Source organism: Mustela putorius, unplaced genomic scaffold, assembly GCF_011764305.1.
Source record: "Mustela putorius furo isolate JIRA1106 unplaced genomic scaffold, ASM1176430v1.1 tig00000460_pilon_pilon_pilon, whole genome shotgun sequence".
In the NCBI taxonomy this organism is placed as follows: domain Eukaryota; kingdom Metazoa; phylum Chordata; class Mammalia; order Carnivora; family Mustelidae; genus Mustela; species Mustela putorius.
Window position 1 is genome coordinate 15,092,709 of NW_025421389.1, and position 120,155 is coordinate 15,212,863.

At 40.5% G+C, this 120,155-nt stretch overlaps 2 protein-coding genes across 10 annotated transcripts; one reads left to right on the forward strand and one right to left on the reverse strand.

Moving 5' to 3' along the window:
* Positions 1-1,681: 1,681 nt before the first annotated feature.
* CCDC15 (coiled-coil domain containing 15) lies at positions 1,682-80,680 on the reverse strand. 8 transcript variants are annotated; one of them, XM_013054996.2, is made up of 16 exons: positions 80,544-80,680; positions 79,878-80,066; positions 74,665-74,814; positions 73,935-74,126; positions 66,595-66,708; positions 61,812-61,931; positions 60,454-61,086; positions 59,762-59,884; positions 59,390-59,512; positions 57,663-57,737; positions 56,614-56,736; positions 50,466-50,558; positions 48,081-48,184; positions 4,350-4,526; positions 3,995-4,143; positions 1,682-2,601 (listed from the first exon to the last, which is right to left on the reverse strand). In XM_013054996.2, the coding sequence occupies exons 2-16, from the start codon at positions 80,055-80,057 to the stop codon at positions 2,480-2,482; spliced, it is 2,478 nt and encodes an 825-aa protein (XP_012910450.1). In that variant the 5' UTR covers positions 80,058-80,066; positions 80,544-80,680; the 3' UTR covers positions 1,682-2,479. The 8 variants fall into 8 exon arrangements, with proteins under 8 accessions (XP_012910450.1, XP_012910448.1, XP_012910451.1 ...); XM_013054994.2 differs by having other exon boundaries at positions 80,408-80,673; XM_013054997.2 differs by lacking the exon at positions 57,663-57,737 and having other exon boundaries at positions 80,408-80,674.
* A 14,277-nt stretch (positions 80,681-94,957) lies between these two features.
* On the forward strand, positions 94,958-110,599 carry HEPACAM (hepatic and glial cell adhesion molecule). Of its 2 annotated transcripts, none has more exons than XM_004750169.3 (7): positions 94,958-95,413; positions 105,228-105,569; positions 106,293-106,574; positions 106,871-106,970; positions 107,483-107,709; positions 107,853-107,923; positions 108,426-110,599. In XM_004750169.3, the coding sequence occupies exons 1-7, from the start codon at positions 95,053-95,055 to the stop codon at positions 108,726-108,728; spliced, it is 1,686 nt and encodes a 561-aa protein (XP_004750226.1). In that variant the 5' UTR covers positions 94,958-95,052; the 3' UTR covers positions 108,729-110,599. The 2 variants fall into 2 exon arrangements, with proteins under 2 accessions (XP_004750226.1, XP_004750227.1); XM_004750170.3 differs by having other exon boundaries at positions 94,959-95,413; positions 107,483-107,556.
* The last annotated feature ends 9,556 nt before the right edge of the window (positions 110,600-120,155 follow it).

Here is a 120,155-nt window from a genome sequence, read left to right on the forward strand (position 1 = left end):
ACTTTGGAAAACAGTTTTCTGTTCCTCAGAAGGTTCAACATATAGCTACCATTTGACCTAGCATATTTACTTCTAGGTATATGCCCAAAAGAAATGAGAATATATGTCCACAAAAAAATTTGTCAATAAATGTTCATAGCAGCATTATTCATAAGAGCCAATTAGTAGAAATAGCCCAAATGTTCATCAGCTGATGAATGAGCAAATAAAACGTGGTATCCATAGGGTGAAATATTACTGGGCAACAAAAAGCAATAAAGTATTGATGCATGCTACAACATGGAAAAATCTTAAAATATCATACTAAACAAAAGATTCCAGTCACAAAAAAACTATATATTGTATGATTCCTTTTATACAAAATGTCCAGAATAGACAAATCTATAGTGACAGAAAGTAGGCTGGTGATTGCCTAAGGCTGAGCGAGGAAGGAATGAAAGTGTATGGTATGCAAGAATTATGGAATTTTTCTTCTTAAAAATTTTAATTGTGGGGGCGCCTGGGTGGCTCAGTGGGTTAAAGCCTCTGCTTTCGGCTCAGGTCATGATCCCAGAGTCCTGGGTTTGGGCCCCGCATCGGGCTCTCTGCTCGGTGGAGAGCCTGCTTCCCCTCCTCTCTCTCTGCCTGCCTCTCTGCTTACTTGTGATCTCTGTCAAATAAATGAACAAAAAAATCTTTAAAAAATTTTTTTTTAATTGTGGTTAAAAAAAAAGCCAAATCAACTAAAATTTACCATTGTAATTGTTTATAAGTGTACAGTTTGGTAATATTAAGTAGATTCACATTATTGTAAAATAGATCTCCAGAACTTTTTCATATTGCAAAACTGAAACTCTACCCTTTAAACAACTTCCCATTTCCTCCACCCTGCAGACCCTGGCAAGGACTATTCTACTTTCTGTGTCTGTGAATTTGACTACTCTAGGTTCTCATGTGAGTGGCATCATACTGTATTTGTCTTTTTGTGACTCGACTTCATGCAGCATAATGATCTTAGCACTCATCCATACTTAAGCATGTGATAGCATTTCTTTACTTTTTAAGGCTGAATAATATTCCATTTATATACATACCATGCTTTGTTTACACATTCATCTGTTGACAGACACTGGGTTGCTTCCACTTCTCGGCTATTGTGAATAATGTTGCCATGAACATGGTATACAAATATCCACTCGAGATCCTGCTTCCAATTATTTTAGATATATACCCAAAAGTGGAATTGCTGGATTATGGGGGTATCTCCTTAGAATGACAAAACTATTCTAAAATTTGACAGTGGTGATAGTTGCACAATCCTAGAATAGACTAAAACCCACTAAATTATACACTTCAAATGCGTTAATCATATGGTATATAAATTATATCTCAATAAAACTGTTAAAAAATACAACTCCTAAAGGCTGAATGGTGGATATAATTACTTAAAGCTTTTGACTGAACTAGATTATTAATCTGGTTAACTAACCTGTCAATCTTGTCATACAGGTAATTTTTGGCTCTAATTTTCGATGACCTGGCTAGATGTTTAGTAGGAGTTTTTTTGAGACGTAACCTAAGTGCTTCTTCAACACTGCTCCATTACAGAAACGTAAGAAAAAGAAATTCATAGTATCTTTAATTCAGTAATAAACTTTTCATATTTTGTGTCAGGAAATACTGTGAAGAAATAACACACTCATACTAACTACAGAAATTTTTATTTCATCTGTTTTGTAGCTATGCCATTCACCAGATTCTTAAAAGACAGGGATAAATAAGGCAGGACTTGATTACTCACTTTGACTTCAAGTTTACTTTTTGAAAAGTCACTCACAATGATTTCACCTACAAGATGCTCAAAAGACAGAGGTTTTATTCACCTTATTTTTGCAATACAAAATTATAAAATTATAAAGTCCTAAGTCCAATGTCACTGAATGGGGAAAGAGGTAATAAGTTAAAAAACCAGTAGAGAAAAATCTTGAGAAAAAAATATGCATCAAATTCAGATTCTTCTCACCTCTAATTGTTATACACAACTAGTAATGCTATCGGCAATACAGATGGCCACTGATACTTAGAAACTCATATCATCTTCTTTTCAGCTTTATCTAGACATTTTCAATCTTGTCAAGATTCAAAGATACACTTTAAGAAAGACAATAAATGAGATAATCTCAAAGATTTCTCATGATCTCTTCTGATCAGAGCAGAGCTAAGTAAAAAAAACCTTACTGGTCTGAGTGATCATTTTTAAAACAATAGACTCTCTACAGTTCACAGCAAAAATACCAGTTTGGAGGTCGACTTTCAATTTCAGTCCCAGGCAGAGGCTGAAACAATGTTTATGATCTAACTATAGAGATGGTTGTCTTGTTCAGACAGTCCTTCTTTCCAGATTACACATTTTATACATTTTAACAGCTTTTCCGAAATAATCTCTCAGGGTTGACTTTAAGTGAAGATTGAAATACTAACAATTGGATTCAGATTCTCATTACAGATTTTTCAAAGTCCGTCTGTGTGCAGAAGCCAAATTATGCATGGCGACTCGAACAGTTGAGGTCCCCTCAGGGATATCACAGGAATTGATGACCGAATGTAGTGCCCGGGTATACGCTGCAAATAAAGGTTTGCACTGTGAGGAATGAAGTTAGATTCTAAACTACTCACTCTGCCAATCTCCTTCCCATTACTACTGCTTCTCTACAAGTCTCATAGATATTAACTTCTCCTATTCATTGAATAAACTTACTATTTAGTACATGTCAAGCACTCTGTGAGGACAGAAAAGATAATGACGAGAATGGACACTAAAATAATTAAATTGCAGGGCGCCTGGGTAGCTCAGTGGGTTAAGCCACTGCCTTCGGCTCAGGTCATGATCTCAGGGTCTTGGGATTGAGTTCCGCACTGGGCTTTCTGTCAGCAGGGAGCCTGCTTCTCTCTCTCTCTGCCTGCCTGCTTATTTGTGATAAATAAATAAAATCTTTAAAAAAAAAAAGAAAAAGAAAAAAATCATTAAATTGCAGTGTTAACACTTTCAAACCTGAGGTATATGTAAAATATCATCACTGAATGAAGTGCAAATGAATGAAAATACATCTAGGAAAAGATGGAAAAGATTTCCAGAAGTAGTAACATGTAAGATGGTCTTAAATAATTAATAAGAGTAAAGGAAAGGAGGTCTTCTAGGCAGAAAAATATGTGGAGCAAAAGGCACAAAAAAGGTGACATGTACTGGAAATAGCAAGTTTGATAAGGTTGGAGTGTCTCCTGGGGCCAGAGAGAAAATATGCCAAATATGGCATGCATTTTGTACTGTAATGTTGAACCCTCAAGGTTTTAGAACAGAAGAATGGCATGATAAGATTTGTGTTTTTAAAATTTAACTCACAGAATTGATGAGAAACTCATATCATGGGGAAGTAGGAATACAAATAGTGGTGGTATTTTGGTATTTTGGTGTGTGCATGAAGCCTACATAATCTCTACACTGTGTACATCAATATGTTTAAGGATGGCCAGGAAACAGAAACATCAGTGACAATAAGAAGGACTGTTTTCTCTAGCTGCGATTCCTGAAGATAGTGTTTATACTGGTCCTCATTTTCCTCTGTGTCACCTGGCAGATCTGGGCAGTCTAATGTGGATAGAGATGGTAATAAATCTGTAAGTAACAGTAAAGTATCTGAGTAACAGGGAATGCAACTGGACAGATGGCCATAAAACACAAGCCCTAATTTCTTCATTTATAGGAGAAGCAGGAAGCCAAGTCTCCCTACAGTGGAGTAGAAATATTTCCCCAGCATTAATGGAGACAAGAAGATAGCCAATCTCAAAAGGATTATAACTCACTATAATTATTTTTATTGTCCCAGAGTTGTTTTGTAAAGGCGTTATAACAGTCTCTGATATCAATCTCAATAAATGCTAACTTACTGTGATCACTACATTTCTTGTTTGTTTTTTAATTGCCACCAGACCACAACCATTCCTTTAAGAAGCTCACCTCTATGGTTTTTATAGAAAATACAGTTGTTGGCGCAGGTATCAGGATGAGCATCCCAAAAATCAGGACCACAGCAGCACAGTGGAGGTAGAGTAATATTATACAGCCGCATTTTCTCCTGGATCTGGACTCGCAGAGCTTCCATATATCTATAAAGATACAATATGGTCAGGCAAAGTGGACCTTTGAGCATGAGAATGAGCATGAGTCCTTATCTGACGACCAGCTTTAATCATTAAAACTAGTTCACATCTCTGTGTCTCAACTCTTCCTCTTTGTACTGGGAAACAGCACTGGGGAAAATACAGTGCTATTCCTCTAGAGCCAGGACTTTACGCAGAACTTTTCAAAATACCTTTGGGATTCCTTTTCTCTCTGTTGTTGTTTTTCTCTGACTCCTTTTAGTTCCTCAAGTTTCATCTGGGCTAATATGTCACTCATCTTCTCCCCTGAATACAGCTCTTCGTGAAAGTTCATTCTTAGTATCCTCTGCTCTTCAGCATAACGTTGCTGTTCTTTCTTTTTTTTAATTCTGAGAATAAAATCATAGCAGGGTTAGGAATTTCATAAAATCATTATTTAAATTAGCTTCTAGACCCAAATAATTCAAGGAATTCCCAGAAACAAGAGAGTCAGGAAATCAGTTTAGCACCCTAGGGTAGCCTTAAAAACTCCTGCTGGCTGACTGAAGGTTATTCTACAGCTCATGTAAATATATAGCCTCTCAAATGACAATGACCACTGCTTACGTATAAAAAGGTTTCGCTGTAAGAACACAAGTACAAAAGCTTTCTTACCTTAAACAATCAAATAAATAGATAAATCAACCAACCAACCAACCAGACAAAATACAAAAACAATGGGTTTTATGACTCTGGACATCAGGTGATGAGAGGCAGTGATTCTTGACAGACAGTAAACAAATGAAGTGAGCCCTATTAACTACCAAAACCTACTGCCTTGTAAGTTTCCAGGCAGCAGCATGAGGTAGGAGTATTGAGGTAGAGCCTGGTAGACTTCCTGAGTCAAGAAGACCAAAGGCAACTAGAGTTCATAACAGAGAATACCAGAGAGTGGAGAGCTGTTCAAGAGTGAAAACTTGGAGGTCTACTGTGTGTCCTTCTGATACAGACCAGAGTACTCTGTACCTATTTGAAAAAATAACCTGAGGCTAGGAACAGAATCATCAAAATGGGTAACAAGGAACAGTGACTAGGCTCACATAGAGCTGGGAATAGTGCCTTTTCCCACCAATCAAACTTGAAAAACTTGTAACACACAGGGCATTGGGCAGAGTTTTCAGAATGATCTTACCGCCACATTGGGGAATGTTGGTTAGTCCTAAACTGAGCACTGTTCCAGACACAAGGTCATAAATTATAAAAGCAAATCCCCAAAGTAATTTAACTGTACCCCAAAAGCTGAAAAAAATTTATAAGAATACAAAGATACCTAGCAACTAACAAGATAAAATTCACAATGTTTGACATCTAATCAAAGACCACCAAGGATGCAAAGAAGCAGGAAAACTTACTCATAATGAACAGAAAAACCCATCAAAACCAACCTAGAACTGAGTTATTATGATTAGCACAGGAAAACATTAGAATAGTTATGCCTACATTTTATACGTTCAAAAAGTTAAGATATAAAAAAGACAAATCAAACTTCTCAAGATGAAAACTATAACTTCTGAAATGAAAAACACACTGGAGAACAAGCCTATATTTAATGAAATCAATAACTAATAACCTTTCAAAACAGAAAGCACCAGGCCCACACGGGATCACCAAATAATCATGGAAGAAATTATACCAATTCTCTACAATCTTCCCTCAGAGGACAGAAACAGAATGGGTATTTCTTAGCTCATTCTATATAAGGCCAGCACTACCCTAATACCAAAACCAGACAAAGATATTACAGGGAAAGAAAACTAGAGGGGCCCTGGGAGGTTCAGTGAGTTAAGCATCCGCCTTTAGCTCAGGTCATAATCTCAGAGTCCTGGGATCAAGCCCCACATCGGGCTCCCAGCTTGGCAGGGAGTCTGCTTGTCCCTTTCTCTCTGCCCTCTTCCTGCTTGTATTCTCTCTGTCTCTCTCTCTCAAATAACTAAATGATGAATGAATAAATAAATAAATAAATAAGTAAACAAACTAGAGACCAGTATTTCTCATGAACACAGAGAAAGAAATCCTCAAAAATGTTAGCACATCAAAACCAACAATGTAGAAAAAGAATTATATGCCAAGACCAAGTGGGGTTTATCCCAGGAATGCAAGGCTAATTCAACATGGAAAAAAAAAAATCAATGTAATCTATCACATCAACAGGAGAAATAAGAAAAATCACATACCCTATAAATATACATAGAAAAAGCATCTGACAAAATCCAGCACCATTTATGATACTCTTGGTAAACTAGAAATAAAAGGAAATTTCTAAACTTGATAAAGGGTATCTACAAAAAACCTATAGCTAACATCATACTCAAAGGCGAGAAACTAGACACTTGCCCCTAGGATCAGGAATATGGCAAGATTTTCTCCTCACCACTTCTTTTCAACGTGATACTGAAAGTCTTAGTTAGTGCAATAAGACAAGAAAAGGAAATAAAAGATAAACAAATTGGAAAGGAAAATAAAGCTGTGTTTGTTTCCAGATGACATGACAGTCTATGTTCTTCCCAATCTGATCTATAGATTCAATGCAATCTCCCCCCACCCCAAATCCCAATAAGTTATTTTATAGATAGCGACAAAGTGATTCTAAAGTTTTTATGGTGAGGCAAAATTCCCAGAATAGCTAAGATAATACTGAGGGAAAAATACAAAGTTAGAAGATATATACTACTCAACTTTAAGACTTATTACAAAGCTGCAGTGATCAAGACAGTGTGGTATTGGTGAAAGAATAGACAAATAGAATAGTATGGAACAGGAAGCCCAGAAATAGACCCATCTTAATAGAGTCACTGGTTTTTGACAAAGAAGCAAAGGCAATGCAATGGCATGAAGACAGTCTCTTCAACAAATGGTGCAGGAACAACTGAATATCTATGTACAAAAAATGAATCTAGACAAAGACCTTACACTCCTCACAAAACGAAAAGGGTCACAGAATTAACTATAAAATGCAAAACTAAAAAACTCCTAGAAGATGATTTAGGTGAAAATCGACATGATCTTGGGTATGGTGATGACATTTTAGATACATACCAAAGGCATGATCCATAAAAGAAACAATTGATAAGCTAGACTCCATTAAAATTAGAAACTTCTGCTCTGCAAAAGGCACTGTGAGAAGACAAGCCATAGACTGGTAGAAAATATTTGCAAAAGATATTTCATAGAAGACTACTGACCAAATATACAAAGAACTCATAACTCAACAATAAGAAAACAAACCTAACTTTAAAATGAGCCAAAGACCTAACAGACATCTCAGCGAAGAATATATAGAGTTGGCCTTGAACAACACGAACTTGAGCTGCATGGATCCACTTACATGTGGATTTTTTTTTAATAATACAGTACTGTAAATGTATTTTTTTGTTTCTTATGATTTCCTTAATAACATTTTCTTTTTTCTAGCTTATTTTATTGCAAGAATATAGCATATAATACATATACCATATAAAACATGTGTTTATCAACTGTTTATGTTATTGTGAAGGCTTCTAGTCAACAACAGGCTATAAGTTGTTAAGTTTGGGGAGAGTCAAAAGTTACAGGTGGATTTCAACAGTGTGGAATATTACTGCCCCTAACTCCTACATTGTTCAAAGGTCATATGTTTATGGGATCATTCCTTCATGATGAGTGAGTAAGTGAATTATTGACTCACTGACTGAATGGTGAGGTTACCCTCTAGTGAGCATTAATATGGAAGACAAATATCTTCATATCTTTTGCCTAGAGAAGTCTGTACATCTAGCTCTTCCCCAGACTTCTTTGTCACCAACTTCCCAATAATGGTCAAGTCTCTGACCATCCAGCCAAACCATACCACAGCCCAAGGATCAACATGAACTCTCACCTATGGATAAGCATAAGAGTTTAGGTTGAGTGAACAGTAATATACCTTAGATCACAAAACAGAGTCATAATGGCCCTTCAATCAATTCCCAGACTTGAGCCAATTTACCTCTTGAGCCAAGAACCTCTTGGACGAAGTGAAATCCCTGTCCCTTTGAGGAAGGACCTTGCTATACTGTCAAAATTTTATATTGCTAATCTTTCTTCCCCAAAGGGACCATGATCTACTAGCCAGATGCCACAGTTCTGAGTCAGACAACTGTGATTATTGCTTTGGCTCAATTGTCCAATTATGGTAACCACATCCCTCTTGCCCTGCCACTCTGGAATCCCACCACCCCTACTACATCAGGGATCCCCATTTGGTGGTTTCAGTTCCAAAAGAGAAGAGTGACCACAAAACTCTTCAAGGATGTTGAATTTCTCACAGTGGTGATGAAAGGTGTGCCCTCTTGACCCTTCCAGAGTTGGTGAATAGGTCTTTCATGAGAAGTCCACTCTAACATACCAGTATCCCTAAGCTTTTGAATACCTTTCTCTACAACATACCACCTACAACAAAGCAGTTCTGGCATTTAACTTCATTTTGTGTAGGCGACGCTTGGGGCCATGGTTTAGTCAACCAACTTCTAACTCCCCCATTTCAAACACTGAATCTGGAGTCACTGCTGAGTGGGCCCATACCAATAGATTCTGTCTGATCCAACTTTATATTCTACCCACCATGATCCTATACTTCTATGACCCAGTCTATACATACTCCCCAGTCGTCTATTGCATTACAAATCACTCCTACAACTTAATGGCAGAAAACAATAATAAAGACTTATCTCAGTATTTTTGTGGGTCAGGAGGGCACACAAGTCACGGTGGAGACAGCTTATCTCTGTTCTATGATGTCCAAAGCCTCAGCTGAGACTCAAATGCTGAGGAGCAAGAATCATCTGAAGGCTTAACTGAGCCTGGAGGTTTCCGGACAGGGCGCATTCATGTGCCTAGCAAGTGCATGCTGGAAGTTGGTTCCTCCTGACATAATCTCCACAGTGTTGCTTGATCTCCTCACAGCAGGGTGTCTGGCTTCCCAGAGTGAGCAATTCAAGGGCCCAAGGTGGAAACTGCAATTTTTGTTAACGATCTAGCCTGGGAAGCCACACACCATCAGTTTGCAATATCCCTGATCCTGGATCAGCCCTCTTCATTGTGTGTGGGCACAATACAAAGGTGTGGATACCAAGAAATGCCAATCATTAGGGGTTACCTTGGAGGCTGGGTGCCACACCTGGCATGACAGATCAGGTAAAGCCAGATCAGAGCAGTGTGGTTCACTGTCCTGGCTATTCTAGCCATGGGGTCTACAGATGCTATTCTTGGTCTATCCGATTTTTCATCAGCCCAATCCAATAACCTTCCATAGGTGCAGAGATTATCACTTCTGCAAAGGGAAGCATCAGCTGGAATCTTCAGAGCAAAGCCCCACAAAGCTGTTTTGCCAGGCTGGACAAATTCTTTGCCTGACACGCGTCTCTGGGACGCCGTTTCTGGAGGCACATTTTCTGTGGCTGCTAATCAATTTCGAGCTGAGTGGGAAGGGGGAGCGAAACAATAGCAGAGTTTCAGAAATGATTCTCCACTGAGCAAAGCTAAAAGAAATCTACATTCACATAGTAGATTTGCATAAAAATAGTCTTTTCACTCTTTGTAAACTGCCATAAACATGATGTGCGGTGACACGCGACATGTTGCTGGAGCCAGCAGGAGTTTCCACTCCCGCATGCTATGGTTCCTGCTGGAGCACCTCTGCAGCTATTCTGCTGACCTCCAGGACCACGGGAAAGCCTACATGTTTCCTTCTCATCACCTCCTCCATCCTGTGGTGGGAGCCTTCCTGCCATTTTGCCTTTTCAGATGGAATGATGTGGCTCAGGATAGCCTAGACAGCTCATCCTGAACAGAGGGCCAGGGAAAAGCAGTGGACAGGCTGTGAAGGGCTTGGTAAACATGCGAGAGACACTGAGGCACCAAAAGCACGCCTGCCCCACTAGAGAAGCGTTGCCTATAATGCACTCTCTCCTCTTCCAGGGCAGGACAACCTCACACAGGCGTGCCTCTGTTCTCGATGGAGCTCACTACAGCCGAGACCTGCTGCTTCTGAATAGCTAAGTCAAGGTGGAGAGGAAGGGATTTTCCTCTAGGAAAACAAGGACTTTTGTTTCCATTACACAGCTTCTGTTATTATCGTGCTGTGTGACCAGGGAAAGTCTCAATCTTTCCACCTGTAGTTTCTTCATCTGTGGATAAGAATAACCCACTTCTCTGGAGCTTGGACATGAAGTTACTGAGTGTAGAAGGAATAAGTAAATATTCACTAAACTCCAAAACAGGTGAAAGGTGAAAGGTGAAAGGCTTACAAGGGAAACTGGGCAAAAGAGTTATTTTGCGCCCCTAGTAATTCCCCTGGCTTCCTTCAGAGCTGAAGGGAAAACTGGGCAACAGTGTGATTTTGCTCTCTAGTAATTCTCTTTGCTTCCTTCAGAACTGTGTGGCATTAAGACAGGGCCACAGGCTTGGGAGCCAAATGCCTGGACACCTGCTTGCTCTACCTTATTATGTGCCCGGAACACTGCTCCCCACAGAGCCTGCCACTTTAAAATAATGGACTTGGCCAGCGGCCTCTGTTTAGTGCTTTCAGCTCTGGATTTCAAGACCTTGAGTTTAAAGGCATTCTTAGAATGGTCACATGGTGCATTGAGGACTGTGGACCAGATGGACACCTGAGTTCTCCCCAGATCTTCAGGACAGCTCAGAGATTAACCCATCCCATTTCTTCACCTTGACTATACAACTGATCGCCCAGGGGATCCTGTAAAAAGTTATCAATCCCCTGCCTCACCCAGACCATTGAAAAGGATCTGAGGGTGGGACCCCTGCTTAGATGTAGTTTAGAATGCTCCCCAGGTGGATTCAAATAGGCATTCAAGGCTGAAATCATCTGATCCATCATTATTCACAGCTATCAGCAGAGAGGCTCCGGTCCAGGCACAGGCCCAAACACTCTGGTAGTCAGCTTCACAGTTGGAATTGAACTTCAAAGTTCATGAACCCCAATCCCTAGAAATGACTATCTCCCCATCTATGGAAGCTCCTGGATTTCCTCAGTAAAAATCATCCCAGATCCCAAAGTAGCAAGGGAAAGGCACTTCCACAGCAAGAAGGCAATTGGACACATACTGACTTTCTGACAGTCACCTTCCCCTTGGCAATCTCACTAATCACAGGTGCTATTATCAAGCTGTTATCAACTACAAGACCCCTAACTTAAACTTCAGCTTTGCTCAAAAGAACAACTGATGGGACATAGCCACAGAGAGTCACATATAACAGGAAAATCTGCTCCTGCTTCAGCTTACTTGTCTTCCAAGAGGTATGCCTGTTGGTTGCCTCTCTACCTAGGCCCTTGTGGTTGAGGCCATTTCCTTTTGCAGCAGACCAGGAAGTTCTGTGAGGCCCACTGCAGTCTGTGAGTTCAGAGACAAGGAGAATGGCCAGGAATCAGACTAAAGTTCATCTTCCACGTTCAAGTGTCCTCTCCTGCTGATGTGGAAGGGCCATCCTCCCTCCACAGCTGTTTCCCTCGCTGGTCCCCTCCCCCATTTCAGGAAATGAATTGAAAGCAAGTAGCAGCCGGGTGGTTTCGCCATCCTACTTCATCATTTCCTGGCTCAGAGACGCAATTCAATCACAAAAAGAACTGCTCGACCTATAGTTAGCAGATCTGGATTCAGGTCTGCCTCTCAGGGTTGTGACAAAGATCCTTCTCATTAATGTACATGAAGGATCTTTGTAAGCTGTAGAGACTTGGGTGGGGGGCCTTTATTATTAGGGAATTGAGGGAATTGAGGCTCGGATAGGAGTACAAATACTCAGAAGGACTGATTTTTCAGAGAAGTAGAATATTCTGCCCAAACCACTTTGGAGTTGAGAAATGGCTCCAAGGGATCCTTGCCTACATCTACAGAACATTCCTAGTATTTATGGGCTCCCTTAGGGCACACAATGGGGCTTACTGATGGAGGCCTCAGCGTCAACAGAAGCGTGGCAGAAGCTCAGAGCCAATGCCTCCATAAAGAAAGCTATACACTGTGCTGCTGCCGGGCAAATGTGATGATCCTCACTATGGTCATTCATTGTGCCCATGGAAAATGCCCATAAATAGTTGTTGAGTGAACTGATTTCAATACAAGGTAATGCTCATGTTAATCCAGACTCCTTTGAGATCTGCAATTCGTCAGGGCAGAAGTAATAGATATTACTGAGGATTACATTAGTTGGAGGAAAAAAATTACCAAACAAATCTCTCCAATTATATAATACATATATATTGACTGTAGTTAAGAAGTAGGTAGTACAGATATGTATAGTACTACACAACAAAAAGAAATAAGAACACAACTCAGTTTCCTATAACTTTTCTAGTGACAGTTATTGATATGTGCCCCAAACCGTGTTGGGCATTGTTGCAGAAAGAGTATACAAAAAAATCACCCACAGTGTTACAACTGAGGTGAAAGCCTGCATGGGCTTGAGGGGGTGAGGGAGTCAGGAAGGACTTGTGGAGGGGGCGACATGTGATGAGGCAGAGAAGGGGAACTAGGAGAACAAGCCAATCAGGGAATCGGGTGACAAATGGAAACTTAGAGCATATTATGATCAAGCCACAATAGCTACGGCTGATTGAGGAGTGACTATGTGGGCACTGTGCTAAATGCTTTACATAGAGTATGTCATTTGCTTCTCATGGTTAACTCCATGAGGTAGGTCTTTTTATTCCCATTCTGCATATGAAAAAACTAGACTTCAGAGATCACAAAGTAGGAAGTGGCGGGAACAGGATTCAGACACTAGTCTGACTCACACCCTCCCCACAGCCCCTCAATCCTTGCTTTCATGTAGTCCAGCATGAATGAAATTAACTACTCATGGTCTGAAAGGCACACTGGGGGAAAAGACAGGATGAAGACAAATCATGTAAAGGTTTTGTTTATGGATTCCGAGATGACTTTATTGACCACAGAGGCTGGGGAGAGGAGCCACAGGAAGGGAAGGAGGCGAAGAACAAGATTAGAATTGCAACTGAGATCATTCCAGTGGCCATAGGAAGAGTGGTCTAGAGATCACTTAAGAGACTGTGATCGAGATCCAGGCTTGGGGCGAGAAAATCACAGCTTGGCCCTTTGAGAGAACAGCAGCCCATCACCTTGAGCTTGTTAGAAATGCAGATTCTTGGGGCACCTGGGTGGCTCAGTGGATTAAGTCTCTGCCTTCGGCTCAGGTCATGATCTCAGGGTCCTGCGATCAAGCCCCACATCGAGCCCCACATCAGGTTCTCTGCTCAGTAGGGAGCCTGCTTCCCCCTTTCTCTCTCTGCCTGCTGCTCTGCCTACTTGTGTTCTCTCTCTCTCTGTCAAATAAACAAATAAAATCTTAAAAAAAAAATGCAGACCTACTGAATCAGAATCAATATTTCAAGAGGATGCCCAACTAACTCTACTGCACACTGAAATTTGACCAGCACTGACATTAAGGACAGAAGCTCTGCCTGGTGGGGACAGGAAGTGGGGAGACAGACACTCCTCATAGAGGTGCATAGCTCTGAATGGAGGATGCCTTTGAGAATCAGAGGAGAGCCAAGGACCTTATCCCAGAAAAAAATGCTGATGCATACCAACATCAGCCTACAATCTGAAGGGCTTCACAGAGCGCTGAGGAGCATGAACCATTACTGGGTCTGTAAGAAATCCCTGAAACTTAATTCCTTAATAATTTAGTTCAGGAGGAGTGGTATGGGGTTTGCAGTTAAAAAGAAGAAGAAGAAAGAAGAAGGAGGGAGGAAGAAGAAAGAGGAAGAAGGGAGGAAGAGGAGGAAGAAGGGAGGAAGGGGAGTAGGAGGGGGAGGAGGTGGTCCAGGCTTCAGAGCCTAGACCAGGCTTTGGTCACTGCAGCCAGGGCAAAACTCTGTTCCCCCCCCCCCCCCCCCCCCCCCCGCCTCTGCCTGCATTGTTCTGCAAATCCCCTGGTGACTGGAGCAGACCCCCTGGCACTGCAATCCTCAGCCCACCCTGGCCTCCAGAGCTGGACCTGACCTGCCTGCCTGCTTTTCTTTTCTTTGGCCCCAGAAAAGTCAAAATTAGCCTCACTTTTGTTCCTTTTCTTCGATGCCTCTACAGTCTATCTCAGGAAAGGATTATTGTGCTCTGGGGACTGTCTCTTGTGGGATATGGGGAAGGTGATGAGTGAAAAGGAAAATGGTCTTCGACAAAGTGGTTCAACTCAGACAATCACATGGCTTTCCAGTAACTGCCCACCACTGCTTCAGGAAGGCTACTGTTTCAGCTCCCAAATATTAGCCCAATAGGAGGCCAAGGAAGGTTGGGGAGTGGTCAGAGGTTTGAAAGCATGACCACTCGAGCAAAGGACTTCTTTTGGTAGCCTTCTGACATGGTACTACAAATGGCGATACCCTAGAGGCTCTTGTCCCATGACTTGAGTTCAATATCACTGACTGAGTTCTTTGGGGATCAGGAGACACATTAGGGTCACTGCCAGGACAGAGAGAAGTGGGAGCAACTCCCAAGGTGTGGGCTCCGGAGGCAGTAGCATTTGACCTGGTTTGAATCCACAATTAACTACTTCCTGGCTGCACAGGTTTTCCTTGCTGACTGCTCTAGGACCAGATGGAAATATTCTTTCCTCTCACAATGAGCACTACTAGAAAAACAAAACCATGTTCAGTGAGCCAGGGGGGCAAATGTGATGTGAACTGTCAGAGCTAAAGATTTCACAAAAAGAACTCAAGGTGTGTCAGGCATTTGCCTTATAGAACTTCTCAAAAATTCCAGAGAGAGCTCCCACTGACCTCATTCAGGCTTGCTTGGCCTGACATCCCCAGATATCTGGGAAATGAAACCAGTGGTGGCAGCAGCATGTGAGAATGCTTTCCTGATGGGGAGGACATTTTTCCTTGTGCTCATGTGGTCTTCTATCTGATATACCTGTGGGTGGAAGGCAGTCCAGTGACAGAAAAGAGCTATGAAGTGATCAGAGCCCCAGCCTTTCCCTGCTGACCACTGGTAGCAGCTGTCTCCCCAGCCTGAATTCCCAGGGGGTTCACTTCCCTCCCATAGAGAGTTCTGATATTGGGATTCCTATTTTGGACGTACATTTTCTCCCATCTGAAAGCATGCCCTGAGAGTCTCAAAGGGAATGTATTATTTGACAGGACACTTGAGATTTCATTTTGAGAGCCGTACTATGTTTCCGCCTTATGATGACAACTACTACCTCAGCTACCTCACCTGCCTCGCACAACTCCCTGCTTACACCGACCATATGGGCAGCCTTCCACCCACTTTGTCCGTGCCCTCCCCATGGGTCCCTTCCCCTGGCATCTCACTAGGATTTGGGATTCCTCCCCACTCCTCCGCTCCTACACCTACTGAATCAGCGAGACTTGAGAATCTGTATGATAAGCAGACCGCCTGGGCAAGTCTGCTGCAGGCTGGGGAATCCGAGTCAGCTCACAGCCTCCCAACTTGTACAGGTGAGTCTTAATAACCATTACATCTCAGTCTTCTTTATTTCAGTGATTCTCTACCTTGGCCGAATATCAGAATCATGCATGGGGTTTAAAAAAAATAACATATAATATGGATTCCAATGGATGTGTAGGTTTCGCCTTCTTCTCTAAGAGGCAAAAAAGTGCCTTAAAATCCCCAGCAATGGTTCCACCAGAAGAGTAATGTTAGCACCTGATAATCTCTTAGAGAAGAGCCCTAATAAGAATCAGTCACTTGGCACCACTAAGGGCAGGCAGCCTTCTGAACAAAGAAAGTGTGGGGACCCCAGGACTTACCCTAGCAATTTCCTTTAAAAGACTAACCTCACTGGGGACAGGGAGATGCTCAGAACATTTAGGTTCCAAGATGGTCACAAAAAAGCTATGGACCCTAGATGGATCTCTATGGGTAAGACGGTAGGAGAATGGAGATTTTGGCTCCACTGCACTGGCTGGAGGAGCTAGAACTGGGTCTGACTCACCATTGCAGGGCCAGCTGGTATCTTGGCAGGATGCTGCGTAGGTGAACTGCTAAATCGGGAGATCAAGTCAGGGTACCCATGGCTACAGTTAGCAAAGGAGGAGGTGATGTCCCTTCTCAGAGGGCCACAGCTGGGCCTGAAAGGTCACTAGGAGCAGCTGGTAAGCACCAGCCGATGACAGGGAGGACCAGCATCCAACAGTAATACCGTAAGGCAATTGTGGAGATCACAGCAGAAGTATTGATAACTGCTAATATTTCCCTGATGTTATTTGCCCATCAATGATCTCAGTGTCTCATATCACAGTTATTCATTCATTTAGTAACATTTCATAACAGTTCTGTGAGGGAGTCACAATCAACCCTATTGTACAGAGAAGGAAACCGAGCCACGGATGTTACAGGGAGAGCAGCTGCCAGACTGTGTGGCAAGCAGCCCAGCTCTACAACCCACATGGCTAACCACTAGGCAGGCCTTGCTGTCCCTATAATGACAGCCATCATTTACTGAGCCCTTGCTGTGTGCTTTTATGTTCTCTGTGCTCTTTTGGTCTTCACCACTATCTTATGAGGTGGCTACTATTTTAATTCCCATTTCACAGATGAGAAAATTGAGACCCAGGGAAGCTGGGAAGGTAAATGGTGGACTGATCATTATCCATTCTCTTTCCTCTGGGAAAAAAGGCTGGACTAATCCCACCCACAGCAATTCCTTCACTTTTTAGAACTTCTAAGCCTTTAGGCTTCTTAGAAAACTGAAGCTAGGTGAGAATATTTACTAGATGATGCTGAGTTTCCTGCAATAAAACATGTGTAGTCTTTAGTGAGGAACTGGAAAAACAACGATAATGTGACAATATTTCTACTTCCAAATTTGTAAAAACAGATCTTATCAATTTCCATGGTCCTGCTTCAGACTTACTAAATCAGAATACATGAAAGGTGAGGCCAGGAAGCTTGAATTAAACAAAACAAAACAAAACAAAAACCCACAAGAGATGCTGGTACACAGCCAGGGTGGAGAATTACTGCCTTTATTTCCTAGTAATATTTCACAGCCCCCAATGAGTAAGCAGCAGTATTTTCCAAAACTGTCTATAGCTTTCAAACTTTTTGCTTAGAAAGCAGCTGCACGTGGGAGCCACCCAGCGGAGAGGAGCTGGTTAAGGCTGGGGCAGAGAAGCAAAGCCCACAGGGCTCAACACTCACAGCCTCGTGCTCTCTGTCTACGCCTTCCTCTAGCCTTTTCTACTTGGAAAATCATCATCTGTTCTTCAAAGACAGGCCCAAATGTCTTCTTCCTGGTGAACACTTACCCAGTCTAGCCTCCCCTCCTCCAGCCTTGTCCTGCCAAAGGACTGCCACCTTGTGAGCCCACCGCACAAACCTCCCTTAGAGCACGGCCCACCTCATCCCTTCTCTGTGTTCTCCCTGCACTAGGCGAGACACACTCGCAGGACTGGCAGTAATGTACATACTCCCTCTGGCCCAGCAGGTGTCTGGGATGTAGCAACCTATCAGAACATGCTAGTGGAGTGAATAGGAGGGAAAGAAAGAAGAAAAGAGCAAAGATATGGGGATAGGGAAGAAAAAAAGGGCCAAAGTGGTAACCATGGATGGAGGATGGCTAGTGAAATCTGATTTAGTGCTGACCCCTTGAGCACATGTGATCCTTGTTCTGAACTATGGGACAGCCAGTCCAGGGACTCACTTGGTCACCCTGGAACTGTGGGCAGAGTACTGAGAATGAGGTGAGGACATTTATGATTTCACCAGGAATCATTTCTCCTTCCTTCCTTCCTTCCTTTTTTTTTTTTTTTAAAGATTTACTTATTTATTTCAGTGAGAGAGGGGGAGAGCACACGAGCAGTGGGGAAGGCAGTGGGAGATGGAGACAGAGACTCCCAAGCAGACTCCCCACTGAGCATGGAGCCCACAGCGGGGCTAGATCTCACGACCCTGAGATCATGACCTGAACTGAAATCAAGAATCAGATGCTTAAATCACTGAGCCACCGAGGCGCCCATCATTTCTAATTTCTGTTGATACTTATAACAGCCTTTTGAGAGACACTGGGGAGGTGGTAATAATCTCATTTTACAGCTGAGGAAACTAGGGCTCAGAAAGCTGATAAACATGTCTGAGGTCACAGGGCTAGGAAGCAGATGACAGGTTAATTCAAATTCATTGCTAGATAAAAGTGGCTCATACTGTTTAGGTCGGAAGAGCCCTAGCATATCATCTGATCCAACCGTCTGGTCACTGGTGCATGTTCTCCAAAACCTCTCCTAAGATGGGCGAGGGAGCTGCGTTAGAATAATTCTAGTACAGGGGAGCTCCTTGCAACCACTGCAGCTTGGATGGGGCCCCCCGAAAACTCTCCTTGCATTGCGGTAAACTGTGGCACATTCCCATTAACTCAATCCTCTCCTCCTGAAGACCAAGCAAAGGCATGGCCCTTTTCCATTCTGTCAGTTCTCCTCTACTGCCCCTGAGATGCCAAGGTGGACCTCCTGGACTGAGTGGAGGTCCCACTTCCCTTCCCTCGCAGCACTCTGGCAGACAGCTGCCAGTATCTGCTCAGCTAGGACAAGGACACTGCGGCCAGTGTGGGTGAGTCACCACTGGTCTATGGGGATTTAGTTCCCTGGGGAAAGGGAGATTCAAAGGGTGTCATCCTCTGCCACTCTGTTCAGGAGAAAAAGCATCTCCAAGCATCTCAATCCTGCTTCCTCAGAGGATCAAAGAGCTTTAGTCCTACAACTTATAATGGAAATATACTCAAGGCCTGAAACAACATCTAGTTGAGTTGGACCTAAAAAGGGGAAAAGACTGCAAAATGAACTGCTTCGTGCCTAGAAAGTAATAGTAAGGAATTAAAAAGACCCTTCATGGTTTGTTTTCAGTTTTTGCAGCCCATCAATAAGGCAGGGAAGGGAAGGGAAGTCAATGTTTTTTGTGTAAACAAGAATAATAGGAAATCAGCCTCACAGCTTGCAAGTGGTAGGATCAGGACTTACCCCAGGACCTCTGGGTGTGAGGTCAATGCCTTTGACCTGCACAGGAGACCAGAGAAAACCCTCCGCAGATCACCCAGATGCTGACAATGTCGGGCACTCGCCTACTTCAGCTCGGGCCTGAGTGCTGGCTGCTCCCACTACAACGGGCGCCAGCACCTCTGAGCCTGGTGCTTTCTTCTGTATTGGCTTATCTCGATAGAAGGCAAGTCAGAGAAGACTCTCCTTGTCACAGTGCTCCTGGTTTTCCAACTGTCCAGCTTTCTTAGCCCTGGTTCACCCCTCTGGGTCTGACCACTACTCATATTCACAGAGGCTATCTATCAGGGCTATCTAACATTTAGTACCTATTTTTTTTCTCAGTATCAGACCAAGGAATCTATCCACACTTCGTGGCCTGACATCCTACAATCCAGCTCAATCCAGCCACACTGTGAAGCTGCTTGAAAAGCAGTCGTGAATAATCCAGCTGCTTCCTTCACAAAACACCAGATTTTAGGGACCTCCTCTGGCAAGTGCGAGGGAGAGCCATCTCATGCTGAAGCTGACTCTGAGGGTCCTTAATCCTATACTTTCTCTCCTGAGTTTTTACTCTGGAAAACTTCAAACCTATAGAAAAGTGGAAAGAATAATACAATGAACATGTTATTCACCTAGATTCACCAGCTGTTGTCATTTCGTCACACTTGCTTTCTCTCTTTCTCTCCATACACGTATACTGTACATACATATATACAGTCAACCCTTGAACAAATGGGTCTGAACAATCCACCTATATATGGGTTTTTTTCGAGAAATACACTACAGTACTGTAAATATATTTTCTCTTCCTTGTGATTTCCTTAATAACATTTTCTTTCCTCTAGCTTACTTTATTGTAAGAATACCATATGTAATATATATAACATACAAAATATGTGCTTATCAATGCAAAATATGTGCTTATTTATGTCATCGGTAAGACTTCCAGTCAACAGTAGGCTATTTGTAGTTAAATTTGGGGAGAGTCAAAAGTTATAGGCAAATTATAACCCCTAACCCACGTGTTATTCAAGGATCAACTGTACACATGGCAACCAAGAAAATGAAAAAATGGCCCACATCATATCATCAAGAAAATGCAAAACAGGGGAGCCTGAGCGGCTCAGAAGGCGCCTTTGCCCTCAGCTTGGGTCATGATCCCAGGGTCTTGGGATCGAGCCCCACATCTGGCTCTCTGCTCAGCAGGGAGCCTGCTTCCCTCTCTCTCTCTCTGCCTGCCTCTGTCTGCCAAATAAATAAATAAAATCTTAAAAAAAAAAAAAAAAGAAAACGCAAAACAAAACAATGAGATACCACTGCACAGCTATTAGGATGGCCAAAATCTGTAACACTGACAATACCAAATGCTGACAAAGATGTAGGGCAACAAGAACTCTCATTCACTGCTAGCAGGAATGCAAAATTGTACAGCCCATATAGTAAATGTACTCTTACCATATTAACCAGCAGTCCTGCTACTTGGCATTTACCCAAAGGACTTCAAAACTTATATCCAAACAAAGCCTGCACAGGGGTGTTTCTAGCAGCTTTATTCATAACTGCCAAATCTTGGAAGAAACCATGATGTCCTTCAGTAGATGAATGGATAAATAAACTGATCCATCCAGACAATGGAATATTGTTCAGCGCTAAAGAGAAATCAGCTACCAAGCCATGAAAAGGCACAGAGGAACTTAAATGCATATTACTCATTGAAAGAGGCCAGTCTGAAAAGGCTACATACTACATAATTCCAACTACAGATTCCTCAGCTTTTCAGAAGTTTGCATTATACCACTTTGCTTCTATGAACAAAGTGAAAACAGAGTCCAGCATTTGTTTTGCATGAGCCATTAGGGAGAAAGCATGAGTGGCACCACCAAGCTCCTTCCCTGGGAACTACACTCAGGAATCTCAGCATCAAGCCAGCATAGCTTTGAATGGTTAGATCTGTGCTTCATCTCGATTTATTTTGTTCATGCATTAGCAAGATGTCTTCCAGGGTGTCAGAAAAGCATAGGAGAGATGATTTTTTGGGTCTGGGAACACTCAAGATTTTTTCTATATCAATTAACAGTAATTGCTTCATAGCTTTACACCATTTCAGCTTATGAAAGTGTCACAGGCATGCACTGCTTTTGCATAGTGGGGGAAACCTGTAAATGGCATTCTGAAAACAGCTAAATGATGGAGACAGTGAAAAGATCGGCGGTTGCCAGAACTTAGTGGGGTAAGGGGGTGGTTAGAGGGATGAATGGGCAGAGCACACGGGACTTTTACGGCAGTAAAACAACTCTGTACAGTGTTATAAAAATAAATATATATCATTATACATTGGCCCAAACTCGTAAATATACAACACCAAGAGAGAACGCTAATGTAAACTGTGGACGTTAGGTGATAAAGATGTATCAATGTACGTTCATCATTTCTAACAAATGCACAACAGTGATGGGATATGTTGGTAAATTAAGTAGCTCTGAATATTGGGGGACAGGGAGTATAAGAGAAATTGATGTACCTTCTCCTCTCAATTTTGCTTTGAATCTAAAACTGCTCTATAAAAATAATTTAAAAAAATACACTGGATGGGATTATCAGCAAATTAGCGGTTAAAAGAACCAAATCTAACAATAGAAATTATTTCAAATAAATAACAGGAAAAAATAATCCAAAAAGGATCAAACAATCCAATTAAAAATGGGTAAAGGTATTGAACAGACATTTCTCCAAAATGATCTATAAATGCCATCAGGCATATGAGATGCTCAGGGGAGGAGGGCCGGGTACCTGGGGGCCTCAGTCTATTAAGCTTACAACTCCTGGTTTTGGCTCTGGTCATGATTTCAGGGGTCCTGAGATCAAGTCCTACATCAGGCTCCCTGCTCAGTGGGGAGTTTGCTTTCCCTCTCTCCCTTCCTCTGCCCCTCCCCCCGCTCATTCTCTTTTTGTCTAGTAAATAAATAATTAAAAAAAAAAAAGATGCCTGGGGCACCTTGGTGGTTCAGTTGATTAAATGTTCAACTTTTGATTTCAGCTCAGGTCTTTATCTCAGAGTTGTGAGTTCAAGCCCCATACTGGGCTCCACAGCTAGTGGAGCCTACTTAAAAATCAAAACAAAACAACAACAACAAAAAATATGGGGCACCTGGGTGGCTCAGTGGGTTAAAGCCTCTGCCTTCGGCCCAGGTCATGATCCCAGGGTCCTGGGATCGAGCACCACATCAGGCTCTCTGCCCAGTGGAGAGCCTGCTTCCTCCTCTCTCTCTGCCTCCTTCTCTGCCTACTTGTGATCTCTGTCTGTCAAATGAATAAATAAAATCTTTAAAAAAAAAAAAAAAGATGATCAACATCAGTAACAATTAAGAAAACGCAAACTAAAACCTCAATGAAATATAACCTCTTACCCAAAAAAAGTGTTGTCTAGGATGTGAGAAATTAGAACCCTTGTGCACTGTTGGTGGGTTTGTAAAAGGGTACAACTGCTATGGGAAACATTACGTTGGTTCCTCAAAAAATTAAAAATAGAACTACCATATGATCTAGGAATCCCACTTCTGGGTATATTATCTAAAAGAACTGAAAGCAAGGTCTTGAAGAAATATTTGTACACCCATATTCACTGCAGCATTAATTCAGAGTAGCCAAGAGGTGGAAGGAACCCAAATCTACAGATAAATGGATAAATAAAATGTAGTATGTATATACAATGGAAGATTAACATTTTTCAGCCTTAAAAAGGGCAGAAATATGGTAACATGTTATAATATGGATGAACCTTAAGAACATTATGCTAAGTCAAATAAACTAGTCACAGAAAGACAAATATCATATGATTACACTAATATAAAGGATCTAAAGTAGTCAAATTCATAGAAAGAGAAATAGAACGGTCATTACCAAAGACTATAGGGTAAAGAGGAGTGGTTGTTTAACAGGTACAGAGTTTCATATTCGCAAGATGAAAAAGTTCTGGATATTTGATTCATGAAAATGTGAATATAACACATATTTATTAACATTACTAAACTGTACACTTTAAAAAGTTCATAAATAAATAAACAAAAGAATGGGAAAATGAAAGAAAGTTGATTTTAGACATACAAAAGCTGAAAGAATTCATCCCCATAAACCAACAACTACAAGAAATGTTAATGGTTGCAAAATAATACTTGAGGTTGTATATTTGACTATTCTTATTGTTTAAGTCTCTTTAAATAATAATAGACTTTTAACAAAAAATAATAATGTATTTCATACCTAAAAAATGCATGACAATAGTATAAATGTTGGGATAGGATAAATGGAAGTATACTATTGCAAGATTCTTACACTATGATTTTTATACTATATGGAAAGCAATATACTGTCATTTGAAAGTAGCCTGTGGAAAAGCTGGAGATGTATACTATAAACCCTAGAACAACCAATAATATAACAGAAAAAAGTTATAGCTAACATGCTCACAAAGGAGATCAAATGGAATTATAAAAATATAAAGGTAATTCAAAAGATGGCAGAAAAAGAAAAAAAGGGGAACAAAAACCAAATGCCACAAATAGAAAACAAACAGCCATATGATATACTGACATCAAACCCTATCAATAATCACATTAAAGGTAAATGGTCTAAAACACCCCAATTAAAAGGCAGAAATTGTCAGATCTGACAAAAGTCAAGACTCAATTATATGCTGTTGGCAAGAAATGTACTTTAAATATAAAGAAACAAAGTAGGTTAGAAATAAGAGGATGGAAAAAGTACACCATGCTAATTAAAAGAAGACTAGGTGACTATATTAATATCAGACAATGTAGATTTCAGGGAAAATAAAATCCTCAGGGATAAAGATCATTTCAAAATTAAGGAGTCAATTAATTAAAGAGACATAACAACTCCAGACATTTATACATCTAATAACAGAACTTCAAAATACATGAAGCAAAGACTGATGAAACTATAAGGAGATATGACATATCCACAGTTACAGAGATTTCAATAGCCCTGTCTTAATTATTGATAGAATAAGTAGGCATAAAAGTGGCGAGGATACACATCTGCCTGGTATCCTCACCCATCTCGACCTAATGGACATTTATAGAACACTCCACAACATTTAAGGAATAGCAGAATACACATTTATAAAGCAACAGAAAACATATTCTTCTATTGTGAGGTTATTGAACTTGAAAAATTTACCAAGATAAGCCATATTCTGTGCCATAAAACAAATAACAATAAATTCTTAAAAGGATTCAAGACATTCATAGCATACTATTCTCTACTACGATAAAATTAAATTAGAAATCAATATCAGAAAGATACTATGAAAACCACCAAATATTTGGAAATTAAATAACACACTTTTAAATATAAAAGAAGAAACAAAGGAAACATTAGCAGGTATTTTGAACTGAATGGAAATGAATTCATTAGGTGCTGCTAGAGTAGTAAATTTACAGTACTAATTGTCTATATGAAAAAGAAAGCCATCAAACCAATGACCTATTCTTCTACAGTAACCAACTAAGAGAGAGAGAGAAAAAGAGAGGAAAGTAAGCCTAAAGTAAGCAGAAGAAAATAAAGATTGAAGCAGAAATAAATGAATTATGAACAGAAAAGTAAGAAGGAAGGAAGGAAGGAAAAGAAAGAAGAAAGAAGAAGGAAGGAAGGGAGGGAGGGAGGGAAGGAAAGGAAAGGAAAGGAAAGAAAAAGCTAGGTATTTGAGAAGTACAATAAAACTGAAACATCTTAAGCATAAGTGGATCACCCCCACACACAGAGTAGACACATTTTTTCTTTCTTTCTTTTTTTTGAGAGAGAGCATGTACATGCACTGGGAGGGTTGGGGTGGGGGAGGGAAAGAGAGGGGATCGCAAGCAGGCTCCACACCCAGCACGGAGCCCAACATGGGGCTCCATTTCATGACCCCAAAATCATGACCTGGAGAGGAAATGAAGAGTCAGATGTTCAAGGACTGAACCACCCAAGTACCCTGAAGATACAAATTATATTAAGATAAAAAATAAGAGGGGCAACATCACTACAGATCCTACAGATACCAAATAATAGAAGAATACTAAGAACAATGCCTTGCCAAAATATTTGACAACTTAGATGAAATGACAAATTCATTAAAAGACACAAACTACTAAAGCTTACACAAGAAAAAAATAGATAACTTAGATAGCTCTATATCTATTATCAACATTAAAAATGTTAATAACTTTCCACAATGAAATATCTAAAACCAGATGGATTCACTGGCAAATTCAACCAAACATTTAAGATAGAAGTTAATACCAATTCTATATAAACTCTTCCTCAAAAAACGAGAGAGAATACTTCCCAACACATTTTATCAGTCTCTGAAACCAAAATCAAAGATATTATGAGGAAAGTACAAACCAATATCTTTTGGAATGTAGGTGTAAATTCTAAACAAAATTTTAAGCAAATCCACTAAAAAAACTATACATTATTACCAAGTGGGGTGTATCCCAGGAACTAGGATTGGTCTAACATTCAAATATCAATCAATGTTATTCCCATATCGATAAACTAAAAAAGAAACATACGATCATTTTACTAGTGAAAACAATTTTTTGACAAAATCTAGCATCCATTCCTGATAAAAATTCTCAACAAACCAGGAGAAAAGAACTTTCTCAGTCTGATAAATGGTATCCATGAAAATACTACAGCTAATATCATACTTAATGATGAATGATTAAATGCTTTCCTAAGATCCGGAACTGTCCACTCTGAGCACTTCTATTCAACATTGTACTGAAGGTTCCAGCCAGTATAATCACGCAAGAAAGAGAAATAAAACCCATCCTGATTTAAAGAAGTACAACTGTCTTTGAAGATGACATGATCACCATGTTAAAAAATCCAATGAATTAATACATGAGAGCTTAATAAGGCTGCAGGGTAAAAGATCCACACTCAAAAATAAATTATGCCTCTCTCTATATAAGCAACAAGAAAGAAAATTAGAAACTGAAATAAAATAAATACCATTTACTTAACAATAAAACTATGAAATGCTTACAGACAGAAATTACAAAAGACATGAAAGACCTATACACTGAAAACTGTAATTAAGAAAAATTATAAATGGAGCAATGTATCTTGTTCATGGGTTGGAAAACTTAATTAACTCTTTCTTCCCAGTTCTCCCCATATTATCTTTAGATTCAACACAATCCCAATCATAATCCAAGAAGGCTTGGGGCAACTGGGTGGCTCAGTCAGTAAAGCATCTATCTGACTTTTGGTTTCAGCTCAGCTCATGATCTCAGGGTCATGAGATCCAGCCCCAAGTCAGGCTCCATGCTCAGGGGGAGTCTGCTCAGTGGGAAGTCTGCTTGAAATTCGCTCTCTGGTCCTCTCCATAACTCTCACTTTAAAATAAATAAATATATCTATCTCTCTCTCTCTCTCTCTCTCTCTCTCTTTTTAAATCCAAGAAGGCTTTTTGTATGAATTGACAAATTTATTTTAAAATTTATATGGAAATACAAAGGACCTAGAACAGCCAAGACAGGTCTGGAGGAAAAAAATTGGAAGGCTAACACTAGGAGATTTCAAGCATTATTATAAAATATCCTAACCAGAACAGCATGGTATTAGTATTTAGACAAACAGATCAGTGGAACAGAAGAAAGTCCAGACATAAACCAACACACATATGGACAACTCACTTTTTAAATACCCTAAGACATAACTTGGATATCATAAAGTTTACCATCACCATAATATAATTTGAAAACATCTTCATCACTCCCAAAGGAAATCTCAAAAGAAACTCTGTATTCATTAACAGTCACTCTCCATCCCCTCTTTCCCAGACCCAATAGAGCCTCCATGGATTTGCCTATTCTAGACATTTCATATAAATGGGATCATACACCATGTGGCCTTTGGGACTAGCTTCTTTCGCTAGGCAAAACATTTTCAAAGTCCATCCACGTTGTAGTACATACCAGTGTTTCATTGCTTTTTATTGCTAATATTCTGCTGTATAGATATACCACATTTGATTTATCTATTCATCAGTTCTTAGATACTTGGGATGCTTCCACTTCCTGGCTATTATGAATAATGCTACTAAGAAAATGTGTGTAAGTTTCTGGGTGGATGTGTACTTTTAGTTCTCTTGGCTATATATCCAGTAAAATTCCTGAGTCATATGATAAATCTGTTTAACCTTTTGAAGATTTGCTAAACTATTTTCCAAAAAAAACAACTTTTGCCAGTTTACATTACCCACCAACAATGTATGGAAATTCTAATTCCTCCATATTCTCATCAACATCTCTTATTATTTGTTGTTTTTATAATAGCAATGCTTCTGGGTGTGAGACGGTATCTTACTGTGGCTTTCATTTGCATTTTCCAATAACTCTTGATGTTGAGCATATTTTCAAGTATTTATAGCCATTTATGTACCTTCCTGGGAGAAATATCTATTTAAATACTCTGTCCACTTTCTAATTGGGTTGTCTTTTTATTACTGAGTTGTAGGAGTTCTTTATATATTCTGAATACAAGTCTCTTTATTAGATATATGATTTTCAAATATTTTCTCCCATTCTGGAGTTGTTTTCCACTTTCTTGACTGTTTTTAATTTTAATGAAGTCTAACCTATCAATTTTCTCTTTTGTTTGTGATTTTTGACATATGCACAATGGCAATGCAGTAGAGAAAGGATAGTCTTAAAAAAAAAAGATTGATTTATTTATTTAGAGATTAGAACTTTGAAGTAGGATTAACCCATAATAAAAATATACATGTGAAAAAAAAAAGATTTTATTTACTTATTTGAGAGAGAGAGTGTGGGTGCAAGAGCAGGGGAAGGAGCAGAGGGAGCAGATTCCCAATAAGTGCAGAGCCCAATGTTGGGCTCAATCTCCCAACCCATGAGATCAGGACGTGAGTAGAAACCAAGAATCGGGTGCTTAACCAATCAAGCCACCCAGGCACCCCAAAAAGATAGCTTTCTTCCAGTGTTCCAAGATTCATTGTTTATGCACCACACCCAGTGCTCCATGTAATATGGGCCGTCCTTAATATCCACCACCAAGAGAGCTTTTTGACAAATGGATATTCATATGCAAAAAAATAAACTTCATATCATATATAAAAATTAACCTTTAACTGAATCACAGATCTAAATATACAATCTTAAAGTGATAATCTTTCTAGAAGAAAACAAAAAAGAAATTTTTTTCCTTGGGCTATGCAATGATTTCTTAAATATAACACCAAATGTCGGGAGCCAGTACAGGAGGCCTACTCTAAGAGCTGTAAGGGACTGAATATGATTGGCTGTTCATTTAGGTCCACTCTCGCGGGAGGTGCTTGAGCACTGCATTGTGATTGGGTAACACTGCCTGTATAAAAACGCATGCGCCGAGGGTAAAGGGAGAGAAAGAAAAAAGCGATTAAAGAAGAAGGTTCGCCACTACGTGAGTCTCCGAGTCGTTCTTGCGGGCCGAGAGCGACAACCAAAACCATAATCTATTAAAGAACAAATTGAAAACGGGTTTTCATCAAGATTTAAAACTTCTGCTCTTTAAAAGACAGTATTAAAATAAAAAGACAAACCACCAGGTGGGAGAAAATCTTTGCAAAGCATTTATCTGATAAAAGACTTATATCCAGATTATATTAAAGAAATCTTAAAATTCAATAATAAGACAACTCAAAAAATTGGGGTTTGAATAGAAGTGTCACAAAAAATGATATACTGATGGCAAATAAACACTTGAAAAGATGCTCAACATCTTCAGTCATATAGGAAGTGTAAAATAATGCCACAGTGAGATACCACAACACACCTATTCAAATGGTTAAAATAAAAAAGACTGACCATACCCAATACTGAATACTGGTGAAGCTGTAAGCACTTAATCTCTTACACTGGTAGTAAAATAAAATGGTACAACCACTTTGGAAAACAGTCTGACAGTTTCTATACAAAATTAAAAATATACTTACCATATGATCATACCATTGCACTCCCAGGTATACTCCCAAGAGAAAAGGCATCATACTTCCAAAGGCTTATGCATGAATGCTCACTGCAGCTTTTTTCCTAACAGTCCCAAACTGGAAACAACCCAAATATCCATCAAGCTACGAATGGATAAATTGTGGTATATTCATAAAATGGAATACTGTTCCACAACTAAAAGCAATGAACTCTTGATACTATAACAAGAATGAATCTAAAAATAACTATGCTGAGTAAAAGGAGATGGGCACAAGAGTACATGTTGTATTGGAATAGGGAAAACAAAAGGAAGTTAAATCCTATAAAGCCACTGGTCTACAAGAGTTAAGTTTCCAAACACTTATGGACAAATACCTCCTTCTCAGAAACCTCTAACCTATTAGAGAGTAATGGTTATTTGAACAAAAACAAAGGGGCGCCTGGGTGGCTCAGTGGGTTAAGCCGCTGCCTTCGGCTCAGGTCATGATCTCAGGGTCCTGGGATCAAGTCCCACATTGGGCTCTCTGCTCAGCAGGGGGCCTGCTTCCCTTCCTCTCTCTCTGTGATCTCTTCCCTTCCTTTCTCCTACTGTGATCTCTGTCAAATAAATAAATAAAATCTTTAAAAAAAAAAAAACAACAGTTTACACAGAAGTAACAATCCAAAGTTGGCTTGTACAAGTATTTCTGTTTTTCCTGTAGCCTAAACAATGCTGACCATGGCAAAAGGCAACCTACAACTATCTTACGACCATTAACGAATCATGACCAGAAGATAACGATCCAGCAACTGAAGGACACTTTCCCAGTCCTAGTCCCTCATCCCTTGGAAAAGTGCCTTTAAAAACCATGCACAGTATCCCTTCAGGGGCTACATTCCTCTTTCTTATCAACTATCTTGTATCCAAGCTATCTTCCGTAAGCTCTGCCTGTTTTCTTTTTCTCCAATTCAAAGTTCATTTTATCACATTGAGACTCAAGAACCTGATCAAGAGAGTCTGGCTAACAGCATGATTCCAAAAATGCAAGCTAATCTACAGTGACAGAAAGCAAAGCAGTGGTTGCTTTGAGGTGGAGACAGGGAAGGAGAAAAAGTGGGGCTACCAAGGGCATGAGTAAACTTTTGGAGATGACATATGTTCACTGTCTTGACTATGGTAGTGATTTCATATATGTATATGTATATATATATGTCAAAAGATCAAAGTTTATACTTTAAATATATGCAGTCTATTGAACATTAATTGTATTTATTTATTTTTTAAAATTCACCCATAAGTAGAGAGGAAATAAGTAGTTCCTGGAGAAAAATATCAGAAAACCTAAGTAATGAGCGTTTGTTAAAATATATGACTGATTGAAGACGAAAACTTATAAATACATGCTGATAATGTCAGTTGTTAAAAATTACTTCAAAACAAAAGAGCTATTGTTTTCTGAACAGTAGTATGAGGCCAAGTTACACACATACCTCTTCAACAAAGCATGGACTGCTGAAAATTCTGGGCTTCTATCCATTTATGGCAAGCTATTTACTCCAGGGGAATTATGGCCTTCAAGTTAGATTAATACAGGTATATATTAAAAACCTGGAAACCATCCTACAAAGGCTGAAAGATCAAGCACTGGAAAAGTACAAGAGACTCAGTAGTTGTACTGTATATGGAACTCAAAGCCATCCAGATTCTGACACCTAATATGGCCATCTCTAGCAGAGTGACAAGGCTACTTTAAACAAGGATTTTCGTGTGTTTCCCCACACTTGCCATTCTTTGCTGAGCTCCAACTCAAAGTCTAAACTGAATATTCCTCAAAGGGTATAAAACATAAACACAACTTTTATAGTATGATTCAAACTCAAATGCAAAAAGAAGTCATAATAGGGTTAGAGGTAAGAAAATTCAATATTGCAACATGGGCAGAGAGAGATGGTTTTCCTATCAGTCAAGATGAAGATTTAAAGGCATGCAAGGCAGTGTAGTAGGAATATGAGAAAGGTAATGTGTGGAAGGCCAAAACAGGCAGAAATTAGTCACAACTAACTTTAAAATACACGGCAATCAGCTCTCTTAAAATACAATGCGTGTGAACCATGCAAGAGAATGACAGGACAAGATTAAAAGAATACAAAAGCTAAAAGATGAGTCTGAGATCATGAAGGTGCTCCTGGCTAGGGATAGACATAGAGATCTTATTCCAAAGACAGCCAGGAAAGAAAAGTGGTATTTTGAGGACATTTATATTTGCTTAGTTCAGTAACTCCTTATGTTGTGAAAAAGGCAAGTGGTAAAAGATTTTTCTGAAGGTAATCAATCAAATTGAGGTTTTCAATGGTGAAATTTAAATGAGCCAAGTGAATGACAATGTAAAAGCTTAGTTACTGGTATAATTCTCTGTACCAATCATTCTCTAAATCGGTAAACCAAGAACTAAGGAAACACGTCAGCACTGTTTTGCAAATGTTGACAATGTAGATCTTGGTAATAGAACAGTGACTAGAAATGATGGACTCAGCCCCTCCTCCTCCTCCCTAGCTACTCCTTACGTCAAACATCTTGTGAGAGTTGTCTAGACCTTCTGTCTCTATTTCCTGGTCTCCTCAACTACTCCAGTGTGGCTCTAAGGCCCATCAACCACTCCATCAAAACAACTCTCTCCAAAGTCAATGGTGGCCTACAGGTCATTTCATCCATCTGGCACATACTTTCTCAATGGGACCAATATTGTACCCAAGCAAAAGTTATTAGAGAGCAAAAAAAAAAAAAAATTTAAAAATTTAAAAATTTAAAAAAATAAAATTAGATATTAAAAATAGTCTGTGGCCTTCCAAAAGTCATAGTACATAAGCAGAAATACAACGTATCTAGGCATTCTCCACTTCTTATACTATAACTTCTCCCCAGGTGACTTGAGGTACGCCATCTGCTTCAATTAGAACCACCAACATCTGTATCTCCTAAAGCTACAGCTCCATCAGACAGTTGCTCTGAGATTCAAACCTATTTAACTACCTGCCAATTTGACATTTTTATTTGATTGTCTCAAAGGTATTTTTGACAGGTTTTTGAGATTCTTAACCTCAAAAGGTTAGAAGGTTAAGAACTGCCATATAGTAGTTTCAGAAAGGATCATAAAATCAAAAATACAAAGTTAACTTACAAAATTGGTATAAACAGTTATTCTGTAAACAAGCTCTTATTCTTCTCTGATAACTTTAAGGCATCTTGTGTAATTATAACTTTCATTTGGTACACAACAGAAACTAAAGTAGGCCAAAAATCAACATGTCAATGTACTGTTTTTTTCCAGAGCACTGAAGCGAATGCAGCTATAGCAGTTATGCCAAAAGGTATTCTGAAACTAGTGTCAGACTTTCAGTAAAAGAGAGGAGGGATAGAAAACACTGCAGTTTGGTTGGCAAACTTGCTATGCAGTGTGTTGACACAACTAAACAAGTATAGGTCAACATTTATACTCTGGAAAGAATCCTTAAGATGAATCAATATTACAGGCAAACTGCATTAAAAAATAGCCATACGGGACAGCTGGGTGGCTCAGTTGGTTAAGCAACTGCCTTCAGCTCAGGTCATGATCCTGGAGTCCCAGGATCGAGTCCCGCATCAGGTTCCCTGCTTGGTAGGGAGTCTGCTTCTGCCTCTGACCCTTTCCCCCCTTCGTGCTCTCTCACTCACTCTCTCTCTCTCAAGTAAATAAATAAAATCTTTAAAAAATTTTTCTTAAATAGTCATACCTGTACCTTTGGGGCAAATAATACATTATATGTTAATAAAAACAATTTTTTAAAAAATAGTCATACAATTGCAACAACTTGAAAACTCTTCTCACTCATGAATCTTCCATACGATAAGGCCACACAACTAATCCTTTAAGAAGTTAAAACTAAAATACCGACCTAAACCTAAAAATGAGGACTATCTTTTTGGCTCTACGGTTTCTGTCTTTCCAAGCCAGATATTTGCCAACACCAATACTTTCAAATAAAAGGAATTCGGCTTGTAAGATTAAAAAACAGGTTTATTTCAGGGGTTAAAGAGGTGCCCTGTTAGATCTCAAAGACATGAAAGAAATATTCTTCTTTGCCACAACAGGATTAAGGTCTAATCTACCAGGTCTAAATCACTGCTTGCTGATCCTGTTTTTCTGTTCAATCTTTCTGTCTACTCACTTCCTGATTCTGCTAAGTATTCTTCCTTAGTGATTTCTGAAATCATTATTAAAAATAACATAATACTTCCTACTGGATTCTCTAGTTGGATTTCCTTTAAGCACCTTAAACCCAGCATGCCCCAAACTAAACTTATCCTCTCTACATCTACCTCCTCCCAGGCAAATCTGTTTTAGATTTTATCTGCTGGCCTAAACCATAAATCTGGGACTTAACCCTGAATTCTCTACTGACAAATCCCACCAACTCTCTGTCTTACATTCTTAAAATTGCCTCCTCATTGCCTCCTTGGCCCTGGCTTATATGAAAGGTGGTGTTACAGGCTTCAAAGAGGTTGGGTGATGGAATCCAATAAATCTGGGATTGAATTCCAGTTCTGCCATTGCTAAGTGTGATCTTAATCTTAGGTAATTACTCAACCTCTCTAGGGCTCATTTTCTGTATAACAATAAAATTTACCTCATAAGGTTACTGAAGTGAGTAAATGAGCTAATGTCTCTAAAATATTCAACATTGTGCCTTGTACATTATAAACACTCAATGAATGGCAGCTACCACTATCCTATAGAATTGTGTATCAATTAAATGAGACTATAATCTATGTAAAGTACTTGACACACAGTAAGGACTTTATATAATAATTTTTTAAAAAAAAATTTCACCTCTCATCTTCTAAGTATAATACTTCAATAATCTCCTAACATCTAGTCTTAGTCACCTCATCTATTTCCCACAATGCCCTAAGTGGCTCCTGTTTTCAGGATAAAAATCCAAATCCCTTCTCATGACATACATAGCTGTTTATGATCTTGTCTTCATTTCTTAAGACTTGCCTTTTTCCACTATTTTACCTCTAATCATATCCAGCTCAGAAGTGTCACTCAAGTCACTGCTTTTCAATGTTATTGCTTTTACCTAAGATTCCCATACACTCTTTTCTCCAGACCAATTACAATTTTGTCTCATAGCACTGCTACTAATCCTTCAAAACTTCAGCCCAAGAAGCCTACTACTACAACCATACCCCCAATTCCGAGTTGAAAACACAGTCTCTGTACCCCCATATATTCTTGCAATTTTTTCTTCTAATAGTATTAAAAGGAATGTTTTATTTTACTTGAGATTTTTATACTTATGTTGATAATAGAAATTAGTCTGTAACATCGCTTTCTTGCAATGTCTTTATCAGGTTGGCAGTAAGGTTATAGTGGTCTCTATAATTACGTGGGGAGTATTCCCTGTTTTCCATTCTCTGGAATAATGAAAAATTTGATGTTATTTTTTTCCTTAAATACTTGGCAACTAACACTTATTGAACATACATTATGCCAGATTACATACATTTATAGGTGACCACATTTAATTCTCACAGCAACTTTATGAAGTATATCTCTGTTTCAGAGAGAAGAAAGCGAGGCTCACTGAGGTAACGTTCCCAAAGTCACACAACTGGTATGTCGCAGAGGTGGGATCTGAACACATTATCTCTGGATGTTCTTAACCACATGCTATGTTGTCCTGTAATACCAAAAATATGGTATTATAATGATCTATTCAGTTATCTGCTTCCCCATTCATAAGTGAAAACTATCTAGTAAAATATTTGAGGAGTAGGATGATGTCTTTCATTTTCCACACCCCCTAAGTCTAGCTATCATATATACCAATTAATAGATACTCAACAAACTGCTGCTAAATGAATGAATGAAAACATATCATTTGACTCCAGTAACAACTGAGGTAAAGCAGTTATTATTAATTCCTGTATAGAAAGCTGATGTATGTTCATTTTAGAACGTTGCTAAAATGGCTTTGTCTTTAAGTTAAATCATAACCATGCAAAAAAAATAAAAATAAAGTCATTGTATGATCTAGTTTCTTCAACAAGGAAAAAGCAAAAAAATTATTTTTAATTATTTGCAAATGACTGACAACAGGTTTAATTTTCTGATGCCATCTGTGAGACAAAGACCTTCATACTTTTTCTGGGGTCAAAAGTATAAATCAAAGAAGAAAAAGATTATCCAGTGAGAAAATGGCAATAAAACAAAAGCCTTAAGCAGAAAAGCTTTCAAAGAAGGTCAGCATATAGCTAAAGAAGAATTCCCCACTGTCTATGCCATGTGGTAGGCATGTCATAAGAAGATTTAGGTTAGACATAAAACACCCACAGCAGGGATATCTTGGCTTCGGTTATATGAACTGGACTAAATTTCTGTTCTTTTGCTTGATGAGTTGGTAAAACGCTTATATACAGGCACTATAGAACTGGAAGAATTTCTGATGCAGATCTGTCATAATTATGGCTAAATGACTAGGTTATGGTATGACAAATCTGGCCTAGATAAAAGAATGAACTTCTTGAGAGCCAGTGTCCTTAGATTCTGAAATTGTTATCCAGGGAGGTTATGTAATCATAGTCCTAAGGAACATTAAGAATAGAAAAGATAACTTGAAATATTTAAATAGAATCCTGTCTAGATTTTTCCAAGCCTCTTCTACCCCAATCCAAAACAAATACACACACTATTTCACAGCAGCTGTTTTTATCAAGTTGTTTTTAAGACAAGAGTATTCTATCTCAAGGGGATAAAAAGCACATGAGAATAGAAACATACTAAAGAAACTATTAAACAGCTCAAAGGAAACTATTCTCACTAGTGGACTGTCACATAAAAATTTCAGAAGTCCTTGTACTCTCTACTACAAAATAAACAGGAAATTCACCAGCAAGGGGCCCCTGCAGATATTGCATAGGCTCTCAAAGTCAAATACACTAATGATAAAAAATCTGAAAAATTAAGAAACACACAAAGAACAGAAAAAAATTATTTCCAGCATCCAAAGATAATTCTTAAATATCTTGGAATATTTTATTTTAGTCTTTTTTTTTTTCATCATCATTAGTGTTGCAAAAAGCTTTGTCACCATTGGGTCCATGGCTTGGGAAAAGTTCAGGGGTGTTTAAGAAGTTGTCTTGGGGGGCACCTGGGTGGCTCAGTGGGTAAAAGCCTCTGCCTTCAGCTCAGGTCATGATCCCAGGGTCCTGGAATGGAGCCCTGCATCGGGCTCTCTGCTCAGCAGGGAGCCTGCGTTCCCCTCTCTCTTTGCCTGCCTCTCTGCCTACTTGTGATCTCTCTCTCTCTCTCTCTCTCTCTGTCGGATAAATAAATAAATAAATAAAATCTTAAAAAAAAAAAAAAGCTGCCTTGTGGCAAGAGGCAGAGGCTTAGGCAGAAGTTTCAAGGGCAAGGGCATGCAAGAGTGCCCCTCAAAGGTCACTGGGCTACTATTTCACTTAGAATTTTACATTTCTGTTCATGAGAGAAATCAATCTGTAATGGTGCTTTCTTGTGATGTCCTTATCAGATTGGGATTAAGATTATGCTGGCCTCTACAATTATTTGGGAAGAACTGCCTGTTTTCCATTCTCTAGAATAGTTTATGTAAAACTCGCTATTGTTTTTTTTTTTCCCTTGACATTTGAGCCTATACCTGACCATAAATTTTTCTTTTTGGAAGGATTTTTAAAAACTGATTTACTTTGGGGGCACTCAATGGCTCAGTCGGTTGAACATTCAACTCATGATTTGGGCCCAGCTCATGATTTCAGGGTCGTTGGACTAAGCCCTGCATTGGGCTCCATGCTCAGCACCGAGTCTGCATGGGATTTTCTGTCCCTCTCCCTCTGTCCATTCTCCAGCATGCATGCTCCCCCCCCCCCACACACACAAATAAATAAAATCTTTTAAAAAAATAACTGATTTACTTTCTTTAAGTGTTATAGGGTGAGTCAGATTTCTATTTCTTCTTGCATCCACATTTTTTTAAAGGAATTTGTCTATTTCATCAAAATGATCAAATTTTTTTTTAGCATGGAATTGTTCATATGTCCTTTTATTATCATTAATGTCTCTAGGCTTTGCAGTAATGACTCATTTTTCATTCCTAATATTGGCTTTCTCTCTTATCTTTTTCACTGATCAGTTATCCCTGGCAAAACTAAATTTTCAAAGAACCAGTTGTTGGCTTTGTTGATTTTCTCCATTGTACATTTGTTTTCTCTTTCACTGATTTCTGCTCTTTATGACTTCTTCTTGATTTGCTATTTTTTCCTAACTTCTTAAAGATGGAAAGCTACATTTATTTTTAGCCTTTTTACTTTTTCTGATAATTGCTCTAATTCCTTCTAATTCTGACAAATTTTGCTATGTTTTGTCTTATTACTCTCTTCAAAGCATTTTCTAATAATTTCCATTGCAATTTTATCTTTCATTCAGAATTCTCTTAAGATGTACTGCTTACTGATTTTTAGCTTAACATCACTATAATCAGAAAACATACTCTGAAAAATAACCCAGGATATGATCAATCTTGATAAATGTGCTACTGACACATAAAAAGAATATATTCTCTCACTGTTCAGTGTTTTTATAAATGTTTTCATTTTCCTTGAGGAAATATCTAGCAGTAAAAGGTCTATGTCGTGAGCTAGATATATATTTAAGTATTTAAAAAAAAAAAACTAAAGTTTTCCAAAGTGGTCATACTCTTTTCCACTTTCACTACCAATATATCAGTTATAACTCATCAACATCCTGGCCAACATTTGGTACTGTTAAGTTTGTTGTCATCTTCTTTTTTAAGCTATTCTAATGAGTATGAAGAGGTGTATCCTTGTGTATCTACTGAGTTGCTATTTTGAGATTATATTTGTCAACACCTGACTTTCTAGTTTATCCTATTTCACCAGTTCTCTGGTGAAATTCTCCATATCTTCATTATTTTCTTCATCTTTTTCTCTATTTACGTGAGTGTATTACTCAACTGTTTCAAAGTCCTTGTCTGCTAATACCAACATCTGTGTCACCTGTGAGTCTGCTTCTGTTGTCTCTTTCCCTCTTGGCTTTTGGTCATATGGTCCTATCTCCTGACATGCCTAAAAATTCTAACTGAATGCTGAATGTTGTTTTAAAAGAAATTTAGAGGCTCCGAGTGATGTTATCTATGACAGAAAAGTTCACCCTTATCTCTGCTAGGCAGAGAATGCAGGGTTCATCACCTCAATCTAATCAGGCACTCAGCAGAATCAAGGCTGCTTTATAGTTTGGGTAAGGCTTATTCAACAGTTGGTTAGACCATCTTGTTAGTGTCAAACTCTCCATGTTCCCGTAGAACTCTTCGGTGTCTTGTATACCAGACTGAAAGCCTGGTATATTCACTGGGTCTTACCTGATGGGTCCCCAACACCCCCAACCTCATCCTGGTGGGTCCTGAACTCTACATGTACTATAAGATTATAGAAAATTTCTCTCAGCTTTCTAAAAGTTTTCAACTTAGACCCATAGCCTTTTTTTTTTTTAAGATTGATTGATCGATTGATTTGAAAGAGCACAAGCAGAGGGAAGGAACAGAGCTGGAGGGAAAAGCAGACTCCCTGCTGAGTGGAGAGCCCAACATGGGACTCAATCCCAGGACCCCAAAATCATGACCTGAGCCAAAGGCAGAGGCTTAATTGACTAAGCCACCCAGGTGCACCACCTTCAGCCTTCTTTATTGCACAAATTTAGATAGTGGCAAATGTCTTGAGACCCCCTCAAAGTGTTTGAAACCCCTCAAAGTCTCCAATTTTATTCGTTCAGTGCCTGAAGACCAACAAAAGTGCCTCTTACTTATTTATGCCCCAGAAGCAGCTCTATGCTTGGTCCCAAATCATGTTGAAACAAATATTGAAAATTCTTAAAGAAATCTTTCGTTCTCACTGCTGCCAGAATTTTAGTTTTTTTTTCCTTTTTTTAAGATTTTATTTATTTATTTGACAGATAGAGATCACAAGTAGGCAGAGAGGCAGGCAGAGAGAGGAAGGGAAGCAGGCTCCCCACTGAGCAAGGAGCTTGATGCAGGGCTCGATCCCAGGACCCTGGGATCATGACCCGAGCCAAAGACAGAGGCTTTAACCCACTAAGCCACCCAGGCATCCCAGAATTCTAGTTTCTTATTTCCAAATATGTATAAGTCAGTCCTCACTTAATGTTCCACAGGCTTCTCACACTCAATGTCCTAAATTGAACCTGCTAGCTTTCTATCAAATCTAGTTCTACTTTGGGCATTATCTCCCTATGTTAATGGTACTACCATTCATTTAGCTATCCAAGAATAAAGTTAGAAACTACCTTTGACCATTCTCAACACCAAACCAAACTGGTCACTGAGTCCTATGGATTCTACTTCTTAAATTTTATTAAATACATGACTCTCTGTTCCCATCACGGCCTACCTCAGCTACTATAATAACTTACTAGTTAACTAGACTCTCTGCCTCAGTTTTTCAGAATGATCTTTCTAAAATACAAATCTGACAAGACTTATGCCTTAAAATCTTACAACAGCCTTTTGATAGCCCCTCTGCCACTTCACTTCCACCCATTTAGCCACCCTAAGTTCTCACAGTTTCCCACACATAACTTATACTTTCATGCTATGTCCATGACCATCTAGCAAATTCCAATTCATGCTTCAAGACCCAGCTTGAGTACTAACCCATCTATATATAAAGCCTTTCTTGATCTCCCTAAACTGTCCCCCTGTCTTACTTCTCATATAGCATTAAAATTACTATTTTCATCTCCTTTTCTCCATTTGTCTGGCTTCCCTTGGTGCTCATCCTATTTCCCAACATCTTCATCACCATCATTATCATCATCATCACCACCACCACCAGCACCACCATCATGGTCATAATAGGTATAGAATCAAGGCTTTGATTCTACCAGGATTTTATTAAATGCCAAACACTATGTTAAGTATTTTACGTATATTTCTCCATTTAATTCTATCAACAACCTAGGAGACAGGGATTATAATCCTCATTTTATAATTAAAAATACTGAATCTCAGAGGTAAAGAAACATGCTAAAGGTTAAACATCTAATAAGTTGCAAATTCAAACCCAAGACTATTTGATTCCAAGCCTGTGCTATGAACCACTACTATCCTGCCACATGTTTACATTTAATATTCTCAGCATATAATGCAGTACTTGGCATGTGCCAGACTCTCCACAAATGTTTGATTGTTGAAAAATACCAAATGAAATAATATATGAAAGCCCTTCAAAATTATAAAACTCTGCATGAATACTATTATTTGCTTCCACTCTCTATTTAATGTTGATTTTTCTACTCACCATCTTATTAGCTTCTCCAGTAAACACATATTTATCGATCTAGACCCAACTGAATGTAATAATTTCTCTAACTTTCCAGAGGCAATCGGTAACCCCACTTCTGTATTCTCTGGGACTCTGTACCTACTTCTTCTATTGTAATAATTATACTACTTACTTGCATGCAATTATGTTCCCATCCATTTTGGTTTATGAATTCCTCAAGAAAAGGAACGACGTTTTATTTATCTTTGTAATGCCTATGTCTAGGACAGTCTCATATGAAAGTGCCAGATTAATGTTTGCTGAATAAATGCAGACTCTCTCTCAAATGTGGATAAGAAGTGAAGTCCTTGCTTTCAAACCCACATATCCCCCCCCCCCCGCTTTATTGAGAGATAACTGACAAATATATTGTGTAACTTTAAGGTGTACTATATATATCAATGACTTCTTATATATATAGTATGAACTGATTACCATGATATTAGTTAACACTTTTATCACTCCATAGTTACCTTTTGTGTGTGCGATGAGAACAATTAAAATCTACTATCTTAGCAAACTTCAAGTACTGTAGTGACAGTGTCACCACACTGATCTTTATTAGATCCCCAGAGCTCCTTTATCTTATAACTAACGTCTGCAGCTTTTTACCAACATCTCACACCCCCCCCCCATATCCCTCCCTGCTTCTGGCAAACACCAATCTATCCCTGTTTTAATGAGTTCATTTTTTTTAGAGTTCCTATATAAGTAAGGTCATAAAGTATTTTTCTCTGATTTATTTTATTTTGCATAATACTTCAATATTAATTCATGTCAGAAATGGCAAGATTTTCCTTTTTCATAGTCGAATAATATTCCATTATATATGTACCACATTTTCCTTATTCATTCATCTGCTGACACTTAAGTTGTTTCCACGTCCTAGCTATTTTGAATGCTGCAATGAACATGGGCGTGCAAATACCTCTGTAAGAGAGTGATTTCATCTCCTTCACAAGTGGGATTTTTGGATCATACAGCAGTTCTGTTTTTACTTCTTTGATGAATCTCCACACTGTTTTCCATAGTAACTGCACTAATTTACATTCCCACCAATAGTGTACAAGTTTTCCTTTTTTCTACATCCTTGCCAACACCTATTTCTTGTTTTTCATATAACAGCCATTCAAACAGGCATGAGGTGGTTATCTCATTATGGTTTTGATTTGCATTCCCCTGTTGATTAGTGATGTTGAGCAACTTTTCATGTACCTATTGGTCATTTGTATGTCTTCTTGGAAAAATGTCTATTTAGGTCCTTTGACCATTTTTTAATTGGGCTGTTTGATTTGTTATTTTTTTTCTATTGCACTGTGTAAGTTCCTCATATATGCACCTTATCAGGAATATACTTTTCAAATATTTTCTCCCATCTCACAGGTTACTTTTCATTTTGTTGATTGTCTCCTTTGGTGTGCTGAGTGAAGTCTTCATTTGATATAGTCCCACTTGACTCTTTTTGTTGTAGCTTGTACTTACAATGTGATATTAAAAAATCATTGCCAAGACCAAAGTCAGGGAGCTTACTCCTTTGTTTTCTTCCAATAGTTTTAAAGGTTCAGATCTTATGCTCAAGTCTTTAATCCATTTTGGGTTTATTTTTGATGGAGTAAGTTAGAGGCCACTTTCATTCTTTTACATATGGATATCCAGTTTTCCCAACACCATTTTTTCAAAGAGACTATCCTTTTCCCATTGTATATTCTTGACTGCACTGCTATAAATTAACTGATTTATTTCTGGGCTCTTTATTCTGTCCCACTAATCTATGTATCTGTTTTATGTGACTACCATACTGTTCTGATTACTACAGCTTTGTACCATAGCTTGAAATCAGGAAGCATGATGCTTCCAGTTTTGTTCTACTTTCTCAAGATTTCTTTCACTGGGGCGCCTGGGTGGCTTAGTCACTTGAGCATCTAACCCATGATTTTCTCTCAGGTCATGATCTCAGGGCCATGGGATCCAGCACTGCTTTGGTGGAGGTGTGGGGGGGTGCTGTTTCCACACTCAGTGGGGAATCTACTGGGGATTCTTTCTCTCCCTCAGCCCCTCCCCTATCGTGCGCACGTGTGTACACCTAAGTATGCACTCTCTCTCCATCTCTCAAATAAACCTTTAAAAAGAAAAGATTTCTTTCACTATTCAGGGTCTTTTGTGGTTCCATACAAATTTTAGAATTTAGTATTTTTTTTCTTCTTTTTTTCCCCCTAACGATTTATTTATTTATTTACTTATTTATTTGAGAAAGAGAATGAGAGAAAGCAAGAGCATGAGAAGGGGGAGGGTCAGAGGGAGAAGCAGGCTCCCCGTTGGGCAGGGAGCCCAATGCGGGACTTGATCCTGGGACTCCAGGATCATGACTGAAGCAGAAGGCAGTCGCTTAACCAACTAAGCCATCCAAGCACCATAGCATTGTTTTTTCTATTTCAGCTTTAGAACTTTGATAGGAGCTGCATTAACTCTGTATATTATTTGATATCATGAACATTTTAACAATACTAATTCTTCTAATTTATGAGCTTTCCATTTATTTGTGTCATCTTCACTTTCTTTCATCAATGTTTTAACTTTCAGTATACAGATCTTTCACTTCCTTAGTTAGATTTTTTCCTATGTATTTTATTCTTTTTGATGCTATTGTAAACAGGATTATTTTCATAATTCATCTTTCACATAGTTCATTGTTAGTATACAGAAACACAACTGATTGTTGTAAATTGATTTTGTATCCTGAAAAGTACAGGAATTACTGAATTCATTTATTAGTTCTAACAAGTTTTTGGTAGAGTCTTTAGGGTTTTCCAAATATAATATCATGTCTTCTGCAAACAGCTACAATTTCATGATTCCTTTCTAATTTGGATACCTTTTATTTCTTTTTCTCTTAAATGCTCTGGCTAGGATGAATATAAGTGAGGAGAATAGGCATCCTTGTTTTGTTCTGATCTTAAAGGAAAAGATCTTTTCTTTTCTTTCTTTCTTTCTTTTTTTTTTTTAAGATTTACTTGAGAGAGAGTGAGAGCACACTTGCGAGTTGGGGGAGGGGAAAAGGAAGAGAATCTTCTAGCAGACTCCCCACTGAGCATGGGTCCCTACAGAAGCTTGATCTCAGGAGCCATAAGTCAGATGAAACCATAAGTCAGACGCTTCACTGACTGAGCCACCCAGGCAACCCATGACTTCCACTTTTCACTGTGCAGTGTGATAGCCGTAGGTTTGTTATGTAGGGATTTACTATGCTGAGAGGTACATTCCCTCTGTATCAGTTTGTTGAAGCGTTTTTATCAAAAATGGATATTGAATTTTCTCAAATGCTTTTTCTGCATCTATTAAGATGATCACATGATCTTTATGCCTCATTTTGTTAATGCAGTTGTATCATATTGATTGATCCATAGTGGCTGAACCTTCCTTGCATCCTTGGAATAAATCCCACTTGACTTTGGTATAGGATCCTTTTAATGTACTGTTGAATTCAGTTTGTTAATATTTTGTTGAGACTTTTTACATCAATGTTCATCAGGGATACTGGCCTGTAATTTTCTTTTCCTGTAGTGACCTTGTCTGGTTTTGGTATCAGGGTAGACCTTGTAATGAGTTGGAAAGTGTTTCCTTCTCTTCAGTTTTTTTGGAAGAATTTGAGGACTGGTGTTAATTCTTCTTTAAATGTTTAGTAGAATTCACCAGTGAAGCCAGGTCCAGGACTTTTGTTTCTTGGGAATTTTTTGATTACTGATTCAAGCTCCTTATTTGCAGTTGGTCTGTTTAGATTTTCTATTTCTTCATATTTCAGTCTGGATAGGTTGTGCATTTCCAGAAATTTATCCTCTTTTTTTCCCTAGGTTGCCCAATCTAGGTGTTTCTATGGTATCAACTGTAATGTCTCCTCTTCTGTTTACAATTTTATTTGCTTTTCTTTTTTTTTCTTTCCCTTGGTTAACCTAGCTAAGCATTTCAATTTTGTTTATCTTTTCAAAAAACCAACTCTTAGTATCATTGATCTTTTCTATTCTCTATTTATTTCTGCTATAATCTTTATTTCCTTCCTTCTGACTAACTTTGGGCTTAGTTTGCTCATCTTTTTCTAGTTCCTGAGTTGTAAGATTAGGTTATTTATTTGAGATCTTTTTTCTTTGAAGGCGTCTTGTACATATAAACTTTCTTCTTGGAGCTGCTTCTGCTGCATACCATACATTTTGGAATGTTGTGTTTCCATTTATGTTGTCCAAAGATTTTATTTCTCCTTTATTTCTTCTTTGATCCATTGGTTGTTCACAAGTGTGCTACTTGTTTTTCATGTATTTGTGAATTTTCAATTTTTCTTCATTACTGATTTCTACTTCCATACCAATGTGTTTGGAAGAGATACCTGATATAATTTCAGTCTGCTTGAATTTGTTAAGACTTGGGTTGTGGCCTATGTGGCATATGATCTACCTTGAAGAATGTCCTATGTGTACTTGAGAAGAAAGTGTGTTCTGCTGTTGTTAGATAGATTGTTCTGTATATGTCTGTTATGTATTCATTAAGGTTCATTAATGTTGTTCAAAACCAATATTTCCTTATTAATTTTCTGTCTGGATGATCTATCCATTGTTTAAGGGAGGATACTAAAGTCTCCTACTATTATTGTACTGCTGTTTATTTCTCCTTTCAGTTCTGTTAGTATTTGCTTCATGTTTAGATACTCTGTACATGTGCTGCCAAAGCAAGCACTATGTTTAAATACTCTGATGTTGGGTGCATAAATATTTATAATTGTTATATCATCCTCATAAATTTACCCCTTTATCATTATATAATGACTTTCTTTGTCTATTGGGATGCTTTCAACTAAAATCTATTTTGTCTGATATAAGGATAGACACTCCCACAGTACTTTGGTGCTCATTTGCATGGAGTACCTTTTTCTATCCCTTCATTTTCAGCCTATATGTGTCCTGAAAGCAAAAGTGAGTCTCTCATAGGCATCATTTTTCTCTTAAGACAGTGTAGTATTGACAAAAGAATTGACAAATAGGTCAGTGGAACAGAACAGAGAGCCCAGAAATAGACCTGCATAAATATAGTTAACTGAGCTTTGACAAAGGAGCAAAAGCAATACAATGGAGCAGAGATAGTCTTTTCAACAAATGGGATAGAACAGCTGTGCAGAAAAATGAATCCAAACAGAGACCTTACACCCCTTATAAAAATTAACTCAAAATGGATCACTGAACTAAATGTAAAACACAAAATGATAAAATACTTAGAAGATAACACAAAAGAAAATCTAGGTTAGGGCCTGGGTGGTTCAGTCGGTTAAGCACCTGCCTTTGGCTCAGGTCATGATCCCAGGTCCTGAGATCAAGCCGGGCTCCCTGCTCAGTGGGGAATGTGCTTGCCCCTTTCCCTCTGCCCCTCCATCCTCCCCCATTCCCCACTCACGCTCTCTCTATCTCATGCTCTCTCTCAAAAAAATAAATAAAATCTAAAAAAAAAAAAAAAAAGACGGGCAGCTGGGTGGCTCAGTCACTGAGCATTAGCCTTCGGCTCAGGTCATGATGCCAGGGTGCTAGGATCAAGCCCCACATCAGGATCCCTCCTTAGCAGGGAGCCTGCTTCTCCCTCTCCCACTCCCCCTGCTTGTGTTCCCTCTCTCACTGTGTCTCTCTATGTCAAATAAATAAAAATCTTCAAAAAAAAGAAAGAAAGAAAATGTAGGTGACTTTGAATATGGCAATAATTTTTTAGGTATAATACCTAAGGCATGATACATTAAAAAAAATAATTGCAAGCTGGACTTCATTAAAATTAAAATCTTTTGCTTTTCAGAAGACAGTGTCAAAAGAATGAAAATTAAAGCCACAGATGAGGGAAAGTATTTGTAAAAAAAAAAAAAAAAATTGATAAAGGACTATTATCCAAAACTACAAAGAACTCTTAAAATTTAAGAATAAGAAAATAAATAACCCAATTAAAAAATAAGCCAAAGACCTAAACAGATACCTCACCAAAGAAAATGTAGAGATGGCTAATAAGCATATGAAAAGATGCTACATATCCTACATTAGGGAATTGCACATTGAAACAAGAAGATACTATTACATAACTGTTAGAATGGCCAAAACCCAAAACAATGACAACACCAAATGCTGGAGAAGATCTGGAGCAACAGGAACTTTTGTTCATTGCTCACAGAAATGCAAAATGGTACAGCCACTTTGGAATAAAATTTGGCAGTTTCTTTCAAACGTAAACGTCTTCTTACCATTTTATCTACCAAACGTACTACTTGGTATTTACCCAAATGAGGTGAAAACCCACATGAATCCTGCACATGGATATTTAAAGCAGCTTTATTTAGAACTGCTGTATCTTTGAAGAAACCAAGATTCCTTCAGAAGGTGAATGGAGAAACAAAACTGTAGTACAACCAGACAACAGAATATTACTCCACACTAAAAAGAAGTGAGGGCACCTGGGTGGCTCGGTTGGTTAAGCGACTGCCTCTGCTCAGGTCATGATCCTGGAGTCCCAGGATGGTGTCCCACATTGGGCTCCCTGCTCGGCAGGGAGTCTGCTTTTCCCTCTGACCCTCCCCTGTCTTGTGCTCTCTCTCTCTCATTCTCTCTCTCTCAATAAATAAATATAAATCTTTAAAAAAAAATGAGCTGTCAAACCATGAAAAGGTATTAGAAGAAATTTAAATGCATTTTACTAAGTGGAAGATTGACAATTTGAGAAGGCTATGTATTTTATACCCACTATATGATATTCTGGAAATGGGAAAACAATGGAGACAATAAAAATATCAGTAGCTGCCTTGGGCTGGGAGGAAAGATGAATAGGTAGAGCACGAAGCATTTTTAGGGCAGTAAAATGATTCTGTATATTATATTATGTGAATACAAGTCATTATCCATTTGTCAAAATCTGGAAGAATGTATAACACCAAGAGTGGATCCCAAAACTGGGAAAGGAGACAAACCTTAAGAGACTCTTAATCTCAGGAAACAAGCTGAGGGCTGCTGGAGGGGAGGGTCGTGGGAGGGATAGGGTGGCTGGGTGATGGACACTGGGGAGGGTATGTGCTATAGTAAGTGTTGTGAATTATGTAAGACTGATGATTCACAGACCTGTCTGTACTCCTGAAACAAATAATACATTATATGTTAATATATTAAGTGCATCCCAAAGTAAAATATGGATTATAGTGTGTTAATGGAGGTTTACCAGTGGTAACAACTGTACCACTGTGATTCAGGATGTTGACATAGACAGTCCATGTATACCATAAGGGGGTAAATAAACTCTCAGTACTTTCTGCTTAATTTCGCTGCAATCCTACAACTTAAAAAAAAAGTCTATTAAAAAAAACATAGCTCTTAACTACCTTTCATACTTCTATCCAGATAAAAAACAGTTTACACTATGGATCAGACGCCAAACCACCTGATTATTTCTAAAACTTAGCTTTCAAAATCATCTTAACTGGTAAATTAAGGCTCACATTAAGGATCAAAGAACTTACTTTTCAACTTTCTTCTGATGTTCTTTTTGCCTTTGTTGTTCTTTTACTTGTTCCCTTTCAATATCCATGAAAAGTCGTCTGTATCTCAGGTATTGCTTTTGACGCTAAAGGAAAGAAGCTGAAAATGTTAAGATTCTGCTCTGAGGACTTTCCAAGGAAGGAAAATATCCTTGTGCCATATATAAAACTAGATGAAACAAAAGACACATGGAATTAAGTCCTTAATTTCCTTCTATTTTATGGTGACCTAGGATAATATCATATACAGAAAAAGGTTTATATTCTCAAGCACATAGCTATTCGATAGTACAGACAAATCAGAGAAATAAGTACTAATTTAGTTTGCCCTTAGTCCAGTCATCTGTCAACAATACTTGAGGAAATGACTGCACTTGGTATGATAAGATATATTACTATATTTACTCTGTGTTCCCAAGTAATAAGTACCATAGAAGCAGGGCCAAAGGAAGAATGGGAGAGGTGTTTTATAAAAGAACAATAGTCACTTTAAATTTCCAAAATTAAAACCACATCACAAAAGAATACTCTAAGCCTAGTCTCATATGGTAGGAAAGAGGGAAGAAGGACTGAGGAATATCTGAGTGCCAAACTTTCAAAGGGAACAAGTATGGGGCGCCTGAGTGGCTTAGGCATTTAAGCATCCGACTCTTGACTTCAGCTCAGGTCATGATCTCAGGGTTGTAATATCAAGGATCACATTGGGTTCATGTTAGGTATGAGCCTGCTTGGGATTCTCTCTCTGCCCCACGCCCGGTCTCCCAAAGAAAGGGAACAAGTATAATAAAAGCAAGTGCTATACAGCAATGTCCACAATAGCCAAACTATGGAAAGAACCTCGAAGTCCATCAACAGATGAATGGATAAAGAAGATGTGGTATATATACACAATGGAATACCACGCAGCCATCAAAAGAAATGAAATCTTGCCATCTGCAACAACGTGGATGGAACTAGAGGGTATTATGCTTAGCGAAATAAATCAATCAGAGAAAGACAACTATCATATGATCTCCTTGATATAAGGAAGTGGAGATGCAATGTGGGGAGTTTGGGGGGTAGGAAAAGAATAAAAGAAACATGATGGGATTGGGAGGGAGACAAATCATAAGAGACTCTTAATGTCACAAAACAAACTGAGGGGGGGCCAGAGGGAGAGGGGTAGGGAGAGGGTGGTGGGGTTATGGACATGTGCTATGGTGAGGGCTGTGAAGTGTGTAAACCTGGTGAGTCACAGACCTGTACTCCTGGGGCTAATAATACATTATATGTTTATTTAAAAATTTAAAAATTAAAAAAAAAAAAAAGCAAGTGTTATTGCCCTTTGGGTTTATGCTCTGGGTTTATATATTCTCTTTCAAGGACAAAAGCTACTTAAAGGGCACTAATGTACACATGGACATGTTTTTGCCCTTTGAGTAGCTTATATCCTTTTGGTAAAAATTATTAAAAGCCTAATAGCTTGTTCTTAATATTGAGGCCATCACAAGCATCAGTGGTAATTTTTTTAAAAACACAGATTCCCCAAACCTACCTTTCAATATACTGATCAGTATATCTGTTTGGGTTCAGGTATTTATATTTTGAAAAAAGCTCCACATCTGATTCTGGCACATCATCAGTGTTAAAAACTGTATACAATGGAGTATTATGCCTCCATCTGAAAGGATGAATACCCAACTTTTGTATCAACATGTGTGGGACTGGAGGAGATTATGCTGAGTGAAATAAGTCAAGCAGAGAGAGTCAGTTATGATATGGTTTCACTTACTTGTGAAGCATAAGGAGTAACACCGAGGACATTAGAGGAAGGAAAGGAAAAGTGAATTGGGGGAAATCGGAGGGGGAAATGAATCATGAGAGATTGTGGACTCTGAGAAACAATCTGAGGGTTTTGGAGGGGAGGGGCGTGGGAGTTAGGTGAGCCTGATGGTGGGTATTATGGAGGGCACGTATCACATGGAGCACTGGGTGTGGTGCATAAACAATAAATCTTGGAACACTGAAAAAGTAAAATTAAATAATAAAAAAAAAAAACTGTTGGCTTAACCCAACTTTAGATTGAGAAGGGAAAAAGAAAAGGAAGTCATGAGTTAAAACCTTTCCTTTAAGTTATTGTGACAAATGCACACTAATGGAAAAAATTCACTAGGATCAGATATCTGATTTCACCTCAAGGTATCCCAAATCCTAGAAGTTTGAAAGAAAAGTTCAACATATTATAATGACTCAAGTAACTTCTTTCCTTTATCCATGGAATTTGTAGTATTGGCTCTTAATGTGTAAGAACACAGTAAATCCTTCACAATTTCACACATACTATTATAGTAGAAATACTGGTGTTCAAAAGCAATTAACATTACATACCTCTCTCTTGTCTTCTTCCTGATCTACTCCAGACTGGAGTGTCAGCGGAATTCGAAATTCAGTGCTCAATCTTGATTGATATTCATCATAAACCTGTTAGAAGTACAGTCACACAAAGTGACAAAATTGGCAAAAGCAAGCCGTATATGTGCTTTTGATATGTTTATCTATTGTTTCTTTTTTCCTGCAACTTGGACCTCAACTGGATAAAGACAAATAAAAAATCAATTAAATAAAATAAATTTTAAAAGAATGAAAGAAGCAGATTCAGAAGGAATAAACCAAATAAAAAATAATAAAGAAAATGAATCAGGTCAAAAACATGGATGAATTAATAACAAATAAAAATGTTCAGAGTGAAAGTTCTTCTAAAGTGGTCACTTAAAATCACTCTGAGTATACTTAGGACTGAATCCAGGATGTAAAGCCTGATCCCTTATTATCTCAAAGCTATAATCATTTTCAATTTATACAACTCTTTTGGTGGGTATGAGTCCAAATAAGAACCTAAAAACATTATAACATCAACTGACATGAAAGTGAGAAAACTGGAGTTAACTTCCCCCATATTACTAGAAAAGATTTATGACATAACAGTATACCTACTTTGTTAGGGTCAAATTATGATCTCTAACTTTTAGAATGAAAACTCAATATTATTTTTTTTAGCTTAAAAGTTATGTATCTTTTAGCAAAGTTGCAGGATATAAGGTAAGTATACAAAAATCTATTATAGTTCTTTATACTTGTAATTAGCAGTTCAAAAATGAAATTAATGGAAAAATCCATTTAACATACCACCAAAAACTTACAATAAAATGAACAAAGTTAGTGTAAATTTTATACTCTGAAACCTAAAAAACATTGTTGGAATAAATTAAAGAAGGTCTAAATGAATGAAAAGACATGAAAGGACAGATAAGATGGCAGTATTCTTCAAACTGATCTACAGATTTAATGCAATCTCCATCAAAATGTCAGCTGACTTCTTTGTAGAAGTTGACAGGGTGATCCTTAAATTCAAATGCAAGGGATAGCTAAGATGGTTTTGAAACAGAAGAGCATAGTTGGAGGAATCACTCTTCCCAATTTCAAAACTTACTATAAAGCTTAGTAATCAAAATAGTGTGGTACTGGTTAAGAACAGACTTAAAAAAAAAAAAAAAGAATAGACTTACAGATCCATGGAACAGAACTGACAGTTCAGAAATAAACCATTATATTTATGATCATCTGATTTTTGGCAAGAGTCCTCAATGGGTAAGCATTTCAACAGATGGTGTTGGGACAACTGGATATCCACATGCAAAAGAATGAAGTTCAATTCCTACCTTATATCACATATGAAAATTAACTCAAAATGGATCACAGACCTAAATGCAGGAGATATAAAATTCTTAGAGGAACACATAAGAGTAAACCTTCATGATTCTGTCTTAGGTGGTTTCTTAGATATGACACCAAAAGCACAATCCACAGAAGAAAAAGTAACTAACTTAGATGTCTTCAAAACTAAAAACTTTTGTGCTGCAAAGGAAACCATCAAGAAAACAAAAAGCCTACAAAATGGGAGAAAACATTTGTAAATCATGTAACTAATAAGGGACTTGTATGGAGAATATATTGAGAATTCACAAACTCAATAATCAAAAGACAAATAACTCAATTACAAATTGGGCAGATAACCTAATAAGCAGTTTTCCAAAGAATAAAGATAGCCAATGAGCACATGAAGAGATGCCTGCTATTAATGAGCAGGAAAATATTAATCAAAAGCACAATGAGATACCACTTCGCACCCATTAATATAGCTATAATTATAAAGACATTAAGTGCTGGTGAGGAAATTAGAACCCTCAAACACTGTTGGAAGGAATGAAAAATAGTGCAGCCACTTTGGAAAATAATTTGACAGTTCCTCAAAATGTTAAACATAGGCGCGCCTGGGTGGCTCAGTGGGTTAAAGCCTCTGCCTTCAGCTCAGGTCATGATCCCTGGGTCCTGGGATCGAGCCCCGCATCGGACTCTCTGCTCAGCAGGGAGCCTGCTTCCTCCTCTCTCTGCCTGCTTCTCTGCCTACTTGTGATCTCTGTCTGTCAAATAAATAAAAAATCTTTAAAAACAAAACAAAACAAAACATAGAGTTACCACATTGCTAGCAATTCCATTCCTTGATATACTCAAGAGAAATGAAAACACAGATCCACAGAAAAATTTGTATGCTAATATTCATAGCAACATTATTCATAACAGCCAAGAAGTAGAAACAATCCAAACGTCCATCAATTGATGAGTGGATAAAACGTGCTATATGCATGAAATGGAATGTCATCTAATGATAGGAATAAAGTACTGCTATATGCTACAAGGTCAATGAACTTTGAAAACATTATGTTAAATGAAAAAAGCCAATCACAAAAGGCCATATATTCCATGATGATCCCATTTATATGAAATGTCCAGAATAGGCAACTCTATAAGACAGAAAATTTGGTTAATGGTTGCCTAGGGTTGGGGGGTAGAGGAAAAAGGAATTGGCTGCTAGTGAGTAAGGACTTTTGGGGTATGAAGAAAATGTTCTAATATTCACTGTGGCAAACTTCACACAACACTTTGAATATACTAAAAACTCTGCATCATACACTTTAAATAGATTAATTATATAATATATAAATTATAGTCAATCCTCAATATTCCATACTCCTTACTTGTGAATTTGCCTGTTTACTAATATTTATTTGTAATTCCAAAATTAACACTTGTGATGCTTTTATGGTCATTTGCAGACATAGAGCGGTGACAAATTTGAGTCACCAGATATGCATCTTGCCAGCTGAGGCTGAACAAGGGGATGCTCTGCTCTTTTTGTTTCAGACTTCAAACTGTAAACAGGTATTCTTTTTAAGGTCTTTTTAGTGCCAAAGTTTTTGCATCTTTTGTGCTTTTTTGTTGGAGATTTCACTATTTAAAATGGCTCCCAGGACCCCTGGGTGGCTCAGTCAGTTGAGCATCTAACTCTTGATTTCAGCTCAGGTCATGATCTCAGCGTCCTGGGACAGAGCCCCAGATCCCATCAGGCTCTGAGCTCAGTGGGTAGTCCGCCTGCAGATTTCTCTCCCTCTCCTTCTGCCCTTCTCCTGGCTCCCTCTCTTGTTCTCTCTCTCTAAAATACATAATCTTTTGTATTTTTTAAAAGATTTTATTTATTCATCTGACAGGGAGAGACACAAAGAGAGAAGGAAAACACAGCAGGGAGAGGGAGAAGCAGGCTTCCCGCTGAACAGGGAACCCGATGCAGGACTCATTCCCAGGACCCTGAGATCATGACCCGAGCCGAAGGCAGACACTTAATGACTGAGCCACCCAGGTGCCTCCATTTAAAATACATCATCTTTTTTAAAGAAATAAAAATAAAAGACAGAATAAAATAAAATAAAATAAAATGGCTCCCAAGCACAGTGTTGAAGTACTATCTAGTACTCCTAAGCATAAGAAGGCCTTGATACCTTATGGAGAAAATACATGTATGAAATAAGCTCATTCAGGAATAAGTTACAGTGTTATTGGCTCTGAGTCCATGTTAATAAATCAACATTATGTATTAAATAGGTGTCTTTAAACAGAAATTCACATAAAACAAAGTTAGGTATTGATGAGTGACCATAACATGATCAGGGGCTCGCAAAAACTAACTCTGTATCTTCCCTAGGAACAGTGGTTTAGCATTCACTACTGCAATGTGACAACTTTATATAATTACCATGAATAACAAGAACAAACTGAATAAAATCTGAAAATGATACATAGCAGGGACTGATGATAATTATTTCTGGAATTTTGGGTTATTTTTTCTTTTTGTTTGTGTTTACTTTTGCTTCAATAAAAATGAAAACATTTTCTGCTTTCAAAAAAGGAAGAAAAACTAGACTTTCAGCACTGGGCAAGGAGTAAACTTACTATGGACCTCTCCGCCTCACTGATACTAACTAAAGGTTCCAGGAAATGTGGCCTGTGGTATCTGGAGAGTGTAGGGGTTGGGCATCCTGAGAAGGAATGAGCTAGAAAACTGGATTCCTTAAACCTGTGTATGAATTGCTATATGTCCCCAAATCACCCCTGAGTTGTGCCTGCATGGGATGGACCCGAAGGAATATAATGAAGGCTATGAAAACTGACTAACGCTTGAGCCACTCTTCACGGAAGGTGAGAAAGAACTTATAACATAAACTTAACCAGGCTGATTGCCTGTTAGAACAAATAAACAAAAGATGCAACGTTCTTCAGAGGATTTCAACAGAGGTCAGAGTCTCACAATATAATATTCAAAACTGGACCCAGAAAAAAGGATGGCAAGAGAATCCGGAACATGGTCCAAGGACAGATAACTCTTCTTCTGACATAGTAGGAATAGGGGAGAATGCCAAAAAAACAAATGACTGAGGGAGTTAGTGCATGACGGCTTCTATTTTCTTCATGAAAGTCTGAGGGTATGCGGATGTAGCAAGAACTTTACAAAGTATTTAAGGTTTACTATTATTAGTGTGAGCTGCAGGAGAGGGAGCTGACAAAGGGCAAGCAAGAAAAATGCTAAGCAGCTATGACTATAAGCCCCAAGTATGACTGTGATCTAAATCTACACTATTAAAAAATTTTTTTTCCAATAAGGCTGGATTATTTCAGGAGCCTACAAAGAGAAAGGACTGTCCCAGGGGATCGGGCTTGTATGGCAGAGGGACAACCAAGGCAGCGCACCGTCAAGCAAACAGTCACTTAGGTATGCCTCTTCTGTGCTCAGTTAATACCCTATGCCCCCTCTACCATTAATTATGTTGCTTCATAATTATCTGCTTATGTGTCAGTCTCTCTTCTTTAGACTGTCTGAAATTTGAGTTCTGTGTCTGATTCACAACTGTATCTTTGATATTTAGCACCTAAACAATGGCTAACACTTAATGAGGCATTCAGTAAACATTTGATTGATTGACTAATTCAAAACATATTTAGCAAGAGACTATTAGGTACCAGGCACTGTACTATACAGGCTGCCGATACACTGGTAAACATATCAGGGGTGGTACCTCTCCTCATAAAGCTTACAGACCAGTGGAAAAAATATTAAATCAAAGAATTATTACAAACTGAGTTGTGTACTGAGAAGGAAAGAGAATGCAAGGATAGAGAAAAACAAAACAGAGGAGACCTATTTTTGATAAGGTGGTCGGGACAGTCTTTTCCAAGGAGGTATTTACGCTGAAACCTGAAGGATGAAAAGTGACCAGCTTTGTGAAGAAAAAAGAGAAGAATATCCAGGCAAAGGAAAAAAACATTGCTACAGATCTGAGGTAGGAAAGAGCTTGGCACACTTCTGGATATATAAGTGACAATGTAGAATAAAACATGACAATGTACCTTTAGGCCAACCTCATAGAGACAAACTAAAAATTACAAAAGAGCTACAGTGTAGTCCTGAAAACCTCAGCCCAAATCCTACTTCGTCTTTATGCTCCTTTTCTTCTGCTCTTATAAAAGAGCCAAGAGGAAATGTCTCTTTTATCTCTTTTATATATCCTAACAACACTGGTTGCCTGAAGGCTCTGTTGTTAAAATAACATAAAATCACAAGACAGAAATTACTTGGACAGTGACAAATTCTAGTGGGAATATACCAGACTTCAGTTAAGCCATGGAGGCCAGACTGCTGTAACGTTTTCTTGAAAAACCACAGATCTTAACTCAGTACATCGAAGCTCAGGCAATATAACCCGAATAAGCTCCAGCTTACACTCTGAACAGCTAATTTCTTGGTGATCCCATCTTGTGCTCTAACAGCTGACTGACAGAGATCTAGGCCTGGCCACTGGGTGGAAGAGCCTCCTGACTCCTCTCCCTCAGAAACCACTCATTTCTTCCCCTCTTCTGCTATAAAAGACAATGGCCATCAGAAATACATCCCTTATAAAAGAACATACATATAAAATAGAGTTTTTCCAATATCCTCAGTTTTAGCAAGAGCACTAAAGTAATCTTGGGTCAGGATAAGTTTCACACACTATGAAATAAAACAAGAATCTGTTTTTTGCTCAGCCTTACCAATCCCAGCTCTGTATGTGCCTACAATCCTATCTAAATTCCATTACTCATACTCTACCTGTCTTTTGCTGCAAGCCTCTCTCTGGTGTTTGGCCAGCAGATGCTCATGGTCATCCAGAAGCAAATCCTCTCGCCATCTTTCAGCTGTCCCAACAGATGGCTGCCTTCTGAAGTATAAGCTCTAAAAAAAAACCACAAAAGCAGTCACCAAAGTATATAAGCAGTGACATAATGCTAGTAAAAATACTCTAGACTGTAGTGATAGCCCTGACCTACTACTCTATACAGGTCTATTACAATAGTCTGATACATTATGGCATAAAAGTAGACATTACACTCCTTGCCACTATTATGGTCTCAACTATATCCACAAGGCAGTCATAAGTTTCTTCATCTATAAAACAAGGATAATCACAGTATCTATCTCCCCAGATGATTGTGAGACTGAGAAATGAGACAATGGATACAAAGTTCTAGAACTCTTCTGGTTCTGGAAAGTGCTTACCAAATGCAAGCTGTTACGTCTATTATTAACAGGATTAAGAAGAGAACATTACCACAAGCAGCAGCAGTGGCAGTACTGTTGTTAGAAGTACAGCTCTGGCAAGCCCAGATCACACACTAACTGATTTACTTTCTGCTGCTTACTTTTCACCGCACTCTGCTCTACCTGCTCTCTGGCTGAACCGGATCCTAGGTATCATGAAAAGCATATTCATGGCGCTCCGAAGTAACTCCTTTCTCCATCTCTCATCTGTCACATTATATAAGGCCTGCCCATAGTTCCTGTGCTAAAAGACAACGTCAACACTGAACATCAACTGTCAAAGCAGAAGCATCATGCCCAGGCAATGGTAAAAGCCTCAGTGAAGAGGCCAGAAGTAGTTTCCACAGGTCAGAATGGTATGAAACATCACAGAATTAGAGGACAGGATAGCTCTGCCCACTATTTACTGACCTTAACACTAAACCCATAAGTAGTTACTATATTTCCCTGTTAAACTTACGCCAAAACCTAAGCAATTTATTCTCTGCTACTTATTCCTCACTATACTCTGCTCTACTTATTCCCCAGAGGCAAGATCTTAAACACTGGGCGAAACATACTGATGGCACTCCAGAAGGAACTCTTCTTTCAATCTCCCATTTCTCATAAGATGAGGGTTGCTTGATATACTTGCTCTAAAGGAATAACAAAATAAAAAGTCTAAGCAGAAATGACTAGTGACAACTAATGACATCAGTGATAACTCCAAAATAATACTAGGCGAGGATAACATAACGGAGCTAGTGTGCAGGTGTGCCTGCATGTGTTAATACAAAATGCCCAAATAGAAATTAAAGTAGCAACGAAAATGTATAATGGATCCCAAGATACCTATCCTCCCAATTTCAATAATTAGTAATTTTTTTTCCACCTGTCTCTTTTCCCACTTTTTTCCCCCCAGACTATTTTAAAGCAAATCCCAGATTATTCTGGTCCTTTGTTTTATTTTTTGTTTTTTGTTTTGTTTTGTTTTGCATGGGGTAACTCTTTATTCAATAATACACTGAGAAGTATTTTTGTAATGTTGCTAGCATTTTCCCAAGGTACAGCCAGGAAACAATCTTGTGTCATTTCTACAAGTACTCCTACTAGATGTCCCCAGTAACTCCATGCACAAACAGTAGCTGGCAGTGGTAAAGTTCAGAGAGCTCTGTGGCGGGAAATGGCTTGTTTTAATCCTTCCTCATTACTGGTGTGCAAACTGGTAGAGCAGAATGTTTGGTTTGATGTACTGCTTCAGCTGGCCAAGAGGAGAAGGTCTTCAGTATTTATAAAGCTAAATGCAGAAAGTCAAATATGCTCCAGGATGTGAGTTTATGCAGAATGATCTACTGTTAACCAATCAATATTATACAAACCCTGTCTTTTGGCCAACCCAAACGACAGATATGCTTTCTTACCTGGACAGACTTTAGGTCTGGCACATTTTGAAATAACTGAAAATGTTAGGCTCTTTGCCTCACTCTAGAAGCTTTAATTCTATGTAGCCTACCTCTGAACTAGCTTGAGAAGCTTCAACCCAAATCGTAAGTCATTTCATCTCTGTTACTCTTTTAGGAAGGAAAGTCTTCCCCCTGTATTCTGCTCTACCTATTCTCTAGGGGAAGCTCGGTCCCGGGTTTTAGATTCAACATACTGAGGATACTCCAGAGGTAATTCATCACTCATTCTCTCTGCTCTCAGAAAAGATGGAAGTTGCTTGACAAACATGTTCTAAAGGAATAAAGATATAAAAGCAAACTGTCTGACCAGGGCAACAAGCTAATCATAGTATCGTAGGTTTCAAGGAGAACTCCAGGGAAATGGTATCAGGTGAGGATAATCTGATACATTTTAACTTGAACAAGGACACAATACTTTTATTTTATGCCTTTTTTTTTTTTTTGGAGGATGCAACAATTTTAGCTCAACTCTGTAGACCTGAATTTTTAATCTTAAACCATGGACCAAGTAGTCTAACAAACTCCCCATACATTAAGTAATTTAGGATCTGCCACATCTTCCTACACTGTTCATATAGGGACAGCATGTTTGTGGTTATACCATGTGGGCTTTAGCAGAAGTTGTAGTATAATCTTAGTAAACTAAAATAGTTTGGTTCTACAATAAGAATGTGAATGTGATTTATCAACCTTCTAAATGACAGAACTGATTTGACTGATAGAGTTCATCAGACCAGGGTCGTCTGCACCTGTTTCTATATTTCAATCTCAATTATATATTTATTGAGAATATATAAAATCCAGTTACTTTATCTCCTATTTATCTCCTTTTTATTCTGCTCTACCTGATCTCTGATGAAGGTCTGGTCCTGGAGTTTAGGAGGCAGATACTGATAACCTGCCAGAGAATAGTCTTCTCTTCCTTTTTCACTTGACACATCAGAATATGACTCCTTGAAGCGTACTTTCTAAAAGAAAACAAAAACACTAATTATAACTTGTTCAGTAGGAATAATATGATAGTAGTAATACTACAGGCTTTATTGAGGGCCTTACACTAATTTTTCTAACTCAAGATAATGTGAAATAGGGAATAAAGCAGAAAGCCATACTTTTTGTCATTTGCAAAGTCTAGCTGAGAACAACCTTTGCAAGTTTCAAACTGAAATCCTGAACAATTCAGTTCCTGTTGGTCTCTCTCCTTTTTTCTGTTCTACCTTGTCCCTGGTGGAAGTCTGATCTTGATGCCCGGGTGGAAGATCCTGCTGGACATCCAGAGGAAATGCCTCTCTCCCTCTTGGGCCTATCAAAATTGATGCTGGCTGCTTCAAACTGGTTTCCTAAAGAAAGAACACAAAATACCAATTGTTCAGTTAAGAAAGACAGGTTAACCAATACTTTAGGCTGCAGTGAGAATTCTGGCATTAACTAAGGTCAGAATATAACTGAACATGATATGAAAAAAAAGAAAACACTATATTCTGTTCCACATAAACCCAGTTATAGCCCTATATAATTTGCTTCCTGTTGGTCCCTTTCTTCTTATTTTTGGCCTAACTGATCTCTGCTGGAGGGCTGAACTTGGAACCTGAGTAGTAAAAGATACTGTTGCACACTTGTGGGCCACTCCCTTTTCCATCTTTCAGCTGTCAAAGCAGATAATGGCTGCTAGAAATATTTTTCCTAATAAAGACTTAAAAAAAAAAGTAAATTGTCAATTAAGTGGTAATGTGCTGCTGATAATACTTTAACATTTAATGAGAACCCCAGACTTCTGAGGAATTTATGAGGAAACTATTTTTTCCAAATATGACTCTCCAAATCACCTGCAATTTAGTCCTCACAAATCCCACTCCAAAATTTAAGTAGATATTTCTTCTTCTTATATCTCCTTTCCACTCTGTTTTACCTGCTCTCTGGGTAGAAAATGCTGATGCTGGTCTTTTAGTAGAAAATCCTGGTCCTGAAATTTAGATTGACTATTCTGGTCTTCGGGGAGCACATGATGGTCTTTGGGTGGAAAATGCTGGTCCTGACATTCAGGTAGAATATTCTGGTCTTTCAGTAGAAGATCCTGGTCTTTAAGTAGAAAGTCCTGGTCCTGACATCTGGGTAGATTATTCTGGTCTTTGGGAAGAACACACTGTTCTTTGGGTAGCAAATCCTGGACTTCAGACACAATACTCTCATCTTCTGGTTCAATATTCTGGGCTTCTGGCATAATACCCTGAGTTTTTATCTTAACAGCCTGGGCTTTAGGCTCAATAGGCTGCGCTTTGGGCTCAACAGCTTGGCTTTCCAGCTCAATAGCTGGGATACTGAGCTTTGGCTCAACACTCTTGGCTTCTGGTTCAACACTCTCAGCTTCTAGCTCAACACTCTGGACTCCTGTCAAATCACCCTCAGCTTCCAGCAGATCACCTTGGCCTTCTGGAAGATAATCCTGGGCTTCTGGCAGAATATTCTGAAGGCCCTGAAGATCTAATTGCTTTTGTTCTTCCTCTTTCATCGTGGCAAATAATGGATTTTTGAACTGTACTTTCTAAAAGTGAACATAAACATCAAACATAGAATGCCAGGTAGTAGCAACACTCTAAGTTTTCCATAAGATTCCTAAAATAATCTCAAAAAGATATGGTAGTTAGGGGCTCCTGGGTAGCTCAGTGGGTTAAGCGTCTGCCTGAAGCTCAGGTCATGATCCCAGGGTTCTGAAATTGAGAACCCCATGTCAGGCCCCCTCCTTAGTGGGGAGCCTGCCTTTCCCTTTCCATCTGCCCCTCCCCCTGCTCAAGCTTTCTCTTTCAGTCTTGTGCTCTCTCTCTTTCTTACTCTCTTCCAAATAAAATAAATAAAATCTTAGGAAAAAGACAAAGGGGCACCTGGGTGGCTCAGTGGGTTAAGTGTCTGCCTTCGGCTCAGGGCATGATCCCAGGGTCCTGGAATTGAGCCCTTGTCAGGCTCACTGCCACTGGGGAGCCTACATCTCCCTCTCCCTCTCCCTCTGCCTGCTGCTCCCCCTGTTTGTGCTTGCTCATGCTCTCTTTCTCTTGCTCTCTTTCAAATAAATAAAATCTTTAAAACAATAAAAATAAATAAAAATTTAAAAAGATACTGTAGTCAAACAAATTACTAGAATAAAACAGGAAATTTTCATCTTTGCTCAACTTAACAGTACCTAAACCTATATTCCCAAACTAGTACAATATGGCAACCCAAATCACACTTAGTTTAACTTCTATTTTACAATCTCCTTTCACTCTGCTTTACCTGAACTCTGCTGAAAGGTTTGTTCCTGTCTTCAGAAAGGAGAGAATGCTGGTCTTCCCAAAACAAATTTTCTGTCTCCTTATCTGTCGTAATAGATGAAGATTCCTCAAAGTCAGGTTCCTACAAAATGACATAATCAACAATGAAAAAAAGTATCTATTACAGGTAGAAACAATGTGATTACAATAAAATCCTGGGATTCAGCACATTATTAATATAATTTGATAGGTCAATATAATCAAATATTATAAAAACAGGACATTACAAAAGAAGCATAAGACTATATAATGAAAACTATAAAACACTGTTGAAAGAAATTTAAAAAGATCTAAATAAACAGAAAGACATCCCATGTTCATGGAACTCAGAAGATAATATTAAGACATTGATAAACTCTCAATCAACCGGTTTTCAACAAGAGTGGCAAGAAAATTCAATGGAAAAAGAATAGTTTTCCACAAATGGTACTGGAACAAGTGGTATCTACATGGAAAAGAATTAAGTTAAAACACTTCCTCACCACATATAAAAATTTACTCAAAATAGGTTATAGGCTTAAATGTAAGAACTAAAATTATAAAATTTTTAGGACACATAGAAGAAATTATTGATGACCTTGGATTAAGCAATGATTTACTAGATACTACATCAAAAGCACAAGCAACACAAGAAAAAATAGATGAATTAAGCAACACCAGAATTAAAAATTTTATATAAATGATAGCATTAAGAAAGTGAAATGACAACCTACAGAATGGGAAAAAATATTTGCAAATCCTGTGTATCTGATGAGGGACATGTATCCAGAATATATAAACACTTATAACTCAATAATAAAAAAAAACCAAATACCCCAATTAAAAAATGGACACATCTGAATAGATATTATCTCCATAAGAGACATATAAATGGGTGAATAAGCACATGAAAAGATACTCAAGATCATAAGTCATCAGGAAAACACAAAACGAAAGTACAGTGAAATATCACCTCACATCAGTAGGATGGTTATAATAAAAAAAGATGGACAATAATAAGTATTGGTGAGGATGTAGGGAATTGGGACCCACATATATTGCTGATGGAAAACAGCTTGGCAGTTCCTTAAAATATTAAACATAGAGTTAGCCTAGGATCCCAAAATTCCATTACTAAAGAAATGAATGTCCACACAACACGTTTGTAAGTGTTTGCGGCAGTCATTTACAAAGGCGTAGAAGTCCATCAGCTGATGAATGCATATACCAAATGTGATATAGCCATAAAAGGAATATTATTTGGGAATAAAAAGGAATGAAGTACTGATACTTTCTACAACATAATGAAAACATGCAAAGTGAAAGAAGCCTGTCACAAAAGACTGTATATCATATGATTCCATTTAGATGAAATGTCCAGAATGAGCAAATCTATACAGACAGCAAGTAGGTTAGTGGTTGCTTAGGACTAGGGGTAGGGAAAGGAGGGAATGGGAAGTGACAGCTAATGGGAATAGGATTTTTTTTTTTAGGGGTGAAGAAAGTGTTCTAAATTAGATTATGTCGACAATTGTACAAACTGGTGAATATACTAAAAACCACTGACAACTATACTTTATCTTTACAGTGTTCCAAGATTCAGTGTTTATGCACCACACCCAGTGCTCCCTGCAATACAAAACGTATACTTTTTTTTTTTTAAGATTTTATTTATTTATATGACAGAGAGAGACACAGAAAGAAAGGGAACAGAAGCAGGGGGAGTGGGAGAGGGAGAAGCAGGCTTCCCGCCAAACAGGGAGCCCGATATGGGGCTCAATCCCAGGGATCATGACCCGAGCCGAAGGCAGAGGCTTAACCCACTGAGCCACCCAGGTGCCCCCAAAACGTATACTTTAAATAGGTAAACTGTGTGGTATATAAATTATATCCCAATGGAACTGTTAGGAAAAAAAATACTGGACATTAGAATCTTAACCCTTAAACCCAGACTTAATTAGCTATGGACAGCTCTAATAAGCCATTTTTTTCCTTTTTTTTTTTTTAAGATTTTATTTATTTATTTGACAGACAGAGATCACAAGTAGGCAGAGAGGCAGGCAGAGAGAGAGGGGGAAGCAGGCTCCCCGCTGAGCAGAGAGCCCGATGTGGGGCTCAGTCCCAAGAACCCGGGACCATGACCTGAGCTGAAGGCAGAGGTTTAACCCACTGAGTCACCCAGGCGCCCCTTCCTTTTTTTAAATTTTTTTTTTCTTCAAGATTCTATTTATTTATTTGACAGAGAGAGACACAGCGAGAGAGAGAACACAAGCAGGGGGAGTGGGAGAGGGAAAAGCAGGCTTCCTGCCAAGCAGGGACCCAGAAGTAGGGATGCAGGGCTCGATCCCAGAACCCTGGGATCATGACCTGAGCCGAAGGCAGATGCTTAACAATGCAGCTACCCAGGCACCCCTCCCTTTATTCTTTACATTGCGCTCCCTGATTTTCTATAAATTTCTGGTAATGCAAAGTAGTTAAAAGACCAAAGACCTCGACGGACCTGAAAGGTCAACTGTCTTCTTGTTCCTATATTTATCTTGAGGGATGATGGTTTCCTACAAAGTGCTTTCTGAAAAAAAATAATACAAATATAGATGGTCTAGAGAAAGCAAGATGTTCATGATACTAAGTTGAGTTTTTGTGAAAGATCTGGAATGATCTTAACAGATGAGGATGGTTTAATATAGAATAAAGAAAAACAAGTGGTTGAATTCTACTTCAGATTTACAAACAAATCACTCACACACAAACATGGAGTGAAATAAGCTGCTAGAATATATTAACTTTATAAATGACAATTTGTTCCTATCCCAGCCAGGATCAATTTTAAGAGGCTTATCATTTTGTCTTGGTGACCTGACAATGTATCTCTAAATCTGGAATAACAATAACAACCAGACAGATTCTAAGGTCAGTAAAAATAAGTCTAACAAGGAAATGAAACCAGAGTTCAACTGGGTTATAGATTATGTCCTTTCTGACTGGCAGATTTCCACTTCACACAACGCGGGGGGGTGGGGGGTAGAAAACTGTTCAGATTTGAGGGAAAAACCATATACTTGATATAAGAAATACAAAAAATTACACTAATTTCTTTTATCATTCTCATTTCCATGGAATAGGTATTTCCAATGTGTTAGTTGAAAAATACACATGCATTCTTTGGAAGCAGCAGTCAGTCTGAATTCATCATCACCATCATCATAATGAATTAGATTTAAATGGCATCTTTGATGTATAAAACTCGTTTATATAGGATGTTATCTCAGACTTAATCCTTTTCCCTTCTACTGAATGGTTATTTCAGTAAAACCTGTAAACAGTACTTTTTCTGGAAAAACATCAACTGAAAGGTTTGAACATGTTTCACACAATATAAAATATGAGTCTCTAGGATCTGATAACTCTTTTTTTCTGGTTTACTAGAATGTGTCCAATCACTCATTCTAACAGTACTCTGGAGTCAGTCAAATGTCACGAACTGGAGTTGCCAAATCCACAGGTATGAAAATTGTCCAAAATACCAGCCACGAAGAAGAATTTAGGTACAAAAGAATATCTTGAAAGTCATAATATAGCAATGCTAGAAAAAGGTAACCATACTGAATGTATCTGAGACAAAATGCCACCATATATGACACACACACCCATGCCTGCTTGTTTCTTATATTTTACTATGTCTTAATTACCACTGAAGGGGAAGACACTGTAAATTAGTATTCTACAAACTGCAAACAAAAAAGACACAAACGTTTTTGGTGGTTGTGTTGAGATACTTAAGGAAAAGAATACAAAAAATATAATATATATACAATCTAGGAAGCAAAATTAAGAACTAAGTAAGGGACAGAGGTGATCATGGCCAAAAAAAGAGCAAAAAAGATGAAATGGTCCATTTTACTAAGTGCTGCCTATCAAAATTTGAAATTAATGCCAAAATAAGTAAACACAGGAAAATACATGAGTTTGTTTTTAGCATCCAAATTTGTGAACACTGAAATAAACAGGCACAGAACAATGTCATTTTACAAGTATCACCTTAAGTATCCTTTTAAGTCTAGCTCCACATTTAGGTTCCAATTATTCACTCTAACCTGTATTCTGAATTAGAAGAGTTTCTTTTTAAAATAAAATAGTATTTTTTTCTTGATTATAAAGTAAAATATGTGCACTCTGGAAAGTTTTTAAAATAGAGAAAGCCGAGAGAAAAAAATAAAAATCACCTGTAGTAATGCTAACCAGAAATAGTCAGTTTTAACCTCTTGGTCCATTTCTTTCCAGGCTTTTGTCTCTGCACACAGCATTCCCTCCCAATCTCTTTATTTTGCTTTATTTTTTTATACACTTATCATTTGAAATTATATTCTACATTTATTTGCTTCCCTACAAGCACAGAAGCTCCTTGCGGGATCTTTATCTATCTTTTCTCTATTCCAAGTTCTGCTTCTAGAACAATGCCTGGCAACTATAATCATTCCATAAATGTTGGCTGAATAAAGTTTTTTAATTGAGAATATATTGTATATAATCTTATATCCTACTTTTTTCACTTAACTTTGTATATCACAATTTCCCTTGTCTTCACATCACGAAAGCATGATCATTTTTAGAATAGCTATATGTGGATATACCATAATTTTTTAACCATTCCCTACTATTGGATATTTCAGGTTATTTCCAATTACTTTTACAGCTTTAAATAATGTTGAGATATAAATAAATCTTTATCTGTACTTTTAAAAATAATTTATTAGAAATTAATTTACCTCTTGTGGGGGAGAGGTTTTCCTTCTACTGTCTGCAAACACTGACGCATTTTTTTTATTCACAGTCTTAAAGGATGCCAGCCGGTGACGGGCCTCTTTCATGGTTTGACTAAGCTGCCAGGAAAAGGGAAAAAAGAACAAACAAAAACAGGCTAAAGTTTTAATACCAAATTCACTAAGTGTTCCAACAGGAAAAAAAGGCCCCTATTATTAAAAAATGCCAGACCTAAGACAAGAGGATTACCTGCAAAGGAGACTTTGGTCCGCTGATAGTATTTTAACATGATTTTCATTATTCTAAAATACTACATTTCATAACTTGGTTTAAGTGCTGTTATTCAAATTGTTTTTTACCAACATACGCTTTGTGCTAATAAGAATGTACACAAAAATATCAGAACTTGAGAGTTTGAATTAATAAACTTGGAAATGATTAAGCAGATACATTCCTAACCTTCCATTCACCTTCTCAATAAGAAGTTATTTCTTCAATTAGTCCTTGCATGCCTAATCACTTTTATCACTCCTTACTAGAAGACTCCATTCCTAGTCCCTCTAAAATTCTGTTTTCCTATTTACAAGAATTCCTTCTTCACCCCTAACATTTGAAGACTGTAGCTATTTAGCTTTTTCTCAAATCCCCCTTCTTTCAGGAAGCCTTTCTATTAACTCAGAACACAAACTCAAACACCTCAACCCATTTGTTTCAAGTACTTGAAATAATAGCCGATAATAAGTATTAATATAAAATATGCTGACTTTGTGTTCATTCCTTCTATCTACCTAGTAATTTCATTAAGCATCTGTTTTGATTTTTTTCAGAGAAGCAAATATTTTATTTTTCACAAATCTGCACAGAATGTTCCCTTAAAGAGAATACAGAAATAAACAAAATACATTTTTTAAGCTGAGCCCTACATCATGAGGAAAAAAGTATATCCCTATACTACTCAGTAAAATTATGGCAAAACCAGGACCAGTTCTAACCCATCCAGTAAAAGTTTAATGATATCAATTCTCCCTTGAAGGCAAATCATGAGCACGATTTCCAGATATAAATAACAAACACCTTGATTTTTACTAATAGTGAGGTCGGGATAAAAACATTCTCACTACCAGCACAGTTTCCTTACAGTAAATCACCTCTGTTCTGCCCCTGCTTTCAAAGATCTACACCTCCAGGGTGCCTGGGTGGCACAGTGGGTTAAGCCTCTGCCTGCAGCTCAGGTCATGGTCTCAGGGTCCTGGGATGGAGTCCCACATCAGGCTCTCTGCTCAGCGGGGAGCCTGCATCCCCCTCACCCCTGCCAGCTGCTCTGCTTGCTTGTGATCTCTCTCTGTCAAATAAATAAATAAAACCTTTAAAGGTCTATACCTCCAGCCAGAGAAATCAGCTTGAAACATTATTCTTTATTCTGCTAAGAGGAAGACTTCTAAATTTGGTTAGCAGAGTAGCTAAAGGAGTCAAGATAGAGATAATCATACTGCAAAAAGAGATCCATATGCAGCTGAGGTTATGAAAAATACAGAGCCACACATATGCCTGCTTTTACTCATTACCAAGTATGGTAAATGTTATTGCCCTGCACAATGTGACTGAGGATTCAAAATACCTACTGAAACAGATATGAAATAAGGATATATAATGTTCATCTCCCATCAACTCCAACCCTCTATTAGAGTCACAAATTGATTTTAGTCCCTTAAGCAGGATATTTCCACTGGTCCAGCAGTTGGAATATACATTATAGTCTTTCCATTTCTCTGTTATTACCATAACCCTTCATCAAGCCTCAACCTGAAGGCCCTTTCAAGGACCAGCTATGAGGACAGTAACAGGCTGAATAATGGACACCCAAAGACACCAGGTCCTAATCCCTGAAACCTGTAAATGTTACCCTATAAGGAAAAAGGGTCTTTGCAGGTATCATTAAGTTAAGGCTCTTGAGATAAGGAAATAATCTTGGGCTATCCACAGGGGCCCTAAGTGCCATGCCAACTGTCATTATGAGAAAGAGGTAGAAGATCTGGCCTACAGAAGAAAAAAAGGTGATGTAAAGATAGAAGCAGGGATTGGTACGATGTAGCCACAAGAAAAGGAATGCAGCAGACACCAAAAACTGGAAGAGTCAAGGAAAAAATTTTATTCTAGAATCTGTGGCAGAGGCCCTGCTGACACCTTGATTCTGGCTCAGTGAAACTAATTTTGGACTTCTGGCCTCCAGAACTTCGAGAAAAGAAATTTGTCATTCCAACCCAATAAGTTTGAGGTAATCTGTTACAGCAGCCACAGGAAACTTTTACAAGCACCCAAGTGAATGTTAATAAGCATTAAACAAAAACATAGAAAAGAGGGAGATATTACAAATCAAATTATTATTAAGTGGGCATCCCAAGCTATAGGCTTGCCAGTAACATAGATCTTCCTCAAAAAGGCAGGCTGGGCCAGTGAAGATTCCTTATCTTAGATAAATGAACTAGGAAGTATGAAAAGTTGAGACAGAAATGAACCTAAAGGTCCAAAGCTGGAGAAAAGAGGCTAAAGGAGCCTATGTATGCCAAAGTTTCAGAGCTGTGATGATAAGAATACGAGTTAGTAGAAAATTAAGCAAATAAGGGAGAAGCATATGTATAAAGACAGGGCAACCAACTCTGCCACTTTGCCTGGAACTGTCCAGGTTTAACACTGAAGGTCTCAAGTCCTCAGACAATGAGGAAAGGTGGGTCACCCTATGAGGATGACCGAATCGATCAAATTAATGATTAAATATTAGTGGGAAGATCAAAGATCCCATGCTGTGTGATCAATGGAACTACCTGAGATTTAAAAAAACTGTCTGGCCACATACTCCTTAAGGGAGTTTAGATTTGTGTGAGTTTCTGATTTGTCTTTATTATCTCGTGCATATTCCTAAAATAAAACAAATTTTTGTAGCCAAAGAGCCAAACTTAAACATTAGTTTTTCAATGATAGATTACAGAAAACTTATCAGGTGATTTTACATTCTTTAACTGTTTCTTAATCACAAAATGAACTATTATTTCCAGGTTGAAAAAGCTGGAAAACCTGCACTATAAAGAGAGAATAAAAGTGAAAAATAAGGTAAGAGATTTGGTGAGAAATAAAAAGCTGAGGTATACCATGCTAAAAAATAGTGATAAACTTAATTGTGCATAAATAAAAAGTTATTTCATGGTGAGAAAGAAACAATCATCAGTTGTTCTTCAATTCCCCACCAAAATGAAGCTACCAAGGGACAAAACAGAAACTCAATCCCTAGAAATAAATACCAGTCTTAACAAAAAGCATGGGGTTTGGCTAGCTCTATTTTATGGGAACACTTGGAATTTCTTCTGGTTTTATGATTATAGTTCCTATCTTTGGGTACCTAATCTTGTTTTTTTAAGACTTTATTTATTTATTTGAGAGAGTGAGAGAGTGAGCATGAGACGGGAGAAGGTCAGAGGGAGAAGAAGACTCCCCATGGAGCTGAGAGCCGGATGTGGGACTCGATCCCAGCACTCGAGGATCATGACCTGAGCTGAAGGCAGTCACTCAACCAACTGAGCCACCCAGGTACCCTAGGTACCTAATCTTAATCTGTCTTAGAACAAGTAGGTAATACCAAGTATTACAAAAGTGGAGGATGGGGCATGGGTGCAGAATAAGAGAGGTCCTACCAAAATCACATTTGGGGTATAGTGATATGTTCAGTTTTGATAGTCGTATTTGAAAAGAACACTGAAAAACTAAATAATATTCAGAAGAAATCAACCAAGATTATGATGACAGAAAACATTTGGAATTTAAGAATCAAAAAAGAAAAATGATAATTATAATCAAATACTTTAAGTTTCTTAGAGATGACCATGGTATTTTATTTTTTTTTTTTTATTTTTTTTTTTTAAAGATTTTATTTATTTATTTGACAGAGAGAAATCACAAGTAGTCGGAGAGGCAGGCAGAGAGAGAGAGAAGCAGGCTCCCTGCCGAGCAGAGAGCCCGATGCGGGACTCGATCCCAGGACCCTGAGATCATGACCTGAGCCAAAGGCAGCGGCTTAACCCACTGAGCTACCCAGGCGCCCCGACCATGGTATTTTATTTTCTATTACTTAAGAATACAAAACTAGACCCAATGGGTAAAAATTATAGGGAGAAGAATTTGCCTCAATACATTGAAAAAATACTTATAATTTCAAGACTTCTAAAAATGAAATAGTCTAAAAAGTAGTCAGTTGCTAAGCAGTGACAGTGTTCTAGCAGAAACTAGGCATTTATATATGAGACATTATAAAAAGAATTCCTTATAAAAAGAAAGGTTAGACTAGATAATGTCATTTCCAACATTTAATTAAAAATATACATAAATTCAAACATATTAGAAACTTCAAACATACAGAGAAGTAGACGGAAGCTATACTACAAAAAAGTTTTAACATTATCAGTTCCTGGCTAATGTTTTATCTATAATGCCCTGCTTCATCTCACCCTTATGTTTTTTTTTTAAAGACTTTATTTATTTGACAGATAGAGATCACAAGTAGGTAGAGAGGCAGGCAGAGAGAGAGAGAGAGAGAGGGAGGAGGAAGCAGGCTCCCTGCTGAGCAGAGAGCCCGATGTGGGGCTCGATCCCAGGACCCTGGGATCATGACCCGAGCCAAAGGCAGAGGCTTTAACACACTGAGCCAGCCAAGCACCCCACCCTTACGTTATTCTTGAAGTGTACCCCAGATATCAAGTCACGTCATCCTTAAGTATTTCAATATGTCAGATGAACAGGTAAAACCCTCCAACTCCAGGATTCTATGCTTCTATCACTCCAAGACACAAGAAAATTGAAAAGTCCACTGACACTCAGAAAGTGAATCACATTCACCATTTACTCAACCACTCTAGATAAACCAAGGGAGTTAGTGCTTGAACAATGTCTCACTGTCTAGTTCTTAGTGACACCTAGTGGATAAAAACTGCAACAGAAACAGTAAAATTAAAAAGCATCTATTGTCATGATGTTGAAGGGGCAAAAGTTTGTAGGCTTAAAGTAGTTTAGGTCACCGAACATTCTTCAGTAGTTCAACTTCTAAGAAAAAACAACAGGGTATAAAAACTTTTTCTAAGTTTTGAACATTTCAGGCTTTTCATAACCTGATTTCCTCCTACCTATCTAGCCTCATTTTCTGTTATTCTCCTCTGTAAATTATCAATTAGAATGGTTCCATTACTTATTCCCAAATATACCAAGCTTATTACATATTCTAGACTTTTCATTGTTCCACCTATCTCAAAATTCTCTTGAATTTACCAATTCAATTCACCTTATCAATTCAAAATACACATATAGCTCAATTCCACCTCTACCAGGAATTCTCCAACAAATATCTCTTTGAATTTTAAAATTTTGAATTCCCATAGCACAATTTTTCATTAAATACAGCAAATGTCTATATTATTATCTAATAGATTGGGGTCTGTTAGCTTTATATCTCTGCTTGGAAATACAACCCATGAAGAGTCCTATTTCACATTTCATTGGTATCTCTACAATGTTTAACAAACACAGTATATTCGAGTATCTGTGAACTGATGTGTGCTACTTATGTATTATACAGATGAAGTAAAATCTCACTAAGTGAGTATAGCTATGAGCACCATGAAGGCAACAATTGTGTCTTCATCGATGTTCTAGCCTTATACTTCATGCAGTGCCTGGCTCAATAAATATTTGCTCAACAAATTGTTCATAATCTTAAAATGGGAAACAAATGATTTATAAAATGATTACTACAAATCAAGCAATGTCATAGTTTGGGGCAAAGAGAAAAAAAATTTTTTTAAGTATTTCAATATAACATGTGCTTTTTAATAAGCTTTTCCCTATTGACACTAACAACACCATCAGATTTGCTTCATACTTACGACTGAGCACACAAGCAGTTACAAATCCTTTATTTTCACATTATCATAATTTTCTTTTTTCTTTAAAGATTTATCTATTTTAAAGAGAAAGAGAGCAAGCCTGAGTGGGGGAAGGGTTAGAGAGAGAGAATTTTCAAGCAGACTCTCCCCTGGGCCCAGAGTCCCACACAAAGCTTGATTCCACAAACAATGAGATCATGACCTGAGCCGAAACCAACAGATGAGCACTCAACCAACTGAGACACCCAAGCACCCCAAATAATCATCATCCACATTTTTGCTCTCCTCTCACTATCCCTAGAGATACGTTTTATTTTTTTTTTTAAGATTTTATTTATTTATTTGACAGCAAGAGACACAGCAAGAGAGAGAACAGAAGCAGGGGGAGTAGGAGAGGGAGAAGCAGGGGGAGTAGGGGAGGGAGAAGCAGGCTTCCTGCTCAGGGCTCTATCCCAGGACCCTGGGATCATGACCTGAGCCAAATGCAGATGCTTAATGACTGCGCCACCCAGGCGCCCCTCTAGAGATACATTTCAAATAAGATAAGTATAGTTCCCACAGCAGAGTTGAAGACTATGGTATTAAATGGACTAAAAGCTCATGAACACAAGGAGAGTCGAGTGCCTGGTGTCAAGTGATTTGAGTGGATGAACCTACTTATGGTAGTTAATTTTTAAATAACAGATATGTAAGGGGTGCCCGGGTGGCTCAGTCAGTTAAGTGTCTAACTCCTAGTTTCGGCTCAAGCTCCACATCAGGCTCTGTGCTCAGCACAGTCTGGTTGAGATTCTCTTTCTCCCTCTTCCTCTGCCTTCCGTCCACACTCTTTCTCTCTAAAATAAATAAATCTTTAACAAATAAATAAATAACAGATATGTAAAATCAATTACTAGATATGTTACATTTTAAAATTCTAATTATGTTCAGAGTTTACTATACTATTATTTGATCTATAGATCTACTTATTATGATAATCAGATTAAAGGACAGAAAAGAGTAAAAAGAGACAAAAATAATGAATGAAATTCCCCCATATACGTACCGTACCTATTTGTGACAGAGGTTAGGAATCAATTCTGTCCATATGCTACAAACAGAATAATTTACCCATAATACAATTCTAGTATAATTGGTGGGGGCAGGGGGAATCTCTGTTCTTTGACCTAAAGCTTTATCATAAGGTTGGACCCATACTTTGGCACCTTCCTTTAGATGATTCTAAACGGTCTTACCAAAAATAAAGAAATATAAAATATGTATAAAAAATAAACATTATTTCATTATTCACCACTTTACAATGGTAAGAAAAAAAAGGTAATTAAAAGTGAAGTTGAATTTGATACCTCCTAATCTCTACTTCATATCCTAGATAGATCCTGTATCTAAGAAAAATCATAGACATAAAATGAATATGTACTTACAGCCTGGGCTTGTTGTTGGAATAATTCATTCTGATTCTCTCTATCATCCATTCCATCCCCAAGCATCTGGGAAGGAGGTAACCCAGCACTTCCAATAGCAACATTCAAGTTGTCTGGGAAAACACTTGTTCTTTTAGGAGTTAAACGTGCTGGATCTGAAGACTGCATGGCTATAGAGCCTTCTTTTTCTGCCTACACAAAGGAAGAAAGTGAGATTCTTCTAGTGAGGTTCCACTCGAGCCATTACAATTAAATAATGTCTATAAGATTTTAAATTAGGGTGGGCGTAGAAAGGAAATAACTGACAAAATAATTCAGGCAAAGAAATTAATATTTATCAGGCACCTACTACATGCTAACAATTTACTTATCTAATTCTCATAACAACACTGTGAGACAAATACCATAACATGAAGAAACTACAGTCCACAGAGGATAAGTATAAGTGTAAGTATAAGCCCAAGGTCACATAGCCAGCAAGCAGCAAAGCCAAAATTCAAACCCAAATCCAAAATTCCGACATTGATTTTATCTATTGGTAAAAGCAAAAAAAATTGTGAGTCAGAACACAAGAATAAAATACAGTTTCTCTACATACAAATCTACTGTCCTCCCTAGCAATTATACAAAATATGGGATCCAAAGAAAGTGATTCTCTTACTGTCTAACAGCTTATCTTGTAACACACACTTTCCATTCAATCTTTACTCAGGTTCACTTTTGAACTTACTGCTTCATAAGATCTCTGAAACTGCTGCTTTTTTCTCAGCCTGATTTGCTGATTTACTCGGCGTTTGACTTGTCTCTGAAAATGCTTCAGAGCTTCTTGTTTTTTTCTTAGCTTTTCCTTTAGTTCTTCTTCAATCATATATGCTGAAGTCTTGAAAGATGAAAGATAGAAAATACACTTAAGTGTCAGCAGTTTTTGCCCACTAAAGCTCTGTTGTAAGCACAAATCAGTCAAGATAAAATCCTGACAAAATAATTCAGTTCTGTAATCCAGAATTCCCAGTAGAGTGAGGAAATCACAGGAGTTCAGAGCTGATAATCTAGACATAGCTGGTTGAGTACCAAGAACTCAAACCAAATCACAAACTAAAAACTGGAATTTGTGAGCACTCAAATCAAATCTTAATTTTTCATTGAGCTGACAACTAAAGTTGTCTTCATTAATTCTTATTGAACCAGTTATGTCACACATTTTCTAAAACTGCTCACTGCTCACTAAATATGTCCTATTGCTCACCACTCACTAAATATATCTTATTATAAAATGCCTTCATACTCAGATTTATGCTCCATTTTTAACCTAGCATGCTCTTCCTGTCATCTCTATCTAGTAAAGTAAAGTAAAGGTCTACTCATTCTTTAAGATCACCTAATACCCACCCACCTAGGACCTTCCACAATCCCTCCTCCTCCTGAGCTCTCCTGTGCTATAGAACCTCTCATTGACATTAATTGAGAGCAACATTTCTCAAATCCCCCATTAGATTAGGTACACTTTGAGGACAGGAAATGTATTTAATTCTCCCTTGTTTCCCCTACAGCATATAACACAGAGCCTTGAATATAAAGGCACTCAATATTTATGTAATGTGCAATTCCAAAACATAGTCTAAACAATCTATAATATTTCATCCCATTTGAGTCCCTGATCAGTATTCACTTCCTTGAGTGCTCTGAATAACCATAGCCATCATAATTAAAAGCAATTAATCTGCTACAAGACAAGCGCTTTAACTAAGAAGGTATTCTTATCTCTTATATTAAAGATGAGGAAACTGGGGCTCAGAAAGATTAATCTTTAGTAGTAGCCCAAGATACTACCTATTGCTGTCAAGTAGCAGAGCTAGAAGTATAGCCCTATACTGCACTGTTTTTCTCTTGACTGTTTCTCTTTCAAAAGGAATCTTCAAATTAAGTAAAATCATACTTCTCTTGAGCCCTTCTTCTAACACAGTGATTCCAAATTTTAGTTCAGAAGGTGCCCAAATATTTCATAGGCGGTCATTAACTCTCAAAATCAAATGAATCTAAGTTCCAATTAAAATTAAATGTTCCAAGAAATCTACCCCATATTCTATACAACTATATACCCATACCATAGAAGTACAGTGTACAAGTATCAAAGAACAATTAGGTAAAACAATTCCAAAGGAGAGCTATAGGTAGTAAAGCCTGAACAACTGAGCGAAATTAACTCAAGTCCCAGAAGTCATCCTTCCTCTTTAACTTCCATTATCTGTCTGCTTCCTCTTTTAACCCCATACTGAGATTATCAAACATCTTATTGAAGTATATGACTGACTCCAAACTGTGAATCTCAACTGTAAACCAAAGATTAAAGTGTACCATATTTTAGAAACATATTTTTCTTAGGAAACACCATTATGTAAGTCCACCAAACCCAAGAACATTGTCCCATGTTCTGGAATGTTAGGAGACACCCAGAGACAAATCAATTTGAGAAATACAGGGTTAAGCAAAAATGAATACTGTTTCAATTGTACTAACTAACTCCTCATAGACTTTTTGAACCCTAAGGCTTATCCAAGGGGGCAATATATACAATGAAGTGTTTCTCTCAACAACCAAAGAACATTTTCTGGATAATTCACATACGATGGAACTGATATTTAGATTATACAGTAGTCTCCAAAGATGATCCCTTCTCCCCACAGTGAATCAAGCCTCCCAGTATTTATGCTCTTGTGTAGTGATCTCCCATACTGAACGTTGTCTGGCTCTATATATCCAACAGAATGAGGAGGAAGCACTGGCTCCATGACTTCTCCAGCAAGGTCATAAAGCAACTTCCACCTACAGCTCTTGTAGTGATCACCCTAGCAGAAACCAGCCACCATGTAAGAATTCTACCTTAAGACTACCAGGCTGAGAAGAAGCCCAAACTAGCCAAGTAGAGAGGCCACGTGGAAAGAGAAAGCGTCCAGCAAGCCCTAGCCATTCTAGTCATCCTCAACCAAGTGCCAGATATGTGACTGAGAAAGCCATCACAGACTTTACAGCCCAGTAGATGCCAGATGAAGAACCAAGAAATCCAACAACAGCCAGAACCAAGTAAACTTGTCCCAGACATCTCCAGCTATTTTGGCTGTCCCAAATGAAGCTTCAGACACCATGTTGCAAACAAGCCATCCCCACTGTGCCCTGGCTGAAATCCTGACACACGGTATCTTTTGGTTTATGCCACTAAGATCCAGGTTTGTTACATAATAGATAACCAGATAAATTATAAAATAATGCAATAGCCATAAGTGCTGATAAAACAGCAATGTATTTTGATGCTAATTTAATTAATGGAAGGGGAGGGAGGTCTGAAGCTATGGAATTTTTAGGAATCTTGACAGCTCCTTGAAACTTTGGGGACAAAAATGACGAGGGTTTTCCCTTTAGCATAAGCATGATATTAGGTCTACCATGCTTTAGAAGTAAGTATCCGGCATTTATTCTGAACTGACAAGAGCTGTATCTGTTAATAAGAGTGGATTCCCCAGGGGCGCCTGGGTGGCTCACTGTGTTGAGCCGCTGCCTTCGGCTCAGGTCATTATCTCAGGGTCCTGGGATCGAGTTCCGCTCTCTGCTCAGCAGGGAGCCTGCTTCCCTTCCTCTCTCTGCCTGCCTCTCTGCCTACCTGTGATCTCTCTCTGTCAAATAAATAAATAAAATCTTTAAAAAAAAAAAAAGAGTGGATTCCCCAGATAATGTATGCTAAACCGGTGAAGAGTTCTATGAGATGCTTGATCAAACAGCCCTTGGCTGGTACTGATCAGAACTTTTTTTTTTTAAAGATTCTATTTAATTAATTAATTACTTCTGAAAGAGAAAGAAAGAGAGAGAGCACAAGCAGGCAGAGTCAGAGAGAGAAGCAGGCTCCCTGCTGGGCAAGGAGCCCGATGCATAACTCGATCCTAGGACTCTGAGATCATGACCTGAGCTGAAGGCAGCAACTTAACCGACTGAGCCACCCAGGCTTCCCCGATCAGAATTTTTTAAGTGAGGGAAAGGAGATACGTTTATACTTTTCCAAGACCTGCATTTTGATTTAATGTTTGGGAACATGAGATTCAATTCTCCTTAACATAGTAAAAGAAATTTGGGTGGTTTTTAGGCATTTTGATGCTATATTACAAAGATGTCATAATTTGAGCAATGAAAAAGAGGTGTCACTAATTTAAATACCAAAATATCTTTGTATCAAATCTTACTGTTTCTTCTGGGATACATGTTAAGACATTTATCCCTCTTCATTCCTACTTCAACCATCCTTTTTCGAGACTTTCCCTCTTTATTCCTTACCACTAAAGAAGTCTTGATGCCATACTTCCTGGCTAAATTGTAACAATTACATCCTAATTTTGTCCCCCAGGAGCCAATCTATCCCTCACCTCAAAAATATTTTGAAGCAATTAACCTAATCAAACACTCTTTTATTAAGAAATTCATCTCTAAATATTAAACCATGAATGAAGTCAATCCCTTATCCAAAATTTCATGCGGTTCCTTACAGCTCCTATTTTCTACAATTCTATTGAACCACCATCCCCTCTACTAAGCTTCCCATTCCAATCAAACTAATCTACCCTTAGAATCCTGATACACCTTGCTCACTTCCCACTCTCCCCATTCTTGAGAGAATCATCCTCCTTCTGTAGCTAAACACATTAAACTTGCCTGAATCACATCAACCCAAAGTCCTACCTTTCTTCTTTAAGTATCAAAGTCAGAGCACTTAATCATATACTACTTAGATACTTAAAATCCTTTCTAGAATTAGGCAAAAGAGGAATAAATGAATTGTGTACATACATACAAAAAATAAAATTAGTGAATATATGACATTGCTTTGCTATTTAACATTTATTTTAAACAAGTCTCATTTCTTCTCTGAGATCAAGGACAACTCATATTTTTCATCATATGTTCAGCATTTTGTTGATACAGTCAGAAGAACCTTCACACAATTTATGCATTCCACTAATTAGGCATCAAGATAAAGTTGGGGGAATGATAATAAATGACATTTTTCCTGTGCTCTGGAAGTTCACACTCCATCAGGGAAAGCAGATATGTAAATGACTTACTATAAATATAATGTGGGAAATGCCACAATAAAATTTCAAAAAGTAGCTAAGGGGCACAGTATTGTGAAAGACTATCAAAAATACTCTTACAAAACTGTCCTCCTGTGTCAATTAGCACATATGAGTTATTATGTAAACAGGCACACAAGTAAACTTTGCAAAAGTTTCTTTTCATCTGAAATGCTGTTCCCTACGATCTGTACTTATAGCATTTCCATTTTTTAAGGACTAACATGGACTATATTTCCACATCCATTCATTGCATAAATTGTGTGAAGGTTCTTCTGACTGTATCAACAATGAGTATTTCCTTAAGACTTACTATAGGATAGGAAAGGAAGGAACCAAGAAATAGAAGTTCCCTGTCCTCATGAAATTTATACTTAAACTTTCTCAGAATCCCAGTCAGAATTAATGTATTCTTTCCTTATTCTCTGTGTCTTTGAATCTTCCTGAATCTCTACTACACATTACTGACTTCAAGCAATCAACGTATTCTTAAGTGTGGCAACGGTCATCCCTACTACGTTGCAGGGTGTCTGCAAGATACAGACAGTACCCATGTCTTGTGTACAGCAAGCAATCAAGAGCTTGTGAAATTTTTTAAAAAAGGGGGCAGGGGGTTGTGAAATAAACAATTTTGGCAAATAGGTGTTTGTTCTACAATCCTAATTCAAGAACATACCTATTTCCAGTAGGAGAGAAAGGACATCCCCAGATAGGACTCTTCATCCTTACCTAAGCATCAAGGGTTAGAGAAGGCTAACATGGGGGGAAAAAAAGAAAGAAGAAAAATGGGGGAGGAACCCCACTACGTTTGCATCAAACTGACACTCACATATGCTGGGACTTCCGAGCTATCTGGCAAGGCAGGTTCCACCCATGCCCCAACTGGCATTATAGCCTGGTTCCTCTCAGCCAGCACGGCCAACACGTCCTTGCTCTTCAGGGGGTTTAAGGCCAGAGGCACCCTGGCGGTATTTCGAGGCTTCTTGAGGGGGGCCATACTTCCTGGCATCTGTGACTCCTGGGTAGGAGAAAGGAGAAGCTTAAAATCTTCAAACGACTGCGCTAAAAGCTCAACCTCCTAAGCCATGAGCACAGGCTCCAGAAAGGGAGAGAAGCCTGACGGGCAGTCGAAGAACGAGAATTCTGGAGAAGGAAGGAAGGAAGGAAAGAAGCGGAGAGAAGTGGGAAGAAACAGTAAGGAAAAGTATAAAGACTGCCTTCTGGAAAGAACGGGGATGAGGCGGGAGAGAAGGGATCTACTGAGAGAACGAAGACGGTGCCCCCCGGAGACACCGCCAGGAAAGGGAGGAACCACCGCGGCCGCCAGAAGGAAAGGGGCTGGTAGGGCTGGGTGGGAACCTGAGCCAGAGGCAGAGTCCAAATAACCGGTATCCGGTTACGGGGGGAACCGCTGAACGCCGAGAAGTCCCGGGCCAGAGAAAGCCTGTTCCTGAGGCCTCAGGGGTCCCACTCCTGCTAAAATAGTAGCACCGACCCAGTGCGGGCGGGCCGCTCGCCACAGAATCAAGCTATTCCGGACACTAAGGCAACCGCATCCAGTAAACCGCCACTTTCTGGAGGGCCGCCCCGCTCCGCCCTTCGGGGGCCTTGTAGCCGCCCCTTCCGGTCTTGCGTCTCCTCCCCCAGGAGGGGAAAGCGTGAGGGGCGGGACTTCGGGCTCTGCCAGAACGTCACTTCCGCTTCGTGTCTGACGGACGGGGCGGAGTATGTGAAGGCTGGAGGGGCTGGGCGAGAACGGGTGGGTTCGCGGGGATGCCTGGTTGCCGGCGGCCGAGGTGTTGGTGCTATTGTACTTCTAGCACGGAGACCAGCCCAAATCTTTCAGGAAGGGGTTATATTGAACTGAAAAACGCTGACTGGGAGGGGCAGGGGTCCCCGCAGAGGAAAGCAGGAGAAAAGGATGGAAAGAGGTGGGCCTGGCAGGGCTTCCTCGAGGAACAAACTAAGCTAACAGTAAATCATACCGATCCTGTGCACCCCTTGTTACACTTATAAGCCTATTTAATGCATATTCTTATATTTGAACATCGCAGCCTCGCCAGCGGACACCCTCTCTACTCCAAGCTCTGATATAATTCTGGGACACTTCGTTATCCCTGTGAAATACCCGTTCGTTCATTCATTTCACATATAATTGAGAACTTTTTATATACCAGTCCTGTTCTGGGCACTGGAAATATATAGCAGTGAACAAAACAAATATCCCTTGTTCGTGGAATTTATAATACAATGAGTAAGTAAAGGTGTCTGATGCTGATGAGTATTGTAGCGTAAGCAGAGAAAGAAGACGGGGTGTTGCAGGGATAGGAAATGAATTTTTAGATAGGATGACTACAGAAGGTTTCACTGAAGTATTTTTTTTTCTTTTTTAAGGTTTATTTATTTATTTGAGAGTGAGAACATAAGCAGTGGGGGAAGGGCAGAGAGAGAGGGAGCCCAGTACTCCATCCCAGGACCTTAGATCATAACCTGAGCCAAAGTCAGACACTTAACCAACAGAGGCTCCCCCACTGAGGTACTCTTGAGCAAAGGCTCCAAAGCTAACTCCCATGATCTGCTGGAATAAGCTACTATAATCTTCCAAGGAGAGTTAAGTGTTCAGGTAGAGGGAGCAGCAAGTACAATCATTCCAAAGTAGGGTAGTAGTAGTGGTGGGAGCTTATGGAGGTTCTCCTCTGACTACTCCATTTTCTCTGTAAAATAGCATTATAGCCAGCCTATAAGATGGCCTCTTATGGTCTCCACCTCCTGGTATTCACACCCTGTGTAGTTCCCTTTTACACTGTACCAGTGTTGGTGTGCGTAACCAATAGAATATGGCAGAAGTAATGGTATATCACATCAGAGATTAGGTTTTAAAGGATGCTGTGTTATTTCTCTCACTTCTTTCTTGCTCTTGCTTTCACTCTCAGATCACTTAATCTGAGGCCATTTGTGTCGCAAGCAGCCCTATAAAAAGGCTCACATGACAAAGTACTGAAAGCCAAGAGCCCTGTGAATAATCTTGAAATATTGTTATATTGTTGTAACAATCTTGTTATGTTGGCCAACAGCTTGACTGTGACCTCATATAAGACTCCAAACCAGACTCTGCACCCAGAAACTATGTGAGATAATATTTGTTGTTTTAACATGCTAAATTCAGGGGTAATTCGTTACACAGAAAGTGAGAACTAATATAAGTAAGAATCAATTAATATATAGGAAGGATCATTGGAGGTCCAAGGAAGAAAGATAAGGTACGAAATAGTTGTCCAGAAGAGTAGAACCAAAGACCTGTACAATTGCCTGATGGTCTTAAGGACCCATGATTATGAATTTCAAGTAAGACTAGTCAGGGTGGTTGAGCATTTTTCTTCAGGCATATGAACGGTTACAGGCATAAAGCAGGTGGAAAATTAATTTTAATCAGGGTTAAGGCTTTACTAAAATATTACTATCAAGCAAGAAATGAAGATTTAAGGAGTTGAAGAGAGATTACTGTGAGGGAGTAATTAAATGACTGACCATGAAACTTAAAATAGATAATAAGGAAAAGGGAGGACAAGTGGGATGTAAGGAACATTGTAAAGTTAGTACAATCCAGAGATTGAAGGTTCCAGGAGGTCTAAGGCTTTTTTAAAGCAAGATTCTGGAAAGGATGTCCTGAAAAAGTAAGAGGTGGGAATCCAAGAGTGGGATGCTTGAAACTGAGGGTGTGGAAGGGTTGCAGATATTTGTACTGTCAAAGTCCATGGTATGACTAAGGGAGGGAATGCCAAGATAGGTTAAGGTCACTGGATAAAAAGAGGTCATAGAAATGAGGGGGTCAAAGCATTGGATGTACTATTCCCAAGGTTATCAAAATCACCAAAATATATAACCAGAATAGTGTTGGTGACCAGGAACAATCGTCTTCAAGGAATTTTGAGAAAAGACCTGGAGGTTTGTAGAGGAGAATAATTGGAAAGCAGTGAGTGGTATGGTCTAACAACATTAGATTCAAAGTGAGGGGTGAAGCTAAGAAAAAGGGGAGAGAATAGTTTATAAATAGCAGTGAGCAGGAAGTTAACCCATCCCATCTCCACCCAGAGGAGTAGGGAACAGAAAACAGCGCCCTTTGAAAGGAGGGAGGGAGGGAGATTGATTGGCATATCTCCAAAATGCTCTCTCTCTCTCTCTCTCTCTCTCTCACACACACACACACACACACACACACACACACACACACACACATAGAGCTCTCAGCACTGGGAAGAAATGATTAGGTGGCTCCTTGCTTTCTCTACACTTCTGGCCCCAGGTCTCTGCATCCCACTGGGTTTCATATGAATCCATACTCTTGTTACATCCAGGAAGCTCACGTCTGGGGCTCTGTTCCCATTTTCTGACCTTTTCACCCAGTTTATCTTCTATATGGCCAGAGTTAGTTTCATAGCAGGGAATTATTTGTTCAGGAATGTCTGTTTTCTTTAGAAACTTAAAGGAACCTGTGTTTCTGGCGCCAGAGTCTTGAGGTCCTGTAGCACAGAACTCCTCATCAGAGCTGGATTATCTCTGATGTGTTTGGCTGGGGGATCCCTGGCCATCTCTGCACAAAGCCCTGAGTCACTGGGTCCTTGGCAGCTGTCCACTCTACACAGAATTGATTGTATGATGAGCAGTGGGGGCAGTTTGCTGTTTGGTTGCCATTATCCTATTTGTGGCTGACAGATTCACAATGGTTACAGATCAGATAACTTGGTCACCAGTTATCCCATGAGGGCTGACCCCAAGGAAAATTTCTATACAGGTAGGAAACCTCCCAATTCCGGTCTCATGGGATCTGGATATTGGGAACTCAACCCTAGGCAGCTGAGTCATACCTACTTTCACTCTCTTCCCCAAACTTGAATTGGATTTCCCAGGACTAACCAATGTTCTGGGCTATTTCCTGAAAGTAGACCATAGCACTGTCCTTCTTTGATCTTCTTCCTTAGCCACCTCTCCAAATAACCTGTCTAACTGGAATCATTGGTGAGGGTCCTTCCGCCTGCCTCTGCAGACCAGGTTTTTGCAACAGCATTTCATCATAAATGTCACCAGTAGCAGATCACTCAGATGTCTCATTAGCATGTGCTATCCTGATCTTTGCAAAAGATGCTCTAATTTTGGATTAGAGCATGCAGAAGTCTTTCTCCTTTCTCTTGATGAATGATAAAATAAAATCAATATAGGAATCACAGCATCCTGTGCCAGGATGGACCCAGAGATGCACTTCCCAGATGCCCCTTCAAGGAAGGACTTGTTGGCCCAGCTTTTGGGAGCATTGTTGTTTTTCCAGCTGTCAGTTCCTTCAGGGACTGCCTCGGCTTTCAGATTGCTGCTTTCCCTTCACTTTAAGGAGCAGCCACGTCCAGTGACTGATAGATACAGAGATGTAAAGGCCCAGTGGTTTCTGCCTGACTTGGGACAACTGATGGGTCATCATTTCAGCCTCAGAGCTGCCTGTGGGGTCAGCTGAAGCTATCTGGCCTGCACCACAGCTCAGCTCCTCCCTCTGCCCACTCCTGCTTCCTTTTCCTTTCCGCAGGTGTCAGTTTCAAACACGCTCCTTGATCAAGGAGTTCTGTTTCTGAGATTCTGTTGCAGAACCCACTTCCTGGAGAACACAACTACCATACTCTTGGAGGGTTGTGAGATCTCAGGGACCAAAACACTGGCAGCACTTAGGCCATATAAGCCCTAAAGTGAAAAAGCACAGAGTCTTGATCATTATTCTCTTCCTTTCCATCAAAGACACCTGCAATATTTCAAGGAGATGGTCCAACCACAGGTTAAAGTTTTTCTTGTTCCCTGTTCACACTTAAGAGCCTCTGGATTAAGCTAACTCTCAAGGCTACCCTGCCTTCAGATTTTGTAAATAGGGGAAAGAATGATACTCTTTATCGTTGATGTCAATTTGCATCAGGCTTTATACTGTTTTTAACGTAAAGAGCCCTGAGATGTACAAAGAGAGAGTCAGTTGATCAAGAGGAGAATGGCGCAGAGACTTAGGAAGATTCAGAGTTACCTACAAAAATTGATTCTAGGAGCTGCCTCAGTGTTTGGGCCTCTCCTTTGATGGTAACTTCACTGGGTTATCTGTTCTGCGAAGCCAAAGAAACTTGCCTTTGTCTTAATATAAAGTAAGTTTGGTCAAAATGATTTTATCTATCTACAGTTGTTATCTATATGATTCACCATGCTTTTGACTGTTTTTGAAAATGTACTCCTAGGGTGCCTGGGTGGCTCAGTGAGTTAAAGCTTCTCCCTTCAGCTCAGGTCATGATCCCAGGGTCCTGGATCGAGCCCCACATTAGGCTCTCTGCTAAGCAGGGAGCCTGCTTTCCTCCCCCTCTCTCTGCCTGCCTCTCTGCCTACTTGTGATCTCTGTCTGTCAAATAAAGAAATAAAATCTTAAAAAAAAAAAAAAGAACTTCTAAAATGCAGAATTTGCAATCATTAAAGATAATTTAAAATTATTGTTAAAATCTTTAAATTTAAAAATTTAAATATATCTTTAAAATATAGTGCAGGGTTTTTTTTAATTTTTTATTTTTTATAAACATATATTTTTATCCCCAGGGGTACAGGTCTGTGAATCACCAGGTTTACACACTTCACAGCACTCACCCAAGCACATACCCTCCCCAATGTCCATAATCCCACCCCCTTCTCCCAAACCCCCTCCCCCCAGCAACCCTCAGTTTGTTTTGTGAGATTAAGAGTCACTTATGGTTTGTCACCCTCCCAATCCCATCTTGTTTCATTGATTCTTCTCCTACCCACTTAAGCCCCCAAGTTGTATCACCACTTCCTCATATCAGAGAGATCATATGATAGTTGTCTTTCTCTGCTTGACTTATTTCGCCAAGCATGATACGCTCTAGTTCCATCCATGTTGTCGCAAAAGGCAAGATTTCATTTCTTTTGATGGCTGCATAGTATTCCATTGTGTATATATACCACATCTTCTTGATCCATTCATCTGTTGATGGACATCTAGGTTCTTTCCATAGTTTGGCTATTGTGGACATTGCTGCTATAAACATTCGGGTGCACGCGCCCCTTTGGATCTATAGTGCAGGTTTTTAAAGCAATGTCAGAAGAGGAATTTTAAAAAATGTTTTATAGAATAAGTAGCAAGGCACTCAAGGTAACTATTTGGGGAAAACCAAGCCATTAATTTGTGGGTGTTCTGCTTTGATTGTTTTGATAATCTGCTATTAGTAGACACATTTTCTACATCCCGAAGCTCTAGGGACAGCACATGAACAGTGCAGAGAACAGAGCTTTGGAAACAAACTTGGGTTTATATTCTAGCTCTGTAATTTACTTTCTGTGGTCAAGTCATACAATCTGAGTCTTTATTTCTTCATCTGTAAAATGGGAGCAAAAGCTGACCATTCAGGACTTTTCTGTGAGAATTAGGGTAATATATATACAAAATGCATGATATGTAATAGGTTTTTGATATATGCTTGTTAATTTTTTATTTTTAAGGTATCAGGATAGAAGTCATCTCTTGTACCTTTAGAAGATTTTGATTTGTCTACCAGAGTCCCTTCTCCAATTTTGTTTTCGGGTAATGGACTGATCCACCCATGACTGTGGGGGTAGGCACGTAGGCCAGCCTGGGACAGTATCCTAACCAGAACAGAATATGATTGATCCAGAGCATGTCACACGTGCTAGGCAACCACAGTCCTTCACCAAGATATTTTTTAACTATCTTCGTCAAAAGTCTTCTCTCTGGATGACAAGAAGCACTGTCCTGTATGTTAGCCAGTAGCTACATGTGGCTATTTAATTTTAAATGATTTAAAATTAGATAAAATTTACAATTCATATTCTCAGTCCCACTCGCCACATTGAAAGTGCTCAATAGCCACATGTGACTAATAGCTACTGCACTTGGCAATGCAGATACAGAACATTTCCGTCATCTCAGGAAGTTTTATTGGACAGCATTGAAAATCTATAGCATCTGGCAACCATAACCCCACCAAAAAGTATAAGAAAGTTTGAGAAAATGAAGCTGACACCAAAAGCTAAGCAAGAGATGAGTAATAACCAATATAGCTTTTAAGTATCTTCATTCCAATGATCCGAGCTCCCTCCAAAATTTCATTACACAGGGGTGCTTGGGTGGCTCAGTGGGTTAAGCCTCTGCCTTGGGCTCAGGTCAGGATCTCAGGGCTCTGGGATAGAGCCCCGCATCTGGCTCTCTGCTCAGCAGGGAGCCTGCTTTCTCCACCTGCCTCTCTGCCTACTTGTAATCTCTGTCTGTCAAATAAATAAATAAAATCTTTAAAAAAATTTTTCATTACACAATACAAGAATTTTCTCCTTTTTTGCTTCAAATCGTTCACAAGGAACTTATATCACAACAAAAAGTCTTAACGGGGGCGCCTGGGTGTCTCAGTCGGTTAAGTGTCTGCCTTCAGCTCAGGTCATGATCTCAGGGGTCTGGAATAGAGCCTGGTGTTGGGTTCCCTGCTCAGTAGGGAGTCTGCTTCCCCCCCCACCTCTGTCCCCTGCACCTCTGCCCGTCTGCCCCTTGTGCTCTCTCTCTCTGTCTCTCTCAAATAAATAAAATCTTAAAAAAAAAAAAAAGAAAGAAAGAAAGAAACTTTGTTTCTCCCCCTGTTGAGCTCCCACATCACACATCCATCTTCTTAGTGTTCCTGGACTCATTACTGGGGACCCAATCGTTCCCTTGCTGATGCAGCTTTGTATTTTAGGTCCTCTTGTCTGCCTTATCCTTCTTTGTTTTACATCTTGCTTCAGAGGCTTGCTGTATTCTACTGACTTTTTACATCTGGGCCCGACTTAAGGCAACCTCTTTGTGGAGTGTGGTGTATATAAACACTAGAGCAAGAAGCACAAGCTGAGTCTGGACCGGACCAGCTTACAAAATACAGGACTTTGAACAGGCTACTTAGCCTCTCTGAGCTTCACGATCTCTTTGGGGAGAAAAAGAAGTCCTGCACATAGAATTGATAGAAGATTAATGAAATTATAATTTAAAAGGCAATGTGTAAGCGGCAATGCGAATGTATTGGCAATTACACTTGCTTACAGATTGAAATGTAACTCTCCCAACTATATGTAAGTGCCTGCACAGGAACCATGACTTCCATTCCTTTGGAATGTGCCACTTTTCCCCTTTCCCCCATCCCACTCCTCTTATTAACCTCTGGAATGTGGAGCCCTCTTCACACTGTAGGGAATTATTAGATGCTGGCCAGCTGATTTCCATTTCTGGGCCTCCCTCACTGGGAGGAGAGGGGGACGAGGGGCGGGATGGAGAGGCAGTGTGGCAGCAAATCCTTCCGCAGGACATGGTTGGTGGGAGGACACCATCTGAGGATCTAGAAGAAGGGAAACAATGAAGGCTTTCATGAGTTGGGGGTAACTGTGGCTTCCCCAGGATTTTTTCAACCTGTTTTTATTCGAGTACTGAACTTTTACAAGAACAGAACTCCAGAGATGTTCTCTAGAATGTCCTCACTGCATCTTAAATGGGTCAGCAAAAGCAAGATCTTTCCAACATTTCAATGCCCATTAATTTCCCCTCTTTGTTCTTTTGGAGAGTGCTGAATAGGGCGCGATCAGCAACCATGGACACAAGCCTGAGTTTCTCCCTGTTTCTGAGGGGGTGGGAATTCTATTCAGAAGTCAAATAGTTACCCTCAGCATAAAAGGCTTTGATGTTTTTCAGTTGGCCAGCTCTGAAATAGGGGGAGCACCTCCCCTCCACCTCACTGAAATTCACCCGGGACCTCTTACCAACCGGATATCACATACTTCTCCCAATACACCTCACACTTTTTTGAGATACCATCTGTCTGCAGAAGGCTTTTCCTCTGAGTAACTCCTCACATTTACAGATATCCGCAGGCAGAAAAACTAAGGGTTCAGGACGAAGGCCCTGGCAAGAGCAGGAGGAAACTTTTGACCCAATCTCCACTTTCTATTTGATATTTCTCAGAAGTGACCTGGAGTAAGGCTACCTAGGAGAACTTTAAAAAGGAAAAGGAAAGACAAAATGTCCTTTGGGAGGACCATTCCTTGCTGTCCAGGTCCCAAAAAAAAAAAAAGCTTGTTTTGTTCCAAAGAGAGCTAGCTAATCTGTCTCTTGTTCAGTGCTTGCCGGAGCAGCTGGGTCGTGCCTCCTCTCAACACAAAGCCTCACACAAATTCCTTGTTTCCCAGGCAATGCACTGCAGCTCTGCAAATTCTCTGGCTGATGTTGGCATCCTGATTCCGCCCTCTCTCTCCCTTCTGGCAAATTGAACTTATGACAGGAACAACTCCACCACCATTCACGTACAAGTTTATGGAACCAAGAACCAAAAGCAGCTTCAGCAATAATCAGGGACACCAGGGGTGTGCAGAGAGGGCCACCTCACATTCTGGAGCTCAGTCAGAGAGCTGGTGCTGGGGGCAAAAGACTAGACCAGGACCAAGACTTGTACGTGGGAAGTGGATTCCTACTGCTGAGCTAGGGGGTTGGTGAGAAGCCCAAGCTTTGTGGGTGATCAGCCTGCATTTCTAATCCAGGTTCTGCCACTGAATAACTGTAGGATCCTGGTGCATTGTTAACTTCTTGGAATTTGAAATTTTCTTGTTTGTAAAGTGGGGTTATAATGTCTACCTAAAAGGGCCACTGGGAGAATTAAATGAACAAATAGATATAAAGTGCCTGACGGAGTGAGGAGTAGCTTACACAAACACACACACACACACACACACACACACACACTCCTATATTAGTTTTCTATGCTGCATAGCAAGTTGCCACAAATTTAGCAGCTTAAAACAGTATACACCTGTTATCCTATAGTTTCTGCAGGTCAGGAGTGTGGTCATGGCTTCACTGGCTCTGTTCAAGGTCTCACCAGACCTCAGTTAAGGTGTCCGCTGGTTGGCATTTCTCTCTGAAGCTTCAGGGTCCTCTCCCAAGCTCCCTGGTTGTTGGGAGAATTCAGTTCCTTGAGATTGCAAATCTGAGGTCCCTAGTTTCTTGCCAGCTGATGGCGAAGGGTCGCCCTTGGCTCTGAGCCTTTGCTCATCCCATGGTTTCCATCTTCAAAGCCATTAGGACGACAGTCTCTCTCTGGTCTGCTGAGATGAGTCTTCCATGGAAAAAACTAATCAACGGAGTGGCTATCCTACCACCTTTGTCATGTTCCATCAGATAGAGGCACACACATTCTTCATTTTGTGCTTTAAACTTTTCCAGAACTTTTGAAGAAGACAGAGGAGGAAGGGTTTCACAGCACAACTCTGCAAGCTGTTCTTTGATTTTCTTCAGCTCCCCCACCATATGGCTCTTTCATTCTCTCTTTCCTTCCTGACTTCTCTCCCCTCTGCTTGTTACCCACCCCCCAATTCCTGTCTCTTTCAAAAGCATAGCAGTTTATCTTTTTGTTCCTCAACCTTTGATGCTTAACCTTACATCCCACCCCCTGTGATGTATTTAAATCTTTTTCTGGCTAAAGACAATTCCTTAAGAAGAATTTTGGTGCCATTTGTTGGAAGACTTCTTTTCACTCCGCTACCAAAGACGATTTACAGTCTAATGCAAGAAAAGATATGATTCAATACCAGGAAGTGAATGGAGAGAAAGAAAGGAGAGTGTTAAATATAAAAATTACCACTGATCACTATGGTCAATATGGCCAGAAGCTCTCCAGTAAGATCATCAATGCCAGTGCGTTCTTCCTATAGCCTGGAGACAAAGAAACAAGCCAGCTGGGTGGAGATGTTCTTAAATCTAATGGTCGAATTATTAAAATTGGTACTTACCTACCAATGTGTGTGTGTGTGTGTGTTACTTCTTCTTGCCTCTACAATAAAGTAACTTCAGGAGTCCTCGGTTGGACTTACATAAGAGTTTCACTCTGGGCATGTTACTTAACTTCTTTGTCCCTCCACTCCCTCATCTCAGAAATGGAGAGGTGGGAAAAGGTAATCCCGAATGTCTCTTGCTGTGGAGTGAATCTACTGTTCTGCCCTTCCTGCAAGACCTTCAGTTCTCTGAAGTCAGAGCTCATTTTTATAATCCCCCAGCCAGCTTCCCCCGCCCACCAGCATTTCCCATAAAGGTCTATGTAGAGTGGTAACTTATTCAAAATAAGGCATTGCCTCCTGTCCTGGGGGTGGAACACTTGTGAGTTTACGTTGACAGGTGTGTGTGTGTGTGTGTGTGTGTGTGTGTATGTGTGTTTTGGGGGCTCCATTCTGAGCCTCAAGGGCACCATCTGGGTGCTCAGCACAGACGTCTGAGTGCAGCAGGCTAGGGCTGCCATGGGTGCAAGGGTGAGGAGTCCAGTCTCAGCGCCCCAGTGGGACCAACGAAGAGTGGCCGGAAGCAACTGTGCACAGCAGAGCCAAGAGGACGGGGCCACACTGCTCAGGAGGGGACAGTGTCTTTGGAAATGCATCTGTGAAGTGCTCAGAGGAGAAACGGGCCCGGGTCTTGGCTAAGGAAGGGCATTACCATTGGCAGTCAAGCAGTCCGTCTACATCATCTACTTCAACCGCTGCATTAAGCCTTGCTCAAAAGTGGGCCCAGTGAGGAGGCTCATAAGAATGAAGAGTTACGGTCCCTGCACCGGAGAATCTCCCAGGTTAATGAGGAAATGGCCTCGGTAATATTTTCTGATCCCAAAGTGGGACACACAGACCTGATGTGGGAAACAGAGGCAAAAGAAAAATGATTAAATTTCCTTACCCACTGACAAGCCCTTAAAACAGGCAGAGTGACATTCCTCTAGGGACTCAACGGCCTGGCTTTGCTAAGGGCAAAGGGCAATCCTAGCCTGTATACCCCCATCCAGGATCCTGTAAGTCTACTTTAACAATTCCTTTGGAAACTCTATCTCTAAACCCTCCAAGATAGCGTCAACAATCATTCCCAAGCATATGGCCCACTGATATACATCTAAAGGGTCTCACAAAATGGTTTTATTACCATGAATAAACTCCCCCCCCCCATAATAGCTGGCCCCTCAAGGTCCTGGAAACCTTGCTTCAAAGATTTCTTAGAGACTTAAGCCATCCCTCACCCCCTCCCAACTTGCAAATATATAATGGAACACTCCTCACAAACCCTGGGGGCAGCAGCTCTTTCTGCCCATGGGTCCTGTCCCCGTGCTTTAATAAACCACCATTTTGCACCAAAGACATCTCAAGAATTCTTTCCTGTCCCTCAGCTCCGAACTCATCAGACCGACACGTATAAATAGACATTTGACGTTGAAGAAATGTAATACATAGAATCTGGATATCCCCATAAAATCAAAGACTAGTCTACCCTCAACAATTAGATGAGACAGACACACCCAAGGAGCATATGCAAGGTAATGGAGGACAGCTGAGATAAACGTTATGTTATGTGTGGAATCAAGTTGGCTTGACCTTATGTGTATGTAACCCAGTTGCTTATCTGATGAGGAAGGCCCTCCCCACCCCCACAAAGTGAATCCCAGTTATTTCTGGGAATTCACAAAGATGTGCCTCATATGTACTCCCAAACTGGTCTGTCAACGGTAGTCGATATTTGGTGCCCTCCCTGCCCTCACGCCCCTGTCCCAGCTCCCTGACCTTGTATCCAGTCGCTTAAGAAGTGCCCCGGCCCCCCCATCAAGTTCTCATCCCTGTCATATTCAGCAACTGTTTGCTGAGAACCTACTATGTGCCCAGTCCTATATTAGGCCGTAGGACTACAGAGACCAGTAAGACATAGTCCTTCAATCAGAGCCCTCACTGGTTGACGAGAGAAAGATGTGTAGGCCCATAACATAAGCTCCTTTAGGTCTACTCATCTTAGAAGGACGTGGAGAAAAATTGCAGGATTGCTCCTTGGATACCCAGACACGCAAAGCAACCACAGTCCCTTTATGCCTTTGTGGCTGGCTGCTGTGACCCGCCACCTGTGCCCCCTCACGGCCCCCAGGCAGCAGAGAAAAGTTACATATGAATCCATCCTGGTAAACTCATTCTGACCCATCTATTTTGACATTATCTTGAGGAGGCTTGGTCACTGCTGGAACAACTTATGTAACTACTATTCAATGTGTTTAGTTCCCTCCCCCAACCCAGCTCCTGTCTAAGGAGAGTTGGGGTGAGTGTATGCGGTATGGCTTAGGAGACCTCGTGACAAGGACGGAGCTGGGGTCTGTGGACGCGCGTTTGGCATTTTCCCTACTCCCTGCTGAGCCACATGCCGACCCTTCCCAAGGCCTGGCAGGTCCCAGGTGTTGCCAGTTCTTTGTCCTCTGGGCACTTCTCAGTCCCCTTAAGGGAGCTTGTGAATACTTTGGGTCTCTTGCGTATTCTGTATGGATATAAGGAGCTTAAGGTCCACCCCTAGGGAAGGGGAGGGGAGGATGCTGAGAAGTTAGATTCCGCCTAGGTCTCCAGCTCTCACATTTTTCTTGCCATCGTCCTTCAAGCTAAAAAAAGGTGGCCTCCAGACTTTCTATTTCCTGAACATCATATCCTCCTTTACCCTCAGACAATAAGCCTCAAGGCCTAGCCCTCACAGACACAAGAGGCCTTTTATCTAGACTATACAGCAGAAGAACTCTGTGAGTCTGTCCGCATCCGCAGGTTGCTCGTGATAGCTGGAAGTGATAGTTAAAGGAAATTAAAATATCCTTTGTTCTTTACAAAGACTGGCTCATAAGCCTTTTGTCTTGCTGCTGCCTCTCAAACACTGTTTTAGATGTCAGAAGCTTAATCTTGACTTTTTCCTTTTCATTGTAGGTCTACTGAAACCATGCTAACTTTTACCAGAGGCAAAAGTCTAGGGAAAAGTCATAGACACAGAAATGCAAAATGGGGAAAAAAAAAAAAGGAATCTTTATGTATTTCAGAATATTTTTTTGGAGTTCCTTCATGAAGTTCAAAACCAGTGCTTCTCTCCTTGACTCTCCAACCTTTGGCTCAGATGAGCTATGCAATGAGTCTTCCGTTCTCAAAAACTGGCCTACTCAGGCTTTCTCCAATATGGAACAAGACTCCTTTGAGAGGGAGCTACCACATTTACAAGACTAAGACCAGGCTCAGAGACAACCAAGAGGGGAGCTGTAAACTTTGATCTCATCAAAATATAAAGATTGCTACAGGAATGAAAGAAAAGAAGAGGCAGTGGGGTTGCTTTTTTTTTTTTTTTTTTTTTTTAAGTTTAAAATGTTACCTAACAAAAGTTTCCAGGGCCCTCCACTGTACTGAGTTATTGTTGATTCTCTCAACAAATCCCACAACGAAGTTACATACCCTACAAAGAATATGTGGAATTGGAGGCTTAAGGAGATTGTAAGCCCATCACAAGACATCACAGTTCATAAGCACACATTCCATTGACAGCCCTCCCGAAGAGGTGTGGACACAGTAGTCAGGGGTCAGGGGTCAGGGGGAGCGAGGATACTTCTCATCACATCCTCGAGACAAGAGGAGATAAGTAGGCAGCAAAGCTGCTAACAGAACCAGGATCCTGGCTGTTAGAGTAGTACCTTCATCTGTGTTCTGACATGTTCCAGAAAATTGGCTGGAGGCAGGGGAGTGAACAAAGTGGTTCCTGGAAAGAGGTCCCCAGCATCTATGTGGTTCTGTGATAGGAGAGAGAGTGCCAGGCAGGAAGTGGACAGGTAGGAAAATAATAGAATTCGAGCCATTTTCCAATCTTCTTCCTAGGGGAGGAGCAGGGATTTTCCATTTCTTCAGCGGTTCTCTGGAGTCTATCTTTCCCCGGGCTTTTTAAAAGCTCCTCTCCCTCCCTTTTCGGAGCTTATTGGAGGTCTGTCCCCGGCACGCGCCCTCCTTTGCAGGAACACGGAGCGTGAGGTGGAGACAGGGGAGGTTGGGACACAAGATCCAGTTCAGTGTGTGTCCCAGGCCAGTCCCCTCACTGAGCCCCAATCCTCATCACCCCCTGGTAGGTAGTGGGGCTCAGCACAGGCAGGCAAAGAATGGATGGGACCCATCCGATGAGAACCCGCACTGAGGATCATATCCTAAGCAGATACCCCCTTCCGACCCGGGGATGTAGTGCTTTGAAACTAGAAAATGCCTGGTCTGAAAGAGAGGAAAGAACAAGTCCAGCAATACACAGGGCTCTGTGTATTCAGAGGGAAGTTGGCAGGGTTGTGCTCGGGCAGAGAAACTCCGAGTGGTACAAAGGGACGTGCCCAGAGTGGAGAAATCATGCTAATTGTGTGCGCCGGAGCTGGAGAACGCCACCCAAAATGAAGAGAGAAAGGGGAGCCCCATCCAGAGCCTTCAGTGCCTTGAGCCTCACTCCTTTTGTCTACCTTCTTCTGATCCAGACAGGTAGGAGACCAGAAGAGTAAGAGAGGGTCTGGAGAGGGGGCCCGCAATCTGCAAAAGGGAGGGAGGGAGAGCTGAAGGTCAGAATGCCTTTAAGGTGGGAGGAGGGGAGAGAGCTAAGCGGCCGTGGGAAGCATCTCAGTCAATTCAGGCATTAGTGTTGAATGTATTTCTTCATTCTCTGTGCCTCCCGCCCGGCCCCTGCGCCCCTCCCCCAAAAGGCTGCATGACTTTGGAGCTCCCACGGCATTCAGTACATTAGATAGAGGGCAGTGGGCCATTTCTTATGGGATGTCTTGTTGGCGTGGGCCAGTCCGGCGTTTTTTCCAAGGGATCATGATGGGGCTTGGAGAGGTGGGGGAGATCTGGGTTTTGTGCCTCCCCAACCCCCACCCCGGCTGCCCTGAGTGTAAAACAGCAAGGGAGATGAAATAAGCTTGGGAGATAATGAGCCATTTGGTTTTTGGTTTTTGGTTTTTGGAAATCACACTAGTCTATCCATAACTCACCCCATGCCATAGACCCCTACCTTCTGTACTGCCCCCTACCAACTCCTTAGAGAACCGATCTTACTTTAAATAGATGTGTGTCTGTGTATGTGTGTGTGCGGGCATGGGTGTGTACACACACACACATACTCACACTACTCCAGAGAGCCTGGCAATTCACAGTTTACTGGGGCAAACCGATGCAAAGATCATTCTAATAAAATGCAGAAACTCCTATGTGTCTGATACACAGAAGAGGCCCGGGATCAGAGAGATGTCACCTACCCCATCCACAAAGCTGGTGCTCGTGGTGGAGGGTGGGGTGGGGAGGCATATTTGGACAGGCGTCCTGGGAATGTCCGCACTACATTTTAAAAGATGAGAATACTAAATAGGTGTGGGAACGGGCATTATAGTTGGGGAAATGGGCAAAGGTCAATATTTTGAAATGGCACCATGCATTTGGGGGCAGCCCAGCCACTCAACTTAGCTGGAGAGGAAAATGTGAATTTGGCAAGAGCCTTGTAAACCATACTAAGGAACCTGGGACATAATCTGTAAACAGTGAAGGGGGAGAGTGGGTATTGGATGGCTTGTGTTTCGGAGAGCTCGTTCCGCGGCGAGGCATTGGGGAAGAAGCTGGAGGCAAATGAGATAGGCAGGGAAGCCTGTACCCATTTGCTAGGACTGCTGGGACAAAGAACCACACACTGGGTGGCTTAAACAGCAGAAATGTCTAGTCTCACAGTTCTGCAGGCTAAAACATTGAGATCAAGGTCAGATTCTCTTTGGGGTGCTAAGGAAGGATCTGTTCCAGGCCTCTCTGCTGGCTTTAGGTAGTTCCTGGGCTGGGGCAGCAGAACTTCTCTCTTTACAGGACATTCTCTTATGCTTGTGTCTGTGTCCAATTTCCATTTTTTATCAGAACATGAGTCATACTAGATTAGGGGCCCATTCTCCTCCAGTATGACCTCATCTCAGCTTATTACATCTGCAATAACCCCATTGCCAAATAAGATCCCATTTGAGGTACTGGGGGTCAGGACTTCAACATACCAATTTGGGGCTGCGGGGGGGCACAAGGTAACTGATAACAAGACTATTGTGATAGTTCAAAAGAGAAATAACATGAGCTGGAATTAGGATAAAAATAGGGGGAACAGGGCATGTGGAGACAGTATTTTGGAGGGAAGGTCAGGACCTAGTGATTGACAGGAAGTGGGAGGATCCAGAGAGGGCAGTAGGATTTCTGTGTGAAACCTGAAGTGACACCTGGGACAGGGTTGGGGGTATGATCATGAGTACTCTCGGTACTTAGGTTGACATGCCCATGAGACATCTATGGGAAATTGTGAAATAGCCTAAAGCAGGGGTGAGGGTGGGGGGCAGAGAGGTCAGCTTATAGGTGAAATCCAGAACAATGAGAATGGATAATATCACCTAGGAGGAGAAAATGGGCTGAACATGGAAAAACAAGTAACCCCAAGTAACCCCAAGATTTGTAGCGGAAGGTAGAGGGGGAAAAAGGCCCTCTGGGAAGGCCAAGAAGGAACAGTGAGAGAGACAGAGGGAGAACTAAAAGACTGTGGTGTCCAAAAAGTTAGGGGAGTTGGGAGTTTTTTGGAGAATGAGCATCAAATGTGTCAAAAACTTCCAGTATATCAAGAACCAATTATAGTTCAACCGTTATTATTATATTACAACTAAAAGGGTTTGTTGGAGATGGCAATTCAGAGGTAACTATTCACCTTAGTGAGAGTGGTCTCGGTAGAAATTACAGTGAGTGGAAGGAACCAACAGAGCTGAAAATACGGAGGCAGTGAATTGAGAATACAAAGTGCACAGGGAAATACACAAGTCAGAGCTGTCCTTAAATTCTTTCAGGTCATCAAATGGTAAGGAAAAAAGTTATAGAAAGACCTTGAGTGTCAGTGTGACCAGGTAAAAACAAAAGGTGACCACGGATCTTCTGTGTGGGAAAATGTGAGCCAGTAAATAGAGCACAACATAAAAACTAGGCTGATGGGATATTAGTTATGACCTACAATGGGTAAGAGGTAAGTGCAGGCTTGGGCCATGGTATTGCTGAGAGAACAACAAAGAGCTAAGATCCCACAAGGAATTTCTGCCGTGCTCACTATGTTAGGAAAATGCCATCTTCTGTAACAAATATGTTCTAAAATTTAAGTTCCATGTAATAGTACATATTACTATGTAATAGGACAATACAGTTCTAGTCCAGGCCTGGGATGAGGAAGAGCTCTGTTCCGTGAAGTTCTCAGGGACCAAGTTGATAAAGCTCTCTATCAATTCTGACATGTGTTTTCAGTAGTCACCCTGTTACCCTGAGGTTTTTCTCCATTTCTTTCAGGTAAATAATTAAAAAACAAACAAAACAAAACAACCAGAAAACGAACAACAGGAGAGAGGTTTTTCTAAACTATAAGTGGTACCTATAAATTCCACTGCTTCTATTGGCTGGAAGTCAATCACATAGCCATATCTAAGTGCAAAAAAGTCTGGGAAATGTAGTTTTCTATGATCAGCACTTAAAGGGGGTAAGAAACACTTGGTCTTCTTTTTTTTTTTTTAAAGATTTTATTTATTTATTTGACAGAGAGAGACTCAGCGAGAGAGGGAACACAAGCAGGGGGAGCAGAGAGGGAGAAGCAGGCTTCCTGCAGAGCAGGGAGCCTGATGTGGGCCTCGATCCCAGGACCTGAGCCAAAGACAGACGCTTCAAGACTAGCCACCCAGGTGCCCAACACTCAGTCTTTAATGCTTTGTCCCTAACATTGACAAATGAGGCTTTCCTAAACTGATCACAGCCCAATTCATGAAACATTCAAACAAGGTTTTTTTCTAGAGGCTAGAACACCAACATACAGACATGAACATGGCATGCCATAGATCTAAATAATCCGACTGTCAACATTTTACTTTCTGAGATCCTAGAACTATTCCATCCTCTAGGAGCCCAAGAGGAAGAAGTCCCTCACCTGGCTTCTATCCATTTAGCCCTAAGATTACCTCCATATTGTAGGTCTTATCTTTTTCTTCTAACAGAGAGTTATGTATGGAAATGCATTTAACCTAAGGATACAGTTTAAAGAACCTTTAAAATGTGAATGAACCCATGGAACCAGACTCCAAGATCAAGAAATAGAACACTTCGGCACCTCAGAATCATGTGCATTCTATTTCAGTTACCGTTGCCCTCCAGGGTTACAGTGGTATCCTAACTTCTAATACAGATGAATTTTGCATGTCTTTGAACTTTGTATAAATGGAATTGTACGCATGCATTCTTTTGTATCTGCTTTCGCTGAACACCAAATCTGTAAGATCCATTTGCGTTGCTGTTGAAATTGTTATGTGTTTGGTTTCAGTGCCTTATAGTATTCCATCGTAGGAATATACCACAGTTTATATTTCTATTCAACTTTGATAGACACTTTGGTTGTTTCTAGTTTGGGGCTCTATTGAGACAGTTGTTAAGATACTCTAGTACCTGTCTTTTGGTGAACAGGTGTACGCATTTCTTTGGGGATATGCCTAGGAGTCAAACTGCTGAGTTATATGTGTGTATTTAACTTTAGTAGATATGGTCAAACAATTTTCAAAAGTGATTGGATCAATCCACTTTCCCACCAGCAGCTCCAGACATGCCACATCTTCACCAGCAACTATATGTGTCTCTTTTTCATTGTAGTCACCCTAGTGAGTATGAGGTGGTATCAAATTATGGTTTAAAATTCCTTTTCCATTATTATTATTAAGGAAGTTCTATCTTTTTCATATCATTAGTAATTATTTGGATAGTTAGAAGTACCTCTTAGAAGTACCTCTTCTAAGTCTTCTGCCCATTTTCTACTAAGTTTTCTGGATTTTTTAAAAAAGTATTGATTTGTAGTTTAAGAAATATGCTTTGGATACAAGTCGTTTGTAGGATATATGCCTTGTAAATATCTCTCATCCTGCAGCTTGCCTTTCTCTCTCTCTCTCTCTTTTTTGCCTTTTACTCTCTTATTGGTATCTTCTGATGACAGAAACTCTTAATTTTATTGTGTTCATGTATCACTTCCTTCTTTTATGGGTTTCACTCTTGTGTCCTAAGAAATCTGTCTGCCTTCAAGGCACAGAGATATTCTCCTATGTTTTCCTTTTTTTTTTTTTTAATGTTGTTTTACCTTTCCCATTTAGATCCATAATTGACGTAGAATTGACGTTTGTGTAAGGTGTGAGGTAAGGATCAAGATTCATTTCTTTCCTAGATGGCCTGGCACTATTTATTGCAGAAAGAATCCTTTCCCCCCAGAGCACTGAAGCATCACCTTTTCATAAGTCAAGTGGTCATATAAAGTTTATTTTTAGACTCTCTGTTCTATTCCACTAATCTGTTTGTCTAGTCTTGTGCACTATCACAAGGTTAACCTCCTACAATTTTGGTTGGTATTGTATTACATTTATAAGTCAGTTTTGGAGAGTTGACAGCTTAACAGCAGTGCTTGTTCTGATCTAAAACAGGGTAAATCTCTGTGTGCCATCTTAATACCTATTAGCTATATACACATCACTGAACATCTATACACTTTAAAGTACAGATAGAAAGCTACAAAGACCTCTCTCTTCCTGGATCCCAAGGGCCTTCTTCACACTTTCTGTTTCCTGGCTTTCTCCTGTGTTCCTGAATGACTGACACTTAAAATGAGTTCACACTCTTATTGGCCCTTGGAGGTCTCAACAGGATACCAACAGGAGAACCCAACACAGTAACCTCAACAAGTATGTAATCAGTAGGGCACCTATAGGACAGGACAAAAAAGGGGCTTATTCTCAGAGCATTGATCACTAGGAAGAACATTAAAAACCAAAAGCAGAAAGCAAAATGTTTTCCCTTTAGAAAACCACACTATGTGCTACCCGTGGATTCTTTTTCTCTTTTCTCTCTTTTTTCCATCCTTTTTAAAATTAACATATAATGTATTTGTTTCTTCAGAGGTACAGGACTGTGAATCATCAGTCTTATCATAGCACTCATCCACCCCAGTGTCCATAGCCCAGACACCCTATCTCCTCCACCTCCCCGCACCCCTCAGTTTGTCTCCTGAGATTGAGTCTCTTATGGTTTGTCTCCCTCCCTGGTCCCATCTTGTTTCATTTTCCAACCCCTTCCCCCCATGACCTCCCTGCCCTGCCTCTTAAATTCCTTATATCAGAAAGATCATATGATAATTGTCTTTCTCTGATTGACTTATTTTGCTTAGCATAATACTCTCTAGTTCCATCCACATTGTTGCAAATGGCAAGATTTTGGGGGTTTTGATGGCTGCATAGTATTCCATTGTGTATATATGAACCATATCTTCTTTATCCATTCATCTGATGGACATCTGGGTTCTTTCCATAGTTTGGCTATTGTGGACATTGCTGCTATAAACATTCACCATCCTTGGATTTTTGTATGCAGTTCTGCTCACTTCACCTCAATAATAATAATAATAATAATAGAATTGGAGAAAGGTCAGAGAAGGGTATCTGTGATGGCCAGAGGGACTTCTTTGTGATGATAGACCCAAACAAGACAAAAACCCATAAAAAAGGATATAACTTCAGCCCATGGTGCTCATGAGTATGGATTAGGTGTAAAAGACCAAATCCTAGAATACCTGTTTGGCATCTTTGACACTTTTAAAAGGAAAATTTCAGGCAAATACTGGTAAAAGGAAAACTATGCCAAGCATAAAGGAACATAGAAAAATGAAGAGATGATGATTCCTTTAAAGGAAGAGGCTTTAAGGGAATCCAAGGCCTCTGGCATATACATTCTCATATTTTAAAGCTTAACATTCTTTGGTTGTCACTGCTGGACAAAACCCTCCTTGAGAGAGGCCACCTATCAGTATGGCACAGTTTAAGTTGACAGGTAAATCTTGCTGTGATGTCAATTTCCTTTTGTTCAGCCTCTAGTGGGAACAGAGACTTTCTATATAATGATGCCTCAGAGACTCAAGGACCATGATTAAGTTAATCACTTCTCAAGGTTGAATAGCCCTAGACCCTTTTATTTCCACTGTGGATCATAGTTGTTACAGCCATTTCCTCATTTCTGTGTCCTGCTTTGGCCCCTGTCCCAGTTCTCTGTGTCCCTTGAAAGTTGTAGAACCCTGAACTTAATACCAACTCTAATTTTGGCTAGAGTTTTTGGAAACAGGGTTTGCTCAGCAAAATACTTTCTTTGTTAACTTCTTGGAAAGACTGCTCCATTCATTTCTGAACATGTGTACATACATCCCTGCGACTCATGGTCATACCCATGTTCCTGCACACAAGAAAGGTGCCCACCTAAAGGAAGGTGAAGCCTAAGGCAATCCATAATGCGGTAGCTTTTCCAATGTTTTTATGCAGAAGAATCAAATTTAAACTGACAAAAAGAACTGATCTGAGCTGGGAAGACATCACAAAAGGACCATAGGACCTTGTACAGGACACAGGGGAATCTCAAGGGAGGGCCAGAGAAGATGAAAGGGAGGGGGAATCCCTTCCACTTTTCCTTGGAGCTGGGACTGTCACTTCCCAACCTCCTGGATGGAGAACCTCAAAGTTTGATGCAGGACGTTTCTGCATATACAACCCTCACGCATACACACCCCACTGCTTCCAACTGTGTCCTGAACAGAGGTTCCCCAACCATTTACTCATCACCACCATGGCCTTTAAAGAAACTCAATGACTTTTCTCAGGGCCATCTGAAGTCCCACATACCAAAGTCTATTTGCCTATTAAGGGAACTCTGAAAACTTGTTTTTCTAAATCAAGCCAAACCTGAGACCTCGCAGTGTCTAGGGAAGAAATCCCACCTAAACAATCACAAAGAGTGCCTGGGTGGCTCAGTGGATTAGGCCGCTGCCTTCGGCTCAGGTCATGATCTCAGGGTCCTGGGATCGAGCCCTGCATCGGGCTCTCTGCTCAGCAGGGAGCCTGCTTCCTCCTCTCTCTCTCTCTGCCTGCCTCTCCGACTACTTGTGATTTCTCTCTGTCAAATAAATAAATAAAATCTTTAAAAAAAAAAAACAATCACAGAAACTGAGAGCTGGAAGAAATTTGAAGTATTATGTGATCAAATGGATTTCAGTCTGATACACAGAGCCAGCGGGATTCCTAGTAGTGCCCCAAATTATTGGGGAGGACAGGAGTCTGGTCCCCACCATCTCTTCTACCAAATCTTTGAGCCAGAACTAGACTTTGTTTTCATTCTTATACATGCTTTTACGGGAAAAAAATATCTTCAATAAAAAATATTTGAAAATATTTGATTTTGTCCATCTACCTCCCCCAAATCAAAAATCCTCTTGATAACAAGCCTAGGGGGTCTCTGGGTGACTCTGTTGGTTAAGCAACTGACTCTTGGTTTCAGCTCGGGTCATGAGATCCAGCCCTGCATTGGGTTCCATGCTCAGGGAGGAGTCTGCTTGAGATTCTCTACCTCTGCCCCTCCCTTGCTCTCTTGTGTGCTCTCTCTCTTTCAAATAAATAAATGAGTCTTTTTTTTTTTAAAGAATATATCATAGTCCTACATATGGCAGCTTTAATCATTCAAATAGTCTCTTCCACTTTTAAGGTTTTATGGTTCTAACATACCTGGCAGGTAAGGGATCATAGAATGCCAGAGTTGAGAAGACCCCTTGTGATCATCAGGGCTCACAACCTCCCTATGCATAGGAGGAAACTGAAAAAGCACAAAGAAGTGAAAGAACAGCAATGGGCCTTTCCTCGACCCCTTTCAAAGGTGATGAGCTCACTCCTTAACAAAGAGCTTGTTCCAAAAATGGACTGAATAGGCTTATTACATTTGCTTTGATCTCCATAACTCACCTTTTAGTTTAATGCCCTCTTGGTTTGGGCTGGGTCCTTTGAGCTCAAGGAGGAGAATAAAGAAGGGAAAGGTACAACTTAACTTCCCCCAATTTAAAAAATAGTAGCAGAGTGGGAGAGTGGGAGAAAGATACAGGGAACTTCAGAGGCAGTGACCATCAGAGAGAGCAGCTGGGGGTACAGAGGGACTGAGAACCTGACCTGTAAGTGTCTGTTTAGCTAACCTCAGCCCTGCTCGCAACTGACGTCCTCTCCAGAAGACCTTCCTTTGGGTAGTCGTAATGTTCTACAAGGACATGTTACACTAATGAATGGCATCGGTTCAGGTCCCAAAGCCCCCTAAGAGATCTCTGAAATATGAGATCCAACTCTAGATGGGATAACCACTGGACACGATGGCAAAATCCCAGAATGGCAGGGCTGGAACAAGTGGTTGTAACATCAGGTTTGCCACTTATTTTACCTACCTGAGTCCCAAACAGAGAAGTGACTTCTCCTAGGTCCTAAGTCAATAATAAGGTCCCAAGTCTCTGATGTTCACTCGTGTGTTCTCTCCACTACATGACAGTAGGTGATGTATGTGTTGTGCTTTTCCTTTGTGAACCTGATGAGGAAGTTCTTGTTGTTACTTGTATCCTGATTTTCTAAATGAGAAGAATGTGGCCTAGAATGATGGCTTGCCCAGGTCCACATAACCTGAAATGGTAGAGCCCAATCTTACAAGGTCTTCTGATTCCAAACTCTTTGTTCTGCCCATCCCAAATCCCTCTTGTATAGGAGTTGCCTGTTGGGCTGGGGCCTGGGTGTATTTCCAAAACCAACTACTCAGCTGAAGAACTGTTCAGCCCTGGGCAGGCCTAGTAAAGTGTTCCTTGCCACCAGGGCAAGGAAAGAGGAGACTCTCAGTATGAATGAAGAAGGGCCCCTAAACTTCCCCTTTATTGGCACTGTCTTGTGGCACATTCCCTTCTCTATGAATCTCTGTTTCCACGCTTCTCCATTCCCTACTTTCCCAATCCCCAATCAAGAAGCAAATCTGACAAACTCATCCTGAGGTCTATGTTTTGCTCGTTGATACATCCCCAGGGCACAGAGCAGTACTTGGCACATGGGAAGTTCTCAATAAATGTTTCTGTGAATGGAGCACATAGTGTGTGGGTTAGTTGGAGGTCTTCCTCAAGAGAAAGGTACTGGAGAAAACCACCAGAGGCAGAGAGAGGCCCAGTGAAAAGAAGGACTGAGGGCAATGGGATGGGTGTGAGGGTGATGGAGGATCAGAGAGGCCCAGAGCTATCGTGGGTATGGAGATGGCATCAGGGCTAAGAAGGAAGGACTGACAGGGCATGAGGAGCCCAGAGGGTGAGGCATGAAGACAACTGGGGACATAAAGGATGGAGAGGGTTAGGGAGCCAAGGGTCTGATACTGCCTTCTCCCCGTGGGTGTCCGTCCACAGAGCCGCTGGAGGGGGTGAACATCACCAGCCCGGTGCGCCTGATCCATGGCACGGTGGGGAAGTCAGCCCTGCTCTCCGTGCAGTACAGCAGCACGAGCAGTGACAAGCCCGTGGTGAAGTGGCAGCTGAAGAGGGACAAGCCAGTGACCGTGGTACAGTCCATTGGCACAGAGGTCATTGGCACCTTACGGCCTGACTACCGAGACCGCATCCGCCTCTTCGAAAATGGCTCCCTGCTTCTCAGTGACCTGCAGCTGGCCGACGAAGGCACCTATGAGGTTGAGATCTCCATCACGGATGACACGTTCACCGGGGAGAAGACCATCAACCTCACTGTGGATGGTAAAGTGCTCTGACAGGGACGGAGACGGGACTGGTCCTGAGATTTGGGCAGGGACTGCCCAGTACACCAGCCAGATCCCGGACATACCAACACAGAAACCACTTGGGAGCTGAGAGTAAGACAGTCGGGCATCAGAGTTTTTTGGCAGACAGGACACAGCTAATGCACACGGAGTGCTTACTGTGGGCCAGAAACTAGTCTAAGTGTTTTGCATATCTTGACTCATTTAATGCTGATAATAATGTAGGCATAGTTAATATAACTTACCCCATTTTGTAGATACAGAGCCTGAGCCACGAAGAGGTTGACTAACTTGCCCAAGGTCATACAGCTGGTATGTGATAGAGCCAATACTGGAACCCAGACATTTGGAACCTAGGTTTAGCCCAACTGAAATAAGTTCCAGGCTGGGCCAGTTTCAAGACATCTTGAAAAGGCATTTGAGAAGAAGGAAGGGAAGGTTTGTGAGGGCAGGGACCATGGCTGTCTTATTCAGCATTGTACCCTCTGTGCTTAGTATGTGCTCCACAAATAATCGGTAAAGAAATGAATGAATGAATGAATGAATGGGTGGATTATGGGGAAAGATTGGACTGATGATCCCTAAAGGGCCTCTCAGACCACAAATCGAGTTGCAACATGTTGGAAGGCGGGGAGTTACGAAGTGGAGGGGAGACACTGTTTGGCTCCGGCTCACAGGCTCCCCCACCTCTGGGACTCAGTGCCCATTTCCAGGCCACAGGTGTTAGTGGCTTCCACCACTGTGCTGGAGCTCAGCGAGGCCTTCACCCTGAACTGCTCGCACGAGAACGGCACCAAGCCCAGCTACACCTGGCTGAAGGATGGCAAACCCCTCCTCAATGACTCGAGAATGCTCCTGTCCCCTGACCACAAGGTGCTCACCATCACCCGCGTGCTCATGGAAGACGATGACCTGTACAGCTGTGTCGTGGAGAACCCCATCAGTGAGGGCCGCAGCCTGCCTATCAAGATCACCGTTTACAGTGAGTGCCCTGTCTTCTTGCCCTTGGAACTCCAAATCCTGAGAGGTCGGCACTGTGAGGGACTGAGGACAGCCCAGACAGAGGTCCCCTAGATGGGGAGAGAGAGGCAGGGATGGGCCAGCTCTCCACGGAGGCCAGCAACCTGTGGGAAGTGGGCTTAGCCAGCTCCGCCTGCCATAGGCCAGCCAAGCCTCTTGGGGCTCCTTTTCTCTTCCTTCTGCCACAGGAGCTCTCCTCACCAGACTTGTTCCCCTCTGAACCCTTTCCTACCTCTCGACCTCTCTCTCTCTTCCCAGGAAGAAGCTCCCTCTACATCATCTTGTCCACAGGAGGCATCTTCCTCCTTGTGACCTTAGTGACAGTCTGTGCCTGCTGGAAACCCTCCAAAAAGTCTGGGTAATTCTTCAAGTTCCACACCCTGAGTGCCCTAATCCTTCCATCCATCCCCACCCCATGCTCTAGTCTTCTTAGTCTCTTAAATGCCCATCCCCCCAGGGCCCTGCCCCTCTTTCCCCCGGAGATCCCTCCTTAGCCTTGCACATAATGCATATGGAACTATACATTCTGGGCTCACAACCCCCAACAGCCCCTCCCCTCAAACAATGGTTTCCCTTAGGGCACCTTTTTTGGGCGGGGCATGGTGGTTGTGGTTAATGAACTGCGTTATGATTATCGGCAGTTTACAGATAATAACACTGAGACTCAGTGTTCGGGGACTTGCTGGCAATGCCAGCCACAGAGGCGACTCATTCCAAAGCTCACGGGCTATTGCCACTCCCGCTGCCCCCAGCCCATCCTCCTGTTACAAGGCCTCTCTTGTGGCCACCAGATTCCACTCGCGACCCTGCCCCTCAGACCCTCCCCTGCTCACACTCATTCTGTTCAGAGGCTGCTGGGTTGCTTTGCAGGAAGAAGAGGAAGTTGGAGAAGCAGAGCTCCCTGGAATATATGGACCAGAACGACGACCGTCTGAAACCAGAAGGTGAGCTCCCAGCCACCCACTCACCCATCCCATCGGCACTCAGATCAGTGGGCTGCTGGGAAAAGGCAGAAGTGGGCCGCAAGGAAGCCAGCTGTGCAGGGCCCCTTCCTCCAAGTGCACGAAGACTGCAGAGCAGGGAGACGTGCAGCCAAGGTAGGACCCCAGGTATTCTGGATCCTTTGGTGGAGGTTGTGGCGGGGCCTTGACCGGCTCCTCGGGGAGCGAAGAGTGTAGGTGCTGGCTGGTGGAAAGGGTCCTGTACAGCGCCAGCCACCCCCACTCTTCGCTCTGCGCAGCGGATACCCTCCCACGGGGCGGCGAGCAGGAGCGGAAGAACCCCATGGCTCTGTATATCCTGAAAGACAAGGTGAGCACACTTGGGTCAGTGCCCCACAAACACACAGTGAGCCCTACTGCGTTCCGGGGTGCCATAGCCACATGGAACTGATCTCTCTTTATAGCACTCCGAGGAACCGGGAAATAATTGTGTCACCCGCCCTTTAGGGCTCAGAAAAATAAGGCTGACAGAGGTGAAATGACTTGCCCAGGATCAAACAAGTAAATACACATTAAGTGGCAGATCTAGGCTTCTAGGTCTCTGGATTCTAACTCTGATGATTCCCCCACTGATCTACAACGGAGTCTGTCTCAGGCTGGGCCAGACAAGTGGGAAGAGGAGACTAAGGGCACAGAGCGCTCAAGTTAATGCATGTCAGCATTTACCGAGCACCTGTTACCTGCCAGGCACCACGAAGGGTCTGTATGGCCAGACTTCTGTCTGCCGTATTGCACCGGGTGGGAGAGTAGAGGGAACCCTGCTCCTTCAGCTCCGTACGGGGCGCTCACCCTGGCGGCGCGTGTCCTTGCAGGACTCCCCGGAGCCCGAGGAGAACCCCGCCCCGGAGCCTCGGAGCACCACTGAGCCTGGCCCGCCGGGCTACTCTGTGTCGCCGGGAGTACCCGGCCGCTCGCCGGGGCTGCCCATCCGCTCGGCCCGCCGCTACCCGCGCTCCCCCGCGCGCTCCCCAGCCACCGGCCGAACGCACACGTCGCCACCCCGGGCCCCGAGCTCGCCCGGCCGCTCGCGCAGCGCCTCGCGCACACTGCGGACTGCGGGCGTGCACCTGATCCGCGAGCAAGACGAGGCCAGCCCGGTGGAGATCAGCGCCTGAGCCTCCTCGGGACCCCCGGGGTGGGGGCGCGCCCTGCAAAGAGGCGGGTGCCCAGGGAAGGCTGGGGGGTGGGGGGGCGCGACCGCTGCCGCCAGGGGAGGTCCCCGCGAGGGCGCGGGGGTCTCGCGTGGGGGCCAGCCTAGGCATGGGGACGCAGTGGGGCAGCCAGGAGTGTCTCAAGTGGTGAAACCGGGTGGCGTTTGCTCCTGGTTTCACCGGCTGTGTTCTCAGTGGGTATGGGCTGTGCCCTTTTAGGACCATATAGATTATTAAATTTCTGGCCCAATCCCCCAAGAGTCTTATGGAAACTAACATCAGTAACCTAACCCCCATGACTCTCCTGTGCCCTTCCTACCGAGCTCTGTGCTCCTACCCACCTTCCTCCCCTCCGAGCCAACGCCTGTTCCCGGGACACTTTCTTGGCAAGCTCGGATTAGAGAGGCCACTTACCCAAAAGGAACAGCTGTCCTAAACTTGCCAGTTAGTGGGTGCACAGAGGACAGTTCTGAGCATCCGGGAAATTATTGTGAAGACAGTGCCTTATAGCGCCCTGCTCTGGGCTTCTGGTACCTGGGTGCGTACCAGTTGGTGAGGCAGGAGTCAAATTCATTCCTTTGACCCCTGACCTGCGCCCTAGCAAGGGCAAAGGATTCAACCCTCCAGAGCTTGATGTCCTCCCAAAGCCTCTGTCAGGGGCTACCAAGCATTCTTTCCTTCTCTATTCCTATAGAGAAGGAGGTTCTCACTCCCGTGACCCAGAAAGCTAGATTAAGTGAAGAAAAAAAAAATTGTTTTAAACCCTCACACCTATGCCTTCTCCCTAGCTTCCTTACAAAACAAGCCTTTCAAACAATCAGGATCCCTGGGAAAGGTCCTTGGGCTTCCTTCAGCTCTAAGAGTGTAAGGTTCCAGTTTGCAGAATGATGGTGGGGAAGGGGAGGAGGAGGAGGCTTACTGCTGCCCACAATGGTAAGGAGACAAACTCCAACACTTGGCCTCCAGCCTCCCACCTGCCTTGTTCCAGGATACTTAGATCCCAGGAGATAAGACAAGAGCAGACTCCCTAATCACACAAGCATAGAATTATAGAGAGGTTGGGCCCCTGCGTCACCAGGTTATGCCCATGTCACTGCCTCTTGAACAGTTTGCAGGAGACACAGTAATCTACTGTGTGAGCAGTGAGGACAATTAAAAATCTGTAAGAGAAGGAAGGCATCTGTGTTCTAACCTCCCATCCCTGATGCCTGTAGGGGTCCTTGCATCCCTGGCCACACCCCAAATTCCTGAGCTCCAGCCCCGACTCTCCACCATCCTACAGAGAAACACCCCTGTCCCCAACCACTCCACACTGGGGCAAGTTTTGTTCCAGCCGCAAGGGCAACAACATTTCTAATTGGCCCCCTTCACCCTTACCTCGACAGCATGCCCCTCCCAGCTCCCTGTCCCCGTGCACTTCTCCAAGGCTCACTGAGCAGGTGCCTTTGCGGCTTTCCCTTCTTGGCCAGAACTGCTCCCCTAATTTTGGGTTCTTCATCCAGAATGAGATCCTGCCTGCAGGGGAAAGTTGCTCAGGCAGGTGGAAGATGCAGGGCTTGGAGAAGGGTACAGGCTGTTCTGTTTTGGGAGGCAGGGTTGAAGTAAGTGGGGGAGGAGAGCATGCTATACCCCATGGCTTGGGGCTAAATCCCTGAGGGGCCAGCTTCCCAGGCTCAAGCCAAATCTGCCTTAAATCTGGGGTTGGGGGGATAAGTAAGGAAGTGGTTTTGTTTTTGTTTTGTTTTGTTTTGATCTTCATCTTTGTATTACCAGCATCTAGCAGAGTGCCTAGCACATACTGGATGTTCAATAAACTTTTGATGAAATGAAAGGACAACTTTATTGCACTTAAGCAAAGAGAACAAAACAAGGAGCTTAAAAAAGCTAGTCATTTCCCTTTTCCTTTTGCTTCTCGTCTTCCTTTATCATCCTTCACCGTCTTTGCAAATCCCGAGTTGTCCACTCCAAATCAGCACTCACTCACTCACCCATTCACTCATTCATTCATTCCAGTGCTCCCTCATTTATTCAACCAATGTGTTGATCTACCTTGGACTAGGCCCTGTGTGAGACACTGGGGAAACAGTGTAACTATGCCATGACCCTTAGCCAGAAGACAGTTCCATGGAGGAAGACAGGTGAGCAAGCAGGTTATTACAATACAGTGTGAAAAATGCCATGACTGAAGTCGTTAGAGCAGATCCTGAGAGCTCGTAAGAGAATCATCTAACCTAGATTAGGGGTTGCCAGCCAAAGTGTCTTGGAGAACAGGCTTGAACTTAGTCTTAGAGAGATTAGTTATTCAGGTGAGGAAACAGGATAAAAGGACACATATTCCAGGGGAAAGGAGCAGCCTGTATAAAAGCTTGCAAGTATAAGGTGAGTCTAGACTACTTGGCACTCATAAAATGTCGATTATCCAGGAGCAAATGTTTATTTTAGCACAGTAATGGAAGACTAGACTTCAGTTAGTGGCAGGGTGGGGGAGCTGAGCCCAAGACTCCTGGATTAAGTTGGTATCCCAGAAGGGAGTCCCAAGCTCCCAAAATAAAAATGCAAATCCTCCCTGGAGAAAGGCATCTCCTAAAATTTTCAAAGATTAAGGTCAAGCTGGTATGACCATGAAAGGCTGCTAAACATAGAAGGAAACAAATCACCATGAGTGAGAGTCAGCTGATAGAAGAAGCAGTAAATTTAGAACCCCAAGGCCCTCAGATATTGAAATTATCACATTAGAATATAAAATAACTATGAAATGTTTGAAGAGATGAAAGACAAAATTGTAGAAATGAACCAGCAACAGGGGACTGTCGAAAGTGACCCAAGTGGAACAGGAACGAAATAGAACTATTACAAGTAAAAACGGAACTTACACAAATAAAAATGCAAATGAGAAAATTAAACAGCACACTAAGTAGAGTTGAAGAGAGTTAGTTCAATTGGAAGATGGGTCCGAAGAAATGTCTCAGAGTAAGGCACAGACCAAGAAGAAGATGAAAAATAGGAAAAAGAGAGTAAAGGACATGGCACACAGAATGAAAAAACCAAGCATGTATTTTGCCAAGAGCTCAAAGAGGAGAATAGATACATGGAAGAGAGACGATATTTTAAGAGTAATGACTGAAGTTTTTGTAGAACTCATGATAAATGTAAATATACAGGTAAAGGAAGGGTATTAACACACACTACATAAATTTTTAAATTTCCACTTTTACGCAAAATATAGTAAAAGCAGAGTATACCAAAGACAAAGAGAAAATGTTAAAAAGCATCCAGAGAGAGAAAGATGGGTCTTGCATGTTCACATAATAATAAAAATCACTAGTTAGTGGAGTGTATCTTCAAAATAATAGACACAAATAACTATTAACCTAGATTATTGTACCTAGCCAAGCAATCTTCTAAATATGAGGACAAAATAAAAGTATTATCAGATGAACAAAAACTACAGTTTACCACCAACACTATAAGAATTCCCAAAGGGTATATTTTGGGAAGAAGGAAAAGCAAGATTTGAGATTCAAAAAAGAATGGTGGGTAAAAACGTAGGCAAATCTATAATAGTGCCTCATAAAATCATGGTAATAGTATCTAATTTGTACTTTCCAAAACCTGACAAATAAAATACAGGAAAATGATAGCATGTAAATTGGGAAGGATATTAATCGAATGAAACTATGGCAAGATTCTTGAATTCTTTGCGGAGGGGATGTTGTTTAAGATAGTAACTTCAGATTTTATCAAATAATCAAGGGAACCTTATCAGGGTAACCACTAAAAGAATAGAATGAGAGAATTGGTTTAAATTCCAAAACAATAAAAAGGGAAAAAAGAAGAGAGAAGCAAACATAAACTCAATTTTTTTTTAAGTCAAGAAAAAAAGAAAAAAACCTGACACAGGAAAAGTGAAACTATAGAAAGTCAAAAATAAGATGGTAGAAACAAGGCAAAATTAAAAATAAATTGTAAATTGCCTAAATTTATCAGTTAAAATATTATCTGTTGGGTTATATTTTTGATAATCCAGCCATATGTTATTTAAATGAAATACACCCAATATAAACATTTGCAAAAGTTGAGAATAAAGTAACAGAAAAAGGTATACCAGGCAAACAGCAAGCAAGAGGAAGCTGGGATAACTATTAACCATAACCACAAGACACATGGACTTCGGGACAAAAAGCCTAATTAGTGAGATGATCTTACATCCTGTTTGCCTGAGACAGTCCTGGCTTACTCCTGTTATCCTAGCAACAACCAGTATGTCCTTTGACTTCCAATTAAATAGATTGCCTCTTTAATATTAGGACTAAATGAGGTGCCTTGAATTTGAGTGCAAATAATTTATTTCAGGAAACACCAGTAGAGTGTAAGGAAGTAGATCAGGAAAGCAATCAAAGTCAGTAAAGGGTATGTTATGAAACCAGTTAAAACTGTGGGAAACTGGAGCTCAGTACTATGGGGGACTATGGGAGAGCAGTGTTGAAATCAGATTTTAGATCAACAGATCTCAGGGTAATCCCAACTGAGAGACAAGGCAACTGGGGTATTGATCAGCCAGATCTCCATACATCGTGAGCCTTAGCGCCTACTGCTTCTGGCTTGTCCTGCATGTGTCCAGATTTGGTCCCCAAACAGAAAGCAGCCTTCAGCTAGAGGTAACTTCTGAAGAATTGTACATGGAACCTCAGTGGTGTCTGCTACACAGGGTAACTACATTTATTGAAAGATTTATTTTACCCAAACAATTAAAATTGAATTGTGTGTGTCTAAGTAACTTCAAAATATACGAGATACATATGTATACATGTATCACACTTCTCTTATCCATCCAGGTTGTTTCCATATCTTGGCTATTGTGAATAATGCTACAATGAACATAGGACTGAAGGTTTCTTTTTCTTTTTTTAAGATTTTATTTATTTATTTTTTGACAGACAGAGATCCCAAGTAGGCAGAGAAGCAGGCAGAGGGAGAGGCTCCCTGCTGAGCAGAGAGCCCTATGTGGGGCTCGATCCCAGGACCCTGAGATCATGACCTGAGCCGAAGGCAGAGGCTTTAACCCACTGAGCCACCCAGGTGCTCAGGACCAGAGGTATCTTAATGAGATCTAGATTTCAATTCCTTCAGATATATATCCAGAAGAGAGATTGCTGAGTCATATAACAGTTCTATTTTTAATTTTTTCTAAGAACCTTCATAGCTGTTTTCCACAGTGGCTCTACAATTCACATTCCCAACAGTACCCTGGGAGGTTACCTTTTCTCCATACCCTCGTCATCCTTTGTCTTCTGGATACAGCCATTCTAACTGATGTGAGGTGGTATCTTATCGTGGTTTTGATTTGCACTTGCCTGATAAACCATGGTTTATCCATTCACTTACTGAAGGACATCTGGGTTACTTCCAAGTTTTGACAATTAGGAATAAAGCTGCTGCAAACATCTGTGTGCAGATTTTTGTGTGGATGGAAGTTTTCAACTCCTTTGGGTAAATACCAAGAATGCAAGAAAAATTTAAAAATAGAAAATTCACGGAATGCCTGGGTGGCTCAGGCAGTTAAGCCAACTATTAAGTCAACTATTGGTTTTGGCTCTCGTCGTGATCTCAGGGTCGTGAGATCGAGGCCTATGAAGAGCCCTTCATCGACCAGAGAGGCCCATGAAGATACTCTCCGGTCAACAGGGAGTCTGCTCCCCCTCTCACTCTCTTTCTGCCCCTCCCTCTGCTCCTGCTCTTTCCCCCTCTCAAATAAATAAATAAATAAATAAATACATCTTTAAAAAAATAGAAAATTCATAGATGTTTTCCCCCACATTAACAGACTAAAGGAGACAAACTATCTCAATAGATGCCAGGGAAAACCTTGTAGAGTTTAATGCTTAATCATGATCAAAAGCTCTTAACAAACTAGAAATAAAAGGACACTTTATTTTTTTTTAATTTATTTCTTTGACAGGCGGAGACCACAAGTAGGCAGAGAAGCAGGCAGAGAGAGAGGAGGAAGCAGGCTCCCTGCTGAGCAGAGAGCCTGATGTGGGGCTTGATCCCAGGATCCCAGGCTCCCCAAAAAAAGGACACTTAAAAAAAAAAGGACAATTTTGTAATCCGATTAATAGTATCTACAAAACACCAACAGCAACCCTCATTCTTTTTTTTTTTTCTTTAAAGATTTTATTTATTTATTTGACACAGAGAGAGATCACAAGTAGGCAGAGAGGCGGGCAGAGAAAGAGAGAGAGGAGGAAGCAGGCTCCCCACTGAGTAGAGAGCCCGATGCAGGACTTCATCCCAGGACCCTGGGATCATGACCTGAGCTGAAGGCAGAGGCTTTAACCCACTGAGCCACCCAGGTGCCCCAACCCTCATTCTTAATGGAGAAACATTAGAAGAATTCATTCTAAGTGAAGAAGGAAACAAAGACCCATGGTCACTCTCTCTGGTCAACACGATCCTGGCAATGCAGGAAAAAAAAAAAAAGTATGAAGAAGGGAAATAAAAAAACAAAAACTTCATATTTGGATTATATGTTTTCCTACATAGACAACTCGAAAGAACTGACAAACTACGAGACAAAATGTCAGAGTATCTCAGTTCTTTCTGCTTTGTAAGGAACCACCCCAAAACTGAGTGACTTAAAAGAACAGTTGGGGCACCTGGGTGGCTCAGTGGGTTAAAGCCACTGCCTTCAGCTCAAGTCATGATCCCAGGGTCCTGGGATCGAGCCCCACATCGGGTTCTCTGCTCCAGGGAGAGTCTGCTTCCTCCTCTCTCTCCCTGCCTGCCTCTCTGCCTACTTGTGATCTCTGTCTGTCAAATAAATAAATAAATAATTAAAAAAAAAAAAAGGCAGCTACTTGGCTACTTGGGGCACCTGGGTGGCTCAGTCGTTTAGTGTCTGCCTTCAGCTCAGGTCATCATCCCAGCCAGGGTACTGGGATGGAGCCCTTCTTCAGGCTCCCTGCTCAGGGGGGAAGTCTGCTTTTCCCTTTCCCACTCCCCCTGCTCGTATTCCCTCCTCTCTCTCTCTCTCTCTCTCTCTCTCTGTCAAATAAATAAATAAAATCTTTTAAAAAAAAAAAAGAGTGGCTATTTTATTCAGTCGCAATTCTTTGTGTCAGTAGTCTGCGTTGGACTTGCTGAGTGATTCACTTGCTGGTGCCATGGGTTACTTGTGTGACCACATCATCTGCTATCCTGAGCTGGATCTGGGTGCCTAAGATAGTCTCACCCACCTGTCTGCTGATTGATACGGGTGGTTGGCTAGTAAGTCTAAGAATCCTCAGCTAGCATAGCTCATCTCTACCGAGCTTCTTCGTGTAGCAGCCTCAGAGAGGTGTTTCAAAAGGTCAAGAGCATGTACGCGACTAATGAATCGTTGAACACTACATCAAAAACTGATGCTGGCTAACTGAACATTAAAAAAAAAAAAAAAAAAAAAAAAAAAAAGTCAAGAGTAGAAGCTGCAAGCCCTCTAGAGGCTTAGATCTGAACGTTCCACACATCACATCACTTCCACTGTATTCCGTTGGTCAAAGCAATTCACGAGGCCAGTTGAGCTTTTGGGGAAAAGATTCTACTTCTTTGGGGGAGGGGTGACAAGCATTGCACAGGAACAAGTGTACAGGATAGTAGGGAGTACTGCAACTGTCTTTGCTTAAGGAGTCAGCTAAAAACACATTTAACAAAATGTGGGCAGCAAAATCTAAAACATTATTGAAAGACGTGAAGGAGGGGTGTCTGTGTGGCTCAGTGGGTTAAGCCTCTGCCTTAGGCTCAGGTCATGATCTCAGGTTTGTGGCATCAGGCCCCACATTAGGCTCTCTGCTCAGCTGGGAGCCTGCTTCCCATCCCCCATGCTCTCTGCCTGCCTCTCTGCCTACTTGTGATCTCTGTCTGTAATAAATAAATAAAATCTTGAAGGAAAGAAAGGAAGGAAAGAAAGAAAAGAAAGAAGGAAAACTAAAGAAAGAAAGAAAGAAAGTGTGAAAGGTGTGAAGGAAGAGCGAAATAAAGGGAAAGGTATACGTGTTCATGAATAGGAAGACTTAATGTTACAAGATGTCAGTTCTTCCTATACATTCAATCAGGTCCACAAGGTTTGCAAGGAACTTGACAAGCTGAAGCCCTGAGTAGAGCCAATACACTTCTGAAAAAGAAGGGGAGAATAACTCACCCTTCCAGGTCTCAAGATTTATTAGGTAGCTCTAGTAATTAAGACAATGTGATGTTCACACAGGGATAGATAAATAGGCCAATGAAACAAGCTACATATGTATGGACATTTGGTGGGTAACAAGGAATCATGGCAAGTCACTAAATAAGTAGTATTGGGAGTATTGTTGACTATCTGAAAATATATATGTGCACACACACACACACACATATATATATATACATAAGCCATATAAAATAATCAATTAGTGATAGGTCAAAGACTTAAGTGTGAGATTTTCATACTTTCAGAAGAAAATATGGAAGATTATCTTTTTGGTTTTAGTGTAAAAAGAGATTTTCTTCAAAAATGGAAAGAATACACTAAGCATAAAAATAAATATATCTAAAGTTAAGAACATCTGTTACACCATAAAGAAAGAGAAAATAGAAGGCCAAGCTTGTTTTTGCCACATTTCTAATCCACAGAGAATTATTATCCAGCTTATATAAAACTCCTGAAAGTTACTGAGAAAAAGACAAATAAGCAGTAAAAAAAAATGAGCCAAAGATAGAAACAAATACTTCCCAGAAGAGAAAATGCAAATGGTGAGAAAACACTTGAAAAAGTGGTAAGCTTTATTATTTAATCAGGCAAATGCAAATTGGGACAATAATAAAATATTATTTTACATGCTAGACGGTCAAAAATTAAGAGGTCTACCAACTGTTCTGGGGATGTGGTTCAAGGACATTGGTACAACCAACTGATTTGGAAAACAATGGTGACCATCTACACTTGAATATTTGTAGGACCCATGGCCCAGAAATCCTACTACTAGATTACTAGTTACACTAGGAGACATAGAAAATGAAGGCTAGGGGCAGCACTGTTCATAACAGAAAAAGAAGAATGACTTGATCTACTGCATAGCAAAGAAATGATCAAAGACGCTCTTCTGCAAAGAATCATAGATTTGTCCCTGATTCGTGACAGCACCCAATTTAGAGCAAAGTTCCACTTCACAGGACCCTCCCCAATATCAGCCAGTCAAAGCCCAAATTCCACAATTGGTTCTTTCTAACACCCTATTAAGTGTCTTATTGAGCAACTAAGTGTCTCTCACTGAGACCCTGCACAGTTCCCCATAATGTGCGCATTCCTTAACTGCAAGGAGTAATAAACCCCATATATTCCGAAACTAGTATGCTCCTGGTGATCTTTGAAGTCCTGGAAGGCATTGACCAGTTGAACACAAAGTACAGTAACTGAACTCCTTTTCTTCTTGGACGTGAAAATTGAAAGCCTTGGGAATCTCCATTTGATCTAGTCTCCAGTGTTTGGTCTAGGGTGACACATAGTCATTGGTGTTGCAAAGGTCAAGAAATTGTAGTGTTGAAATCATTAGATATGAGTCCCCCCATGGATGTTGAACTTTCCCGTGACACCCATGGGCCCAGGAACCAGAGAACAGATGCTATGGCAGTGAGGTAGCATCAGGGCAACCTTCCCATTCAGCTTAGAGAAATTCATTACAGTCTCCTCTCCTGACTGAGTTTCCCTCCAGCCATGGGTATCCTGCAACAAAAATGAGAACTTGAAGATTGGGACCAAACCAACTTAAGCAAAGAGGGAAAAAATAAAGCAAAACCAGAAGACCAAAAGGGTAGGATCTCAAGACCTAAAAGAGTGCCTCCAGGTAGCTGGGGCTAGCTGTGGCTGTGTGGGTCAGAGAAGAGATATGGTATTCCCAGGGCACACAAGAGGTAATTAACACACATCTAGTATTTTCTAAGCACTTCCATATCCACTCCCCATAAACCTGATGCAAACATTTTACAGCTAAGGGAAGTGGGGCTCAGAGAGGTTATGTGACTTATTCAAGGTCTCTCTACCAATAAGTGGTCAAACCAGGATCTATGCCTAAGTGTGGCTAATTGCAAATCCCACCTAAATTCATGTATTTTGCCCTCCCAGCTTGCCCAGCAGGAGTCCTGGCTGCATCTTCAGAGAACATAGGAGCCAGGAGCCAGAGGTGGAAAACCATGTGCCCTGGAGGGTCCCTCAGGAGGACACTTAACTCCTCTCCTCTCTTCCCTTTTACAAGCAACTAAAGAATTACTCACAAAAACACAAAACTCTAAAACCGGGAGGTGAAGGAAGATTCTGTGTAAACTGGTCACTGGCCCCAGAGCAGCGCGTCCTTGAAATAACTGGAGACAGTCCCCATGGGCTAACCTCATCCACATGACTCATGCCATTGGCTCTTCCTTAATGTGTGGAAATGAGACAACACAGATGTTGAGAGGTGCGGTTGCTGGAAATGAGTGCTATGATCCCTGGGAGCCATCCAGACACACCTTACTGTTGGGAAGTCCCCTTGGCCATCATTCCACAATCTCTGAGGACTCTGCATGCTTGGACTGAGTGAGGAGAGTCGCAGTGTCTCCCAGGAAAGCCCAATTCTTAGCACTTGGCTCTTCAGAGTCTGGGAATGGAGGCGAACGCTGCACACGATCTCCAAGGATAAGGAATGTGACTGTGGAGTTGGGGCAGCTCCTTGGGCTGCTGTAGCCTCCTTCTGGAGCTCCATTCCTGCTGTTCAGCACAGGCACCCCTCCCTACTGTGTACCTGAGGATAGGGCTAGCCATGAGTCTGAATTCCTGTGAGACTTGCCGGCCTATTATACCATCTTTATCAGTTGTAGAGATTTGAGTACGATCCAGTTGGTTCAAATCATGAGCAGAGGACTTGGCTGGGCTCCCCAAGTCCAATGGATAAGCAGAAGAGACTACAGAAAGATGACCGACAGCAGGTAGTCTGGGGTCAGATGGACTTGGGGGCTCTGGACCCAAGAAAAATCCCAAGTTGGCAGTAAGTACAGTAAATCCATCTGTCCCACAACATCCTTCCTTGTCTTGTCCTTGGATGACCTCAATGTTCACATGAATACCTCCTTCATCACTCTGGCCTCCTAGATCCTGGACTCGGTAAAACGTACTCCACTCTGCTGGGCACACAGACGCCTGTGCTCCTGCCACGGACTTTGTCACTGCCCTTCTGAAATAGCACTTCCGAAATACCAGATGCTGCTCTCTAACCCCAGTTCCTACCTTCCAGCTCTCTCACTATGCTGCCTTCACTCTGTCTGCTCTTTACCTGCTAGAAATGCCCAGTTTCTAGAGACTAGGGTGATCTCTTGCTCTGACTATCTTTCTCAGTGTTGGTCTGCATT

What these genes read in the sequence shown, in the direction of transcription:
- CCDC15 (XM_013054996.2), bottom strand. Translation starts at nt 80,057, where the DNA reads ATGCCAGGAAGTATGGCCCCCCTCAAGAAGCCTCGAAATACCGCCAGG. An exon ending in TTCAGAGATCTTATGAAGCA is followed by an intron (nt 74,127 to 74,664) that starts GTAAGTTCAAAA and finishes TCCTTTGTGTAG; the next exon opens with GCAGAAAAAGAAGGCTCTAT. An exon ending in AAACCTCTCCCCCACAAGAG is followed by an intron (nt 61,932 to 66,594) that starts GTAAATTAATTT and finishes GTCATTTTGTAG; the next exon opens with GAACCTGACTTTGAGGAATC.
- HEPACAM (XM_004750169.3), top strand. Translation starts at nt 95,053, where the DNA reads ATGGATGGGACCCATCCGATGAGAACCCGCACTGAGGATCATATCCTA. An exon ending in AAACCCTCCAAAAAGTCTGG is followed by an intron (nt 106,971 to 107,482) that starts GTAATTCTTCAA and finishes GTTGCTTTGCAG; the next exon opens with GAAGAAGAGGAAGTTGGAGA. An exon ending in CAGGGAGACGTGCAGCCAAG is followed by an intron (nt 107,710 to 107,852) that starts GTAGGACCCCAG and finishes CGCTCTGCGCAG; the next exon opens with CGGATACCCTCCCACGGGGC.